The 144,179-nt window shown below is 43.8% G+C and overlaps 1 protein-coding gene across 6 annotated transcripts; it reads left to right on the plus strand.

Moving 5' to 3' along the window:
* Positions 1-676: 676 nt before the first annotated feature.
* LOC120916458 (carcinoembryonic antigen-related cell adhesion molecule 1-like) lies at positions 677-92,731 on the plus strand. Of its 6 annotated transcripts, none has more exons than XM_040327432.1 (14): positions 680-908; positions 19,142-19,450; positions 33,186-33,464; positions 38,779-39,057; positions 44,293-44,589; positions 49,350-49,589; positions 54,156-54,455; positions 67,143-67,247; positions 68,871-68,873; positions 72,904-72,928; positions 77,857-77,882; positions 86,494-86,535; positions 89,721-89,743; positions 91,788-92,731. In XM_040327432.1, exons 1-14 carry the CDS (start codon positions 845-847, stop codon positions 91,899-91,901), a joined length of 2,106 nt encoding a protein of 701 aa, XP_040183366.1. In that variant the 5' UTR covers positions 680-844; the 3' UTR covers positions 91,902-92,731. The 6 variants fall into 6 exon arrangements, 3 of the variants coding, with proteins under 3 accessions (XP_040183366.1, XP_040183367.1, XP_040183368.1); XM_040327433.1 differs by lacking the exon at positions 68,871-68,873 and adding an exon at positions 70,229-70,231; XM_040327434.1 differs by lacking the exon at positions 68,871-68,873.
* Positions 92,732-144,179: the final 51,448 nt, after the last annotated feature.

Below are 144,179 nucleotides of genomic sequence, written 5' to 3' on the forward strand. Positions count from 1 at the left end.
AGGACACAGTACATCAAGTGAAAATACTGCAGCTAGCACAATCACCTGCCTGCCTGTCAGTATATATATATCACTCGAATTTGGCGCGAACGCCCCATAACGTTCGTAATTCGAAGAAGGATCGAACATACGATGTTCGACTTGAACAAGAAGCTCATCCCTAATAGTGACCAACTGTGTCTAAGTAATAATGGCAATATGGTCACATAGATACAACTGTAGGAGAGCTACAAACTCAGGTCAGCCACTGACCTTCTTAATGCTAAAGCGGAGTTTCGCACAAAAAAAAAAATTTAAGTCAGCCGCTACAAATACTGCAGCTGCTGATTTTTAATATTAGGACACTTACCTGTCCAAGGCACCCACAATTTCCTCACCTGAAGCCAATCTATCCCTAGGCTAGAAAATGAAAATGTACTGCTCTTGAGCACTTGTGACATAATGTAACAAATAATGAAAGAAAAAGTAGGATAAATCTGTTTGCAAGGTAACCCATACTGCATATTGCCAATGCACTGCATAAAAGTGCTAAAATTAACCCCCAGATAATATTACTACAATGCTACTACCTGATAACTCCATCATGTAAGCTAGAATTATTGGCAGAGCATACCAGGAAGCTGGGTATGATGACACACTACAATGTTCCAAGGGACGTGGTTAAAAATTAATATTTCTCACACTTCCCTCTAGCACTGAGTGACTGTGAGGCTTCATTATGAAGGACTAAAAAGCACAACACAAAGGCTCCAACAAGGAGAACAACTTGGAGGAAATTGACTGTTAAAAGGAAAACTGTTGACCATTGTGAATCTATTCAAAAACCATTTCCAGTTAAAGAAGCATGAGTAGAATGTCAGGAGGAATGGCTTTGATGATCCCTTGTGTCTTGTTTCTGCTAAACTCAGGTAAGTTTGCTCTGACATTTAATGTTGATGCAGCGTTTTTGGTTATGTGTTACCCACAACACCGACTTAAGACAAGTTAAAGACAATTACACCAGCTAAATTTACAGTAAATTGAAAAAGTATTTAAACCCCTTGAGATTTTCCACATTTTGTCATGTTACAACCAAAAATGTAAATGTATTTTATTGGGATTTTATGTGATAGACCAACACAAAGTGGCACATAATTGTGAAGTGGAAGGAAAATTATAAATTGTTTTCAATTTTTTTTTTACAAAAAAATATGTGAAAAGTGTGGCTTGTATTTGTATTCAGTCCCCCTGAGTCAATACTTTGTAGAACCCCCTTTCACTGCAATGATGTCTCTACCATCTTTGCACATCTAGAGAGTGAAATTGTTGCCCCTTCTTCTTTGTAAAATATCTCAAGCTCTGTCATTGGATGGAGAGCGTCTGTGAACAGCAATTTTCAAGTCTTGATACAGATTCTCAACTGGATTGAGGTCTGGACTTTGACTGAGCCATTCTAACACATGAATATGCTTTGATCTAAACCATTCTATTCTAGCTCTGGCTGTATGTTTAGGGTTGTTGTCCTGCTGGAAAGTCAACTTCTGCCCAGGGCCGGACTGGGAGTAAAAACCAGCCCTCGAAAAAATGTCATACCAGCCCCATATCATTATTATACCAGCCCACCAACATAACGTCATTATTTTCTTGTTCATAAAAGGGAAAATTATGCATTGTAAAGCACAGTTGAAGAGTGTATTATATATAGATAAGACCGATATGAAAGCACATAGGGCTAGAGATATATAACAGCAAATTACAGTTAAAAGTGGTAAAAGTGGAGCAATCATCAAGGGGGACACCTTACATCAACTCTCCCCTTACATCAATGACCCCCCCCCCTCTCAGACTGGCCTGGCGGCGCTGTCACTGACCACCTCTCAGGTACACTGTGCAGGGATCAGTCAGTCGGCTCCCGGTTGGTGGCTCTGGTTTTCCTATTGTCTCCTCTCCACAGTCCACACACGTCTGACTTCTCCCGTGACCCCCACCGTTGACTCCTCTCCAGACTGCAGACATGATATAAAACAAGAGATGGTCAGAGGTTGCAGACATGGTACAGGAGATGCCAGAGGCTGTGGGCATGATACATGAGATGTCAGAGGCTGTGGGCATGGTACAGGAGATGTCAGAGGCTGTGGGCATGGTGCAGGAGATGTCAGAGGCTGTGGGCATGGTACAGGAGATGTCAGAGGCTGTGGGCATGGTACAGGAGATGTCATAGGCTGTGGGCATGGTACAGGAGATGTCATAGGCTGTGGGCATGGTACAGGAGATGTCAGAGGTTGTGGGCATGGTACAGGAGATGTCAGAGGCTGTGGGCATGGTACAGGAGATGTCAGAGGCTGTGGGAATGGTGCAGGAGATGTCAGAGGCTGTGGGCATGGTGCAGGAGATGTTAGAGGCTGTGGGCATGGTACAGGAGATGTCAGAGGCTGTGGGCATGGTACAGGAGATGTCAAGATGGCAGAAGCTGTGGGCATGGTACAGGAGATATCAGAGGCTATGGGCATGGTACAGAAGATGGCAGAGGCTGTGGGCATGATACAGGAGATGTCAGAGGCTGTGGGCATGGTACAGGAGATGTCAGAGGCTGTGGGTATAGTACAGGAGATGTCAGAGGCTGTGGGCATGGTACAGGAGATGTCAGAGGCTGTGGGTATAATACAGAAGATGTCAGAGGCTTTGGGCATGGTACAGAAGATGTTAGAGGCTTTAGGCATGGTAGAGAAAATGTCAGAGGCTTTGGGCATGGTACACAAAATGTCAAGATGGCAGAGGCTGTGAGCATGGTACAGGAGATGTCAGAGGCTGTGGGCATGGTACAGGAGATGTCAGAGGCTGTGGGCATGGTACAGGAGATGTCAGAGGCTGTGGGCATGGTACAGAAGATGTCAAGATGGCAGAGGCTGTGGGCATGATACAGGAGATGTCAGAGGCTGTGGGCATGGTACAGGGGATGTCAGAAGCTGCGGGTATAGTACAGAAGATGTCAGAAGCTTTGGGCATGGTACAGAAGATGTCAGAGGCTTTGGGCATGGTACATAAAATGTCAAGATGGCAGAGGCTGTGGGCATGGTACATGAGATGTCAGAGGCTGTGGGCATGATACAGGAGATGTCAGAGGCTGTGGGCATGATACAGGAGATGTCAAAAGCTGTGGGCATGATACAGGAGATGTCAAAAGCTGTGGGCATGGTACAGGAGATGTCAGAGGCTGTGGGAATGGTGCAGGAGATGTCAGAAGCTGTGGGCATGGTGCAGGAGATGTTAGAGGCTGTGGGCATGGTACAGGAGATGTCAGAGGCTGTGGGCATGGTACAGGAGATGTCAAAATGGCAGAAGCTGTGGGCATGGTACAGGAGATATCAGAGGCTATGGGCATGGTACAGAAGATGGCAGAGGCTGTGGGCATGATACAGGAGATGTCAGAGGCTGTGGGCATGGTACAGGAGATGTCAGAGGCTGTGGGTATAGTACAGGAGATGTCAGAGGCTGTGGGCATGGTACAGGAGATGTCAGAGGCTGTGGGTATAATACAGAAGATGTCAGAGGCTTTGGGCATGGTACAGAAGATGTTAGAGGCTTTAGGCATGGTAGAGAAAATGTCAGAGGCTTTGGGCATGGTACACAAAATGTCAAGATGGCAGAGGCTGTGAGCATGGTACAGGAGATGTCAGAGGCTGTGGGCATGGTACAGGAGATGTCAGAGGCTGTGGGCATGGTACAGGAGATGTCAGAGGCTGTGGGCATGGTACAGAAGATGTCAAGATGGCAGAGGCTGTGGGCATGATACAGGAGATGTCAGAGGCTGTGGGCATGGTACAGGGGATGTCAGAAGCTGCGGGTATAGTACAGAAGATGTCAGAAGCTTTGGGCATGGTACAGAAGATGTCAGAGGCTTTGGGCATGGTACATAAAATGTCAAGATGGCAGAGGCTGTGGGCATGGTACAGGAGATGTCAGAGGCTGTGGGCATGATACAGGAGATGTCAAAAGCTGTGGGCATGATACAGGAGATGTCAAAAGCTGTGGGCATGATACAGGAGATGTCAAGATGGCAGAGGATGTGGGCATGATACAGGAGATGTCAGAGGCTGTTGGCATAGTACAGAAGATGTCAGAGGCTATGGGAATGGTACAGAAGATGTCAAGATATCAGGGGCTGCGGGTATGGTACAGGAGATGTCAGGGGCTGCAGGCATGGTACAGGAGATTTCAGGAGCTGCAGGCATGGTACAAGAGATCAATGCACCCTCAACAGTGCCCATCAAATGCAGCCTCACTGTACCCATCATTGCAGCCTGACCGTGCCCATCATTGCAGCCTGACCGTGCCCATCATTGCAGTCTCACCCTGCCCATAATGCAGTCTCACCCTGCCCATAATGCAGTCTCACTGCAGTCAGTGGGGTAGATTCAAAGAGCAATTGCGTCTGCGTAACCATAGTTACGCAGCGCAATTGCTTACTTGCGCCGGCGTTACGAATGCTCCTGATTCAGGAACCTCGTTACGCCGACTGCAGCCTAAGAAATGACTGGCATAAGGCTCCTTATGCCGTCATATCTTAGGCTGCATTCTTACGCAGGCCGCTAGGTGGCGTTCTCGTTGTGGTCAGCGTATAGTATGCAAATTGCATACTAACGCCGATTCACAACCCTACGCGAGCCCTGCGTACGCAGTTTACGTCGTTTGCGTACGTCGGTTTTTGCGTAAGGCTGCCCCTGCTATTAGCAGGGGCAGCCAATGCTACGTATACCCGTCGTTCCCGCGTCGCAAAATTTGAAATTTACGTTGTTTGCGTAAGTGAATCGTGAATGGCGCTGGACGCCATTCACGTTCACTTTGAAGCAAATGACGTCCTTGCGACGTCATTTACCGCAATGCACATCAGGAAAGTTTACCGACGGAGCATGCGCACTACGCTCGGCGCGCAAACGCGCCTAATTTAAATGATCCACGCCCCCTACGGGATCATTTAAATTGCGCGCGCTTACGCCAGGCATTTTACCGGAGCGCCCACGCAATTTACGGAGCTACTGCTCCGTGAATCAAGGGTAGCGCAGGTAATTTGCGGAGGCGCAGCGGCAAAATGGTGCGCTGTGCCTCTGTAAAAACTGCGCAAATCTACCTGAATCTACCCCAGTGTCTGTGCCCAGAGGCGTAACTAAAACCTTCAGGGCCCCCAAGAAACCATGAAGGGCCCCTGGGACCTCTGGTCCCAGGCCCCTTTCTAATGATCCTGGTGTCCTTTTCTCCCATCACGGGGCCCTTGATTTTGGTCCTGCAGAAGGACTCCTTTTACACAATTGAACTGATTGGACTACCCATTGTTTTGTATGGGGAGGTGGATGTAAACAGACGTGTCCATTTACACCTGCCTGCATCCGCTCCAATGAAAAAAGATGGATGGAGATTCCCCATCCATCTAGCAGATTGGATGACAGTCAGACCGGTCCATAGAGAACAACAGTCTGTGACTGTGTCCACTCTGCACAAGTGAAGCAGACATGGACCCATCATCCGCCTGCTCAGCAGGGATCAGCGGAGAGTTCCCCCACTGAGCAGGTGGATTTGCTTGGCAGAGTCTGCCCATGTGAAAAGGCTCTAAGGGAGAGCTCTGTGGACTGTAATGTAAAGGGAAACCGATGTAAGGGCCAGTTCACACCAGACGCAGTTCCATACAGTTTTGTGCGCATTTTTACTGTGCTAAAAATGCATGCACAGTGTTTTCCATGTATTCCAATGGCTCTAGTTCACACCATGAAGTCAGTTTCCGGTGCAGAAACTGACCGAAAACTGACCGCATGGTGTGAACTAGAGCCATCAAGAGCCATTGGAATACATGGAAAACACTGTGCATGCATTTTGTGCAGAAAAAAAGCACACAGAACTGCGTCTGGAGTGAACTGGCCCAAAGAGGTACTCTTGGAATCCTGATGTAAGGGGGTCTCTGATCACCAAAGCCCCCACGTACATCAGAGTCCCCCTTTACATCACAGTCCACAGAGCTCTCCCTTACATAAGTGTGCTCAGAGGTTGGCGAGATGAGGGGGGGGGGGATATTTCCCTTACCAAAGATGAAGGCTTGGGCCCTGGATTGGTCAGCAAACAAGGCCTACTAGCCTGTGCTATACATAGGCTGGCAGAGCATGCTGGGGCTTGTAGTGCACCACACTAGGGAAACCCTAGTGGGCTGCTGTGTTGGTTGATTGTTGACTGTTCAGCCCCATCAATGACTGACCCACCTGTTTGCTGCTTTCTTTTCAATCACTGAGAAGTCTCATTAGGAAGCAAGACATGTACGGAGCCGTAGCAAAGCGTAGGTGTAGGACAGACATGACAGGGTGTAGGTAGCTTACAGTTGGGAAGAGGTTAAGGAAGATGGGGGTGGTTTAGTGTATAGTGTGAGTCTTACCTGATTGGGGGATCATCGGAGGAGGGAGGAGTATTAGGCAAACTTCGGGAGAGAGGAGGAGTTGGACAGCAGTCTGGGAGAGGAATCCTGAGGGGAAAGTCCCGCCCCAATGTTTTGAGGTAGGTTTGTTTTTTCCTCCGTAGATTGGTGTGCCTGAAGGGTTGCGGTGGGTGCCCTGACGTTTTTGGTAAAGAGACAGATGGTTGGGTAAAACAGTGGGGCACGTCTCAGGGATGGAGTCCTCCTCGGTGGTCTGGTGGTAGTCTGGACCACCGGGTGATAAGTGAGTGGGTCTGTAGTCAGTTAGGGTCCTCGAGGCGATGTTGCGGCTGGGGACGTATTCTAGCTACAATGGTACCACAGGCCCACAAAAGTGAGGAGGGGGTTGTCAGGGGGCTGACAACCAAGGAGTTGTAAAATGTTTTATTAAAATGTTAAAGTATTTAAATATTTGGTAATGGTATATATATATATTTTTATATATATATTTTATTTGGTTATTTGTTAAAGGCCTAACAGGCCATTTTAATCCAGCAGGTGTCAGTGTTGTCATTTTATAGTGAATTAAGTGGGGTTATTACATGTATTGTTTGGTGCAGTAAGGTATCTGGCTGCCCTAGTCAATGATTTTAGCTGACCTGGAGAGCTGTGGATCCTCTGTGGGGGGTTGCAGCTAGGGTTGCCACCTCATCCCTTTAAAAAGGAACACATATTAATTACACAGGTTCTGTGGCTAATTAAGGTGGTAATTAGACTCATTTGGTGCCTTACCTGCATTAAATTAGCCTCAGAACCTGTGTAATTCATATGTGTTCCTTTTTAAAGGGATGAGGTGGCAACTCTAGTTGCAGCATCCATAATACAAGCTGTCCTTCCCTCCACTATCTCCCTGCAGGCTGCTAGAGTTTCTCTTTGGGAAGCATGGAGGAGCTGCTGAGGATTGGAATGTGGGCGGGGCCGCGAGGACACACACGAGGGGGGGAGAGAAGATCCTGCTATCTGTATTTTCTTTTCTCTCCTGTCCAACGAGGGGGAGGGCGGGCTGTCAGTGCGGGGTCCGAGCAGTGTGACAGAGAATAGACACTATGCTCATAACTGAAGCCACATTACACTAGCTTTTGCCCACCCCCCCCCCCCCTCAGCAGACACGAGTTGGTCTAGGAGGAGGAGGGAGACTTTTCAATCAGCAGCGCGGCTAAAGTTTTCACACTCGCAGCTTGCAGACACACAGCGGGAGATACCTGGTGACTGTGAGTGTGATGTACACAGTGTAGTGGAGGAAAAGGAGGGAGCGGAGCGCTGCAGCCACAGCTTCGCCCAAAGCAGCCTCAGGGCAGGCCAGTCCGGCCCTGCAGGTCAGGATTTCATTAAAATCTATTTATTCACCTTGTGCTCCAAGGGTGGTCGGCGCCGTTAACTTCTTCTCCTCTGCCACGTGACCCTGCAGGAGAAATAGTGGGCGGTGCTGGCGCCGCACAGGACGATGGAACTGATCTGACGTTCAGTTCTCCTGCTCGGCTCCTCCCCTCCCTCAGTCACATGATTGCTCCAGTCCAGTGAGTCCACACAGCGGGTTAGATGGGAAGGAAAGTGCGGCGGCGAGCATGGCGGCCGCAACCCGCCGGCCCGCCGCTGCTTCACTGACATAATGTGACATGCATGACACTGGAGTGACTGCAGCTAGGCATAGGGCAGGCGTCCACCCCTGCATAATTGCAAAGTGCGGCCGCCGCCGTGGCCCACACAGCTGATAAATTTGACTGACAGCAGGCGGCCTACCGGGAATTTTCCCGGTATCCCGGAAGGCCAGTCCGGCCCAGCTTCTGCCCCAGGCTTAAGTCTTTTAAAGACTCTTAACAGGTTTTCTTCTAAGATAGCCCTGTATTTGGCTCCATCCATCTTCCCTGTCTGTACTGAAGAAAAGCATTCCCACAACATGATGCTGCCACAACCACCACGTTTCACAGTGGGGATGGTGCGTTCAGGGTGATGTGCAGTGTTAGTTTTCTGCCATACTTAGCTTTTGCTTTTAGGCCAAAATTTTCAATTTTGGTCTCATCTGACCAGAGCACCTCCTTCCACCTTTGCTGTGTCCCCCACATGGCTTCTCACAAACTGCAAACATTACTTCTTATGGCTTTCTTTCAGCAATGGCTTTCTTCTTGCCACTCTTCCATTAAGGCCAGATTTGTGGAGTGCATGACCAATAGCTGTACTGAGGACAGATTCTCCCACCTGAGCTGTGGATCTCTGCAGCTCCTCCAGAGTTATCATGGGCCTCTTGACTGCTTCTCTGATTAATGCACAGAACAGCTGTATTTATACTGAGATTAAATTACACACAGGTGGACTCTATTTACTAATTAGGTGACTTCTGAAGGCAATTGGTTCCAATAGATTTGAGTTATGGGTCAGTTCACACCATTGAAATGCAGTCCGAATGCTTTCCAGAGGTTTTTCTGCATGCATGTTTTTGATGTGCTCCAGTGCGTTTTTGATGCAGTCCAGTGCATTTTTCCCCCTCTTTTTTTTAAATAGGACATGTGCTTTCCAGCATATGTTTGATGTGCTTTACAGCATCCCAGTACAGTCCAGGAAAAATGAAGCATGTTATCCTTCTTTTTTTTCTGGAACTTGAACACACTGGAACTGCAAGCACTGGTGTGAACTATGCCATTGAAAACCATATAACCTACTTTTCATGTATTTTTTTTTTTTTTTAACAAAAGGAATATTTATTGAAATAATAAATCATTACACATGTACACGATACATTAGTTTGACATAAGGGATTAACTCAACAGTGCTGTTATAGATCTGTTCTGCACCACTGGAACCAGTCAACATAAATTAGCGGACAATAATTCTTAGTACTCAATGTCAAATTGCAATATCTCATCAGCTCTGAGAAGGTTGACATTCGGAACAACATGTCTAGCAGAGAGCACAACACACCTTCAGCGACCAAGCACCCCTTTAGGGATTCAGTATGACAGAGTAGAAGCGGGGGGAGGTAGAGGGGGTGGAGGTAAGGCAGAGGAGATGATGGTGGAAGGGGGGCAAGGGAGAGGGGGGGAGAAAGCCACCTCCACCTGAGGTCATGGGATGTATTACCGGCATCTAGTAGGTAAAAAGAGGGTCTATTTATACCTGCAGATCCCTCAGGCTGTTATTTAGTGCCATATCTCATTATGCCCAAGTTTTCTATATCATGAGGTGCCTAGCTTGTAACCAGGCTGCCCAGATTTTGTCAAACTTCTGAGGGCAGTTTCATCCCACATAAGTAAGTTAGTATAGGGGTAAAACAGCGTTAATAAGTGCTCTCCATGTTGAGAGCTGGGGGGGATCCAGGAGCTTCCATCTGGTCAGACACATCTTCCTAGCATAGCAGGCCACGTAGAATATGAAGAGTTTAGTGTGCTTGCTGGTTACCAGATGATGCCCAATAGAAAAACAAGTGGGTTCCTGTCCAGAGAGAAGCCTGCAACCCTATTCACGTCAGCAACCACTGCCTGCCAGAAGGTTTGAATTTGGGGGCATTCCCATACCATACGAATGAATGTTCCCACCGACTGCCTGCATTTGGGACAAGTGTCATCCACACCTGGGTAAATTGTGGAGCGCCTGGAAGGAGTGTAGTAAACTTGATGCAGAAATTTTAGTTGCACAACTTTCCATGCATTTTTGATGCAGAAAAAAAACCTGCACTGGACTGCATGTGGTGTGAACTGGCCCTTTGTGTTGGTCCATCACATAAAATCCCAATAAAATAAATGTACCTTATTAGTTGTAACATGACAAAATGTGGAAAATGTCAAGGTGTATGAATACTTTTTCAAGGCACTGTAATAATGTCACTATATCTGGAGGTGTAAAGTGTAGCAACCATATCAAATAGATATTTTTAAGCATTAAAATAATGTGCAGTTTCTTGGAAAATGTTTACAGGCTATAGGGTAGATTCACGTACATCAGCGCATATTTACGCCGGCGTAGCGCATCTCTTTTCCGCTACGCCAGACCAGCGCGGAGAGGCATGTACTGTATTCAGAAAGATATTACTCACCAAGATGCACCAGCGCAACGTATTGTCGGCGGCGTAAGTGTAAGTGGGCGTCACCCCATGCAAATGATGTTCCGACCGTGTCTCAGAGAGATACGTCGGGCATATCTTAAACGGCGCATGCGCTGTGACGTCGCCGGACTGTCTGCCCCCAACTACGCCCGGCGTAACCCCTAAGATACGCCGGCCCACTGCCTACACCCAGTGCATAAATACGCCCAGACATACGCCCGTCAAGTGCAAAAGTACCCAAGCATTTTTTATTACTGCTAGGACTTTTGTCTCTTGCTTTTTGTGGGAAGTATGGCTGCACCAGAGTCTTCAAGTGACCGGCGGATGACACATTTTAGCCCAGAGGAGAAGGCTGTTATCATTGATGGGCTCTCCCAACGCGGGGCCCGCCTCTTTGGGCCACGATTGTGTCACAGCGGATCACATCGGTAATGAATGGTGAACTGATTCGGTGGATAAGGAAAATAGGAAAGGGACATGGAAGTTAAACGAAGACTTCATAGAGGATGAAGAAGTTAGTAAAAAAATAATAGTTGAAATTGAACAATTTTTTTTGTATCAATGATACACCAGATGTCACAAGAGCCACAGTCTGGGAAGCCCACAAGGCATATATTAGAGGAAAACAAATCTCAATAGGAGCAGGGGAAAAAAAAGAAAGGGAAATAACTTGGAAATGGGTAATAAGGGAACTATACGACCTGGAACAGTTATACAAAACACACCTAGATAGTGGAAAACATCGGAGGGTGGTGATAAAGAGAAACCAACTAAGGGAACTGATGGAGGAGGAAACTAGAAAAGTATTTAATAATGTGGCTAAAGAAAGATATAGGTGAGGAAATAAGCCCAGAAAGTATCTAGCAAAAATTTCAAGGGGAAAAAAAAACTTAAATTACATTGAAAAGATAAAAAACTAAAAAGGTGAAATGAAATATAAAACAATTGACATTGCAAATATTTTCTAAAAATATTATAGTGAATTATACTCAATTAGAAACAAAGAAACATGGCAGGAGGAGAAGAATAGGAAACTTAACCACTTACCTCCCGGACCATATTGCTGCCCAAAGACCAGAGTACTTTTTGCGATTCGGGACTGCGTCGCTTTAACAGACAATTGCGCGGTCGTGCGACGTGGCTCCCAAACAAAATTGGCGTCCTTTTTTTCCCACAAATAGAGATTTCTTTTGGTGGTATTTGATCACCTCTGCGGTTTTTAGTTTTTGCGCTATAAACAAAAATAGAGCGACAATTTTGAAAAAAATGAATATTTTTTACATTTTGCTATAATAAATATCCCCCAAAAATATATAGAAAAACATTTTTTTTCCTCAGTTTAGGCCGATACGTTTTCTTCTACATATTTTTCGTAAAAAAAAAATCGCAATAAGCGTTTATTGATTGGTTTGCACAAAAGTTATAGCGTTTACAAAATAGGGGGTATTTTTATGTCATTTTTATTATATTTTTTTTACTAGTAATGGCAGCGATCAGCGATTTTTTTTTTCGGTACTGCGACATTATGGTGGACACTTCGGACACTTTTGACACATTTTTGGGACCATTGGCATTTTTATAGCGATCAGTGCTATAAAAATGCATTGGATTACTATAAAAATGCCACTGGCAGTGAAGGGGTTAACACTAGGGGGCGGGGAAGGGGTTAAGTATGTCTGGGTGTGTTCTTACTGTGGGGGGGGGGGTGGCCTCACTAGGGGAAACACTGATCCTCGGTTCATACATTGTATGAACCGAAGATCAGCATTTCCCCTGCTGACAGGACCGGGAGCTGTGTGTTTACACACACAGCTCCTGGTCCCCGCTCTGTACCGAGCGATCGCGTGTGCCCGGCGGCGATCGCGCCCGCCGGGCACACGCACGGGAGTCGGGGCGAGCGGGGGGGAGAGAGGACGTCTGGGAGAGAGGACGTCATATTACGTGCTCTCGCCCAGCAGAGCAACCTTGTGGACGTATAACTGCGGTGCGCGGTCGGCAAGTGGTTAAAATACAACAATATTTAGTAGAAGTAAATTTACCAAAGATAACAACAGACAACATAGAGCTCCTTGAGAGGCCAATAACACAAGATGGGAGTCGGGGCGCGCGCCCCCTAGTGGCGGCTGGGAGAGAGGACGTCATATTACGTGCTCTCGCCCAGCAGAGCCACCTTGTGGACGTATAACTGCGGTGCGCGGTCGGCAAGTGGTTAAAATACAACAATATTTAGTAGAAGTAAATTTACCAAAGATAACAACAGACAACATAGAGCTCCTTGAGAGGCCAATAACACAAGATGAAATAAACAATGTCCTAAAAAATATACCGGGGGGGGAAGCCCAGGCAGGCATTACGATAAAATATTATAAAAGATTCCAGGAGCAATTAGTACCAGGACGATGGGGTTGATTTACTAAAGCTGGAGAGCGCAATATCTGGTGCAGTTTTGCATAGAAACCAATCAGCTTCCATGTTTTTTGTCAAAACTTAATTGAACAAGCTGAAGTTAGAAGCCGATTGGCTACCATGCACAGCTGCACCAGATTTTGCACCCTCCAGTTTTAGTAAATCAATCCCAATGTACCTATTTCAATAAAATAGGAGATAACGAGGAAACCAGAAAATAATCACTTTTAGCAGATATTACACTCATACCAAAAGTGCTATATAATTCCAAAAGTGGTAGATAATTCCATCTGTTCTAGTTATCGCCCTATCGCGTTATTGAACGCAGATGTAAAATTATACGCAAAAATTCTGGCGGCAAGATTCAAAAACTTGATGGCAGAATTGATAAATGTAGATCAAGTAGGCTTTGTCCCAGGAAGCAAGGGCAGGGACAATAGTATAAGAACAATGCTATTAATGCGCAAGGGTCAAAAGAAAAAAAAACCCAGTCTTGCTCATGTCAATTGATGCTGAGAAAGCATTTGACAGAGTACACTGGGTTTATGATGGATACACTACGAAGTATAGGGTTGGGCCCAAGATTTATAAGATGGATCGATAATTTATATAAACACCCCACGGCACGGGTTAAGGTGAATGGAAGTATGTCGTCTGCCTTTGAGATGTTCAACAGAACAAGACAAAGTTGCCCGCTTTCACCAATCCTGTATGTAATCGCACTGGAGCCACTGTTGGAAAAATTAAGGAAAATTGTGGATATAGGAGGGGTTAGCATGGGAGAAGAAGAACTTAAGGTTGCTGCTTTTGCGGACGACATACTTCTATACCTAACTAAGCCAAGATTATCACTACCAAACGTAATAAAAGAATTGAAGGATTATGGTGAGCTTACGAACTTTAAGATAAACCCCACAAAAACAATATTAAGTATTGAATTTAGCAAGAGAGAAGAAAGAGGCGATAGCTTTACAACAGGAATTCCCATTTTGCTGGGAGCCAGAAGCACCAACATACTTGGGAATTAAATTAACTCCTACTATATGTAGCGCCCCCTTACTTTCATTATAGGCAAATACAAGTCCAAAGGAGAAAGAAGGTTTGCTTTTCAAGGTCCTAGGCTATGGAACGCTTTACCAACCAGCATTCGGTTGGAGGAAAACCACCTGTCTTTCAGAAAGCAGATCAAAACTCTGCTCTTCTGATGTCTTGAGACACGAACAACTAGCGCCCAGAGGCGATTCAGTTCGCATGTGCCGCGCTATATACGTTTTTCATTCATTCATTCATTCAGGCACTACGCTAAAGTTAGTGGGGAATGGGAGAGTTACCTTGCTCCCATTCACTATTTGTTTAAATTTTGGGACTTCTGTCATTCCAGAAATGTCCACTGGGTCAGTCTGTGGTCCAGGGATGCAATGTCATGCCTGGCCAGCAGTTGGCACCAGAGGGGTTCTGGCAGATTAAGTTTTTCCAGCAGCCAATCAAAGGAACTTTTTCCCTCGCGGGGCGTGCTGGAGAGGAGTATATCTGTGACAGGTGTCATGTGTTCTAAAATCTTTGTGGGATCCCCGTTCCAGGTGCGGCATCCACCTTCAGGGTGCGCGCATCCATGGACCCTGCCGGCGTGGCCCACCTGGCCATAATTGCAGTCTACTTGGAACCTCATCCGGAGGTACAAGGGGACCCCAGTGACCTACTGGGTTCCCGGTTCCACTGAAAGGATCCCAGGCTGGGTGCCGTTCGATTGGGGAGTCGGTTTGAGGAGGACCCGGAGGCAGGTCGTCCAACAGAGCCTGAACAAACCAATTGGGGATCCGGTGACCAGAGTACTGACAGGTATGTTTGCTGTCATCATTCGCTCTATTTGTCTACCTAACTCAGTTATTGTAATTGGCCTGTGGCAAGGGCCCTAGAGTCAGGCCTGTTCCTCCCAGAAATCCTAAGTGACATCTCGGCTGCCAGGCTTATAGAAACGGGTCTGTCCGGGGGCACTTTACCCACTCAGTTGGAGTGGCGACGAGTTACAAATTGGTACTATACAGAGCAGTACTGACTGCTCCATTTAATATCCAGGCCTGATACTGCAAGGTTCTTTCTCTCTCTCTATTTATCAACCTCATCCTTCCCAATTTATGTTGATGTTGGCTGTGTTGGCCTGGAAAATAAAGCATTGGAAAAACCTTTATTCACTGTCTGGACCTTCGCTCACTGTTTGTCTTTGCCACTGAACCCTTGGGCCAGATCAAGGTAACGCAATATGCCGATCCCAAAAACAAACCAGCGGCTCCTTCGGGGGTAGCGCTACATATAGAAAAAATATATTGTGCCAATTATATTTTATTATTGAATGAAGTAAAAGTAGATATAAAAAACCTATCGAGGAGACCTATCTCCTGGATGGGAAGGATAAATCTGTTAAAAATGGTGATCCTACCAAAAATTGTTTATAAATTCCAAATGCTCCCGATAGAGATACCTCAATGTTTTTTTTAAATTACGAAAACAATCATTTTAAAATATATTTGGCAAAATAAAAGTAGGTAGTGGGCTCCTATCTAGGGAAAAAAAGAAAGGAGGGTTAGCGGTCTCTGATATTAAAAGATACTATATGGCAGTAGGTTGCAAGGTTATTAGAATGGGTAAACACAAATAAGAGATGGGTAAAAATTAATAACACGTTGCACATGACAGTTAGGGAAAAATATCTGGATACCACCTAAAAACAGAACACTTACTACGACACACATAAGTTAACTAAAACGGTCTTCAAAGTATGGGATAAACTATATCAATCGGAAAAGTGGAAATATAACTCCTCATTAATCCCATTGACGGGAACAAGTTTTTTTATCCCAGGTAACGGGACACGGATGGGGAGACACATGAGAAATGCACAATTAAAAGATATAGTGACACAAGGGCAAATAAGGACAAGGTTAGATCTACTAATAATGCACAGGTGGCAGCAGTTAAGCGAGTGGGAATATCTGCAACTTAAGCACTTAGTAAGTAAAATCCCTCAACCAATTAGAGAAGAGAAAACACTGAACCCAATTGAAAAACTTTGCAATATCAAAACGCCTTTGAAACATGGAATCTCTCAAATGTACAATAAATTAACAGAATTTGAAGTAAGGGGGGCTCTACCCTATATAGAGAAATGGGAACAAGACTTAGCAATAAAGTTAGAAGAAAGACAAATGATAGCAGCAGTCTATAACTTTGCAACAGATATCACTACTATAGAAGCCAACTATAAGTGTTTGGTAAGATGACAGATCTGACCCCGGAAAGAATTAATACATTTCAGCCAAGCAGGTCCCCCCAGTGTTGGAGAGAGTGTAAACAAAGGGGAACAACAAACATCTGGTGGGAGTGACCAAAAATAAAAGAATATTGGCATAGTATCCTAGATTACATTGAGGAGATAACTGGGGAAAGGATCCGTCAAAACCCCTGGAACGTGTTGTTCCATGGGAACAATAAAACAGAAAAACAATATAAAAGAAACCTTGGTCCCTCCCCTGCTCAATGCTGCAAAGGCTCTGATTCCAAAAAAAATGGTTGCAAGTGGAAAAACCATCTATAAAATAATGGATACAGAGAGTAGATCATGCATGCGAGATGAAGAACCTCTGCAGCAGGGAGCAGGGAATGGAGGAAAGATATCGGTTAATTTGGAAGAAATGGTGTGAGTTTAAGAGAACAGAGAAATATGCAGTAGCGGAGGTAAATAAATGTAAGATGTCTGTAAGATTTTAAAATGTTTATGCATTCAGTAATGTATCTGAAAATATTCCTAAAATAAAATAAAGTTTAAATAAGACTTGACTTCTTCCTAAATAGAGGAGATCGAATTTTCTGTTCCCTGGATGTGCTTCAGATGAACTCCGTGGCAGTGGCGCCCACCATATTGGGCTCTGCAGGTGTCTCGGCCGTGACAGGCTAATTCAGTTGTGGGTGCGTGTGGAGCCGGGATCGCTCTAAAAAGCGACCTGTGTGCCCAGCGTGGATGACAGGAGGTTTGGCTGTGCTGCGGCTCCTGGAGCGGCTTTGTAGGTGGATTTATTGCGGGCTCTGTGAGGCTTACCCCCACACCATGTAGTGCCGGAACTTGAAAACGTTTACCTTTTTTTTTAAACACAGCTGAGATTCTCTACATCTATACCAGATCCCATCCTAGATAAGGGTCTGGTTGTTAAGGGGGCTTATCGGAAATTGGAAGATACCGCATCCTCCCATGTGAATGATAAAGGGGTTTATAGTGCCCCTACTCATTGACACAATGAAAAGCAAACAGTAATCAGACGCTTCCACAGGTTTTTACAGAACAAAAAAAATTAATGGCCACATTTGGTCAAGTGATATCACGCTATGACCACCCCTTTGCTTACATGACTAGGGATTTCTGGCCTGTAAATTAACTACTTCACCCAACAGAAGGTTTTACCCCCTTCATGACCAGGGCATTTATTTACTATTCAGCACTGTGCCATTTTAACTGACAAATGCTTGGTCATGCAACACTGTACTCCAATGAAATTGATATTATTTTTTCACACAAATAGTGTTTCCTTTGGTGGTATTTATTCGCCGCTGGGTTTTTTATTGTTTGCTATATAAATAAAATACTGAAAATTGTGAAAAAAAAAAAAAAAAAATCTTAGTTTCTGTTATAAACTTTTGCAAACAAATAATCCTTCTTCGTAACATTTTGGCCAAAATGTGTACTGCTACATATATATATAATTTCTTGAGGCCCTAAAACACCAGGACAGTACAAATATCTCCAAATGACCCCTCTTCGGAAAGTAGACAGTCCAATGTATTTCGTAAAAGGCATGGCAAGTTTTTTGAAGTTTTTGTCACAATTTTTTAGAAAATGGAGAAATTAAATAAAATGTATGGGTTTTTTTTTGTTTGTTTTTTACATACTGTCACCAGAGAAGTACAGCCTCGTTATATGGCTGGTGTGGCGGTGCTCAGGGATACTGACTGGTGACAGTATGTCAAATTTTGTAAAAAAAAACTATTCAACTTTTTAAACACTTTTTATTTTTTTTATAAACTGTACTCTGAGTAGAGATCATGGTTTATTTTTTATTTTTTTTACACTGCGATTGCTTTTTATAGTGATGATTACTGTAACTGCAATGGTTTTAATGGCCATCAATGGCTTTCATTTATGACTCATTGTTTACTATTGTAATGCTGTGATTGGCCTACAGCTATCACATTTTACATGGTGCTGTGATTGGCCGAGGTACCATGTGATCACTGGTGGTGACCAATCACAGATCACACACAGTAGTAAACAATGATGTCACAGCGATCACGTGGTATCTGGGCAGCTCATAGAGGCCTGATACAAAGCACCACAATCCACTGTGTCTGGTGGACACAGCATTTGCAGATTATGCCACTGTATGCCCCAGGGGGCGTGTGCAGTGTGCATGTGCACAGAGACATGTGGGTATGTCGCTGAGTCTGGGGGAGCTGCCTGCCAGCACTAAGGTTTCATTCACACCTGAGATTTTCAAAGTTGCGCGTTTTTATTGCGTTTTGCTACAATTTTGTACAGGTCACAAATGTAAAAAGCAGAAAAACGCCTGTAATCTGCCCCAAAGAAGCTCATGTTCTTTTTTGACCTTAAGGCGTTTTTCAGGTGTTTTGCTTCGGGTGACAAAACGCTTAGATGTGAACAGGTGCCATTGAAATGAATGGGATTTTGCTTGTTGAGCATTTTTTAGGCCTTTTATGAGCGATTTATGAAAACGTTTAGGTGTTAATAGAGCCAGTTGACGTCCCTTTTGTGGTTGAAATATCACTGCTATATAATGTTTGGCTCTCGTTGTTTGGGTATTAAATATAACATTTCGATAAATATTAAACAGCCAAAGTTCAGTCTGAATTTGTTTTTTGGACCAAACCTCAAACCTTGATCTTGTCCCCATATGACAGTACAGTGTATCATTTTTACATTATTTCTAATAAGCACCATAATCTCTACTGTAAATTTTAGTATGATGTGATAGCATTAAGAGTCTGTGTAAACATATTACTCAAAAACAAAGTTACTTGATTGTACCAGAGACATTTTCCTCAAAATTACAGTTTTATGTTAACTGATGCATGCTGATGCTTTGTTATGCGTCTGAAAACAGCACAAAAAACTTTCTGCAACGTTATGAATATTATTAATGTTATTTACTTAAGGCACATTGTACATTACATTTACTGGTCATTTTAATATTTACCTGCAGGTGCTGGATTTGCTTTCCAGGTTGAGAATGGAACCTTTGGAGAATCGATTTATTTTTATGAGTCTGTGCCAGCTCATGTCAATCCATTAATACAATGGACTTTTAAAGATGTTACAATTGCACAGCTCATTCCTCTAGGAACTCCTACTTGCATTGGTGATCAGTACACAGGAAGATGTAACCTGTTTGAAAATGGAACTCTGAGACTGAACAATCTGGCATTGGCAGATGTGGGAAATTATACCATGACTGCACAATATCCAAACACTACACTTATAAAGAAGTCTATCTATGAACTCAGAGTCTATAGTAAGTAAAAACATCCTAACTTTGTTATCATTAAAAGGTCAACAGATTTTATTTAAGGAATTTTTCCTATCTGGATTCATTAGATTATTGCCACTTAATTGACATGCAGCTAATGAACAATATTTGATGATGTGGTATTTTTATGCATTGAATTTTTACATAAACATAATAAATGTTATCTAATATTTGCCCAGTAAATTTGTCATTAAACAGGGGCATTAAACTACAGCATAACCATCATTTTAAAACTTAAAAATATAGGCTTATTTCACAGTTTTTGCTTTATCTGAGAGCCCTAAAAAAAGGTTGTAGCCTCACCAGCCTGCCACTTCTATAAGGCCTCGTACACACGGGCCAGAATCTCGTCAGGAAAAACGAGATTCTGGCAAGAATCTTGGCAAGAATCTCTTGCCACCCGAGTGTACACACAATCCTTTCAAAAGAACCACGGTTCTTTTGAAAGGCAAGAACGCGGTGACCTCATTGTATACGACGAGTATGCGCTTGTCACATTCTATGCCGTCGCCGCCATCTTGCTTCACCCTACCTATGTCGTGGAAGCTACCGCGCATGCGTCAGTCATTTCGAGCATGCGCGGGTTTCCACGGCGACAGGTAAGTATACAGGCCGACAAGAATCTCAACGAGAAAATAGAGAGCAGGATCTCTATTTTTCTCGTCGAGATTATGGCCAGATTTCCAGACGAGAAACCTGAAAGCCTCGTACACACCCTTGGTTTACTCGGCAAGAAAGTTCTGCCAGCAGTTTTCTTGCTGGTTCTTGCTGAGAAAACCGAGCGTGTGTACGAGGCTTCAGAGTTAGGCCCCTTTCACACTGGGGCGGGAGGTGCGTCGGCGCTCCTTGACTGCTGCAAAGATGCGGCTAGCAGGACTTTTTTTACCGTCCTGCTAGCGCACCGCTCCAGTGTGAAAGCCTGGAGCGGTCCATTCACAACCCACGCTACGAAAATAATTTTACTGTTAGGGGTCCCCACAACTTGGGAAATTTGATTAAGGGGTTTACAGCACCAAAAAGGTTGAGAACCACTGAGGTAGAACCTTGTCAGTTAAGTCAGACCCTGACTTCTTACATCTTTTTACAACTGCAAGAGTGAGGCCTCGTACTCACGACCAAACATGTCTGCTGAAACTGGTCCGCGGACCAGTTTCAGCGGACATGTTCGTTCGTGTGTAGGCAGTAACGTACTGAATTCCAGCAAACAATCGTCGGCCAGACCGTTTTCCAACGAACAACTGTTTCCTGGTCTTGCTTTAAAACAGTCTGCTGGAATCGTGTCCGTCAGACATGTTCGGTCGTCTGTACACAAAAGCAGCGTACAAAAACCCCGCGCATGCTCAGTCCAAATGAGGAGACGGGAGCGCTCGTTCAGGTAAAACTCGCGTTTCTTTGGGATATGGCACATTCGTCATTAGAAACCTTTTATTCTAGCAAGAGAACAATGTCTTAAAAAGGCGCACTAAACCACATTTTAAAGCCTCGTTTTATTAATTCTTCTCTTGCTAGAATAACCCCGTTCTCTTGCTGATGCAATTTCAATAGAGTTGTCCCATACTGAAATGTCACATTTCTTGCTTGTGATGTAATCCTTTAATAATGTTTTCTATGCCAGACGTGTGTTTTGGTTGGTGGTCCTCCATAATTTAGAGTAGTCATTTTTGTAAAGGAATGTGCATTTTTTTAATTTTTTTTTTGGTTTCTAGTTATGTCACCATTTAAACTATTTTTTTTTAACATGTTTTTTTCATTTTTTTTTTTTTATTTTTTTTTTGGTGTTTCATTAGAGAATATTAAACCATGTTGGCACACCAAATGTCCCCCCCCCCCAAGGAGTGTGTCCTTTGTAAATTACCCATTGTATATTTATTAAAGGTTTGCTGCCTAATAATCCCCACAGTATATCAAACAATAGACATGTTTTCAAATGAAAGCAAAAAGCCTTTTATTCTGGCAAATGTCAGCACAAAAAATAAAAAGAACGGCAGCACTAGAATAGATAGCAAACTATATGCAAACTTGCATTTCCAACATGGTGAAGGATAAACTTCCAAGCCTCAGGAGCCAAACACTAAAATATGAAGCAGCAGCACACAAACAAAGGAACCCAAACTGTGGTAGTACAAACAAGATGTCCTTTATGTGGAAGGAAATGGAAGGCAGAAAATCAACGTTTCCTCCTCTTTCCAGCCTTCCCTCCAGGCAGCCTTCCAGCGGATCGAACACGGGGTCTTGCAGGTGGGGTTGATGTGGCAGCAGGAGGATGGTGTTCCGCAAGCCGGGCCGGGTCACATAGCCCAGTGTCTGGGGTCAGCAGGCCCCTCTGCATCCACCAAAGGACCTGGTTCATCAGGGCCTTTGCCAGTCTTCTCTGGTCCTCCTCCCCTTCATTTAAATCATGGGCCAATGAGGCACTGAAGGCCTCTGTGGGGTTGAGGGGGGCCCTCATGATGGCGCTTGCCTCCTGGATCATGCGGAGGCTTGCCTCCTCCACAGGCCTCAACTGCCTCCTTCGGCCTGATGGCCTCACCTGGGGGGGAGAAGACTGGCTGGTGGTGGTTCTCCTGGCCGGGTGGACCTGCTGCAGGCCACTGGGCCCAGCCTCCTCCTGGCTGCCACTGACCCCGGCCTCCTCCTGGCTGCCACTGACCCCGGCCTCCTCCTGGCTGCCACTGACCCCGGCCTCCTCCTGGCTGCCACTGACCCCGGCCTCCTCCTGGCTGACAGACACCTGAGGATCTGCCACCTCCTGGCTGATCTCTTCTTCCTGTGTGGAAAAAAAAGGAATTTTTTTACAATTTCGCTAAATAAAACCACACTCATTTTCATGTTTTTCGTTTAGTATTTTCTGTTCATTATTACTTGAATACACTCTACTTCTGACCCCTGCAGTTGTCATCCCTGACACCTATTTGTCTGTACACCTTTTTTTTTGCTTTTTCCCAGCTTGGCTTTTTTTTTACAATATCAAATCATTAATCCACCAAGAATTATTTACGCCAGAAATATAGAGGAAACTACTATACCTCCTCATCGAAGGGTGGCAGATCTGCATCTCTGTCAGCCAGGCCCTCTTCCTCCGACTCTGCAGGGCTGTGGTCATCTGGGGAATGTCCGCTGGAAGGTAGCATGGAGGAAAGGTTGGAAGAAAGACTGGACATCGTTTTCCTGCCTTCCATTTCGTCCCGCAAAAAAGCCATCTGTTTATAATACCACAGTTTGGGTTCCTTTGCTTGTCTTGCTGCTGCTCCCGATTTTTTGATTTTATTAGCTTTGTATGCTCTCCTGTATGTGCTTCTGAGGTTGGCAAGTTTATCCTTCACCATGTTGGCAGTGCATCCTGGCACCCAAGTTTGCATATAATTTGCTAGCTCTTCTAGTGCTGCCGCTCGTACCTCTTTATTGCAATATAAAGAGTGCTTAGAATTCCACAGGATGGGCGTGTCCTGGTATTTCTGAAGTAAGGCCTCTATAGATTCCTTGCTTTGTAGGAGGTCCATTGCAATTGTTTCAAAATTATATTTCTTTTTGAGTCTAGATTACAAAAACATAAACCACAGAAAAATAAATATTCCAAAGGATCAGCGTTGACCTTGATCTAATATGTGTCTTCAAATTTATTACCTATATCTAATTCCAAACACAGTCTCTCTTGTTTAAACAATGATTGGCAGCTCGGCCGCATTGCTTGTACCAAACATTGATTTGCTAGATGCAGAGCCATTGTTCACATTGCAGTAAATATTTTAAATATATAAAATTAAACAATGCTTACAAATGACAGTTTTCATCTAGGCACTCTTTCATGTGTAAATCTCATGCCCCTGACAATGGATGACATAAAAGACACTTCCTAATGACCTCTGTACAACCAACACTTGAACAATACTTTGCCTGATCTGAATACACCATTCAAAAACGTGTCAATGAGGTACAGCATTGTTCACATCTCTATTTTGTGAGGTGTCCAAAAGCATTTGGATACCAAAATAACATTGTGGTACCCCATAGACAGAATAGCTTAAAAAGGGTGCAACCAACAGCCCAAACCCCCATCCCATGTGTCTACATTTTCAAGGCCTCTGCTGATCACATTTTTAATTTCCTTACCTTCCTGTCTCTCGCTCCTCGTTTCTCACGCTCGCCTAATTACCGCGTAAGATGCGTAATCACGGCGTAAACCTTTTAAACACTCCGCGTATTTATGAAACCCCGCCCTCGTCACCTTTGCGAGGCCCCTAATCAATGAGTTTAGGAAATATGGCGTTAACTGTGTATGTTCTGGATGCGCTCGAAGATTCTCCGCGTAACGGACGTAAACACGTTGTTTGCATTCTCTACACTCCGCGTATGTATTAAACGCCGCCCTCTTCTCCGCCCATGGCGTAACAATTCATCTTTTCCACGCCCATAATCACTGTGGGAAAGGAAAGATGGCGATGTCACACGAGCGGGCACGATGCTCTCATGCCACAAGTGAAGGGACAGAGGCAGGGACGTCCCGATCAAGGAAAAGAAGATATAAAGCCACTAATATGCGGTTCCAGGAAATGGTGGAGTTAGTTTACATCATGCGAAAGAAGGACTATGATGGTGAATTAGGGCCATACAAGACCCCTAACCGCCGAAAGGCACATATTATGGACAAGGTGGCGAGGAGAATGCAGAGGATGTTTGGGATCACCAGGTCCAAGGAACAGCTGAGGAAACGATGGTCAGACTTAAAATTGAGGGAGCCACATCAGATGAAGAAAATACTTAAAATTCTGCGTAAAAGTAAGTAAATATATTTTGGGGTTGGGGGGGGGGGGTGATTGTCTGCAATAATGTGTTGCCATGTATATTTCACCATCTGCCTCCTTGGCCTGCTTGTAATTTTAAAGACATTTTGTCATTTATTTTTTAGGACATAAATAACTACATATTTACAAATAGTGTTCTTAGTAAACAACGTAACATCACATAGTTTATCATAAAGGCTCGGTTATTCCAGGAACAACACACCTGGACATGGCTCACTGGCCAAAAACTTTGTTTGTAAACATTGTGTAAAAGCTAGTTCTAGAAAAAAAAAGTATGAGAATGGGAAAGGCAAACAGGATTCATTCTAAAAACAGTGGTACTAAAGCAGATGTTTTCACATCTGCAATGCAGAGCACCTGTGTCTCCCCAAATCAAAAATGGGTTTTGGTAGGGTCTCCCAGAAATACAGTTTAGGGGGGACATCCATGTGTGTCACTTTGCTAAAAAGGGGCAGGATCAGAGCTTGCCATATAGAAGTAATTGCAAAATGTAGGTTTGGTGAAAGATAAAAGTAACTAAATGAAAGCATCTTCTAAGCAATGTGTGCGATTTATGCTCTCCAATATCTGTGTGCTGATGAGTCTACATTTTTTTTGGTTTATTTCAGGGGAAAGAAGTCGCCAGCATTTGGAGGAGGCAGAGAGGGCCAGACAAGGCCAAAATCTGCCATCTCAACATGTGGAGGAGGAGGAGGATGTGGAAGGAGAAGAGGATGTGGAAGGAGAAGAGGATGTGGAAGGAGAAGAGGATGTGGAAGGAGAAGAGGATGTGGAAGGAGAAGAGGATGTGGAAGGAGAGGAGGAAGGAAGAAAGGAGGAAGGAAGAGAGGAGGAAGAAGTAATTTTGGACTTAGAAGTCATAGCAGATGAAGGGCAAGTGGCGGAAGAACAATTTGGCGAATTGAAAGAAGGTGGATTGATGGATGAAGGAGGAGTCCAAGATGATGGGGAAGTGGTGGAAGAAGGAGGAGTGATTGAAGATGATGGGGAGGTGGTGGAAGAAGGAGGAGTGATAGAAGATGTCGAAGAGGTGGAAAGGAGAAGCCCATCAGGTCAGTGTCACCCTAGCTTGATTCAAAAAAACATATGTAGATAGGCCTCATCGAAAAATAATGTTGTAAATGCCATTTTTTTTTTTTGTTTTAGGGGAGGAGGATGGTGTGCCAATATTTTCACGTGCAAGTGCTGCTATAATTATTCAGCAGGTAATGGAGTGCAGCACTGAAATGCACAATATGCGTGAAAGGATGTTTCTCATGGAACAGAATGTAACAAATGTCCTTTTGGAATGCAGCACGGAAATGGACAATATGCGGCAAAGAATGATGGTCATCGAATCTAATTTTAAGAACATTATTGACATGATGGGCCGTGTCAAAGACTGAAACACCCCCCGCCCATCCCCCGCCCCCACAAACATTTTTACAGTTTGAATAATGGATACGCCAAAATTTGAAGATACACACACAGTGTGCCAACATGTGCTATCTGCCATCACAGAATATCTAATGTCTGTGCTTTGTGGGTCCAACCCCCTCCTCCATCCTCAAGTAGTTGAGAGGAAGGGTTTGCTCCCACAAAACACAGACATTGATCACCCATGATGTCAGATAGCACATGTGGCCATTTGTCTGTTGAACCAATGACATTTGGCGAGTTTGCACTGAATGTGTGTATCTTCCAATTTTGGCGTGTTCCAGTGTGAAAGCACACCATGACTGACTGCTGTTGTGAGTTTTTAAGATTTTTGGAATTGGATTTTGTTACTTTTTGACCATGTTGAACATTTTGGGATACTCTAAAGTTTAGACCATAAAGAATAAACAACGCCAAAAAATTTTAATAATATATATATAGAATTATAAATCTCTCTAATCACTGAATTTAGTGAAGTAGAGATTTGACTCCAAATTATCACCTAAAAATTTACTTTTAGAAAAACACACCAAAAACAAAAAAAATTGTAAAAAAATTATTGTTTTTTGTGCATAAAAAATATGCCAAAAAAAAAAAATAAGGCGGTAAACACCCCACCAAAAATAATCTATATATATATATATATATATGTAAACAATAAATCTAACTATATTTGCTAAAAAAAAAAGTGAACTTGTTAATAAATGTATAATCTGCATAATATTTTTGGTTGAATTACCTGAAAAAAAAAAAAAGTATAAAAAAATTTTGTAGACTCCTAAGTACAAAAGAAGGGAGTAATGAAAAAACTATAAAATTATTTTTGGGGTCATGAACAAGCAAAAATTAAAAAAATTGACCTCAAAATTTACAAATGGAGTTGCTTCTTATTTCTAGACTCAATACCCTGTTTGTAGATGAGTGAATACTGTGCAAAATGTGGTTAGTTACTAAAAGTGGAGAAATCAATTATGCATTACAATTGAAGAAGTTAGTTAGAGAACCAGGAAGACAGAAAAAGAGAAAAAGCATTAATGACAAACAACTGTATAAAGTCCAATGGTCTAATTATTTATTATTTTTTAGAATATTCCTTTCTTTGGGGGCCGAATTAGAAAGAAATATGATCTGGCATAGCAATGGCCCCCCGACCCATGAAGTACTCAACATATTTGTCGCGTACCTCACGAGCTGATTGGGGGGCCAAGCCAGCGCGACCAGTGTCCAGCCCGGGAAGGGGATCTGAGGGTAGTCTTGCCTCAGAACCGATGTCGGGTAGGTACGTCTGGGAGTGCCTGCGTAAAAAGTTGTGCAAAATGCAGCAGGCAAATACAACGGTGTCCAATTTATATTCCGCCAGATGTATCGATGTCCTGAACAGGCGGAACCGGTTGGTGAGTATCCCAAAGGCATTCTCGACTACCCTCCGAGCCCTGGCCAACCGAAAATTAAACACACTCCTCTCTGAGGTGAGGGTCCTCTGGGGAAAAGGCCGCATGAGGTGAGGACCAAGCCCGAAAGCCTCGTCCGCTAGGAACACAAACGGAAGTCCTTCCACATTATCTTCATCTGGTGGCAATGCCAGACCACCAGCTTGGAGACGATCATAGAAATCAGTCCGTGCGAACACTCCCCCATCAGACATCCGGCCGTTCTTCCCCACGTCCACATATAGAAACTCATACTGTGCCGACACCACCGCCATCAACACAATACTATGATAACCCTTGTAATTATAATAGTAGGACCCCGAGCGGGGTGGGGGCACAATGCGGACGTGTTTCCCATCTATTGCTCCACCGCAGTTTGGAAAATCACACCGCTGGGCAAATTGGGAAGCCACAGACTGCCATTCCTGTGGTGTGGAGGGTAGCTGTGGGGACAAACAAAATTAGAGATTTAGTACTTTGTAACAAATACATCCTACAAGCATCCTTGTGACAGTTCACAGTATTAAAATTGCATTAGAAAAATGTGCATGGAGAATTTGGAAAATGAAATATATAGGGCCACTTCATTAAGAGACTCCACAGCCCTCTGATGGGGACAATAAAAGTTTGAAGGGGGGGGGGGGGGGGGGACACAAAAACCAAAAAGTCCTGTTTGAAAAAATGGCAAGGTGGGTTTGTCCCTAGGATAGCATGCTGGACAGGTTAATATTGGGTAAGGGACAAATATGCAGGTAGGCCAAGAATAAAACATGTAAAGCTGATATCAACATGCATAGGGAGAAAAGGTAACGTTAGTTAAACACACAGCATATCTGGGAAAATAAAAAGAAAGTTAGTTGGCCACATTATTAGAGCCAGGAAACTTACCTTAATATACTCCTCATGCATAACTTTGATGATGGCAGCACACGTGTCCGGTATGATGACCCCAAGCGCCTGCGGAGAGATGCCTGTCGAGAACTTGAGGTCCTGCAGGCTCCTCCCAGTCGCCAGGTACCGCAACGTGGCAATAAGCCTCTGCTCGGCCGTGATGGCTTGGCGCATCACAGTGTCCTGCCTCGTGATATAGGGGGACAGAAGATCCAGCAGACGGTTGAATACGGGGTCCGTCATGCGGAGAAAATTCCTAAAGTCATTAGGATTATTCTCCTGGAGTTCCCTAAGCAGAGGCATATGTGAGAACTGGTCACGCTGGCGCAACCAATTCTTGGTCCAGAAACGCCTCCGCCCCCTGTTTCTGGCCAAAGTACTGGACAAATGAACATATCCAGCAGCCATCCCATAAACAGCACCAACTCGCGAAAATTGACGCTGCTGCTCCATCATGGCTTCAAACCGGCCGGCTGGTCAGTCAAGAACACACTGAAACAGAAAGCACTCGCAAATCCAGCACTACCTGCGACAAACGCGTGACAAACAGATACGAGCGCACAGGATGCAACTGCTAAAGCAGAAACAACCTGCTTGCCTATAGCCGAATGACAACTACGTTACCGCAAGCACACGCACTGAACCCGTGAATACACGCTGTCAAAGCCTGGAGACCGAGAAGCGCGAATCAGCTCTAACCAAACCTTCACTAACACGAGCAAACCCGTAACTAGCAAAAGAGGAACAGAGGGCGGCGCCATTAACTTTGGTCTTCCCCTTTATAGTGACGTCGTACGTAGTTTACGTGCACGCGTTCCGGTACGACGGGAATTTGGTCCGCTGGTGTGTACACGCCAGCGGAACAAAACAAAAATCAGCCTTGTACGCCGGAAACTGTCGGGCAGACAGTTTCCAGCGCACAGATCCGGTCGTGAGTACAAGGCCTGAGACTCTTCTGCCATTTCCCAACTTTACTTCCCCTTATTTGGAAATTTTGGATTTCCTCTCCTTGCTTCGAGTGTTCCAGCTTCTCTTTTTACAATCTTTATACTATGTAATATACTGTGGTATATCTATCATTAATCCACTGGGTAACTCATCCAATTAATAATGTATATACAGTGTATTGGCCCACTTCACTACAGGATTCATCCCTCATCTCACAGTCACATTCACCCTCTTAAGCCCCCTTCACACCAGTGCGACTTGTTATGTGATTTGACAGGTCCAAATTGCATGACAAGACGCACCCAATTGTCGGCAATGAAACCTTTCAAATCAGTGCCACACCAATTTGAAAAAAAAGATTCCTGCACTATTTTTTGAGATTTGAGGTGTTGCTTGCATGGACATCTGTGCATGAAGTCGCACAGATGTCAGGCAAGTCACACCTTAAATCATATTGACCTGCGGCTTTAAAATCGTGCTACTTCAAGTGAAGCTGCATGATTTTAATGTCGCAATAAGTGCAAATTAGAGCTTACAAAATAATTTACAATTGGATAAATGTGCCCCAGGCAAATGCATTTGCTAATAAAGGGCCATCAAAACTTACATGTACAATATCAGCAAAGATTATGAAAGTCTGCAGGTAAATTTTATGAGGAGTTTGTACTAAGTTTTAGCACTAAGAAGGTTTAAATACCGGAGGTTTTTTTTGTTTCATTTAAAACATAAAAAACAACAACGTGGATCCCACCGAGAGTGTACTAAATAGTATACCAATAAAAGTTTAAGCAACAAGGAAGGAAACCCTGCTCCTGCTTCCTTTCACCTGCCGTTGCAGGTTTTGGGTGCCACTGCATATCTTTGGAGATTCTTTTAGGATGTTTTGGGAATGAGAGGGGTGGCTCACATTTTTTTAAACTTGAATAAAAACATTACTGACCATAGAAGTCCTGAACGTGTGTTAAAAAAAAAAAAAAGAGAGTTCAGTGCTCTCTACAGTCAATCATTGCATTTTCAGTAACAACTGCAAAGATTCAGCAGCTGAAAGCAAACACTTACATAAAACTAGATTGGGGTATGTGATACATTCCCTCAACATTCCTTCAAACACACTATTAGATTTTCTGCAAATTTTTGTCTTCAGATTTACCAAAACCATATAATATGAGGTCAAACCTTAATGCCGCGTACACACGACTGTTTTTAATGTCCTAAAAAAAATGATCTTTTTCTCAACGTGATTAATGTCAAGCCTGCCTTGCATACACACGGTCGTGGAAAAAAATGCTCAAGCAAAGCGCAGTGACGTACAACACGTTCGACGGCACTATAAAGGAGAAGTTCCATTCGGATGGCGCCACCCTTTGGGCTGCTTTTGCTGATTTTGTGTTAGTAAAAGTTTGGTGAGAGACGATTCACACTTTTATTCTTCGCGCTTTTCAGTCTGTTACAGCGTGACGAATGTGCTATCTCCATTACGAACGCTAGTTTTACCAGAACAAGTGCTCCCGTCTCATAACTTGCTTCTGAGCATGCACGTTTTTTTCCCGTCGTTAAAGCCTACACACGACCGTTTTTCACAACGTGAAAAAAGACGAGAAAAATCAGAGCATGTTCTAAATTTTTAATGCCCATTTTTCACGTCATGAAAAATGCTCTGGAGCCTACTCACGATTGTTTTTAATGACCAATTTAACAAATGTCATTTTTCTCATTATGAAAAACAGTCGTGTGTAGGCGGCATCAGAGTTTCAATTTGTATGTAATCAGGCAGGCCCTTGCACTACATGGTTTTGGTAAATCTGAAGATAAAAATCTGCAGAAAATGTAATAGTGTGTATGGGGTCTTACACCTCTGACTCGGGGGTCCTGATAGTGTAGACAGGTGGTGCAGGAGTTCAGAGTTGCACAAATGCCTGGAAGTCTTTCTAGCAGCAGGGCAGGTGTCCTCGCTGGGCAGGAGAAGTCATCAGATGGCTTTTGCAAGTAGGTAGGTAGGCAGGGAGCTGATGCAGGTGACAACAGGCAGGGAGCTGATGCAGGTAACAGCAGGCAAGGTAGCAAGGTCAGGCAGGTCAGGTCATACACAGAAGGGAAGGATCGGGTACAGGTCACAGACAGGAACATGGTCAGGAGACAAGCCAAGTCCAATGGAACTGGAGCCAAAGGAGCAGACAGAAGAGTGGTCAGTGGACTAGCCGAAGTCGATGCAGGTGGAGTTCAGAGGATGGTCAAGACAAGCCGGATTATTAACTGGAAGCAGGATACAGGTTCCCAGGATCACAGATACACAGGAGGCTGAAGAAAAGGCAGCACTGATCCAGAGCACTGACTGAGTTTAAATAGTCTGTTTGGCGCCAGCATCTGTCACAGGTGCACGTGCACGCAAGCGCGACGGCTTGTGTGCACGTGCAAGTTCGCGCATGCACATATCTATAAACCAGTGCACAATTCTTACGAGCATGAAAGGGAATCAATTTTAGCTTGTGCCCAGGAGTTCTTCCAGAGGAATAAGTTAATGGGGGTTATTTACGAAAGGCAAATCCACTTTGCACTACAAGTGCAACGTGCACTTGAAATTGCACAGAAAGTGTACCTGGAAGTGCAGTCACTGTAGATCCAAGGAGGACATGCAAGAAAAATAAAAATGAGCATTTTAGCTTGCACATGATTGGATAATAAAATCAGCAGAGCTTCCCCTCATTTCAGATCTACCCCTCAGATTTACAGCGAGTGCAATTTCAAGTGCACTTTGCACTTGTAGTGCAAAATGGATTTATTTGCCTTTCGTAAATAATCCCCAGAGTGTATGGAAGGTAATAACAACCCTTTTTCTTATTTACAGTAGTGCGAAATGATACAGAAAAAATATATTTTCCTATTGAACAGATGTTGCTGAATGTCAGGGCATTATTTGAAATTTCTACTGAGCTAATCTTGGACAAATTTTAACATAATTTGGTTTGATACATGGGGTGAATGTTCACTGTTCAAATTTTGCGTGAATTTTGTGCTATTTTGCAGTGGACATCATAGCCTTATAAAATTCCAATGTGTCCTGAGAACATGAGCAACTATCACTGCAGTACAGTATATAAAACAAATAAATGGGATGTTGGCACTGCTCTTTAAATTCACCTGACTGTTATGAAACAGTGAGTGTACTGTGGAAATAATCTAAAAGAAAGTGAACCAATATATTGAATGTTAATAATAAATGAAAAATCTATAGACCTAAATGTAAAAAATTTATATAAATAAAAAATATATATAGTAAATATCTCTAATAAAAATATAGTGCAAATGTTCAGCAGATCCCAAATAAAGTGACTGGTGCTATAATAACGTCTTGTGCAAGAACAAGCAAAGGTGACTCTTCAGATGCTCCCCCTCTTAAGGATATCCCGTCCCTCCACTGTCTTAGTGCAAGCAGTCAGGTGTCACCATCAGGGTATACTCCATCCACCGATTTATAAAAGTGTGGTACAGCTCATGGGGTTCCTCTCCCCTAGGTCCTTTCTTCCCAGGGTTGGACTGACAACTCATGGGGCCCCCGGGCAATAAGAGATTATGGGGCCCCCAGGCAATAGGAAATTATGGGGCCCCCAGGCAATAGGAAATTATGGGGCCCCCAGGCAATAGGAAATTATGGGGCCCCCAGGCAATAGGAAATTATGGGGCCCCCAGGCAATAGGAAATTATGGGGCCCCCAGGCAATAGGAAATTATGGGGCCACACAGTATATACACACACACACACACACACACACACAGACACACAGTATACATACACACAGAATACACATACATACACTGAAAAGGTACTGGAGAGACGGGGCAGCTATAATCTGGAGATTTTTTTTAAAACACAGATTTTTACATACTGTCCCTGGTTTTACTGAGGCTGGCAACCCTGATGGGGCCCCCCAGTGCCCGCGTGCCCGAATGGTCTGTTTCTTCCTCCACACCGTTCGAATATCCACCTGGGGATCCTGTCAGAAGCAGAGTGTCTGTGTCACTTCCTGTGAGCTGTCCACACAGAAACACCAACACTGCAGTATGAGATTTGAGGTGAGATGTCTTCAGGGCTTCTGTGAAAAATCACCATCTTATATTTGCCAGTCCATGTGTACTGAAAGCTCCAGTCTTCACTCTGTCGGTGCCACAAGTCTCTATTATTATATTGGTAATGAAATTGTGTTACAAATAACTGCCATTTATTTTCTATTTCCAGATGTTCTCAACACTCCTGTCCTCAGTAGTAATGGCACTTCTAATAATCTCATTGGTGGCACCTATGTGTCCCTCCATTGTAATGCCAGTGGCCAGACTGTAACTACGTACACCTTCTACCGTGGTGGGAATATAATCTGCTCAGAGCCCAATGTGATCTGCAGGGATTCCAACCTCAACTTCCAACCAATCACAGGGAGTGACAGCGGAAATTATACCTGCAACATTCAGAACCCTATCAGCTACAACACCAGCAACACCCTGTACTTGAATGTATCAGGTAAGAATTATATGATATGATCCATGAATGAGATAGGAGGTATCTTGAAATAATTCACAGGACTTAATAAAATTTCAAAAATTTATGTGGACATGACCAGGAAAAGAAATAATCATGGCACCAACATCCCAAATTTTGGAAAATTCAACGCTAGAATAGGGATTCAGGACTTTTTGTAGCTGCTGACTTTTAATAAACATAAAAAAAAGCTGGAACTCCGCTTTAAGACCCCTTTCACACTGAAGCATTTTTACAGCGTTTTAGCGTTAAAAATAGCGCTATTAAAACGCTCATAAAATGCTCTCCATGCATCTCAATGGACCCTTTCACACTCCTACGAGCAGCATCTTTGGAGCAGCTTTTGGGGGCGCTGAAAAAAATGCTCCAAAAACGCCCCTCTCCATTGAAATGAATTGAAAGCGCTGTAAAAAGCCTTACCCTTTCACACCGAGGCACTGCAAAAACGCCCTAAAATGTTAGGGTCTTAGCGGTGCTTTACCAGCACATTGGGATTGCAGATGAAGCTTCGCTCGAATAACGATCAAATAACGCTCGAAAAACACTTGAAAAACGCTCGAATAATGCCCCAGTGTGAAAAAGGCCTAAATGTCAGAACTTTAAGGCCCCTTTCACACTGGGGCGGGAGGCGCGTTGGCAGTATAGCGCAGATAAAGGGTTAATACCGCCCGCAATGCGCCTCTGCAGAGGCACATTGCGGGTGGTATTGCCGCGGTTTCCCATTGTTTTAAATGGGAAGGAGCGGTATACACGCCGCTCCTCTCACCGCTCCAAAGATGCTGCTGGCAGGAGATTTTTTTTGTCTCCCGCCAGCGCATCGCCTCAGTGTGAAAGCCCTCCAGCTTTCACATTGGGTATGCAGTGCAGGAGTTTTTCAGGCGCTATAGCAGCGCTATTTTTAGCGCTGTACTACCTGAAAAACTCCTCAGTGTGAAAGGTGTCTAAGCATTGTGTCAATCCAATGTAATATATACTTGAACAATGATACCAAATGGTGGTACAAATGTTTTTAGCTCAATTATGTCTAAATAAATATTATTATTTTTAGCAATAAAAAATCTTTTTTGTATCAATTGACTGTGCACTCAAAAAGTCCTGAATCCCTATTCTATCTTTAAACAGGGCTTAACAGCTTTATCCCAGGACCATTTTGGTTGTCAAAGACCAGGCCACTTTTTGCGACTCAGCACTGCGTCGCTTTAACTGACAATTGCGAGGTCGTGCGACGTGGCTCCCAAACAAAATTGGCGTCCTTTTTTCCCACAAATAGAGCTTTCTTTTGGTGGTATTTGATCACCTCTGTGGTTTTTATTCTTTTGCGCTATAAACAAAAATAGAGCGTCAATTTTGAAAAAAAATCTATATTTTTTACTTTTTGCTATAATAAATATCCCCCCAAAAAAGATATAAAAAAATCATTTTTTTTCCTCAATTTAGGCCGATACATATTTTTCTACATATTTTTGGTAAACAAATTGCAATAAGCGATTATTGATTGGTTTGCGCAAAAGTTAGAGCATTTACAAAATAGGGGATAGTTTTATGGCATTTTTATACATTTTTTTTACTAGTAATGGCGGCGATCAGCGATTTTTTTTCATGACTGTGACATTATGGCGGAAACATTGGACGCTTTTGACACTATTTTGGGACCATTGTCATTTTTACAGCGAACAGTGCTATAAAAATGCACTGGTTACTGTAAAAATTACACTGGCAGTGAAGGGGTTAACCAGGAGGGGCACTGTAGGGGTTAATCGTGCCCTAAAAGAGTGTTCTTACTGTGGGGGGGGCGTGGCTGTGCGTGTGACCTCACTGATCGTCGTTCTTTAACACAGGGAACAGACGATCAGTGACAGCCACACTAGGAAGCTCGGGGAAAGGTTTGTTTACACTTGCCTCTCCCCGCTCTTCCTCTCTGTGACCATAGCTTGTTGCCATTCCACGGGCGTGCGCAATTTTAAAGCGTGACATATCTATTTACTCGCTATAACATCATCTCTCATGAAAATTGGGGTTAATATTGTGATTTGTTTTTTTTATCCATTAAAGTGTATTTTTTCCAAAATAATTGCGTTTGAAAAACTGCTGCGCAAATATCTCTGCTAAAAAAAAATATATATATATATATATATATATATATATATATATATATATATATATATATATATATATTAGCAGAGATATTTGCACAGCAGTTTTTCAAACGCAATATATATAATGTTTGGGAGTTAAAAGTAATTTTTTAGAAAATAATATTGATTTAAACTTAAACATAAAGTGCGGGCAGTTTTATAACATAAAAAAAAATATTTTACATATCATTTGGATGGATTTACCTAGCTTATAGTGGTAAAAAGAATAGTAGATCAAACTAAAAAAAAAAATATATATAGAATACATAAAATTTTAAAACCAAAATTAAATTATAGTTACTGGTACTTTTCTATGACAATGTCATTCCTTGGCTTCATTGACTGCCATGGTACTGTATGATGCCACTCTCACATGCATGGGGGTCATTCATCCCAACACAATTGTACTTTGCCAGAAATGTAAACAGAGCTGTGCATACGCTTCTCTGTTCAGTAGAGACACTGCATGTCTCTTCTGCAATAAAGAGCCTGAATTTTTTTTATTTTTAGAGTTTAGTACCACTTTAAGTTTTATTCTTTCCAAATTCTACTTACAGCAGATGGAGAAAACTATGACTCAAGCTGAAACCTTAAAGGGGTTGTAAAGTACAATTTTTTCCCCCTAAATAGCTTCCTTTACCTTAGTGCAGTCCTCCTTCACTTACCTCATCCTTCCATTTTGCTTTAAATGTCCTTATTTCTTCTGAGAAATCCTCACTTCCTGTTCTTCTGTCTGTAACTCCACACAGTAATGCAAGGCTTTCTCCCTCGTGTGGAGTATCGTGCTCGCCCCCTCCCTTGGACTACGGGAGAGTCAGGGCGCTCTCTACGTTGCAGATAGAGAAAGGAGCTGTGTGTTAGCAGGGTTGCCAACTTTCAGTAAATTTACGAACAGTTTGTAAAATTCATAATTGTTACATCTGTCCAGGAATGTCCGTTAAGGACATGCAGCCTACATGTGCGTAATGGACATTCAAGGACAGTTGCAAAAAGTACAGATTTTGCAAACTATTCGTAATTCGTAATTCGTAAATTCATTGAAAGTTGGCAACCCTGCGTTAGTGGGCGTCCTGACTCTCCGGTAGTCCAAGGGAGGGGGCGAGCACGATACTCCACACCAGGGAGAAAACCTCGCATTACTATATGGAGTTACAGACAGAAGAACAGGAAGTAAGGATTTCTCAGAAGAAATAAGGACATTTAAAAGCAGAATGGAAGGATGAGGTAAGTGAAGGAGAACTGCACAAATTCTGGGCCAGATTCACAAAGAGTTACGCCGGCGTATCAGTAGATATGCCGACGTAACCCCGAATCTAAGCCCGTCGTATGTCTAAATGTATTCCCAAACTGAGATACACTTAAACATGCCTAAGATACGACGGCCTGCACTGTCGTATCTTAGGGTGCAATATTTACGCTGGCCGCTAGGTGGCGCGTCCATTGAGGTTGGCATAGAATATGCTAATGAGTAGTTACGCCGATTCATGAACGTACACTTGCCCGTCGCAGTAAAGATACGCCGTTTCCGTAAGAGATACGCGGCGTAAAGATAAACATGCCCCCTAGGTGGCGTATCCTATGTTAAGTATGGGCGTTGTTCCCGTGTCGAAATTTTGAAATTTAACATCGTTTGCGTAACTCGTCCGTGAATAGGGCTGGACGTCAATTACGTTCAGGTCGAAACCAATGACGTCCTTGCGACGTCATTTAGCGCAATGTACGTCGGGAAATTTTAGGGACGGCGCATGCGCATTAGGTTCGGCGCGGGAACGTGCCTAATTTAAATGCTCTACGCCCCCTACCCGGCTGATTTGAATTACGCGTGCTTGCGCCGGGGGATTTACGCTACGCCGCCGCAACTTTACAGGCAAGTGCTTTGTGAATCAAGCACTTGCCCGTAAAACTTGCATCGGCGTAACGTAAATGAGATACGTTACGCCGCCGCAGATCTACGTGAATCTTGCCCTCTGTGTTTTTATTCCGTTGCCATGTATTGTATATGAATGGTCTGCCTTAACACGGTGGCCGAAACGTATGTCATAGATAATCAATTGTTTGCATTATTGAATTCAATGCCATCAAATGCCATTAATTCCATGAACACCAGCTGACATTTAAAATAACAGGGCTGTTAGATTGACTGCTGAAGTTGGAGAAAAAAAAAGTGACTAAGGCCTAGTACACACGAGAGGATTGATCCGCGGAAACGGTCCGGAGGACCGTTTCTGCGGATAAATCCTCTGGCGGATTTTGATCTCATGGTTGTACTAACCATGAGATCAAAATCCGCGCGGAATTCCCTCCGCGGTAATTTGACGCGGCGACGTGCTGTAATATAAGGACTTCCACGCATGCGTCGAATCATTACGACGCATGCGAGGGATGGATTTGGACGGATTGATCCGGTGAGTCTGTCCAGACCATCAGATCAATCCGCTGGACTGGATTCCAGCGGGTCGATTTCTTAGCATGCTAACAAATTTTGATCCGCTGGAAATCCATCGCCCGGAAAAATATCCGCGTATAAATATCCGCTGGATCATACACACCAGCGGATCTATCCGCTGAAACCGGTCCGCGGATACATTTCAGCGGATCGATCCTCTCGTGTGTACGGGGCCTAACAGTTCAAATTAATTGTTTCTCTTCTGACAGTTTCAGATTTATGAAGAGGAGGGTGGTTGAGGTATTAGCCAAAGAACAGAGCTCAGGCGTATGTAAAGAGGCAGTGGAGAAAATAGATGTATTAAGAGGAGGAGCTGAAAATTGTCATGAAAGGGGCAACTATAATCTAGTGGCCCTTTCATGGTAGAGACAGATTTCTGTAGGCTAAATACAATGTACCATTTAAAATGCACCATGGTGTGGCAGTGATTGGTAGACATGGTGAAAGGTGGGTGTTCATGGTTTATTGCGACACACCTTTTCATCTATTCCATCATCAGGTCCTCAGGTGACATCTCAAAGAAGCAAAAATATAGGGAGCCTTTAGAAAGCCATGGGCTGGTACCGCAGCCTATTTTTTTTTCTGTCCCAGGAATGTTTTAATGCTATAACCACCCCACACCACAGCAATTTGTGAGGAAAAAAATCTGGGTTTTGTTTTTATTCAACGTGAGTTTGCTCATTCAGTCTAACAAACTGTATTTTTGATTTGACAGATCCGGTCTCAAATGTGAAATTAACCAGTAATGTAACAGAATGGGTCTGGCCAGGATTAGATTCAGTGTCTCTGACCTGCTCAGCCAATGGTACAGATGTCACTTACACCTGGAGCCTACAAGGAGAACCACTGCCGCTGCCAAACCACTACCTCAGTGAGAATAAAAAAGTCCTCACAATTAGCCCTGTCACTGCTAATGACAATGGAACCTTCACCTGTACAGCCACCAACTGGATAAACAGCCAGAACAGCAATGGAGTAAATCTCAAACTGGGTTGTAAGTGTTAAAAGTTTTTCTATTAACAGTAAACCGTTTTAAGACTGAGCAATCAGATTCTAGCATAAGCCCAGTTGTGACTTGTTCTCTTTAATAGCCTATTACATCTACATGAAGAAAAATCTGACTGGTTCTTTTAAAATTGTGCAGGCTTTTTGATATAAAACTAGCTGAATACCCGGCATTGCCCGGTCTTCCTATCTTAACCTTTTGGGGAGGAAAATCATAGTAATATAAATATACCCATCTTTTATATAAGGATGAAGGTAAGGGTTAATTTAACTGTCATATATTTTTATTTGGCATATAAGTAATATGTGTACCAGGTATTATTGAAATATCTCCAGGCGTACAGAAGTTATGTGGGAACATACATTTCCCATTGATTTGCATGGGACTTTAAACAAAAACCCTGACCCTCACAAATGGGGGTAGTTAAGGGATAAATTAACTATCCTATAGTTTAGGTGGACATATAAGTAACATGTGACCAAGTGTTATCGAAATATCTACAGCCGTTTGGAAGTTATGAAGTAACATGTATTTCCCATAGAGTTGAATGGGACTTTAAAGGAAAACCCCGACCATGGCAAATGGGGGTGGGTAAGGGTTAAACCACCTATCCTATGTTTGTTGCTGACATATAAGTAACATGTGTGCCAAGTTTCATGTTAATATCTTTAGCCGTTTGGACGTGATGCTGGAACATACATACATACACACACACACACACACACGTTGAGTTTTATATATATAGATGTATAGTATGCTTGCCCCCTTATTTGGCTTTGCTTACTTTTTTGGAGCCCCATAGTGCAGCTTGGGGGTCAAACATGAGTCAGAGGTCACGTGAAGCCTGACAACCACAAAAATAAAATGCAGCTCAGTTACAGCATATTAGTATCAACTAATAGAGATCTTTATAAATAAAAATATCAGTACCCTCTAGGTAGTCACAGAAAAAAAATTGAGAAATGTGCTCAAAAGGTTGCAACATAAATTCACGCCTCTTACCAGATGGTTAGGATCTCAAATTATAGAGGAGATCTATCTCACTATATAAAACATCCACAGAGCCCAGCACATAGGACAAGATCATCCTGATATTACCCACCCGTCCCCCCCCCACCACCAGCAGTATTATCCAAGGCAGTCAATGGGTACATTGAGTGGCATGTGTTCAGACTCGATGCCACTCTCATGCAAAGGTGGAAAAAGGGCGACACTTCATAGTGCAGTATATTAAAACCATGTGTTTATTAAAGGTAAAAATGCACTTTCACTAGAAGGTAAAAACAAAGCGGTTTCAACACGAGTACAAACACGGTCGCAGTCCTCACCTGCCAGCTTGTGCACGATGACGTCACAGATGTGGCTCCACCCGATGTGTTTTTCCATAATAGGCATCAACTGAGATAGGAGCATGAATTTATGTGAGGGTGGCAACCTTTTGAGCACATTTCATGACTTTTGTCTGATATAGAATACATTCTAAGCACTGGGAGATTCACATAAATATTGGAATGTTTTACTTAAGCTTTATGAACTGTCAGGCCCCGTACACACGGCCGAGGAACTCGACGTGCCAAACACGTCGAGTTCCTCGTCGAGTTCAGGGATGAAGCCGCCGAGGAGCTCGGCGGGCCGCCTTCTCCCATAGAACAACGAGAAAATAGAGAACATGTTCTCTATTTTCTCGACGAGTTCCTCAGCGGCTCCATCGGGCCAAAAGTGTACAGACGACAGAGTTTCTCGGCAGAATCCGGGTTTGACCGAGTTTCTCGGTGAATTCTGCCGAGAAACTCTGTCGTGTGTACGAGGCCTCACTTTAAATGTGAAATTGGTTGATTAAAAGTTGTTATAATATATTCAGATGCAATTTTTTTCTGTGACTACCTAGAGAAGCGCACTGGTATTTTTATTTTTACTTGCTTTTAGTCTTGTGTTCAGACTCACTGGGTTGCAGCTCTATTTGATTTATTTATCACTTTGTATTTTTAGATTCAATTATATGTATTATTGTTTGATATGAGGAGAAGTGCAACAAAAAATATTTTGGTTATAGTAGAGATATTTATTTATCTACATTCCTGTCAACTAAAAGCCTATGTTGTGACACTGTTGACACTCTCAGGAGTTGGGAGACAGTGGGCGTGAAGTGCACTGAAGTATATAAAATAAAAATGGTAATGCAACAATTGGATGTTTGCAGTAATGAAAAAGCAACATCTACTCTTAACTGCATACACACCAGGCAAAGTGTGTAAGATCAGACATTTGACAGATGTTACCTGAAGACTGACAGCTGCTGGCTGACTCTGAAGATGAAATGTCAGACTCAAAGTGGGGAAAGCTAAGTAGAAGTGCACAATTATAATAAATACAGAATATTCAGAATATCACATATGCCTAGCTGTATCTGGTGATGTTAAAGGGGTTGTAAAGGTAAACGTTTTTTTACCTTAATGCATCCTATCTGACAGCACCGCCCCCCCCCTTCCCCCGAGCCCCCGTTTTACTTACCTCACCCCTCGAAAGTCCCGGGCGCGTTCTCGTCATCCTTTTTGGTTCCCAGCCTGCCCGTTGATTGGCTAGGCTGGGCGGATTGATAGCAGCGCAGCCATTGGCTGGCGCTGCTGTCAATCACAGCAGATGACGCGGCGCGCCGGGGGGCGGGGCCAAGTGATACAGTCGGCGGCTATGGCCGCCGCTGTATCACGAGAGCGCGCTCGCAAAAACTTTCCACCATGCGAGGGAGCTCGCATGAAGGTGGAAAGCTTTTGCGAGGAGGAGCAGAGACAGCCGCCGAGGGACCCCAGAAGACGTGGATCGGGGCCACTCTGTGCAAAACGAACTGCACAGTGGAGGTAAGTATAACGTGTTTGTTATTTTTAAACAAAAAAAATCTTGCCTTTAGTGTTCCTTTAAAGTTGATGCCCACGTATGATCTTTATTGCATAGTTACATAGTTATTTTTCACAAACCCTCCTATATGGTATTTTCTTAACCACTGCATAAACAAAACAAAAAGCTGGAACAAAGTTTGTGTGCGTTTTCACGCATTTTTAGCTCCTTTGAGCCCTTTGGGGCACTAGCTCCTCTCAAAAACACACGTTTGGTTGGGGGGGGGGGCATTCTGCCTGTAGGAGCATATGCCTGAAAAAGCCCTAGTGTGTATGCACACATTGGCTAACATTGAGAGGAGTTTCTAGGCAGAAAAAAATAAGAGCTCAAAAGATCTCAGAAGCCTATAGGAGCCGCTTCTTTGAGCTGCAGCATGCATGATCTCTTAAGGCAGCATAGGGAACAAGGAGGCCGAAAACATTTGAAGATTTTAGTCTATTTTACCTTCTTTAGGCCAGAGACACACTTGTACGATAAACGCTCTGAAATTGGGAGCTCATGTCGCATGACGTAAGCAAATCAATGTTTCCCTATGGGAGCCGTTTTAACTGGTCTGACACAAGTCGGTACGACTTTAAAAAAAGTTCCTGCACTACTTTGGTCTAACTTTGATAATACTTCAGCCCATTGAATATCATTAAAGTCGGATCAAAGTTGCATCATCGTCTTAACTGATCCTTCTTTGGCATGCGACTTGTGCCCTGAGGATCTTTAAAAAATAATGGCATGGGGTTCCCCCTCCAAGAGCATACCAGGCCCTTTGGTCAGGTAAGGATTTTAAGGGGAACCCCCAAAGTCCATACCAGACTCTTATCGGAGCACACAGCCTGGCAGGTCAGGAAATGGGGTGGGGATGAGTAAGTGCCCCCCCTTACCTGAACCATACCAGGCCACATGCCCTCAACATGGGGGGATGGGTGCCCCCCCACCCCAAAGCACCTTGTCCCCATGTTGATGAGGACAAGGGCCTCTTCACGACAGTGGCCAGTGGTTGTCGGGGTCTGCAGGCGGGGGGTTTATCAGAATCTAGAAGCCCCCTTTAAAAAAGGTGGGCTAAGATCAAGGCCCCCCCACCCTTAGTGAATGAGTATGGGGTACATTCTACCAATTCACCTAAAAAAAGTGTCAAAAATAAACACAGTACACAGGTTTTTAAAGTATTTTATTAAGGAAGCTCTGGCGTCTCTTCCGATTTCTTCTCCCCTCTCCGCCTCTTCTCTCTCTTCTGGCAATGCCTTCTCCCTCTGCCGGTTCTCCTCCACTCTCCGCTGATGTCTTCTAGCCCTGTCCGCCATCTTCTGTCTCTGCCGGGCCTCCTCTCTCCACTGTCTTTTCCCTCTGATCTTCCTCTGCTCTAATGCTGGGGCTGCCGTGTGCCAATACTTATATTGACATGGGGTGGGGCCACCCACTGACGTCATCCGGAGGCCCCTTCCCCTTGTGACGTCACTGCCCGGGGGAAGGGAGCACCCACACCCCATGTTGAGGGCATGTGGCTTGGTTTGGTTTGGGGGGCGCTCGCATGTCCCCATTCCCTTTCCTGAACTGCCGTGTGCTCGTATAAGGATCTGGTATGGATTTTGGGGGGACCCCACGCCATTTTATTTGGGCGGGGGTTCCCCTTAAAATCCATACCAGATTGAAGGGCCTGGTATGCTCTAGGAGGGGGAACCCTATGCTGTTTTTTTATTTTATTTTTTTATTTGCTGTGGCATTTCCCCTAAAGAGTCTTCCCAGACACAAATTGCCTGGTATTGTCGTTATCAAAGTCGGATCCCCATTCATTGAATTCGGATGGATGTCAGACTTCAAAAACACAGGGCAAAGTCGGATCCACAGTCGTATGGCTGTCATCTCGTACCAGTGTGGACCCGGCCTTAGACACTTCTGAAGATTTGTAGGTTTGTCTAACAGCCTAGCAGCAGAATGTAAGAGATTGCAAAGGCTGCTGAGAAAAAATCCAAGACTCTCTGCAGCCTTGCTTAGTATTAACTTACCCACACTTACCCACACTTTTTACAACGAAACAAAAAAATATATACATAATCCAAGTTTCCTTTAAGGTTTCAAATTTTCTTTGGTGCATCAATTTATGTAATGATTTTTATCATTAAATGTATGACTTTAATGATGTCATCACAACCGTGTTTTAGTAGATGTTCATGAGTATGAAATTCTAGCTAACAAAATGGCTGTATCATAAAGCTGCCAAACTGTTTTGTGAACCTGACATATTCGTAGAGATCTAACTTATTTTTTGAATCGTATTAGCTAGGCTTTTATTTACTTTTTATTCTGACCGGATGTAACAATGACTGTTCTATATTGCAGCTGCAATCTCGGCGGTGACACTGACCGGTAACACATCGGAAACGTACATCTGGGCTGGAGAGGACTCTGTGTCTTTACATTGCTTAGCTGATGGATCGAATGTCACTGTCTTCTGGAAATTGAATGGAGGATTAATATCCCCGAGTTCTCAGTATCAAATATCACAAGGTGATTCTCCTCTACACTCCAATCTCCTCATCAGCCCCGTCTCTAAAACTGATGCTGGACCTTTCACCTGTGAAGCATCTAATCGGCTTGGAAATAAAACCAGCAATTCCCTAAGTCTCAACTTGGCCTGTGAGTAATTGATTTTCATTAATATGTGAATTATATTTTTAAAGTGAAGGCGCTTCTAGCACTAGAAACTTGTATAAGAAGATCCAAAGGGAGTTTTGGGTAACACTGGTGTGTCATTTTCAGTTTCTAAAAAAACATTTATGAGGAAATTACCTTCTGTATATATTATATCTTCATTCTATGACTACAGTTTGTAAGCTGAGAAACACGAGAAGAGGACCTATGTAAAACATTATAGGTTTATAATGGTATCTTTGTTCTATTTTTTTTTTTTTTTTTACAAACTTTTTATTAAGTGGAAAATGGTGTAAAAAAAAAAAAGTTCAATTATACAGATATAAAAAGACAGAATATTCTGATACATATATCCTGGTAACTAGTGACAATGCTGATAGCCACAACCCCTGTAACATGTTCTCATTCTAATGTTGTACAAGCAGCACAGCCAGCAAATTCAGGTGCCGTGAGCAATCATTGCCACACGCATAGGTGTGCACAGCCTATTACATTAGGGTGTGCACCTCAAAGCTCAAACATATATGTGGGTGTGCATGTCAGCAGAGCAGTGGGCAGTGTGAGTAGGGCAGAAATTGGTGTCAGTAGTTTTTATTTTTATTGAATTTTTTATTATTTTATACTATATTTTATATAATTTTGTTTTTATTATATACAATTTTTTACACATTTTTTATAATCTCCATTAGGGGGCTTTGGTGAAAGGTTAGGGGTTTAAAACAAGGGAAATCTGCGCCACACAGGGTGATTAGGGTGTGCCCAGGCACACCTGGCACACCCTGTGCGCACGCCATCACAGGAAACTGCATCATGTGGACAGGCTCAATAGGTATTCATGAGACTTTGCAGTGGGATGAACAAAAAACTATAGAATGCACGTTTAAAAAATGTGTACTGCAGAATTTAATTATATGATTGTGCAGTTATAATTTAACCACTTCAGCTCCGGAAGATTTACCCCCCATCATAACTAGGCAATTTTTTGTCATACGGCCATTAATTTTGAAAAAAAAAAAAAAAAAATTTTTTTTACGTTCTGCTCTAAAACATATCCAATAAAAATGTTTTAAAGAATCACATTTCTTCATCAATTTAGGCGAATATGTATTCTGCTACATATTTTTTGGTAAAAAAATCCCAACAAGCGTGTATTGATTGGTTTGCACAAAATTCATAGCGTCTACAAACTATGGGATATATTTTTTTTTTTTTTTTTTTTACTAGTAATGGCAGCGATCAGCAGCTTATAGCGGGACTGCGATATTGCGGGGACAAATCAGACATCTGACACTTTTTTGGGAACCAGTGACACTAATACAGTGATCAGTGCTAAAAATATGCACTCTCACTGTACTAATGACACTGACTGGGAAGGGGTTAACATCAGGGGCGATCAAAGGGTTAAATGTGTGCCTAGCTGGTAGTTCAGTGCAGTGGGGGGGGGGCTTTTACTAGTGGAAGGAATAGGTCGCTGTTCCTGCTTTGCAAGAACACAGGATCCATGCATTCTGTACTGACAGAATTAACGTCAATCTGCCTTGTTTACATAGGCAGATCACCATGCTGCCTGTGTACAAAATGATTAGCAGATGCCAACGGACATCGGGTCTTCCGGTCCCACTGTGTAGAATCACAGCAGGAGCGATCCTGCGCAGCGCGGCCATCCTGTAAGGCTGGATTCACACCTATGCATTTTTAGTGCTTTTTGCATTTTGCAGATTTGCACTACAGAATGTGTGTCATAGGAAACATGGTAAATGGACTTTAGTGCAAAACTGCAAAATGCAAAAAGCACTAAAAATGCATAGGTGTGAATCCAGCCTTACAGTAAATCTGATATAGGGTGATCGACAGGCGATTAAAGGCAATATAAACCTTCCTACCAGCATACCTCCCAACTGGCACAGATTCCACGGATTAACACATGACCTCTGTTTGTAGATTGAGAACTAACATTTGCTATTAACAAACTATATATACATCCCACAATCCCTGGGCCTCTCAGTCAAGTGCTGGCACAAGGGAAAGCTGAACAATACCAGGCAGAGCATTCATAGGCACACAAAGAGCTCACAAAACAGATTTTTATTTTATTTTTATTACATCAGCACTACCCTTAGGCATGTGCGCACAGGGTGCACCAGATGTGCCTGGGCACACCCTAATTACCTAGTGGTGTACATTAGCATTATCGCTCTATGTGGCAGCAGGGAGATCAATGTGCCAGGGCCATATATATGTAAACACACACGTATGTGTTTGAGCTTTGGGGTGTACACCCTAATGCAATAGGCTACACACACCTATGCCTGGTATAAATAGCATGGAAAAGACTGGTGAAGCCATAAAATAGTTGACAGACATGTAGAAAGATGCATAACAAGATGCATAAAAGCTAAGGCAAATGACTGTAACAAAACCAATATTGTCAATGTAAAATGGCAATGTTCGCACATGAAGACTTTGGCAGTTTTTACAATAAGTAAATTGTAAATCGAAAAGAAAAAGAGCTACAGAAATATCCAAGAAAAAAGGGAATTGAAGAACCATATTACAATGGTCATACCAAGGATCCCATTTAGTATTGTAATATGTCATACAGTATTATTATATAAAATATATAATCATTTTTCCATATGGCAAATGGAGTCCACCTTTATTTTAATTTGGCTATAACCTAATAAATTGAAACACAAGCCTCACCTGAGGGATAAAAATCTCTAGAATAGGGGCACAAAGTAAACAATTAGCAATTATAAGGTGAATAGGATTACTAGATATACACAAAGAAAAATCCTCCAACTTAAATGGTTTCTAAACCCTTGTGTTTTTTTTTTTTGTTTAATTAACAAACATGTCATACCTACCTCCACTGTGCAGTTAATTTTGCACAGAGTGGCCCTGATCGTCCTATTCTGGGGTCCCCCGGTGGTGCTAGTAGCTCCTCCCCGCATCTGGAAACTACCTAGGAGAAGGGGTCTCCTTGGGGGTTTCCCATGCGGGTGTGCTCCCGAGTCCAGCATTCGGTGTCCATAAAAACAGAAAGCCGGACTCGGCCCCGATGCCCGCGTCATTGGATTTGATTGACAGCAGCAGGAGCCAATGTCTGCATTGCTATCAATCTATCCAATCAAGAGCCGGGACACTGGCCAGAGAGAGCGAGCGGTGTGGGAACGAACGGGCTCAAGTGAGTAAAACAGGGGGGCTAGGGGCTGCTCAGTGACAGAAGTTTTTGTAGGATGCATTAAGGTGAAAAAAACACAAAGGTTCACAACCCCTTTAAGCCAGATAGGAGGAATTTTCTCACGTTCCCCAAAAATATGGGGAAAAGAATCCCCGGGATGTGCATCCTCTAAAACAAATAGGCAAAACTGATGGGAAGATAGAATGCAACTTAACAAGCGTAAAGTACCATCAAGTAAAACGTTTTATCGCAGTTTCATGTGAAAGTGTGAGTAGACAATTTTTTGATCTATTATAATAACATGAATTTACTGCAGTAAGGTCTCATTTTACTGGTAGCCACTACAGCAAGTAGATAAGGGAGAAAATATAATTTTCAGAATATCCATTGTTACGTTTTTCAGGAAGGATACAATCACCTTTCACTTGCACAAAAGTGTGCCATAGTGCTGAACTTTATGATGAGCATGACGAAAAATGGGTATTCCTTTGGTTTATAAATGAACGGGAGGGAGCCTCTGTCTCCTATTCATTCATCTTCAGTGCAGCTATGGCTGCATAGAAAGGGATTGGGGAGTAACCTTCTCTGTCTCAACGAGAAGATATCAGGGGTCTGTTTGGAGCAGGGCTGATATAAAAAATGTACTGTTAAATGTATTTACATTTTTTTTAAACAATAATAAGTGGGGGGTACAGGCAGTACACATGTAAGGGGCCCAGAGGTCCCCAGGGGCCCGGATGGCAACCCCCTTTAAAAAAAAACAAAAAAAAACGTGTTTTTATAAAAAATATATATTTTTTTTAAATATATTTTTATTTAATTTTTTTATTAAAGGGCCCAGAGGTCCCCAGGGCCCTGGATGGCAACCCCCCTCCCCTTTTTTTTTTTTTTAATTAAAGTTAAAAAAATGTTTTTATATATATATATTTTTTTTTAATTTATTGTTTATTAAAGGGCCCAGAGGTTTCTTTTTTTAATTTTTATTAAAGGGCCCAGAGGTCCCGGATGGCAACCCCCCTTTTTTTGTAATTTATTTTCATTAAAAAAATATATATATTAATGGGCCCAGAGGTCCCCAGGGCCTCCGATGGCAACCCCCCTTTTAAAAAAAAATATATATATTTTTTTATATATTTTTATTTCTTTTTTTCTTTTTATTAAAGGGCTCAGAGGTCCCCAGGGCCTCGGATGGCTACCCCCCTTTTTTATATATATTTTTCTTTATTTCTTCTTTTTTTGTAAAGGGGGCCCCCCCCCCCCGCTTCTCGATTCAGGTGGAAGCATCCCCCCCGGTTCTCTGCCCCAGGGGGCCCATGCCTAAAGCTTTGTAAGGGGCCCCATAATTCCTGATGGCGGCCCTGGTTATAAAGTACATATTGTAACAACTGAATAACACACATTTTTAACTATGCACTAATCTCTAATGTTCATACGTATATTCAAATTTCCCTGTTGCTCATTTATATGTGAAATTATCTACAGGTATACAGAGATTTAGAAAAGATACTTGATGATAATTTTGAATTCCCCTGCTGAGTTGACATCATTTTACATTTCATAGGGAAGCCGGAAGGAAACATTACTTGCTCTGCTGAGCCTGATACACAGGGTGTTAAACTTGGCTGTTCCTGGTCAGGAGGAAAACCAGAAGCTAATGTGTCCCTGACCTTTAATGGAAAAACAGAGAATGGAAGGAATAATGTAACCAGCCAAGTATCCATAGGTGATAATTTCCAAGGATCAGATCTCATCTGCAATGGAGATCAACTAGGAAGAACATCCAAATGTACGAGGAAAATAGGTGAGTTTCAGTTTTGTCCTCTTGAAGCATATTAATATCACCATCTTCCACCACAGTCAGCATTTTATCGATTTGATTCAGAGTTCAAAAAAAGTAACATCACCATGGGCTTTGTATGAAGGTGCAACATTTGATGCTCACCATCATGAGCCTATAAAATATCATGTCTTCAGATCTTTGAACGTATAAACAGGAGGACGTTTAAGGATACTTATTTATAGAGAGAAGCTCTGGAAGTATCCCACATACTGACCAGTGTTGCCAACGGTCAGTATTTTTACTGGCAGCCAGTAAAAAATGGGCACTTTTCTTCTGCCAGTAAATGCCAGTAAGGCCCCGTACACACAACCAGTTTCCTCGGCAGAATTCAGCTTCCGACCGAGTTTCTGGCTGAATTCTGCCGAGAAACCCGGCCGTGTGTACACTTTCGGCCGAGGAAGCCGACGAGGAGCTCGACGAGGAAATAGAGAACATGTTCTCTATTTCCTCGTTGTTCTATGGGAGCTCTCGGCCCGCCGAGCTCCTCGGCGGCTTCAGGGCTGAACTGGCCGAGGAACTCGATGTGTTTGGCACGTCGAGTTCCTCGGCCGTGTGTACGGGGCCTAAGAGGAAAAGGTTGCCAGTAAAAAATATGTCTATGACACTCAGCTCGGAACTGCCCGTGCGCAGTTCGGGTTTGGAGGCGGTCAAGACCACCTAAGTGCCTGCTACAGTGTGTTCAGTCGGTGCCAGCAGAGAACGGGACTGGTTGAGGTGGTGTCTGAGAGAGTTGTGTGATGTCATGGTGCAAGGGAGCCAAGTGGAGCAGCCAGAGCCTTGTATGAGCAAGCAAAGCAAGTCAGTAGCAGGACTTTTAGTGCTGTTTGGAGTGGAGGGACCACCTGGTGTGCAGAGAGATTGTCACTGTGACTCAGGAGGGGACGTGTCGTGTAGGTGATCTGTGCTGCTGCCCACTGCTGTCAGTGTCACTGTGAGAGTCAATTTCATGTGTGTGTGCTGCCCATTTTAATTTCTTGCCCTCCTGTCCCTGAGCTACTTACTTACTATATCGAAAATAAAATAAGAAAATTGTTTTTTGTCTTAATATCTATTAAATCACATTTCTAATTGCATATTGTACTTATTTGTAGCTTACATACTGAAATTTGTACTTAAAACTGTGATTTTGTAACTTTTGGAAATGCCAGTAAAAACCTGGCTGTGCCAGTAAATTTTTGGGTGCTGTGTCAGTAAATTTCAAGCTGATAGGTTGCAAACACTGATACTGACTATGGAGTGATTTACTAAAGGCAGATTTTCCCCCAGAATTTTTCAAAGAATACCCAAACATACGTATGTCCAGGAAAAAACAAAACAAAAAAAACAGTCTATTTGCCTTTAGAAATCAACCCCTATGAGGAATTCTGCAGCCTTGTAGATTGAAGTCGGGTTCACACATATGCGATGCAAGATACAAGAGCGATTCCAGCACCGGTTCCCGCATCCCATGTCTCTCGCAGGCAGTTCACACTGCCCTATGCGAACTGCTGTGGGTGTCAATACAAAGTTAATGACACCCCCAGATCTGTTCACAGATCTCAGTGTGAACTGTGAAATGGTACAGGAATCGGATCGCATGGGTGTGAACACCCATGCGATCTGGTTCCAGTGCAGACCAGAAAAAGGGTCCTGCACCGTTTTGTTCCAAATGCAATGCAAATTCAGCCATACAACCTGTATGGCTGAATTTGCATCTCAAAGACAGCAATGTGGTGCAAATCAAATGCACTGTCTGACATTGCAATAGTGTGATCACAGCCTAAAGAACGTTGTCAATTCCTCTTAATTGTAAGAAATGTTTGGGCAACCAAACTAGATGTTGTGGATTCAAAGGAGTCCTAACTGAACACACTGTATATAAATCTATGTATATATTGTTGTGCAGCATACTTGCATTTGGTGGTATGTGTGTAGACTGCCAGCAGGGGCGGACTGACCATTGAGTCACTCGGGCACTGCCCGAGGGCTCCATGCCACTAGGGGGCCCCATCAGGGTTGCCAGGCTCAGTAAAACCAGGGACAGTATGTAAAAATCTGTGTTTTTTTTTACATCTGTCCCTGATATGTCCGAAACCGACATGCTTTTGATGTGAAAATCCAGAGATTTTAGCTGCACTGCCTCCTGGCGTGGTGGCCATATGTAAGCCCAGGGGCCCCATAATCTTCTATTGCCCCGGGGGCCCCATAAGTCGTCAATCCGCCCCTGACTGCCAGTAAGTTCCGCCTGTAACTTGCTAATGTTAATGTACACTGGTGGCATGGCATGGCATCCCTCCCTATGTTCATATTGGCCATTTCTGTAACGGATTGAATAAGAATGAGAAGTGAAAGTAGATGTAAATTCCAACCAATTATATTTTGTTTGCTAAAGCCAGCCATATATGGATTGAAATATGTCTGGTTCAGCAGGGACTGGCTGAATTTCGATTCATGTATGGGCACTATGGATTTACAAAAGTCAGTCTACTAATTGACTCTTGTACAGCTGCCCTGTCCGATTTTCCCCACTCGATCAGCACTGCAGGCTATAGTCTGCAACACTAATCAGTGAATTCTGATGGCAGGTAAGTCTCCCCACTGTCAGAACACAATAAATCAATGGGAAAGATTCCCTCATCCACATCAAATGTGTGGATGATGGAATCAGGCCAGTTTGAATAAACTGGCTCCTGTATGGACTGCCTAAAGCATTGGAGTTGATATACTAAAGTCAAATAGGCTGCTTACTTCGAAAGGTAAGTTGCACTTTGCAAGGGGATTTTCCTTTAGCTTAGTGAATGTAGTGTAAATAATACCCACTCATGTGCACGGAAAGAAAAAAAATGTATTTTTGTTTGCACATGATTGGATGATGGAAATCAGGAAAGCTTCAAATTATTCACTAAGCTAAGTAAAAATTCCCTTGCAAAGAGAACAGCTGATTTGCCTTTTCGCAAATCAATTCCACTGTGTCTAAACAATTGCCTAATATTCTTGAAACAAAATACTTGACTTTTCTCTTCATTTGTTTTTTGTTGCATCTCAGTGCTGCGGATCCCCTGCAGCCTCTTTGCAACAGTTTCCTGCCTAAATGCTCTCCAATGATGGCTTCATTAACCTTTTTCAGGACTGGCTTTCTGATGGTCACAATGGTGCACCATACCTACATACAATGTAATGGAATGGCCAGTTGTAATCTCCATCAGAAGCCCATTCTACCCTTGTGTAACACAGAAGTACAGATGGGAAACACAGAGCGTTATCACCCTATAACAAAAAGTGCCCAAAGACTTTCATGGAATGATCATGAGCTATTATTTTAAATAAAGCTTCAGAATAAAAAATATCATAAATGAATTTCAAAATCTAATTAACATGTTAAAGCTTGTATGAGATTTTAGTAATTTGGGATTACATATTTATTGGCGTATAACACTCACTTTTTTACCCTGAAAATAGAGGGTAAACTGTGCCTGCGTGTTATACGCAGGGGGCTGTGGAAAGTTTTTTTCCGGAAACTTCCCTCTTAAAATTAGGGTGCGTGTTATACGCCGATAAATTCGGTAGTTAAAGTGTGTATTTTCCCCTATCATATTCACTATGAATAGGTAGTATTGTAACTGTGAAGTATAAGATCATTCAGTGATTGTTGTCTGATCTCAGTAGACATTCCCACCTGGTCATTCTCGTGGTATTTCCCATTTAAAATACAATTCTTTGGTCTTTGATTTGAGTAGCCACTTTGGGCCAGATTCACGTATTTCAGCGTAACTTAGCTGCGGCGTAACGTATCCCATTTACGTTACACCGCCGCAAGTTTACAGCGTAAGTGCCTGATTCACAAAGCACTTACCTGTAAACTTGCGGCGGCGTAGCGTAAATCCGCTCGGCGCAAGCCCGCCTAATTCAAATGGGACGGGCACCATTTAAATTAGGCGCGTTCCCGCGCCGAACGTACTGCGCATGCTCCGTCCGTAAAATTACCCGACGTGCATTGCGCTAAATGACATCAAAAGGACGTCATTAGTTTCGACGTTAACGTAAATGGCGTCCAGCGCCATTCACGGATGACTTACGCAAACGACGTGAAATGTAAAATTTTGACGCGGGAACGACGGCCATACTTAACATGGGTTACACCACCTAGAGGGCATGCTTAGTTTTATGCGACGCATCTCTAAGGAAACGACGTAAATTTAGATCGACGGGCAAAGCAAAGTTCATGAATCGGCGTAACTAGTCATTTGCATATTCTACACCGACCGCAATGGAATCGCCACCTAGCGGCCGGCCTAGAATTGCAGCCTAAGATCCGACGGTGTAACACAGTTACACCTGTCGGATCTTAGGGCTATCTATGCGTAACTGATTCTATGAATCAGGCGCATAGATACGACAATCGTATCTCAGAGATACGCCGTCGTATCTCTTTTGTGAATCTGGCCCTTTGACTTTAATTTTTTAACTAGCCTAAATGTATGTAACCTGAACCATGCAGTTGTGTAATAACATGTTGATTGTATGCTTTTTGTGTGTTTATTTCATCAGGACCTCCATTGGCCCTAGAACATGACAACAGCAAAATCACTGATACAAATGTGGGGGGCAATCTAAACCTGACAGTGACCCTGGAACCTGGACTGCCAGCCACCTTCACTTGGCTCCATACCCCCTCTAGCCAAAGCAAGGAATCTATCCAAAGCCGGGAACCCTTAGTGAGCAGCACCGATTTTAGTTCCAGTTACCTGATCCGAGACGTGACTGTGAATGATGCTGGAAAATATGAATGCATAGCTAAGAATATAATTGGAACTCAAAGCTTTCTCTTCAATGTCAAAGTTGAAGAAAGTGAGTCTATTTCTAAAAGACATAAAAAGATACAATTTAAAAATCCTCCTATGAAAACACTGTTAAAGTGGAACTTAAAAAGAATGGCATTGCAACACATAGTCGTACAGTGCTTTTGAAAAAGTATTCATACCACTTGAAATGTTTCACATTTTGTCATGTTACAACCAAAAACGTAAATGTATTTTATTGGGATTTTATGTGATAGACCAACACAAAAAGACACATAGGGCCAGATTCACATAGAGATACGACGGTGTATCTCAGAGTTGCGTCGGTCGTATCTATGCCTAAGATCCGACAGGTGTAACTGTGTTACACCGTCGGATCTTAACTGCAATTTTAAAATGGCCGCTGGGGGCGTTCTCGCTGATTTACGCCGAGAATATGTAAATCAGCGAGATACGCCAATTCACAAACGTACGTGGGCCCGACGCAGTCACTTTACGCCGTTTACGTAAGGGTTTTCCCGGCGTTCGCGCATACGGATAGACGTAATTTACGCAAACGTCGAAACCAATGACGTCCTTGCGACGTCATTTGGAGCAATGCACGCTGGGAAAATTACCGGACCACGCATGCGCTATTCGATCGGCGTGGGAATGCGCCTGATTTGAATAGTACACTCCCCCTAGCCGCAGAATTTGAATTCCGCCGGGGGAAGTTTTGAGGTAAATGTTTTGTGAATTACCCACTTGCCTCTAAAACTTGCAACGGCGGATCTTAAATCACATAGGTTACGCGGATCTAAAGATCCGCTAACCTATGTGAATCTGGCCCATAATTGTGAAGTGGAAGAGAAATAATAAATGGTTCTTAAACATTTTTTACAAATATGTAAAAAGTGTGGTTGGGCATTTATATTCAGCCCCCCTGAGTCAATATTTTGTAGAAACACCTTTTAACTGCAATTACAGTTGTTAGTCTTTTTGGGGATGTCTTTAACAACTTTGCACATTTAGAGAGGGACATTTTTGCCCATTCTTCTTTGCAAAATATCTCAAGCTCTGTCAGATTGGATGGAAAGTTTCTGTGAACAGCAATTTTCCAGTCTTGCCACAGATTCTCAATTGGATTTAGGTCTGGACTTTGACTGGGCCATTCTAACACGTGAATATGCTTTGATCTAAACCATTCCATTGTCGTTCTGGCTCTGGCTAGGGTAATTTTCCTGCTGAAAGGTGAACCTCCACCCCAGTCTTTTGAAGACTCTAAGGCCCGGTACACACGAGCAAACATGTACGATGAAACCGGTCCGTCGGACCGTTTTCACCGTACATGCCTGCCAGAGGGCTTCTGTACGATGGCTGTACTAACCATCGTACAGAAGTCCGCGCGTAAACAATACGCGGGGGGCGTGTCCGCGTTGTCGCCGCGGCGATGACGCGGAGACGTGGGCGGGCCTGCCATTTAAAGGCTTCCACGCATGCGTGGAAGTCATTCGACACATGCGAGGGACGGCGGGCGCTCGGACATGTACGGTAGGTCTGTACTGACGACCGTACATGTCCGAGCGGGCAGGATTCCAGCGGACGGTTTTAAAACACGTCCAGAAATATTTGACCGCTGGGAAAAGGCCCGGCGGGCAAATGTTTGCTGGAATTCGGCCCGCTCGCGCCTACACACGACCGAACATGTATGCTGAAACTGGCCCGCGGACCAGTTTCAGCATACATGTTTGGTCGTGTGTACGGGGCCTAACAGGTTTTCTTCTAGGATTGCCCTGTATTTGACTCCATCCATCTTCCAATCAACTATGACCAGCTTCCCTGTCCCTGCTGAAGAAAATCATCCCCACAACAAGATGCCTCCACCACCATGTTTCACAGTGGGGATGGTGTGTTCAGGGTGATTTGCAGTGTTAGTTTTCCGCCACACACAACGTTTTGCTTTTAAGCCAAAAAATATCAATTTTGGTCTCATCTGACCAGAGCACCTTCTTCCACATGTTTGCTGTGTCCCCCACATGGCTTCTCGCAAACTGCAAATGTGACTTCTTATGGCTTTCTTTCAACAATGGCTTTCTTCTTGCCATTCTACCATAAAGGCCAGATTTGTGGAGTGCACGACTAATCGTTGTCATGTGGACAGATTCTCCCACCTGAGCTGTGGATCTCTTCAGCTCCTCCAGAGTTATCATGGGCCTCTTGGCTTCTTCTCTGATGAATGCTCTCCTTGCCCGGCCTTTCAGTTTAGGTGGATGGCCATGTCTTGGTAGGTTTGCAGTTGTGCCATACTCTTTTTATTTTCAGATGATGGATTGAACAGAGCTCTGTGAGATGTTCAAAGCTTGGGATATTTTTTTATAACCTAAACCTGCTTTAAAGTGGAGTTCCACCCATAAATATAACATTACATCAGTAGTTTTAAAAAAATATCATTAGTCCTTTAAGATTTTTTTTTTTTTTTTTTTTTAGATGCCTTCAAAGTGTTGTTGCTAGGCAGAATAGTTAATCTTCCCTCTTCCTGCACCTAGGTGCTTAAGCTTCCTAACCTACACCGCACAGACTCCTGGGAATGTAGTGGGTGTAACTTTCCAGGAGTCTATGCATTCCCCAGTCTCGAAGAATCATGTGACTTGGACAGTACAGGTGCTGAAACCTGATCTGAAACCTATTACACTGCTTGTGCAGCACTGAGCATGTGCGAGATCTGCAAGGCTGAAATCCAGAAGTCATACAGTCTGGCTTCATGATGCCCACACTTAAGATGGCCCCAGTCAATTTCTATTTTATAAAGTGTCTAAATGCTGTAACAACCTAACAAAACGGACCTTAGTTTACAGACTAACTTTACTAGAATACATTAAGCTTGTGTATTACAGGGGTATTTATATTTAAAAAGTGAAATTGTGGCCGGAACTCCGCTTTAACCACTTGCCGACCTGCCACGGTCATTTTACGGTGGCAGGTCGGCTCCCCTGCGCGAGAGCACATAATATAATGTCGGCTCTCGCGCAGGCCACTAGGGGCGTGTGCGCGCGCCCCCCGCTCGTCCCTGACCCCCGTGCCGCTGGGCACATGCGATCGCTCGTTACAGAGCGAGGACCGGGAGCTGTGTGTGTAAACACACAGCTCCCGGTCCTGTCAGGGAGAGAAATGCTGATCTTCTGTTCATACAATGTATGAACAGAAGATCAGTCATTTCCCCTAGTGAGTCCACCCCCCTACAGTTAGAACACACCCAGGGAACATACTTAACCCCTTCCCCGCCCCCTAGTGTTAACCCCTTCACTGCCCGTGGCATTTTTATAGTAATCCAATGCATTTTTATAGCACTGATCGCTATAAAAATGCCAATGGTCCCAAAAATTTGTCAAAAGTGTCCGAAGTGTCCGCCTTAATGTCGCAGTACCGAAAAAAAAATCGCTGATCGCCGCCATTACTAGTAAAAAAAGATATATTAATAAAAATGCCATAAAAATAACCCCTATTTTGTAAACGCTATAACTTTTGCGCAAACCAATCAATAAACGCTTATTGAGATTTACGTATCGGCCTAAACTGAGGAAAAAAAATGTTTTTTTATATATTTTTGGGGGATATTTATTATAGCAAAAAGTGAAAAATGTTAATTTTTTCAAAATTGTCGCTCTATTTTTGTTTATAGCGCAAAAACTAAAAACCGCAGAGGTGATCAAATATCACCAAAAGAAAGCTCTATTTGTGGGAAAAAAAGGATGCCAATTTTGTTTGGGAGCCACGTCGCACGACCGCGCAATTGTCAGTTAAAGCGACGCAGTGCCGAATCGCATAAAAGGGCTCTGGTCTTTGACCAGCAATATGGTCCGGGAGTTAAGTGGTTAACCTTCTCCACAACTTTATCCCTGACCTGTCTGGTGTGTTCCTTGGCCTTCATGATGCTGTTTGTTCACGAATGTTCTCTAACAAACCTCTGAGGGCTTCACAGAACAGCTGTATTTATACTAAGATTAAATTATACACAGGTGGACTCTATTTACTAATTAGGTGACTTCTGAAGGAAATTGGTTCCACTAGATTTTAGTTAGGGGTAAAGGGGGCTGAATACAAAGGGCCAGATTCACGTAGCTCAGCGGATCTATAGATCCGCTCGATCTACGTGAATTAAGATCCGCTCCCGCAAGTTTAGGAGGCAAGTGGCTAATTCACAAACCACTTACCTCCAAACTTGCGACGGCGGATCCTAAATCCCCCAGCGGAATTCAAATTCCGCGGCTAGGGGAGTGTCATATTTAAATCAGGCGCGCTCCCGCGCCGATTTAAATACGCATGCGTCGTCCGGGGAATTTCCCGGCGTGCATTGCTCCCACTGACGTCAATAGGACGTCAGTGGTTGCGACGTGATCTAGACTTGCGACGCGCGTGTTCGTGAATCGGCGTACGCAAACGACGTAGGAAATTTCAAAATCGACGCGGGAACGACGGCCATACTTAACAATACTTACCCCTGCTTTTAGCAGGGGTAAGTATACGACGGGTACCGCGCTACGGAAACGACGTAAGAACACCGCGTCGGGTCCGCGTACGGTCGTGAATTTCGCGTATCTCGCTGATTTACATATTATTCAGTGTAAATCAGCGGGAACGCCCCCGGCGCCATTTTTAATTCAAAAAAAAGATCCGACAGTGTAACACAGTGTGACACTGTCGGATCTCAGCCCTATCTATGCGTATCTGATTCTATGAATCAGGCGCATAGATAGGACCAGAAAAAATCCGAGATACGATGGTGTATATGAGATACACCGTCGTATCTGCTTCGTGAATCTGGGCCAAAGTATGCACGCCATACTTTTCACATATAGATTTGTAAAAAAAATTGAAAACAATTTATAATTTTCTTTCCACTTCACAATTATGTGCCACTTTGTGTTGGTCTATCACATAAAATCCCCCAAAAAAAGGGATTTTTAATACAGCTTACCTGTAAAATCCTTTTCTTGGAGTACATCACGGGACACAGAGCGGCATATTCATTACTAGTGGGTTATATGGAGTACCTTCAGGTGATGGACACTGGCAATCTCAAACAGGAAGTGCCCCTCCCTATATAACCCCCTCCCATAGGAGGAGTACCTCAGTTTTGTAGCAAGCAGTATGCCTCCCAAAATGGTCCCCATAAGAGGGGTGGGAGCTCTGTGTCCCGTGATGTACTCCAAGAAAAGGATTTTACAGGTAAGCTGTATTAAAAATCCCTTTTTCTTTCTCGTACATCACGGGACACAGAGCGGCATATTCATTACTAGTGGGATGTCCCAAAGCAATGCTTACAATGAGGGGAGGGAGACATCTTCCCAAGACAAAAGGATTTAATTTAGAGATATACTCAAATCCTAATAAATCCAACTTAGTTGAGAAAAATAAATTTAAATTTTTAAATTTTACTCAAAAGGGAGCCCCCGGAATCCGAGGGTCTCAAACTGCAGCCCGCAGCACTGCCTGCCCAAAGGCTGCATCAGTATTCCTTCTTACGTCCAACTGGTAGAACCTTGTAAACGTGTGGACAGAAGACCAGGTTGCCGCCTTGCAAACTTGAGCCATAGAGATCTGGTGGTGTGCTGCCCAGGAGGCGCCCATGGCCCTAGTAGAATGAGCCTTTAATGATAACGGAGGAGGCAACCCCTTCAAGCCGTAGGCCTGAGTGATTAACTGTTTAATCCACCTCGCGATGGTGGATTTTTCAGTTGCCTGCCCCTTCTTGGGCCCATCCGGTAAAATGAACAACACATCTGTTTTCCGGATCTTCTCTGTAGCTTTAAGATAGGCCTTCATGGCCCTGACAATATCCAAGGTATGCAGCAACCCTTCCTTTCTGGAAGTAGGTTTAGGAAAGAAGGATGGTAATACCAAATCCTGGTTTAGATGAAAACTGGATATAACCTTTGGTAGGAAGGAAGGATGAGGGCGAAGAACGACCTTGTCCTTATGCAAAATAAGATATGGTTCCTTACAGGATAAGGCTGCCAGTTCCGATACTCTTCTGGCGGAAACTATGGCGACCAAAAATACTAACTTCCTTGTCAGTAAAACCAAAGGAATTTCAGCCAACGGCTCAAAAGGTTGTTTCTGTAAACTTGACAGAACAAGATTTAAATCCCACGGACAAAGCGGGGATTTAACTGGAGGATTAATACGCAAGACCCCTTGAATGAAGGTCTTAACCAGCGAGTGGGTGGCCAGCGGCCGCTGAAACCATACTGACAAAGCTGAAATCTGTCCTTTGATTGTGCTTAATGCCAGTCCTTTATCCACTCCGAGCTGGAGAAAACTTAATACCCTATCGATGGTAAACTTACGAGAAAGCCATAACTTGGACTCACACCAGCCTGCATAGGCCTTCCAGACCCTGTAATAAATCACCCTAGAGACCGGTTTCCTGGCTCTGATTAGGGTAGAGATTACTTTCTGAGACAGACCTCTACCCCTGAGAATCAGGGATTCAGCCTCCAGGCCGTCAACTTTAGATGCCGTAAGGCAGGGTGGAGGATCGGACCTTGCGATAGCAGTACTGGCCGTAGAGGAAGAGTCCAAGGGTCTCCCACTACCATCCTTAGGATTAGTGAATACCATGCCCTTCTGGGCCATGCTGGAGCTACCAGGAAGACTGGTATGTGCTCCACCCTGATCCTGAGCAGCAGGCAGGGTAGTAACTGGAGCGGGGAAAATGCATAAAGAAGTTTGAACTGATGCCAAGGGCAAACTAACGCATCGGTTCCGCAGGCCCTGGGATCCCTTGTACGGGACATGAACCTGTCTAGCTTCTTGTTCAGTCTCGATGCCATGATATCCACGTCCGGCACTCCCCATTTCTGGCAGAGTGTCTGAAAAGACCTGTGGATGCAGAGACCACTCCCCCGGCAACAGAGTCTGGCGACTTAAGAAGTCTGCCTGTAGGTTGTCGACTCCGGGAATGAATATAGCCGATATGCAGGGCACATGGGCTTCTGCCCACAAGAAAATCAAGCTCACTTCTCTCTGAGCGGCTTGACTCTTGGTTCCCCCTTGGTGATTTATATATATATGCCACCGCCGTGGCATTGTCCGATTGTATTTTCACCGGGAACCCTTGTAGTTTGGACGTCCAAGCCCTGAGGGCTAGTCGAGCAGCTCTGAGCTCCAAGATATTGATGGGCAACTGCTTCTCTGCCGCTGCCCAAGAGCCCTGGCGAGTGCAACCATCCAAAATTGCTCCCCAGCCCATCAGGCTGGCGTCTGTGGTTACTATCTTCCAGGTCACAGGACTGAAAGTCTTTCCCTTCAGGAGATTCTGAGGGTTTAACCACCAAGCTAGACTTTGCCGCACTCTTGGTGAGAGTGGCCAAGGAATTTCTAAGGCCTGAGGCCTCTTGCTCCAGGCTGACAGGATGGCTGCCTGCAGGATGCGAGTGTGGCTCTGAGCGTACGGAACCGCCTCGAATGTGGCCACCATCTTGCCTAGTAGCCGCATACATAGGCGAACAGTTGGCCTTCTCTTGCTTAGAACCATTTGTATTAGCTCTTTGATGGCCTTTAATAGGGGTAGAAACACCCTCTGTTCTGTATCCAATCTCATGCCGAGATAATCCAGCTGCCTTGTGGGCAGGAATGCTGACCTGTCTCGATTTAGGACCCAGCCGAACCTCTCGAGGTACTGAACCGTGAGGGCCACTGCTCTTTCCAGGCCAGGAGACGAATGGTCTACGACCAAGAGGTCGTCCAGGTAAGCCAGGACCGTGACCCCCTGGATCCTTAGATTGGCTAGGATTGGGGCTAGGACCTTCGTGAATACCCGGGGGGCCGTAGCCAACCCGAAGGGGAGCGCCACAAATTGGAAATGACGCTGAGCCACCGAGAAGCATAGAAATACTTGATGTGGCTGAAAAATTGGCACATAAAGGTAAGCATCCTTTATGTCTATGGACGCCATGAAGTCGTCCTTCTGGAGCACGGCGACAGCTGACCGAATAGTTTCCATCCGGAATGAGCGGACCTTTAGATTACTCCCTTTAAGTCCAAAATTGGCATAGCAGATGATTCAATGCCGCCATCAATGCGGCTCCTTTCACAGGGTCGCCTGGTACTCTTGACTCCTGGTAATGAGGAGGAGGGAATTTTAGAAATTCTAGCTTGTAGCCCGTGGTCACGGAAGACCGTACCCAGCAGTCGGGAATGGTGCCTCTGCAGAGAGACGCAGCCTTCCCCCCACCATCGTGGGTGGGGGCGCCCCTTCATAGGGCCGACTTGGGGGCTGGCTTCGCAGGCTTGCGGTACCACTGCTTCTTGCCCCCAGTGGCTTGGCCCTGCGGCTTATTGTTAATGCCTGATCTTGCAGGAGGCCGTCGATACTGTTTGGTATTAGAGAGCCCCTGCCCCGGGGAGGGCTGGCGCTTAAATGCGGGCCCTCGTGCCTTCTTCTTGACTGGCAAGAGAGTGCTTTTGCCGCTTGATATAGTCTGAATATATCTATCCAAGTCTTCTCCGAAGAGACGTCCTCCATGGAAGGGAACCCTACCAGGAGTTTTTGCACGGGGGCTCAGCCTCCCAATTCTTCAACCATAAGAGCCTTCTCATATGGATTAGAAATAAGAATAAACGTGACGCCTGCTGGATGGAGTCCTTGATAGCATCCACCGTAAAGCGTATAGCCTTGGGTATATCCAAAATTCCTCTGCCTGCTGGGCAGGGATAAGTTTAAGCATTTGCTTAGTCTTATCTGATAATGCTTGGGCCACTCCAATAGCAGCCACAGCAGGCTGAACTATCGCCCCTGCTGAAGTAAAGGAGGCCTTAAGTAATGTTACCAAGCGTTTATCAACCGGATCCTTAAACACCTGCAAGTTAAAGATCTGTTCACACATGAGATGGCTGCGTCCACAGTAGGGACAGCCCATCTCTTTGAAAACTCTTCCTCTAAGGGTTACCTGTCTGGCTTAGCCCAGTCCTGAAAAATCAGGTCCTTTAACAAAGGATGTACCGGGAATACCAAATTGGCTTGGGGCGCTTTCAGGGAGCCCAATGAGGATACCGCGGAGGCCAGAGGCTGAGGCCCAGGTATCTTAAAAGCCAACCGCACCATATCCGTTAGGGACTGAACCCACAGTCTTTCTGCGTGAGAAGCTGAAAAAGGTTCCTCTATTGTAGAATCCTCAGAACCTAAATGGTCAAGGTGATCCTGACCTCCCTCGTCAGTCGGAGAGGATATCCTCCTCCAGAGACTCAGACCTGGGAGACGGGGATCTAACCCGCTTCTTCCCTGCCAAAGATGCCGTAATTAGAGCGGCCATCCTCCTTTCCAATCCACCCAAGGTGGAGGCTAACATCTCTTCCGTTACATAGGAAGGAGCTGGTTGAGTAGGGCCAGCCATAGCACCTAGCAACCCTGATGGCTCACCTAGGACAACAACTTCCGGGCATTCCGGAGTAGTAGGGGCCACTAGATTTTGGATATCCTCAGAGCCCGATGGAGAACCTTTTGGTTTTTTAACCGTTTTAGCGTTCTTAGCGCTACCTGCACCCTTAGGAGCCATAATATACAAATTCTGAGGCACTCCGCTAGTATACAACTGACTGTAATAGCTGGAGAAAATACACATATAATCAAATAAATGTGAAACAATAGGATAGGGTAATGTTAGAGGGACTCCAAACCTCCCATAACCTATAAAAAGGGAAAATCAATACTGAGCCCCAAGGGCTTCAACCAGAAAAAATCTTTTTTTTTTTTTTTTTTTTTTTTTTTTTTTTGTCTGGTATTGACCCCCTAATGCTGGGCTAGGTGAGCACCCTAAGTGTTCAAAGGCGCTGCTTAGTACACAGGCTTGAATGCAAACTTTTAAGCCAGAGGCTCCTTAGTAAGGTGTACTTCCCACAACTGCCACCGGGTGTCACTGTGCCAGAAAGCTCTGTCAAACCTTCCTATGCTGTAGCCAGCATCGCTGCTCCGTGTCCCCTCACAGCCTTTACAGACTGAACAGCCCTCCAGGATTTATCCTCCCTGTGTGCAGGGGGGAGGAGCCGTCCGGCGTCAACCGCCCCCTCCCCGCAGCACCGCCGCGTATGCGCGCGCACAGATAAGTAAAAGCGCGCGCACGCGCGCGCGCACGCGCGTCAAACGCCGCTAGGGGAAGCAGGAAGCCATGTGGAGAGGAGACACCAGGACCTTAGACGCTGGAGCAGCAGACACAGGTAAAAGGGAAGCTTTAAACTGTCTCCCTAATGGTATGGTTCCTTCTCTGTGGAACACCCTGCCCAAAAAAGGCCCTCCTTGTGACAGAAGCAGCAGCAGCCTACTAGCCCAGCCAGGGGAACTATACCTGGGTGTTTTGAGCCATCCCGTTTGAAAACTTTGTGGTTCTCCTTTGCCCATGCACAGAGGCATAAATAGGCTGCCCAAGAATCCCCTGTAGGAAGCCTACTGACAAACCAAGTTCCGTAGGCCCCCTGCTTACCTTTCCACGCCGCAGGGTATTGCTCTGCAAGAGGCCCAATCTTCACCCTTCACCGTGGGTATGGTCATAGACCTTCAGGGACTGGGGTCTTAAAAGAACACCACAACCTGGACCTATACAGCACCACTGGCAACAGGTATTCTCTAGGTTAGAAACCAGACCTGGAACCCAGGGTCCAGCCCTCCAAGGAGAGGCATTATAGGCAAAACCCCATCCACGAATTGGGGCCCGGGTACCGTCCACTTTGGCTATGAAGCACCTTGGACGGATCCGGTCAGCTGGCCCTGGTCCCAAGGACTACTACAGGCACAGCCTCAACGTGCACCAACACCTAAGACACTGACGAAAAAACTGAGGTACTCCTCCTATGGGAGGGGGTTATATAGGGAGGGGCACTTCCTGTTTGAGATTGCCAGTGTCCATCACCTGAAGGTACTCCATATAACCCACTAGTAATGAATATGCCGCTCTGTGTCCCGTGATGTACGAGAAAGAAAAGACATTTACATTTTTGGTTGTAACATGACAGAGTGTGGAAAATTTCAAGTGGTATGAATACTTTTTCAAGGCACTGGATGCATAATGCCATACATTGAGGTCACACATATAAAAATGGGCCGCTAACACATGCATATGTGTGAAGCTTTGAAGTTTTTCATGTAATATGTGGAAGCAACACAGCCCGCTACATCTGATATATTGATCTAGGGGTTCTTAACCCCTTCATGGCGAAGGATAAAACAAATCCTAACGCCTGAACACAATGGAGGTTATTTACTTTGCACTACAAAGTGCACTTGTAAGTGCAGTCGCTGTAGATCTGAGGGGAAGCTCTGCCGATTTTATCATCCAAACATGTGCAAGCAAAAATGCTGTTTTTTATTTTCCATGCACGTCCCCCTCAGATCTACAGCGACTGCACTTTCAGTTCACTTGTAGTGCAAAGTAGATTTGCCTTTTCGTAAGTAAACCCCAAAGTTTCAACTTTGAAGTGTGTTTGTAAAACTAATATCTTTACAACTATTTTGTGTATCAAGGTGGATTCTACCTTCTTTATTTCAGGACAAATGGGCTTTGACTTGATGGTAAATAAGAGTGGATATCTCCTATTTTTTTATCAAAGAAAAACTGCCCCAAAATTGTAACAAAAATTATGGTTTTAAATTTAGCTGTATTTTTCTTTCTACTACCATAATCCACCATCAAAGAACAACCCCTAAAAAATAATCCTACTCCTGACGATCACAGCAATACCACATATGTGGCTGCTATTGTTGTTTGTACTGGTAGGAGGGCCCAGAAACAATGGAGCATATTTTGCTTTTCCTAGCCTACCTAAAATACACTGAGACACAATTTTTATATTTTTTTTAATTTTACCTAAAATATACTGACCCTGATGTTGAAGCAGACCCACTTCAGTGAGGCTGCATATGTGAACACGAGTCAGCAAGTGGTTAAACTTTCTATACAGAGGGCTAGATTACTGTCTTTCAAATGTTAGAGGGACAGACTATGGTCAGTGGAAGTAAACCATCCCCCTGGCTTGGTGGCGAGTGGGAGTAAAAAATGGACCAGGGTTGGGGTCAGTGGGAGCAAAAATCTACCTAGTGCCTTTGGTCAATGTGAGGATGAATAATGCCCCATTGATGATGCAAGTTGGGGGAAATTGTACCCATCATCTGTGTCAGTGGAAAGAATTGTTCCTTACCAATGGTTTCAGTGGAAGGAATATTGCCCCATCAATGGCGGAAATAATGCCTCATCATTGGTGTTAGTAGGAGGTACAGTGCCCTACGATTGTGTCATTGGGAGAAATTGTGCCCATTAGTAATTTCAATGGGAGAAATAGTGCCTCATTAAAGTTGCCAGTGGGAGGAATTGTGCCCCATCATTGGTGTTAGTGGGAGGAATTAGGGTTAATTTACTAAAACTGCAGTGTGCAAAATCTTGTGCAGCTCTACATAGAAACCCATCAGATGCTTCTAGGTTGTTGTCAAAGCTTAACTGAACAAGCTGAAGTTAGAAGCTGATTGGCTACCATGCACAACTGCACCAGATTTTGCTCTCTACAGTTTTAGTAAATTCTATTGTGTTCTATTGTTGGGATCAATGGGAGAGAATTGTACCCCATCATTGGGGTCAGTGAGAAAAATAATGCAAAAAGGGCCAGCTAAAGAAAATATAGGGACTATAGTTTGGGGAGTGTTGCATTAGTCTGCCTGTAAAGCTCAGATCCACATGTATAAATTTGCCATTGTGTTTTTTTTCTCTCACAGTTCCTTCTAAAACTGGCTTGAGCGGTGGTGCAATAGCAGGTATTGTAATCGGGGTTTTGGCTGGTGTTGCTTTAATTGGAATCGCTGCGTTCTTCATTGTGAAAAGTGAGTTTTTCCCCCCAAATTTAACTTTTTGTCTGTGAACTAAAATTCACGTCATTGTGTTAATCATGCATCTTTCTGTTTAACCTCCCTGGCGGTATGATTATGTCTGGAATTTTGAACCAAAAGCGGTACAATTATTTTGCATGGAAATTTGGCGTTTTATACTGTAGGCCTGCAATTCTTAGGAATAACTCACTAAAATCTGTCCAAACAAGAGTCTAGTAGACATCCCGGGTATGATAAAGTTTGAAACACAAAACCATAAAATATAATAAATAACTATAAATAATTATAAAAAATAATAATGTAATTATAATAAAAATTATTCAATAATGTAATCAAATAAAAAACACTGAAATTTGCTCAGTTGCAGAATTGTCGCTGTCGTTATTTTTATTTTTTTATGACGAATTTCCCCACAAATCGCTATCGCACAATTCTGCAAGTGATTATAATTTATAATCGCTGTTTTCTAGCTGCTCTAAAATCACTTTTGACATAAAGGGACACTTTTGGTTGCTATGGACAATCTACAGTTTGCAGGCAGAAAGAACAGTTTTTATTTTATAAAAGTACATGCAGAACACTGGGCAGACCACTAGGGACAAAGGGGGTGTGTATTTTTTTTCATACAGTACTGTAATCTGTAAGATTACAGTATACTGTATGTAATGTGTTTATTTACTTTTTTGAATTTGGCGCCATTCTCCGCCCCCGTGCGTCGCAGGGAACGGAGATCGGCGGCACACGGGCACTGTGTGAATCGAGCGAGGTTGCCGCTCGCTCACACAGTGGGGATGCATCGCAGGATCCAGGGACAAGGTAAGTAACTTGTGCCTGTGGATGCTGCGAAGCGAGCCCAAGTCTATCTCGGGGATACCGCTTTTGGTATTGAAATCTTACCCTGAGCCAGACTCGGGAATACCGCCAAGGGGGTTAATGTGCATAATATACTGTATGTACAATCGGTCTTGGACCTGTAGTTTGCATGTTCACATCCTTTTTGAGCCGGAAAAGACTCTTCATTTCTCCACTGTGATTTAATTCCACTGTGCTGCAGGAGTTTTGGGGTTCGACTTTCCCCAAATAATAACTAACTTCACCTACTGCCATTCATAGTGCAGTGAAGTAGTTTTACTGAACAGTGAAATGGACAATGGCGGAGCAGTGAATCTAAATCAGAGTGAGGTACAGACAAAGCTTTTCTGACTTAAAATGGTCCCTGACGAGATTCTTGGCAAGAATCTTTTGCCGCCCGGGTGTACAGACTCTCCTTTCAAAAGAACCACGGTTCTCTTGAAAGGCAAGAACACGGTGACGTCATTGCGTACGACGCGCATGCGCTCGTCACATTCGATGCCGTCGCCACCATCTTGCTGCACCCTACCTATGCCTAGGAAGCTACCATGCATGCATAAAAGTCATTTCGAGCATGCGCAGGTTTCCACAGCGACAGGTAAGTATACACACTCTCTGGTTTCTCGGCAGGAAAACTGCAGAGAATCTCACGACAAGAAAAATAGAGAACATGTTCTCTATTTCTCTCGTCTAGTTTCTGGGCAGCTTTCTTGTCGAGAAACCTGAAACACATGCCTCGTACACACGCTCTGTATACTCGGCAAGAAAGTTCTGCCAGCAGTTTTCTTGCTGGTTCGTGCCGAGTAAACCGAGCATGTGTACAAAGCTTAAGGCTCCATGTACACTGGAATAAAAAACGTTGCTTCTACAGGAGTTTTGTGTTCTGCCTGTAGAAACAACTCAATGTTATCCTTTGTGTCCATACACATTAGGCTTCATTTCCATGGACGTTTTTACAGCCACTTTTCTGAGCGTTTTTTGCAGCTAAAAAACAGCTCTCAATGTTAGTCTATGGCCTCATGCCCACCATGACGTTTTTGAGCTGTAGATGGCTGAGCCGTTTTTAAGCTGCAAAAAAACCCCAGGACCAGTGCGTTCTGAAGCTCCAGAGTAGAGCTGTAAAAACGCCAGATGTTAAAAAATGCTCAAAAAAGCTCCAGCTTTTTTTAAGCTGTAAAAAAGGCTAAAGAAAGTGGCTGTAAAACATCCATGGAAATGAAGCCTTAGGACGTTTACAGGCATATTTTTTAGAACAACGTTTAAAGGCAGGAAAAAAAATCTTCTCATTCGTGTTTCTGATTGGAGCTCACTAGCAGAAAAAACTTAAAACTCTCCTAAACTTGTCTAAACTTTGTACAAAAAATACTGTGTATGAAAGTTTTTTACTCCAAAAAGAACAGACGTCTTTTTAAGCCCAGTGTGCATTGGGGCCTTACAGTATTTACAAAGCATGAGAAAACAACAGTCTGAATTAAGTGTACTGTAATTCAATCAACAAAATATAAATTCTTATTAGTTGCTATGGGTATTTATATTTGCAAATAGTTGCTTCACTTTCAACTATTACATTTTCTTGTTGGAGTTTGTGCTTTGTAGTACTGTGATAATATATTCTCTTTCCATAGTGCATTTGTATGTGCTTTTTGTCTTCACATCTGTGCTTGGCTGTTTGTCTTCTCCTTCCAACCATTGTTCAGTCTGCCCGCTTGCTGCTAACTTACTTTTATTCCACTAATTCTCTGAGTCCCCTGTTCAAGACCACTGCATGTAATCTATGCATGTTGACTTAAAAGCATATCATCTTGTTCCGTCTTCTTAAATATTAATGTTTTAAAACAAATGAAGTGTAATATTCTGCTAAAGAATGACTATATTCACTTATCAGTTACATATTAACTAAGTCTTTGTACATTCACCTTGACAACCCCAGAAATGGATTAAAGTATGTAATATTTGGGGGTTGAATTAGCTTAAAGCGGAGGTCTGCCTAAAAAAAAAAAAAAATTAAAAGCCAGCAGCTACAAATACTGCAGCTGCTGACTTTTAATATTAATATTAGAACACTTACCTGTCCAGGGTGCCTGCGATGCCGAAGCCGATCTGTCGCTCGGTAAGGGAATCAGGAAGTAAAGCTTTACGGCTTCACTTCCTGGTTCCCTACTGCGCATGCGTGAGTCGCGATGCGCGTCTTCACTGGTCCCTGCTGTCTTTTGGGACATGTGTGTCTCCCAGAAGACAGCAGGGGGGGCAGAGTAGGCACCGGAAGTGGTGTAGGTCACCTCGATCACCGAGGTGATCTATGCCCGGAAGTGGGAGCAGATACCAGTATTACACAGGTTCCTGCTCCCTCCACCCCCCTGAAAGGTGTCAAATGTGACACCGGAGGGGGGAGGATTCCAAAAAGTGGAAGTTCCATTGTAGAGGCTACCAGTGAGCTGAGTCTATGCCAGTTTGCTGTTTAAGGGCTGATTGGCCCACTTTTATTAAAGGAAAATAAATAGTCCAGGATTCCCACGCAGGGGTTTCAACTCCAGACAGCAATAATGGTAACAAAACAATACCAAGCCACCTGGCTCTTTTTAGCATCACCGCTGCTCAGGCTTTATGCCTCGGCCCTCTTGACCATATAACTCAGTTCCTGCACAAACACTGTCCCTTGGTTAGCACTCTTTTCCAGCTGCCTTGGGGCTTCCGCCCACATGCTTGGGCCTTCTGTCTTCTTTGACAGACTGTACCGTACAGACATGCACGCTTCTCCCTTGCACGCCTGGACTTCTCTGGAGACCAGAACCCTGGTCCTGACTCTACTATTAGACCCCCACAAACCTGAACAATCAATCTCCTGGCTATTTCCAAATCCTGGTCCCAGGATTGGAGATTTCATAGCGATCTTGGTGGGATGACATCTCCAGGTCCCCAACTGGATTTTACCAACCACAGAGGAAACTGATAAAACAGTTTCCTCCAAATTAAGCAATCCTCCTGGAGCCTCTCAACCTGCCTATTTGTGAATCCTGGGTGACAAACACCATGACAGGGAACCGTACTGTCACAGGTGCAATAGGTCCCTAAGCAAGAAGCAGCTCATCCCTCCAACCCTTAAAGAAGGGAGGCATTTGTAGGCAGGAGTATGAATGTTGAACCTGGGCCCAACAGACATCCACCAGGCCCTAGATTACTGCCTTGTTTGCCTTGTGGACAATGGGGCTCTGATGCTCCCCTGCCTTACTTGAGTTAGGGCATGTGGTGATTCAGTCTTTGAGAGATTTGACCATATGCATTGCTTGATCCACAAGATCATGTTATCCACTTGATCCTACTGCCAGAGTCACTGGCTACATTTCCTCTGACCAACAGGCTTCTTACTTTCGAGCTGAAAGTGGAAAATAATTTTAAATAACATACGTTACATTACATATATTTAATGATACAGTATAATACAACATAAAGGTTTGTAGTACTGTAATTTAATTTTCAACTTGTCTTAATTTCCCAAAGCTTTGCAAAGCATTGATCAATATGTTCAACCGGTTAACAAAGCACCAGTTTCTGTAATCACATATTACTATATGTCAACTGTTCAAGGTATCCTGTAATTTCAGGACCCTTAAAACTAAATATATATAAAATAGTATTAAAGTACCACTCCCATCAAATATTTTTGGTGCTGGATTTTCTAGCAAAGGAGGAAACAATCATCCAAAACTATTTACTGTCTTGGGAAATAAAATGATGAATACTGCCAAATTATATTCTCACTTCTTTGCTGCCACTCATCAGTGCATAAAACAACCACCCCTTGATGTACACATGGTAGCAAGCAAAAACAGCATAGGAAACAAATAAAATAAATGATTGGATTATTGAAGGTATTTAACAATAGCAGGTATCCCTGAAGGTGTGAACACATTTGTTGACAATATGCTGTCTAAAGCCAGATATAGATGGATCGAATATCAGCTGGTTCCTCGATCACCACCTGCCCCCTCCCCTCTTACTGAGAGAACACAATATCTTCGGGGGAGGGATTACCACATCAATACAGTTAGTATTGATGGGGGAATCACGTGATTACTGGCTTTCAAAATTTAACGGCATGGACTGTGACCAGTGGGAGCAGAAAATGCCCTGGCATCAGTGGACATAAATTATGCCCCATCATTGGTTTTAATGGAAGGAATAGCCCCTTATTGTTGGTATCAATGGTCAAAATAATGCCCCATCAATGGTGTCAATGAGTGTAATCGTGCCCCAAGGGCCACGTTTGGCAGCTCGGAGACCACTGGTCTAAATGCATTTTATTAATTTCATCTAAAAACAGTCAGGCAGGGGACCAGATCTTGTTTTTTTTTTGTTTTTGTTTTTTTAATACAGCAAATCTTAATTCCGCTTAAAATTTAGAAAAAGTTGCTCTATAGTGATCCATAGACATAAAAAGATGATTACTTGCCCTAGAGGAAATCTTCTTGGGGCTTTGTTATGAAGAGTAATATATAAGAAAAAAATCTTATACACCACAACCAATCTGTTTCCAACTATCCTGGTTTAAATATGAAACAAGGATGATTACTGGTTGCTGGAGACAATAAGTATTTTGTCAGTACACTTTTCATAAATCGACTGCTGCATGCCTCCTCACAGTTTTAGATGTGAAGCATACATTTCTAAATTGTGCACAGGCAGAAATAAGATTTGTGCAAATATTTATCTTGGCATTTGGGCTGTATTTCATCTGTAATTCTGAACATTCTTTACTTCCTTATCCTCTCGCCAACTAAAACCTTTCTATATCCTGCAGAAAAGCGCAGTGGAAATAACAAAAGGTAAGTCACATATGTACAAATAGGCTTGTTTCTCTTAAAGGTGGGGTCACATTGCTTTAATAGATTCTCTACTTTGCAAAAGCTTTTGCCTACCTCCATGAGCTGGGGCTTTAGTTCTGGTGAAAACCCAGTCTGAGCACAGGAAACACTTAACATTGCCCTCATGTACTGAGTTGTCACATGGAGATGGGGAAGTGAGCATATAGTCCGACTCCTATACACGTTTGGACTGTCTCAAAATAGCCAAAACGTATACTAGATCCACCTATATTCTGGTGTAAGCAATGCCCAGGTTAAAAAGTGTAAAGTCTATAATTCAAGGGTCAGTTCATTATGAACAAATATCTTAGGTCTGTATAGGTTATAGCAAGCTAGATTACGTCTTTTACATATTCATTTGGCTTTATTTTTATGTCTGGAGAGATATATTTAGAGGGGACCCTTTCCTTTATGCTCAGTTTTCTATTTATCTTATGAAAGAATAAAGGAGAGACTTCTATGGTAGAAGGAGTTGTAAACTTCCATGGGGAGACCTTGGGAGATACAAGACCATTGTTTGTCCATTTTGGTTGACGTAGCTGTACAATGCAATTCTTAAGATGATATATTTTTCATTTACCTTTTGTACATAGACATTTACATACTATATGTATTAATAGTTAGTTTTATATTTAGGGATTTAAGAGCAAACATTTATTAAAGGAAAAAAAAAAGCATGTGACCTACTCTTTTATTGAGAAACAAAAGGCCTATTTGTTACATAGGAGGTGTGAAAACTCACTGTCTGTCATTTCAATGTTTATAATAATTTACAATTTTATAAAGTAATAAATAATATAATTCTAAGTAAAATTGCCTTTCAGAAAATGTGAGACTTTTTTTAAAATAATTAACCGATAAGAAGATCACAACAGAATTTCAAAGTGTATAAAACAACTGTAGAAATGTTTAATTATCTACCTAATTAAAATGATTTATGATTAACTAACAATTCCCTTGTGTTTTGAAATGTGTTGGATAGAGGGCTGTGGGATTAGAATCTCTGATTTGTTTTGCTGCTTTTGACTATTTGGAGATTTTCCTTCAATTCCTGAGTATCAGACCATAATTGTTTTTTTTCATATTTGTTGCCGAATTGTTTTTGTCCCAGTTCCTCTCAGTGACACTACGTTAGAGACTGATTGGAAATCTAAAGGCAAATCTCCTCAACATGGCACACGCAACAATTAAAAAACAGCAGAGAGTTTCTAACCATTGCCTACCCTATCCAAACAAAAAAGTTTTGACTTGGGTTCCACTTTCAGAATTATTCCTGGTGCCCTCTCTTGCTGTACTGTTACTCTGTTGGGGGTTCCTACCAAAATATACTTTAAAGCAGATCTTCACCCTCAGTATGATATTGCCTCCTCTTCACCCTCTGCTGCGCAAATAGTTTTTTTATTACTTTTTTTTATGAGAAACTTCTGGCCTGTCCCCCCTTCATGCACATCACTTGCCTAGACAAATGATGTGCACGTTGCCTGCTGCACTTCCTCGGATATGTACAACATATATCCCAGGCATAGGCTTTCATTGAGAACGGAGGAGGGGGCACGTCATTGGGAGAGCGGCTGGCTGAACCCAGAAGAGCCGGCAGCTTCCTGATGACTTCATGCAAGAAGAAGGTGGCACAGATCAAATGGGGGGCAGAAGAGAAGTGGATCACTGCAGGACAATGCTGGATCCACTGGGCGGTTGAGTACCTTAACTGTGCATGACCTGGAACCAGGTAAGCAGAGGTTACAAAAAAATTACAAAATGAGGAGGGTGAAGATCCACTTTAGGTAACATGCTTTTAATTTAATTTTAGAACCAGTACAGTAAAATGAATGGCACTGGTTTTCAATTACTCATGTTTTCCTTGCTTCTAATCAAATAAGGAAGTAGGTAGAGTCGAAAGTGTCCAATGTTCCATTAATTTTTAACCTTGACAAAATTACACGTATAAAAGTTATTTATTGATAAGAATTAGACCTTGGTTTCTAAAGCTGGTCTGAGTTCTCTGTGTATTCAACTTGCACAGAAGAGCGCTACAAATTTATTGTAATCCTACCAAAACCAGCAAGTGATTTGTTTAGTTACAGTCAGCACTTCCATTACATCCCCAGACTGGAGATGAAAGTTGCTTGAAACCTCGTACACACGCTCGGTTTTCTCAGCAAGAACCAGCAAGAAACTGCTGGCAGAGCTTTCTTGCTGAGTAAACCGAGCGTGTGTACGAGGCTTTCAGGTTTCTCATCTGGAAATCTGGCCAGAATCTCGACAAGAAAAATAGAGATCCTGCTCTCTATTTTCTCGTTGAGATTCTTGTCGGCCTGTTTCCCGACGAGAAACCCGAGAGTGTGAATACTTACCCGTCGCCGTGGAAATCCGCTCATGCTTCAAAATGACTTTGACGCTTGTGCAGTAGCTTCCACGGCATAGGTAGGGTGAAGCAAGATGGCGGCGGTGACGACATTGAATGTGACGAGCACATGCTCATCGTACGCAATGACGTCACTGCATTCTTGTCTTTGAAATGAGTGTGTGTACACTCGGGCGGCAAGAGATTCTTGCCAAGAATCTCGTCAGGAAAAACAACGTTTTTTTCCTGACGAGATTCTTGCCCGTGTGTAGGAGGCCTTAGACAAATCTGTTCGAAGCTAAAAGCTACAGAAATCAGAAATTTGTCAGCAATTTTTGCTAACAAGAGTTTGGGGCTGTACCAAAGAAGCTATATCAACAGATATAATTTTAACTACCGTATTTATCGGCGTATAACACGCACTTTTTCCCCTTAAAATCAGGGGAAAATCTCGCGTGTGTGTTATATGCCAATCCATGCTATCTGAGTGAAGAGGAGCGAGCGCGGCTGAATTACATAGAGCCGTGATCTCCTTCCTGTGTATCCGGCACTCCGTTGCACACAGCCACGCCTCCTGGCCCCGCATTGGACCACTGTACTGTCGATCATATGAGCAGGGGCAGGAGGCGTGGCTGTGAGTGACGGAGCGCCGGGTACACAGGAAGGAGATCACGGCTCTATGTAATTCAGTGGCGCTCGATGTCCCTCTTACCTCGGAGACAGCAGGGATGATCTGATGAAAGGTAAGACTGCAGATAGGCACTGAATAGGCAGGGCATTTTGGTAAACGTATAGGCTGCAGATGGGCACTAATCAGGCTGCACTAAAGCTGCAGATGGACACAGATCTGGCTGCATTTAGGCTGCAGATAGACACAGATCAGGCTGCATTGAGACTGCACATGAGCACAGATCAGGCTGCATTGATGCTCAGATACCATAATTTTGCTTCAAAGTGGTTTTCCTGAAACTTCCCTCTTAAATTGGGGTGCGTGTTATACGCCGGCGCGTGTTATACGCTGATAAATATTCAAGTAACGCTACATTATCACCTCTGAGTGATATATATGTTGTTGAATTCATATATTTAATATGTATATAATTGTACAGTGTGAGACAATAAAGATAAGAGGGTTTTATTGTTGAGCTCATCACAAAATCACCAAATATATAATTTATATATACATGTACTGTATGCGTGTACACACATATACATTATATATATATATATATATATATATATATATATATATATATATATATATATATATATATATTACACACACACATACAGTATTGTTTTAAATAGGTGTGAAAAAAATGCTGTGAAATTAAAAATGCTTTCAGAAATAGAGGTGTTAATCGTCTATTTTTATTAATTACTAAAAAATGATCATGTTTGCACAGAGTGCCTTCACCCCACTTAAATCTTTGCATAAAAATACAAATTGCTTCATGAAGATTGATGGCTCTATTTACATCATGTGTCTGTTTATTTTAAAGCAGATGTATAGACATTTTTATAATTTTTGTTTTTAATATACAATGTTGCAGATATAAATTTCCAGTCAAAAGGTGAACTTGTAGGCTCCTTTTTTAAATGTTTCTCCGCTAATCTTAACTGCTCTGTTGGAAAAAAAAATGGCTGTTTCTTACAGAACTCAACAGCTCAAGCTGAATGAGAAAGAACACTGACCCCATCCACTTCCTACTCTCTCTTCCTGCTCTCTTTAAATATATTAATATGAATATTTTCAATTAGAGAGGGAGGGTCTGGAATAAAACATTATCTGCTGTACTTATTCTGCAGAAAATCCAGTGCGCTCTGTAATAGCAGTATTGAAAATGGCAGTTTAAAATCTTTGTGACTTAAATTGATACTAAGTGTTTTTTTTTTTTGGGGGGGGGGGGTTAAAAATAACAAACATGTTATACTTGCCTGCTCTGTGAAGTGGTTTTGCACAGAGCAGCCCCTGATCCTCCTCTTCTCGGGTCCCTCACGGCGCTCCTGGCCCCTCTCTTCTGCCGAGTGCTTCAGCAGCAAGCAGTTTGCTATGGGGGCCATTCAGACACAGAGCTGCAGTTTGGCTCCGCTTCCCCTCTCTCCTCATTGGCTAACTGACTTTTATTGACAGCAGCCACTGGCACCCGCTGCTGTGTCTCAGCCAATAAGGAGGCAGAGTCCCAGACAGCCGAGGCACTCGTGCAACATTGTTGGATTGAGATGGGGCTCACGTAAGTATTAGAGGGGGCTGCTACACACAGAAGGTTTTTACATTTTAATACATAGAATGCCCTAAGATAAAAAAACAAAAAACTTCTGCATTTAGAATCACTTTAAATAACATTGATCCAAGACCTATTTTTGTTTTCCCTTTAAAATCTCATGACAACTCATACTCTGTGTGGGGTGAATGCATCACGTGCAAACTAAGGATTTTTTTCCCAATGATAGCTTTCCAAATAAATAACCTGTATTAATTGATGTATTAGTGTAGAGAAATAACAAGCAAGTCTCAATTAAATATCAATTCTTTCCTCTACAGAATAAGTGAACCTGATGACCAGCCAGGTAAAGTAGAAATGTTACTTTATATATTGTATACTACAACCATACTGTTTATGCTGTTTAGTCACAGTCCCATGGACCTCACATGAACTTTATGGACCTCCTATATATGTCCCCAAACATCTCTGAAATTTAAAAGATCATTTAAAATGAGCTTCTATCTTAACAATTGCTCCATAACCCAAAACGCCATAGTCAAACTATTCTCAAGATGCCAAAAACTATTATAACTTTGCACCAGCACCAAGATGTCTTATGAGATTCCAGTCTTGCAAAGTGCTCTCTATGCTTACTTTGGTTCTCAGGCAAGGCTTTAAATATAGAAAATCACTAACAGTAATACGCTGTGTCATATGCAGGCTTCTGTAGTGTAGTAGTTGGGCAAACTGAAAATATTACATTTTCTACGAGTCCAAAAACACATTGTTACAGCATCCTGGCACAAAACTACATAAAAACACCAGAAAATATTTAAAACCTCTGACCTAGACGGACTTGCCATAAACAATATACCCCATATATATTCATTTTTTTTTCCATAAACAATTTTATTGAAAGATAATGAAACCGTACAATATACAGACATGCTGTATATTGCTGTGACGATATGGCCGATAATCAAACCATAACACAGAACATTTTCAGAGGAAAAAGCGGAGAGAAGGGAGGGAGAGAGAAAGAAAAGAAAAAAAGGGGGGGGAGTGGGGAAGAAGAAAGACCAGCGGTGGGGAATCATCAGTGTCGGCGGTCCTCCGCCAGGGAGGTCACACCCGAAGGGCACTGCAACACTAACTCAGTAGGGATAGGCCCATAATGGTGGCAGTCTAAAAACCATGGGCTTGGAACCCATATATATTCCTTAAAGGGGTTGTAAAGGTACAATTTGTTTTTCCTAAATAGCTTCCTTTACCTTAGTGCAGTCCTCCTTCACTTACCTCATCCTTCCATTTTGCTTTTAAGTGTCCTTATTTCTTCTCAGAAATTCTCACTTCCTGTTCTTCTGTCTGTAACTCCACACAGTAATGTGAGGCTTTCTCCCTGATGTTGAGTGTCGTGCTCGCCCCCTCCCTTGGACTACAGGAGAGTCAGGATGCTCTCTACGTTGCAGATAGAGAAAGGAGCTGTGTGTTAGTGGGCCCCCTGACTCTCCTATAGTCCAAGGGAGGGGGCGAGCACGACACTCCACACCAGGGAAAAAGCATTGCATTACTGTGTGGAGTTACAGACAGAAGAACAGAAAGTGAGGATTTCTCAGAAGAAATAAAAGCAAAATGGAAGGATGAGGTAAGTGAAGGAGGACTGCACTAAGGTAAAGGAAGTTATTTAGGGAAAAAAAATTGTACCTTTACAACCCCTTTAAATTAGAAAACATATAAACTCTTGGTTTGTATGACTCTGCTCCCCAGTCCTTTAGTAAGCAGAGTTCATCTTGTCATTTGCATGCAACCCAATGTGAAAGCAAAAGTGTATCCAACACAAAAAAAGTTTGCCAGGGAGTAAAGTTTTCAGTTAAATCAAAATGATCTTGTAACCCACTTAAAAAAATGTCAATGCTTTGACTTGTTTAAATTCAGCAAGAAAATCTATTGTCAACCAAATTCTGTATCCAGGGCTGGCACAAGGGGTGGGCAGGAAGGGAAGCTGCCCTGGGCACTGAGGTATAATGTGAGGTGGTGGGGGGCACCACAAGGAGATTGGGGGGAGGGAATTTGTGTTGAGAGCAGGAATTTGAGAGGGGTGGCAGGGGGTAATAATTGTTCTAGGGAAATCTGGGCTGGTGTGCTAGGAGTAGTGATTTGTGGGGTTTGTGTTGGGAGGGGAGATGGGTGAAGAGGATTTGTGCTAACATCAGAATATGGAGGTTTTTTTTTGTGCTAGTAGGGGGAATTGAAGTGGGGGAGAGGATTTGTGCTTGGAGGGGAAAATTGAAAGGTAGAGGATTTGTGCAAGGAGGGGGAAGTTTTTTTTGGGGGGGGGGGGTTTGCTGGGAGCATATAGGGTAAGATGATTTGAGCTGGGGGGGTTGGATGGGGGGATAAATATTTAACCCAGTAGGGGGGATGTCAGCATGGGGGCAGGTTTGTAATGTGAGGGAGGGGGATTTATGCTTAGGGGGACAGGCATACAGATTAGTGCTCGATTGTTTTTTCTTTGGTGGGATGGGGATTTTTGCTGACACATAATTATACATCTTGGGGGGGGGGGGGCATTGGCGCAATTTGGCATGTTCGCCTTGGGCTCCAGATGAGCTTGTCCCTGCCCTGTCTGTATCCAGAGCTACAGCTAGGAACCTTCTTGTGTTGGTTGTATAGGAGTTTTTGAAGCTTCGTAGTAATTTTGATAACCTGTATTAAATGCATGAGGGCATGTGGAGCCTGGAGGTATTTGACCATGTTCTGGATTCATCTATTAATATACACATTTTCTGCAATCTGATTCGTACATGGACAATATAATATTACAAACAAGGAAGCAGCATCGCAATAAATATACCACAGAATGCATTTAGCAAGATTTTGCAGGATTATCAAGACCTCCTAAGTGCATATACAACAACAACTTACTCCTATTAAACCTTACAGTACCTTTGTGAAGTGGGAATTTGAAGCAGGACACAACTACCTTGACATTGTAGGATTAACACAGTAACTTGGACTATTCGCGGATCTGTGACCACTTCTTGTACTACCGGCAATTTATGACTGAGACCAACAACTGGCTAACATTCTTCCATGCCAACAATCTGCTGTTTGTTTAACCATCAGAATTTTTGAATATCAATAATTTGCAGAAAAGCCATGCACTATTTTTTTTTAAAAGAAAAAACAACGTTCAATGGGTTTATATGAATGCATGGCACATATCAGTAGTCCTTTCACCATATATGGATTTCGGGAATATGGGCAGTTACATCCTTGAAGTTTGTGTTATACTATAAAACACAACGAATACTATACTGGAGTCTGATATGTTTGTGCTGGTGATGACCCAAGGGAAATGTGGTGGTGGCGTTTACCCCCCAAAAAAATATTTGTTCCCAAACTGCTATACAACCTACAGGAAAGGATCTCAAATGTAGCTCTGGATACAGAATATGGTTAAGGCCTTGTGTACACAGGCAAAAAAAATTCAATTTGTTTATAGATCTGAACACACATGCAGTTTTGTCTAGGCCTCTAGGGCAAAGTTTCTCAACTCCAGTCCTCAAGGTGCCCCAACAGGTGGTATTTTCAGGATTTCCCTCAGATGAAATGGCTGTGGTATTTACTAAGGGCCCTTTCATACGGGGCGGATCAGTAATGATCCGCCTCCATGTGTCCGTAAGCTCAGCGGGGATCGCTCCGTATATATCCCCGCTGAGCCGGCGGCTGACAGGGCGGTCCCCGCACGCTGTGCAGGGACCGCCCTGTCTTTTCTCCGCTCCCACTATGGGGGATCGGATGAACACAGACCGTGTGTCCGTGTTCATCCGATCCGATGACGAAAGAAAAAATAGGACATTCCTCCGTCTGCAAAATCGCATCTTTGCGGAGGCGGGTGATTACGGGTGTCAGTGGATGTTTATCCGCTGACACCCGCAATCACATAGGGACCAATGTATGTCCCTTTTTCATCCGCAAATGGATGGATGAAAAAGCGCACGTCTGAAAGGGGCCTAAGGCAGTGAAACTGATCAAATCACCTGTGCAAAATAATGGAAAGCCTGAAAACATGACCTGTTGGGGGTACTTGAGGACTTGAGAAACATTGGTCTAGGGTACAATACACACAGCTGTGTAAAGATCAGTAATACAGTGAGAGGTTGAGAGCCGTAAAATAAAAATAGAACATTTTATGTTTGAGTGCAGTAATTTATACACACACACACACACACACACACACACGTATATCCAGTCCACCTAGGCATTGCTATTTTACAGGCATTTTTCAGGCATTTATGCAGAAATTTGCAGCTTTTTTGTACAGGTCTTTTCAAGGTTAAAAGGTTACCAATGTAAAAGCAGTAAAACACCTGTAATCTGCCACAAAGCTCCTGTACTTTTTTGAGCGATGGGCGTTTTGCTTCAGGCGACAGAACACTCAGATGTAAACAGGGGCCATTGAAATGAATTGGATTTGTCTTGTTGGGCGTTTTTAGAGCTGAGGCTTACAGCAGAAAAAACACCCAAAACGCCTAGGTGAACAGAGCCTTAAAGCTGAGGTCCACACAAAAATGGATCCTCCGCTTTTTGGAACCCTCCCCCCACTGGAGTCACATTTGGCACCTTTCAGGGGAGGGGGGTGCAGATACCTGTATAATACAGGTATTTGCACCCACTTCCGGGCATAGACCCCCGCAGGGCGTTACACCACTTCCCATCCCCCCGCTGTCTTCTGGGAAATACACAGGTCCCAGAAGACAGCAGGGACCAGTGAGGCAGACCTCCGCTTTAATCACAAGCTGAGCCATCAAATTTGTTTAGCCGGCTTCAAAGTGAAAAGTGATACGGCAACTGCATAGCTGCCAAACACTTTTACAGAGTCGGCAGCAAGGTGCCTCCCCCCGTGGTTCCCAGGCCTCGCACACACGACCGGTTTCCTCGGCAGAATCCATCAAGAAACTTGGTGGGAGAGCTTTTTTGCAGAGGAAAACGGTCGTGTGTACGCTTTTCATCGAGGAAACTGTCAAAGAACTCGACGAGTAAAAAAGAGAGCAAGTTCTCTTTTTCCTCGACGGGAGTCTCAATTTCCTCGTCGTGTTCCTCGTCTGGCTGGTTTTCGACGATAAACTCGAGCGTGTGTATGCTAAGAAACCCGCGCTTGCTCAGATTAAAGTATGAGATGGGAGTAAAAGTAGCATTTGTAATGGAGATAACACATTTTTCAAGCTGTAACAGACTGAAAAGTGCAAATCGTCTCCTACCAAACTTTTACTTAACACGCAAACACATGAGCAAAAGCAGCCCCAAGAGTTGTGCCAGTGGAATCGAACTTCCCCTGCCGTTGTATGTGTTGTATGTCACCGCGTTTGAGAACGAGGAGATTTTGTCTTGACAGTGTGTACGCAAAGCAAGCTTGTCGAGTTCCTCGACAAGCCTAACAAGGAACTCGTCGAGGAAAACGATGTGTCTCGCCCGACGAGTTCCTCGGTCGTGTGTACGAGGCCAGCCTCTCCAGCTCTTACCGGACTCCGGAAATACAACTGCCAATTTCAGTTGCACCATTTCCTGGCTAGTACAGCCAGGGGACACATCTAACCAAGCCAATCTATGCTTGGTTAGATGATGTGAAGGGCAGGGGAGACATTGGGGTCCCCTAATGTCTCCATAAAGAGTACCTGTCACCTGTCCAATGCGATCACATAGGGGTTTATTAACCCCTTGTGCTAGCAATCAAGTAAAAAATATATACAGATATATATAAAATATATTAAAGCATAAAAAAAATTGCTGTAACCCCTACGCAAACGCAAGCCCAGGGTGCGCACTCGTGTGTAAACGCACATGTAAGCTCCAAGTTAACTCTAAACTCATGAGCTGTAAACGCTTTTAAAGCTTCACCTATGGAGATGTTTGGTCACCATAGTTTTTGGCGATATCGCGGATGCACCCAATTATAAGACATGGAATGTTTCGTAACTATTTACTCAATGCAACCTCATCTTTTATATTTTAACCAAAAATGGGTATTACACTGTGTGTTTTGGTGCTAAAATTCATTTTATTATATTTTTTCCTGAACATTTGCGTTAAATAACCAGTTGCGCAAATATCATGTAACATAAAAATTAGTAATATTCAAATTTTTATTCTACAGGGCCTCTGCTTTCAGAAAATATATAATGTTCTATTGTTTAAGTACTTTTATTGCAAAAAATTAAGATGAAAGGATGAAGAAGAATTTTACCCATCACGCTTATACACGCGTCTTCATGGAAAATTGTATTTAGGAACTATTTCGGCTAGCAGGATCCTACATATAAACATTAGTCATTTATTCCATTCATGTGCAAGAGGAAATTTCTTGCTGAATATGAACAATTCAAAGCTTTCAAATTGACTGAAGTAGATTCTCATCTTCAACATTCATGTTACTGTTTTACTATAAATATAGCATTAGTGTTGACAGTAAGGGATCAAGGTCCATTGCTAAGCAAAATTCGTTTTATCTGCATTTTCAGCAAGCCCAGGACTTTGATCTCAGTCCCATCTAATTATTTGCTGATAGCTTAGTATTATAGATACAGAAACATGTTGTGCTGAAAGAAAGAAGTAAACATAAAACATAGACAGATGGAATAATGAACACAGAAGCAGGGCCAACCCAATTAGTACAAGCTGGTAAACCAACATTTTTGGTTTTGAAGTTAACTTTCATAAGCCCTTCAGTGGGAGGGATTATCACCTGTTATCATGTTTCTTACCATATTTAAAATATTTTTTTTTTATTGGCAGTGGTAGGCTGAATACGAATATATTTGTTAAACCATTTGCTAGAAACCTATATATTTCCAACATGTACAAATATATAAGGGGTCCATATAGTGAACTTGGTGTTGAGTTATTCACTTTAAGGTCATCACAGAGGACAAGGGGGCACTCTTTACATCTAGAGGAAAATAGATTTCATCTCCAAATACGGAAAGGTTTCTTCACAGTAAGAGCTGTGAAAATGTGAAATAAACTCCCTCCAGAGGTGGTTCTGGCCAGCTCAGTAGATTGCTTTAAAAAAAGGCCTGGATTATCCTTAAGGCTCCATTCACACCTAGGCGTTTTCACGCCCGACGCCCGCCGCTATTGCAGCCTGCAATACGCTGGAGGGGTGATTTAACATTGTCGGCTATGGAGATGGTTCACATCTCCACGCCAAACGACGAAACGCCTGAAGCCCAAAACAAGTCCCTGACCCTTTTTTTCAGGCGTCTTCGGCGTTCAGCCATATTACACAATGTGTAATCACCCCTCCAGCGAAAAACATGGTAAAAAACGATGTGTTTTGTCGCGGTAAAAAACGCCGCAATTTATCGCGGTAAAAAACGCCGCAAATCGCCTACGCCTAGGTGTGAATGCAGCCTTAAAGCCAAGGAAGCTGCTTCAGTTTGGTCGGTAACTGCCATGGTGCTGCACATGTGATCAGTTATGACACCAGCCATTTGATGGTTTGCCAGTTTGGCTGAGGACACAAGCAAATGTGGCAGTTAGCAATTAACTGTTTTTTGAAACCCTTAATCAATGGGTTTAGTTCTGCTTTATGATTTACTATGGTTCAGGGACTCCGGGCTACAGCAAAATGGCAGCCTACGGCAAGAAGAAACAGGTGCAATGCTGGAGGTACCGTATTTATCGGCGTATAACACGCACCCTAACTTTAAGGCCCTGTACACACGATCAGTCCAAACCGATGAAAACGGACTGAAGTTCAGTTTCATCGGTTCACCGATGAAGCAGACTGATGGTCTGATGTGTCTACACACCATCAGTTCAAAAACCGATCGAGTCCAACGCAGTGACGTAAAACACAACAACGTGCTGAAAAAAATTAAGTTCAATGCTTCCAAGCATGCGTCGACTTGATTCTAAGCATGCCCGGGTTTGGAACCGATGCTTTTGCGTACTAACCATCGGTTTTGACCTATCGGTCAGGCGTCCATCGGTTCGATTTTAAAGCAAGTTCTCTGTTTTTCGGCCGAAGGACAACAGACCGATGGGGCGTACACACGGTCGGTTTGGACCGATGAAACTGAACTTCAGTCCGTTTTCATCGGTTTGGCCCGACTGTGTGTACGCGGCCTCAGAGGGAAGTTTTAGGGAAAAAAACTTTCTATAGCCCCCTGCGTATAACACGTAGGCACAGTTTATCCTCTATATTCAGGGTAAAAAAGTGAGTGTTATACGCCAATAAATACAGTAATTTACAGCACACCCTTCTTTTGGTAGCATACTTATTAAAGTGGAATGTTCTTATGGCCAAAGTTTTGTTTTAAAGTTCATGTTTTTAGAAAAAACTTTATCATAGAGCTTGACATGCATTTTCAAAACCAAACAAATGCTTTCTCACTGCTTTGTGAGAAAGGATGCGCCAAGCCAAAGGTAATTCCACTTGCATTGGGTACTAACTTACGCCACATTGACTAAAACATTGCACATCTTATTCATTTTGAAGGCTTCCTATATTTAGATCTTGGGCCAAATGGACAACAGATGCTCTTCTGAAGCTAACATATTTAAGGAGTCTTTATTTTAGATTCAGACTTGCGACATTTTACAAACGCCCTTTTGCTATGGACTGTTGCAATTTTTGAAAACACAGTCAAATGGAAGATATTCAGCCAGAATAGCATCCTAGGTGAAAAGGCCAAACCCCCCCCCACCCCCTCGATTTCTATGAGCTGTGAGCTATTTCAACAAGATAAGTTAATGTTGCTGGTCTTTTTGCAACTCCCCTCCTCCTGAAGCAACTAAGGTGGCCTTTACCTACCTTTCGGTCCAGCCCTAGGAGACATTGCTGGAAGGGTGAGGTCCAAAGCTGCTGTATGTTTTCATATAAAGTATGTCTCTCATTAGGCATTTTTACCTTTAGGTGTTTATGATGTGTGAATAACATTTTTAAATTATACTGTTGCTTCTGATCACAGGTACCACTGTAACATATGCCACAGTTCAGAAAAAGAATGGAGGTAAGTTTAACCGCAGTAAATTCCATTATCAAAAGTTTAAGTGGATGTCAAAACACTGCAATAAAACCATATTTCAGTAGATAAATCCAATAAAAACCTTCAATCATGGACAATAAGTTTTGACAGTAATATACAATAACCTTCTAAATTCGGGTCACATTATCTAGCTGCCCTATTTCAAAAGATCTAGCCCAGGAGTGTGGTTTACTGCAGGGGCTGACGTTGTCAAAGTGACTCAGTTGTGAGAAAAGTGTGGTGGTGCCATTGTTGACCTGTACTTTGAGAATGTCAATTCAATTTCTTGGTTGTCATACTGATGCTTTTGCTCCAATGTCTTCTGTATCTCTGAAATGAAATACATATGGATTTTTTACACTGTTTTACAGTTTTACAGTCTAGGTGTGTGACTCAAAATGAATACAACTAGTCAGCTAGAATCTAACAGGGCGCATATCTCATTTATATCTAAGGCCTCGTACAGACGAGGGGATCTCCGCTGGAAACGATCCGCCGGACCGTTTCCAGCGGAGATTCCTCCTCCGGATTTTGATCCGATGGCTTGTACACACCATCGGATCAAAATCAGCGCGGAATACATCCGCGGTGACGTGTCGCGACGATGACACGGCGACGTGCGCAACCCTGGAAGGTAAGTACTTCCACGCATGCGTCGAATCATTACAACGCATGCGAGGGAGGGGAGCGGACGGATTGATCCGGTGAGTCTGTACAGACCACCGGATCAATCCGTGGGAAACAATTCAAGCGGATAGATTTCTTAGCATGCTAAGAAATTTCTATCTGCTTGAAATCGATCGGCCCGACGAATCTCCGTGGATAAATATCCGCTAGGCCGTACAGACGACCGGATTTGTCCGCTGGAACTGATCCGCGGATCAATCCCAGCGGAGAGATCCGGTCGTCTGTACGAGGCCTTAGGCCTTGTACTCACGAGCAGACATGTCCGATGAAACCGGTCCGCGGACCGTTTTCATCGGACATGTCTGCCCGGGGACTTCTGTTGTACACACCATCGAACAGAACTCCGCGCGTATACAATACACGGGGTGTGTCCGCGATGACGCGGTGTCGCCGCGACAATGACGCGGCAACGTGGGCGGGCCTGCCTTTTAAATGCTTCCACGCATGCGTCGAAGTCATTCGACGCATGCGAGGGACGGCGGGCGCTCGGACATGTACAGTAGGTCTGTACAGACGACCGTACATGTCCGGGCGGACAGGTTTCCAGCGGACTGTTTTAAAGCAAGTCCAGGAAACAGTTGTCCGCTGGAAACCTGTCCGATCCGCCCGAAAATGGTCCGCTCGTGCCTACACACGGCCAAACATGTCTGCTGAAACTGGTCCGCGGACCAGTTTCAGCGGACATGTTTGGTCGTGTGTACGGGGCCTAAGACATGATCATGTAGGTTAGAAGTCCTCCTGCCCACCATTTTGGAAGACATATACACTTAAGATATCTTGTGTGGCAAAGTCTAGAAGCCTTTTCAGGATTCTGAGACCTAGAAGAACTTACAAGAATATTGGACTAGAGCCTCAGCTACAAGCATTTTGAAGAGAAGGCAAGCAATGGCAGTTGCTTTATGTTTCTCATGGTGGAGTCACTTTAATATGATGGAGAGGAGATATACTTTGCAGAATATTTAGTAGACTTGACATAGGAAGGTTCTCTGCTGTCAACCAGTGTCTATTGGTGGGGGAAACAGTGAAGAGCCTCTGTTGGCTTTGGAAGGTTCTACCTCCACTGCACACTCCCAGTCATGGTGGCACAGAATGTGGCACAAATAGTGCCATTTTAGTCTAGGTTTACATCTATGCGGCTGCGCTTGATGCATTTTCCAGACACGTTTTACAGTGCGTTTTGTGTTTTTGAACCAGCTTTTTTTATGTGTTTTTGCATGCAGTTTTCATACATTTTGCGTTTTTTTCTCTCAAAACGCACTATAAACACACTGTATATATCTGGTTGCCGTGTCCTAACAACCGATGAGTCATGAGCTGTCAGCGGGCTTCCCCGCTATAAGCTGAATGTACAAATAAAATTGCAGGCAACCCCGAAGTACCTTGCCCCATGTTGATGAGGACAAGGGCCTCTTCCCGACAACCCTGGCCGGTTATTGTCGGGGTGTGCAGGCAGGGGGATTATCAAGAACTGGAAGCCCCCATTAACAAGGGGGCCCTTAGATCCTGTCCCCTCCATGTAAATGGATATCAGGTACATCGTACCCCTACCCATTCACCAAATAAACAGTAAATTGTTTACAAAATACAAGAGCCGTTTTTTGACAAGTCCTTTAATCAAAAAAATAGCCCTGAGCCATCTTCTCCGGCAACCATCTCTCCTGGGGCTGTCTTCTCCTGCTTCTTCTTCTTTTTTGTCTTCTTCCTCACCGCCGCTGTCTTGTCCTGCATTGCCACCGGTTACCCGCTAAAAAAACAAAAAAGCTGGCCTTGTCCTGAAGCTGTCTTCCTCTGTTGTGATGTTCCCCGCTGTCCAGCGCCTCTTATGTAGCCATGGGGGTGTGGTCATTCAATGACGTTGCCTGGAGAGCCCACCCCTTGTGATGTCAAGGTGCTTTGGCATGGGTGCGCTCGTTCGTGCCCTCCCTTTCCTGACCTACCAGGGGGCATGCACGGATAAGGATCTGGTATGGATTTTGTGGGGGACCCCACGCCATTTGAAAAAATGGCTGTGGGGGGGTCCCTCCGAATCCGTACTAGACCTGAAGGGCCTGGTACGGACCTGGGGGGGCTCTTTTCGCACATTTTTTTTCCGGCAATTTTTTTTACATTCAGCTTTTAGCGGGGAAGCATGCTGACAGCTGATGACTCACTGTTTGCTAAGCAGGGAGCTGGGAAGCCGGCTGCCACGCCCTTAACAAACAGCTATATACAGTGTTAAAATAAAATCCGCAAAACGCCCAACACTTCACCCTTTCTCGGCCGATAGCGGGGGTTAAAAGTGCCCCGCTAGTGTCCGCAATGCGCCACAAATCCACCCATAGCGTCGGCGGTAAAAATAGCGGCGTTTTACCGCCGACGCTATGGGCGGCTCACTGTGAAAGGAGTCTTAAAGACATATCACACTTTGCTCCTACAATAGCATATTTGACATCAGACACTCAATGCAAACTCCTGATTAATGACTATGTTTAACTGTATTTCAGGTGTGACAAACAACGAGCAAGAGGTAAATATTGTAGTTACTACACCATCATCAAGTTATGATGTGTACTGTTTATATACAATACCTGTTTTTATGGGATAATTAACCCAGGATCATGCTACTCACAATTCTAAAGGCAGTTCCTATAAATCAACACAGACTAGAACCAACTGATGATCATGTCCCCCACCCCCCCCCTTTTTTTTTTTTACAGATTATTTGTTCTTGGCGCTGTTACTTTTTTGTATAGAGACATTTTATTCGTTTTTTTGTTTATTAGGTGCTTAAGTTAGCTTTTAATGTTTTATTGGGTGTTTAGGTTAGTGTAATATTTTATTGGGTGTTTAGGTTAGATTAGTGTTAGGTTTTGATGGGTGCACTTGTCCTCCAAGTAAAACACCTAATAAAAAACCTTTACAACACTACAGCACAGTTCTATAATTTTTATACTCCTTTCTTTTTGTATAGCCAGAGAGGTGAAAAACAAACAGAACTTATGTTTTAGGGCGAAAATCTGGATACCAACCAATTTGTTATCTCTAATTCCGTATAAATCTTCTTACTCCACCCTATTACAAAACACTCAGATCAAAACTATGTTCCATTAGTTCTGATAACACAGTAAACTCATATGTGCCAAGCAGCTACTTTCCCCCAAAGTACACAGATATTAGCTGTGTAAGACGACACTGAATTCATAAACACATTACAGATTGTGACATTAACCACTTAAAGCGGGGGTTCACCCTAAAAACAATTTTCTAACATTACATTGAGCTCACTCTCGACATTGACAGTATGCCGTTTTTTTTTTTGCTGTACATACCTTGTATAGCTATTTTCTTACCCAGCTTCCGGGTAGTGCCTCCTGCGGGAGTTGGCGTTCCTATACAGCAGTTAGTGATTGACGTGATGACAAAAACTACCCCCCCCCCGTCACATAAGGAGCGTCACGAGTTGCCGAAAGAAGCCGAACGTCAGTGTGCAGGCGCCGTATAGCGCCGACTCGACGTTCGGCAACTCGTGACGCTCCTTATGCGACGGGGGGGTAGTTTTTGTCATCACGTCAATCACGAACTGCTGTATAGGAACGCCAACTCCCGCGGGAGGCACTACCCGGAAGCTGGGTAAGAAAATATCTATACAAGGTATGTACAGCAAAAATATTAAAAATAAAATCGGCATACTGTCAAGAGTGAGCTCAATGTAATGTTAGAATTTTTTTTTTTAGGGTGAACCCCCGCTTTAAGCCCCTGACTATTATGCAGGTTAAGGACCCTTTTTGCGATTCGGCACTGCGTCGCTTTAACTGACAATTGCGCGGTTGTGCGACATGTCTCCCAAACAAAATTGGTGTCCTTTTTTTTCTCACAAATAGAGCTTTCTTTTGGTGGTATTTGATCACCTCTGCGGTTTTTATTTTTTGCGCTATAAACAAAAATAGAGCGACAATTTTGAAAAAAATTCAATATTTTTTACTTTTTGCTATTATAAATATCCCCCAAAATATATTAAAAACATTTTTTCTCTCAGTTTAGGCCGATACGTATTCTTCTACTTTTTTTTGGTAAAAAAATCACAATAAGCGTTTATCGGTTTGCGCAAAATTTATAGCGTTTACAAAATAGGGGATAGTTTTATGGCATTTTTATGAATATTTTTTTTTTTTACTACTAATGGCGGCGATCAGCGTTTTTTTTCGTGACTGTTACATTATGGCGGACACATCGGACACTTTTGACACATTTTTGGGACCATTGTCTACATTTGACAAGTTGATAACCATAGTTATCAGTTAATTTAAACGTTGACTTCATTATGATAGTTGGAATTTGATTAGTTGCATAACATCACCTTTTCAGTTTCTAATAAGACAACTCTACTGCTGTTAGTTTAGTATATGCTAGTTTGACTCTAGACAGGGAATGTTGAAACCATGCACGTATGTACAACAAAACAACTGGATTGATTTTTTTCTGCCATCATAAGTCAGCTTCACAACGTTCCCTTTGTTTTGTATGTAAAATGTTATTGCAACCTGTACTGAAGCATGATTTCCTCTTTTCAGGATGATGTCAAGTATGCAGAAATCAAGTTCCCAAACAATAATTCGAACATGGCAACTGTCCCACCACCTGTGGAAACAGAGTACAGCACTGTGAAAACTTCCATCAAGCAGTAGAAGATTAATGAACTGAGAAAATATCTAATGCAAGTGGCTGAGGACATTGCAAGCCAATGTCAGGATAAAGCATTTGAAATTTGGACTAGTCACCAAGACATATACCTCTAGACTCCTGTAGATCAGGACCTACACCTCCCATTTAATCAGCAGTGCCATCCCTTTTTAAAGCTTTTAGGTTCTACCGCACACCCCATAGGTGCTAAACCGTGCCTTGTCTAAAAATGATTTCACTTTTTTAAAGCGTTTTAATTTATAGAAAATTATTTTTGTATAATCTGTTAAAGGACCAGTAAACTGGTTTATTGGTTAACTTGGTTAGAGGGTAAACATACTGTAGTTTATACGAAAGTATACAATATGACATTTACTAAATATGCAAGCAACATTTTTATACAAAATACAAGAAATTGAGAGGAACAGAAAATATACACTCTAGTCTTCAACAAAGTAATTTTCCTGCAAGTTCCCAAACTGAATTTCTTTAAATAACATTGATATCCTATTTAGCCTAAAATGGCTGAGAACACGACAGTAGGGTGTACATAGAATTACAGGAGAATTAACTAAACCAAAGGGCTTCACGTTTTGTACAAATATGCCGTTTTCCATATAAATTTGTGGTGAAAGGAAAACCTTTTAGATTTGCTGGTCCTTTAAGGTGTTAAATTGTTGTTAGATAAGCAATCCTTTTAATGAAAATGGGTATTGTCTACCTGCCCTCCCACCAGCATCACTGTTCTTCGCTCTTTGACATCTGAGGCCTCGTACACACGACCGAGTAACTCGTCGGGCGAGACACATCGTTTTCCTTGACGAGTTCCGTGTTAAGCTTGTCGAGTTTCTCAGCTTTGCATACACACTGTCAAGACAAAATCTCCTCGTTCTCAAACGCGGTGACGTACAACACAGGGGAAGTTCGATTCCACTGGCACAACCCTGGGGGCTGCTTTTGCTAATCTCATGTAACTGCGTGTTAAGTAAAAGTTTGTCAAGAGACGATTTGCACTTTTCAGTCTATTACAGCGTGAAAAATGTATTATCTCCATTACAAATGCTACTTTTACTCCCGTCACACGCTCCAGTTTCTGGTCAAAAACCAGCCCGACGAGGAACACAACGAGGAAATTGAGACTCCCGTCGAGGAAAAAGAGAACTTGTTCTCTTTTTTTCTCGTCGAGTTCTTCGTCAGTTTCCTCGATGAAAAACTTACACACGACCGTTTTCCTCGGCAAAAAAAGCTCTCCCACCAAGTTTCTTGATGGATTCTGTCGAGTTTCTCGGTCGTGTGTACGCCTCTCTGTGCTGTGGTTTCTCCCAACAGTCAATATGGGGTTTATTTACTAAAGCTGGAGTGCACCATCAGTCTTACTTCTGCATAGAAACCAATCAGCTTCCAGGTTTTATTGCCAAAGCTTAATTGAACAAGCTGAAATTAAAAAGCCGATATCTCTGCAAAAGTGAGACTGATTTTGATCTCAGGTTTAGTAAAAAAAAAAACATATGTCACTACAATACACAGGGAGTTATTTACGAAAGGCAAATCCACTTTGCACTATTGTGCAAACTACAAGTGCACTTGGAAGTGCAGTCGCTGTAAATCTAAGGGATAGATCTGAAATGAGGGGAGGCTCTGCTGATTTTATTATCCAATCAGGTGCAGGCTAAAATTCGGTTTTTTATTTTTTATTGCATGTCCTCCTCAGATCTACAGCGACTGCACTTGTAGTGCAAAGTGGATTTTCCTTTCGTAAATAACCCCTGCAGTATTGATGTAAAGGGACAATGCATGGAAAAAGGGTATGGGACCAGAAATGTGAATCAGAAATTGTCAGAGCATGAGGCAGGACAGGTACATATTATCTTTTTAAAATTGGGAGTTCTTATTTAAATTTATCAATTGGGAGTAACTTTAAATAAATACTATGTAACCTATAAATTTGCACTAAATGTACAGATAATTTTAAAGAAAACAATTTATCTTCATAGTATACTTCGCTTTGGGTGAATGTTTATAGATGGAACAATTGATGTACATAGGAGGACTGTAATATATTAATTTTAGTTAAAAGGATGTAATTATTATTTTATCCAGAATCAAAAATGGACTCTGATATTACACATTGCTATTATAGACCAGAATGAAGGCTCTCTATGAGAAGTCTAATTGGTCTCTTGCATCTGAGAAGGTAATGTTTCATGGCTACCTATGGAAAAATATGTAAAACAGGGGTCTTCAAATTTTTTAAACAGGGGGCCGGTTCACTGTCCCTCAGACCGTTAGAGGGCCGGACTATAAAAAAAGCTATGAACAATTTCCTATGCACACTGCACATATGTTATTTTGAGCCCACCCTCACCATCATTGCAAGCCCACCCTCACTGTCATTTCAGACCATCATTGCAAGCCCCCCCTCACCACCATTTCAAATTCAAGCCATCATTTCAAGTCCCTCACGATCATTGCAACCCTCCCCCTTCATCATTATAAGCCCCTCATTGCAAGCCCCCCCCCTCACAATCATTAATTGCAAACCGATCATGATCATTGCAAGCCCCCCCACCTCACCATCATCATCATCCCCTCATTGCAAGCCCCCCCTCACAATCATTAATTGCAAGCCGATCAAGATCATTGCAAGCCCCCCCAATCATCATTACATCATCATCAACCCTCATTGCAACCCCCCCTCACCATCATCAGCCCCTCATTGCAACCCCCCCCCACCATTGCAAACCCCTCATTGCAAGCCCCCCCCACCTTCATAATTACATCATCAGCCCCTCATTGCAAGCCCCCCCCACCATCACCGTCATCATCATCATTACATCATCATTTCATTATCAGCCCCCCCCCACCATCATCATTTCATCAGCATCATCATTACATCATCATCAGCCTCCCCCACCATCATCATCATTACATCATCATTTCATCATCGGCCCCCCCTCTCACCATCGTAAGCCCCTCACAGCCTTTCTCCTTACTGTACCAATCTGCTGTCACGGTCCCGCTGTGTCACAAAGCTCACAGTGTTGGTAACAGTTCTGGCGCACTGTGATAAATGTCCCGCCCTCCTGCTACTAGACCAGCTTGTGTGATAGACAGAACATTGGCTCTATCACACGAGCTGGTCTAGGAGGAGGAGGGTGGGACATTTATCACAGCGCGCCCGAACTGTTAACACTGTGATCTCCGTGACACAGCGGGATCGCTGTGTTACAACCTGTCGTGTAACCGGCGTTGCCTGTCAGGGTCGGGTGGGCCGGTTAAAAGTCATCCGCAGGCCGCATGTGGCCGTAGTTTGAGGACCCCTGATGTAAAACATAGAAAATTAAATGCAACTTTTTGTGAAATTCTGATATTTGCAGGCTCACAGGGAAATCAGTTTTATAAATAGTATTTTTTTTATCTGTCTTGAATCTTTAAGTTCACATAGACTCCCAAAAAGTAATATTTATATTCTAATTGTTTACACAAAGGAACTTTAGATATAGATAGATTAGCATATCTATTCCAACATTCCCTTGTACATGGCGATGGGTAACTGTACAAGTGGTTCATAAGGCCCCTCCATTGTAACAAATGTAGATTTCTACTGGGCACTATGGATACCCCAGGAGTCTGAGCTGGTATAATATAAAAATACAAATAATGGGAACTTGTAACAAAGAAAATTCTTCTTCTGACCAGCCTTGAAATGTTAAAACTTGACAAAGGCCTAGTATCCCGATTTATTTATGAAGCAATCTATACCTATTTAAAAAAATATATAGATATATCATTAATATAGCAGTCATAAATCAGTAAATTGACATTAAAAGATTTATGAAAGAAACATACTCATTGGTTGATATGGAAAACACACAGTTTCTCCAGATGCTTTCATTCGCAACTTTAAGTGCTATTTTAAATTTTAAAAAGATTGAGTGCTGTCAGCTAGATTTTCTACTCTGTTGGGTAGATTCACACACAATGGTCTAAAATTAGGACGGCCTAGCCTACTTTTTTTAGGCTACACCGCCGAAAATTATTTAGGTTAGAAGTGATTCTCAAACCACTTACCTTCAAATTTTCGGCGGCGTATCCTAAAACGAGCGGGCGTAAGCGTGCCTAATTCAAATGACTGGAAGGGGGGCGTGTATTATTGAAATGAGGCTTGACCTCATGTTTTTGACGTTTTTTACACTGCGCATGCGCCGGCCGACTACATTTCCCAGTGCGCATTGGGGCTAAGTAGGCCGTACGGGCCTATTAATTTCGACGCATACGTAAACGACGTAAATCCCGATTCGCGGACGACTTGCGCAAACGACGTAAAAAATTCGAACCTCGCAGCGGGAACGGCGGCCATACTTAACATTGTTATTCCACCTATGAATAACTTTAGGCGGCCTATCGCGTACGGAAACTACGTAACTCGACGGTGTAGGCCCGGCGTACGCTCGTAAATCGTCGGGAATCGGCGTATCCCCTCATTTACATATTCTAGGCCGGCCGCAATGGCAGCGCCATCTAGCGGGCAAAAAATAAACATTGCAGCCTAAGATAGAATGGCGCAAGCCAGCCTATCTTAGGTATGTTTAAGTGTATCTCTGTTTGAGAATACACTTAAACATAGGCCGGCTTAGATTCCGAGTTAGGTCGGCTTATCTGTAGATAAGCCGGCCTAACTCTTTGTGAATCTACCTATGTATGTTTACAGATCTGTCTACTATAGCCTGACTTGAGGCTAAGCTCCACCCTCAGCTGAACTGCCAATACAATACAAAAGTCCAATGTAAGAGCTTCTACAAGCCATTGAAGCTCAGTCATTGGACTGTTGAATACTGTAAGGTGGGACTTAGTTCTGAGTTAGGCAGAAATCAGGGGCTTTTGCATAGCTGGTTGGTCAGAGCACAAGAGCTAAAAATAAAGACACATTGGGGTTGATTTACTAAAATTGGAGAAGTGCAAAAATTTCCAGGTTTTATTATGAAAACTTAATTGAACAAGCTGACGTTAGAAGCCGATTGGCTACCATGCAGAACTGCACCAGATTTTGCACTCTCCAGTTTTGGTAAATCAAACCCCAATGTTTTCTCTTGCCTTTATAATACAATTGTCTGCTTCTAACTACAAGCAGCTTGCATTAACTTAAGACAATAGTCAGCCTTGACCATTATGTTCTTTAACTTTCCAACTAGCCACTCTTTGGAATAATTATATGTTATATTTGTTCCTAAATTCACTTTTTTTTCTGCTTTTCTAAGATTTGTGATCAGAAGGCAATCCAATGACCCTTTTGCTTCCTTTTTGTTAGCAGGTGAACGTTTTTAAAACAATTTTATTAATACATTAATGAAGTGCTGTTGATTTCCTTCCTGGTTCTGTTAGCACATAGTGTAATCTTTCATGTACAAAATGTAAAAGCCAAACTCTGGGAAACTTGAAAACTCTCCCTTGCAATGGGGCTGCACCTGCACTGCAAGGGTTAGGTCTAGGGGGCATAGAAAAGGAGATTAACTTACATGATCCTCTGCACAGTACCTTCTTGTCACTCCACTGGTCATAAAGTCATCCAGACCAATGCAAGAGGTCCAGCAGCGATTGTAGCTATTTTATTCATTTTTGCCTAAAGTGGAACGTAGTTAGAATTTATTTTAGGTTTAAAATGCTTTCAGATTATATTTCTCTTCACTTCCTGTTCTTGTCGTTTTTCACCTTAATGCATTAAGGTGAAAAACCTTCTGTGGTGCAGCTGCCGCCCAGAGCCCCCTTTTACTTAACTGAACCCAAGCTTTCCAGTGATGAGAACGAGCACAGCAGCTCTAGACGCTGTCTTGGGCCCTCATTGGGTTGGCTCCTGCTGCTGTCAATCAAATCCAGTGACACGTGAGTCGGGGCCGAGTCATGCTGTCCGTTTCAATTGATGTAGCAGCAGGACTCGGAAGCGTGCCCACACGAGTGTCCCCATGGAAAACCGCTCTCCATGGGGGCACTCGATGTGGAGGAGGAGTCGGGAGCACCGGCAGGGAACCCCAGAAAAGGAGGATCGGGGCCACTTTGTGCAAAACCCTTGCACAGAGGAGGTGAGTAGAACATGTTTTTTATTTAAAAAAAAAACTTTACAATCACTTAGGGCGCCCATCGCCTGTACCTAGCTGTACCAGAAAATGTGCTTTATTACAGCCTATGTCTGTCTGACATACATTTAAATAGACCTAGAGTCCAAATCCTAAATTTCCAACTTGATGTAATAAAAATAAAAAAACGAAATGCACATTTATTTCTGGATTCTAATGCAAGGTTTTGCTAAGACTGCTTCATAAAAATACAATCCTGTTGGTATACTTGCTGTATTATATTCTGAGAGATGGATATTTTTGATATGTAAAGCAGTGTAAATTATTTTAATAAAAGACTGATATCTTGCCTCATTGTTTCTTTGTTCATGTGTTGTTCCTCCAATATGAAAATAGAAAATAATGCAAATATACATTTGGAGGTGTTTTCAGCTTTGCATTAACTGCTTGGACTAACAATTCTGTAGGCAACCTGCCTACATGTCCATTGTAGTTTAGACAGTGGCTGGTCCAAGCTGGGGGGAATGTGATGTGATGCTAAATTTTTAAGCAAAGACCCTAGAGAATACAATGGTTGTCATTGCAACGTTTTATCTTTTTGGGAAAAAAAAAAATTTGTGCTTAAAAAAAAAACACTAAAGTTAGCCCAATGTTTTTGCATAATGTGAAAGATGAAGTTACGCCGAGTAACTAGATACCTAACATGTCACCCTTCAAAATTGCACACGCTCGTGGAATGGTGCCAAACTTCGCTACTTAAAAATCCCCATAGACGACGCTTTAAATATTTTTACTGGTACATGTTTTTAGTTACAGAAATGTATTGCTCTCGCTCCAACGTTCGCAGCGATACCTCACATGTGTGGTTTGAACACTGTTTTCATATGCGGGCGGGACTTATGTATAAGTTTGCTTCTGTATGCGAGCACACGGGGACAGGGGCGCTTTAAAAAAATAATTATTGTTCATTTTACTTTTTTTATTTTAGTTTGACACGTTTTTCCCCAAAAATATATTTTTTGATCACTTTTATTCCTATTACAAGGAATGTAAATATCCCTTGTAATAGGAATATTGCATGATAGGTCCTCTTTACAGTGAGATAGGAGGTCAATAAGACCCCACATCTCACCTCTAGGCTGGAAAGCCTGAAATGAAAAAAAAACAATCCTGGCTTTGATCGTAGTAGCGGTGAGTCGGTAGAAGCACCAGAGGGCGGTGGGAGGGGGGATGTCAGCACCCAAAGCCACCCGACCTAAATTTGCGGTGACAGCACCCCCCGCTTCTCAATTCGTGGAACCCCCCTGCTTCTCAAATTTTCTCAATTAGCGGCGGCAGCCCCCCCCCCCCTGGTTCTCTGCTCCAGGGGGCCAATGCCTGAAGCTGTGTAAGGGGCCCCATAATTCCTGATGGCGGCCCTGTCTGTATGTGGCCAGGCTGTGTAAAAGTCTCACACGTGTGGTATTGTTATAATCGGGAGCAGTAGCATAATATGTTTTGGGGTGTAATTTGGGCTATGTTCATGCTCCTATTTTATTTCCTATTTTATGTTTGATTTTGTTTATGCGGTTTGGATGCTTGCACTTGTTTCCAGCAAGATGGAAGAATAAAACAAAATCGTTGTTTTCAACCGTCTTCGACTGCCTGTCTGTATAAATTCAGTGTGTAGTGAACCCATCCAAGGGGTCACACACCCCGCTACCGAGCTAAACCCTTACAATATATATATATATATATATATATATATATATATATATATATATATATTTACTTCTGGTGAGAGGCCAATCTATAAGGTGGTGGTGTTGTCACAAATGCACGGAGCTACGGATGAGGAATGAACACACAGGAATAAGTTGCTTACACTGAATGGATTCACTGGGACTTGATATACACATTATTCATTTATTTTCATTTTCAATTTTATTTTGATTTCACTTTGTTGCTTTATTCTGATCATTTTATTAGCACTTTACATTCCAATGGTTGATATACATATTTGTTTTTTCTCCACACAGATTGTAGTGTAAATTCCAGTTTTACTTTTTAAGGTTTCTTTTGGTGAATTGTTTGGTGGCTGATGTTTGGGCACACATATTAATTGTTTGTCAAATATAGGAAAATGGAGGGTATTTGGTGATAATCCTTCACAGTAATAGCTAATAGATATTTTTCACTGCTACAATAAGAGTGGTATAATACAGATTTATTGAGGAGTTAGCGCAGTCAATACTTTCTTTCTTCATTGCAAATATTACCTGATAATATTACCAACATGAAATATTTAGAAAAAAAATAAGAAAAGCTTTTTTCTTAATTTTTTTTTCTTACAGCAGCTTAGTAGATGCCCCCTACATTTCTTATTTAGTAGTGCAGTGTTAATTTTGATGTCAAATTTCAATTTACCGTATACACTTTAGTATAAGTCAACCCGAATATAAGCCGAGGCACCTAATTTTACCACAAAAGACTTAGAAAACGTATTGACTTAAGTATAGGCCTAGGGTGAGAATGCAGCAGCTACTGTAAGTGGAAAAGAGGGTCAACAATGCCCATTTGCATGCCTCACTGTGCCCATTCCATGCCTCACCTCACTGTGCCCATTGCATGCCTCACTTTGCCAATCTTCATACCTGATTATCCGTAACATGCTGATTGCAGAGTTGGACGTCCAGGACGAGAGGACAACCGTGATAGGCGGAACACTGAACACAGTAACTGCTGGGATTCTGCATGTCACGAATAATCACAGGTACACAGACTTGAGTATAAGCTGAGGGGGGCATTTTCAGCACAAAAAAAGTGCTGAAAATCTTGGCTTATACGCAAGTATATACGGTGGTTTTAGTCATAGTCTTTTGACTAAAATTCCATTTTAGTTTTAGTCACAGTCATATGTTAGTTGACTAAAATAGAATTTAGTCTACGAAAATATTTTAGTTGACAAAATTGTTACCCCTGGTAATCGCCAGTATTAAAGTTTTTTTCACTGGCTCAGACTGATACACAGCAACAGGAGCCATTGGCTCCCACTTCTGTCAATCACAGCAAGTATAGAGAGAGTGGTGGGGTGGGGCTGAGCCACACACAGAGCCGACAAGCGAGCAAACTCACACAAAGGTGTCCTCATAGCGGGGCTGTTCTGTGCAAAATTATTATTTAGAACAGGTAAGTATGACATGTCTGTTATTTTATTTATTTTTTGATAATAAAATGATTGTAAGACAGGAATTTTTTGTTTTTACTAGTTTTACCACTGGAAGAGTTTTTTTTACCACTGAAATAGTTTTTTTTTTTAACCACTGGAAGGCCTTGCCTAGCTAGGCCTCCTACAGAAGGTTCAATATTTTGGGATAATAAACTTTTCTGTGCTCAATAGCTATGATAGAAGAACAGAATGTGAGAATATAGACCGTATCCAAGTCCTAAAGTTTATCTAAAAATAATTTCTGCATCTTCTTCCTGCCTTGCCGAAAGCAGACTACTAGGTCTTTCGAGCAAACCACAAGATTGGTGTCATAAATCAATTTTAAAATAGATGTTTGAAAAATGAGGAACCTGTATAACTGTCTTCATGAAATATCAGTCATGTACTGAAATGAATATGGCAGCTTAGTCTTAAAGTGGGTTTACCAAAGGTAATCTTTAAACCTGCTTGTTGGTTGTATAGGCCAGCTACATTATGTAAAATAATACTAAAGCCGCGTACACATGACCATTTTTAATGTCCTAGAAAAAACAACGTTTTTTTCAATGTGATTCTTGTCAAGCCTGCCTTGCCTACACACGATCTTGGAAAAAAAAAATGCTTGAGCAAAGCGCGGTGACGTACAACATGTACGACGGCACTATAAAGGGGAAGTTACGATCAGATGGCGCCACCCTATGGGCTTCTTTTGCTGATTTTGTGTTAGTAAAAGTTTGGTGAGAGACAATTCCTGCTTTTCAGTCTGTTACAGCGTGATGAATGTGCTATCTCCATTACGAACGCTAGTTTTACCAGAACGAGTGCTCCCGTCTCATAACTTGCTTCTGAGCATGCACGTTTTTTTTCACGTCGTTAAAGCCTATACATGACTGTTTTTCATGACGTAAAAAATTAGAGCCTGTTCTAAATTTTTAATGGCCATTTTTCACGTCAAGAAAAATTCTCTGCAGCCTATACAGCCGTTTTTAATGACCATTTAAAAAAATAGAATTTTTCACGTCATGAAAAACGGTTGTGTATACGCGGCATAAGACAAAGGGGGTTATTTACTAAAGGCAAATCCATGCTGCACTACAAGTGCAAAGTGCACTCAAAATTGCACTGAAAGTGCACTTGGAAGTGCAGTTGCTGTAAATCTGAGGCCTCGTACACACGACCGGGTTTCTCTGCAAAAACCAGCAAGAAAACTGCTTCTTGCCGAGATTTCCGTTCATGTGTACGAGGCATTCAGGTTTCTCGTCAGGAAATCTGGCCAGAATCTCGACGAGAAAAAAAAGAAAACCTTCTTTCTTTTTTCTCGTCGAGATTCTTGTCGGCCTGTTTCCCGGCAAAAAACCCGAGCAGGTGTATACTTACCTGTCGCCGTGGAAACCCGCGCATGCTCAAAATGACTTTGACGCATGCGCGGAAGCTTCCACGGCATAGGTAGGGTGAAGCAAGATGGCGGCGACTGCAACGAATGTGACGAGCGCATGCTCGTCATACGCGATAACATCACTGCATTCTTTCCTTTCAAGAGAACCACGGTTCTTTTGAAATGACAGTCAGCACACTCCGGCGGCAGGAGTTTCTTGCCAAGAATCTCGTCAGGAAAACTACAGGTTTTTCCTGATGAGATTCTCGGGTCGTGTGTACTAGGCCTGAGGGGTAGCTCTGTTGATTTTGTCATCCAATCATGTGCAAGCTAAAATGCAGTTTTTTATTTTCCTTACATGTCCCCCTCGGATCTACAGCGACGACATTTCCAAGTGCACTTTCAGTGCAATTTAAGTGCACTTTGCACTTGTAGTTTGCACTTGTAGTGCAAAGTGGATTTGCCTTTCGTAAATAACCCCCAAAGTGTTGGAAAATGTAGAAATGGCTTACTAAACATGTCTTACAAATAAATTTGAAAGAAATAACAATAAAGGCTTATGACAGTTACTGTACCCAACAGCAATAAATAACACATGTGCTAGTTCTGTGGAAAGTAATAGTATGGAAACAAAAACACATTTTGAGAACAAAAGTGGGCTGACACAGGTAATGATAATAGTGATGATGAGGGATTTACAGAATGTAAGCAAATGTTAACCAACAGGCAAAAAGCACTAATGTCCCATTGATACAAATATGCACATTACACCATACTCCATTCCCTTTTTTTTTCATAATGTCAGCAATAAATGAAATCAAAGTAGTATTACTGTATATTATGTAGCACTACCCCCGAAGGAGCTCCTGGTTTGATTTGGGTGGCACGTTATCTCTGTATCTCTGCCGTCTAGGGTACTTGATGAGAGTCAGCTTCCTCCAATGGGACGGACAGGTCGGGACCTTCTTTAGATTGGGGACCCAGTCGATCACTGGATCCGTACAGCAGATCAATTGCTCAGGGCCAATGTGGTCCCGGAACCAGGAACACTGCTACCCACGCACACCCCGGCCAGGAGGGCCATATGCGGGGGTGTCGTGGAATGGCTACCCCAATAGTGGGTGCCACACAAGGAAGAACCCCGAGGTAATGGCGTCTGCCCCCTTTATACCCCTCCCCACATGCACAGCGAGGTGGCCCAACACCTGACTGGCTGCTAAGGAGTGATACTCAGACACATTTGACCCCACTGCTGCAACCTGCCGTCTGGGGGTGACGGGAGCCCCCGCACAAAAGGACAGCCCACAGTGTAGCCAAGCTAGAGCAGAGACCCAAATTTAAACAATCAAACTAGTTCAGAGCCAACTATTTCTCTGAACGTTCCCTCTAAATTTCAAACAGCACTGGCTCTGATAATAGCCAGGCGCTACAATTACAATTTTTTTTTTACAAGCTATTTACTAATAGTATTTATTGTACTCGCACATGCCCAACTTTTCTTTTTCTCCCTCTGCTGCTCTATTCAGTGCTGTGATCTAAATGTAAGTGACTGTTATTTTATTAGAAAAAAAACAAGACTTTACAAACATGTTATACTTACCTGCCCTGTGCAGTGGTTTTGCACGGAGCAGCCCGGATCCTTCTCTGCTTGGGTCCCTGACTGGAGCTCCTGCTTCTCACTCCCGCTGAGTGCCCTCACAGCAAGCAGCTTGCTATGGGAGCACCCTAGCCAAGCCGCAGTTCCGTGTATCCATTCAGGCACGAAGCCGTGGTGCAACCCTGCCCCCTCTCTCTCCTCATTGGCTAACTGAGTTTGAATGACAGCAGTGGGAGCCAATGGTACCGCTGCTGTTTCTTAGCCTATCAGGAGGAAGAGTGAAGTGCCGGATGACCGAGGCATTTATGGACATCGCTGGATCTAAATGGACTTTAGGTAAGTGTTGGGGGGCTGAGGGGGGCTGCTGTGCATAGAATGCATCAAGATAAAAAACCTTCTGTCTTTACATCCACTTTAAGAATCCATTCCCACAACTTGTGATAAAGCGCACAGAAAATGCATGATTTGCCGTGCTTTTTGGAAACGCAAATAACAAATACTCATTGTGCTTGTGGGGCCAATAATTGTTAATGGCACCCCAAGTGTGGATAGCAGAAGCATGTTTGCTACGTGTTTTGTCACACGGAAAACATACTACAAATGTGGCAAAACGTGTGGTGAAAAAACACGCCATGCTCTGCTCCGAAAAATATTTTGAAGCTTCTTTGGGATGTTTGCCACGCAGAGGGCAGTCCATTCAAGTAATTTGGCAATGCATGATGAGTGGAAATGCTCAGAAAATGCATGTGGGAACATGAGTTTCCGCAATGGTCAGATGTGAACCCAGCCTAAACACCTGGTACTTCCAGGTATAGAGGTACATGTTGCTAACTCCATATAACAGTACTGGGCCAACCAGCTGTGCCTCTCAGGAAGTCTATAGTCTTGTGTAAGCTTGGAGTCCAGCAACTTAAACTTATACAGACCAGTATCTGTTTTTTTGCCTCCACCATCCACTGGGACACAAACTGTGGGCTATGAGAAATCTTCAGTATGAGATCATAACAAAAACAGAGTCTAAAGGATAAAAAAAACACAGACATAGCAGGAGTGCTTTGAAATCTTGTGGCTACACAGGCTAGGCCACAGGGTCAAAAAAAAAAACAGAACCATCAAACAGAATGGGGAAGCAGATGACATGTAATCAATTTTGTAAAGCCTTTAGCACAGAGTCAGTCAAGATTGCCAGGCATCCAAGCATGGCTTTCTAGTGGGAGAAGCCAGAGGTGGGTCCACTAAGCTTGTAGGTGAGGTGCAGCGTGGTGCGGTGGCAATAGGTCACACAGTGAGGTGCAATAGAAAACTTGTATTGAACTAATGCAGCAACAGATCACAATAAACCAGATGGGACAGCTCCCCAGCCGGGCACATTCACAGTTCCAATAATGTGAAGAAGCAGGTTCAGGGTCAGCCAACAGCATCTGTTGAGAGGGGACAGAATGCGGCCTCGTCATTTCATGCCCGGGCAGCAAGGTATCCAGAGAGATGGATTCCTATGCTTTCCCTCCTCGTCAGGAACCTTTCCCTATTGCTAGTACTGTCCCTCACAGACAGGGTACCTTTCCCTACTCTACCCACTCACATAAAACACGCCAAACAAAGGGGCCAGGACTTAAACTCTGACACACCTAAGATGGCCACCAGAATCACATGGGCAGACAGCATTGAATTGGATTGCTGCCCCAGTCTCTCAAAAAAACATAGAGGAACCCTGTTCCCCATGACTTCCTCTCCCTCTGCATTTCCAATGCGGTTGAGCGCCACCTCCAGTGGAGACAACAGCCTGCACCTGCCAACAAGCTTCCAGCTTAGTGCTCAGCCAAGCTTATGAGGAGCAGTACAGAGGCCTAATATCTATCATGTCTGCCTTGTAGTGCAGAGGTATTTGGTTCAATTTACACTAGGAGACCTAATGTCAAAGTCATTAGGTCTCCAAAGAGTAAAGTATTTCCAGTCAAGCATTGACTGTTTTGTCTTATTAAAGTATATTTCTAGGCAAAATCTTGTCTTTTATTTGTGTAGCGCCCTGTTCCTGATGACCAGGCGCTATGTTTAAAATTTAGTGATGTCTGAGCTGGTAGTTAGCTCAGATTTTTGTTTGATTAAGGCTAAATCAGCCTCTGTTCCGGCTATGGCTGTTTGAAGGAATTCCCACTGTGCTTTCCCTTCGAGAACAGCCCAGTGGGAGTGGTCTCCCTGCTGGGAATGCTTGGGAAAGGTACTTAAGGGGGCAGACGCCATTTTTTGGGGCTCTTTGCCTTATGGCCCTCCTGGCTCAAGGTATGTGATGGTCGATTTTCAGCCACGGGGCCACGTTGGCCCAAGGCTGCATTCCAGCCACGAAGGCCCAGTTGTGTTGACTGGGGTCTGCACTTTGGAGGTGATCCTGCGTGTCCGTCCTAAGGGAGGAAGCCACTCAATAAAGAAAACCAGAGGAGGACCTGTCCTGGAGAGGACCAAGCGGAAGGCTGGTATCTCGGGGAAGGCCTGGTGACTTTATTGGAGGATGCACTGAATCCTATGTTACTTTACCGTGTGCCGGGTCGGCTTAAAGGCTCTAAACTGTAAGGCTGGATATCCGAATGCTAAATCCTGTGGCAGAGGATTATTGAACAGTTCAACTTCATCGCACTAAAGTCGATTATTTGTGTGAAATAAAGCTTAACAAAAAGGATTTGCAACTTGTGTGGATATTGAGGTTTCTATAGACCCTCATCCCCCAGACCAGTGGTCATCAACCCTGTCCTCAGGGCCCACTAACAGGCCAGGTTTGCAAGATAACTGAAATACATCACAGGTGATATCATTTGCTGCTCAGTGATTGCAATGTTCTAGTCTGCATCTCCCCAAGGTAATACATAAAACCTGAGGACAGGGTTGATGACCACTGCCCTAGACAACGAATGGTGAGGTAACGTGCAGGCCCAAATCTAAACCAGCAGCTCCTTCAGGGTTGTGCTACATTTGGATAAACCCTTTGTCAATTTTTTATTGCGGTCTGTGTCCCTGCTGGGAAGATGTTTTTGCTCCCAGGACTAGAGGACAGGGGAAATCATTTAATGGGAACATCTGTTCTGGTGAACAACTATCTAAGAGGGGCATTCCTTCCCACTTTTAGAGACTTCCCATACTTTGCCTATAGTGTTACTTGGACAGGCAATGAAGGAACATTTCCCCAATGACTCACAGCAAATAAACTGGCAGAGGATTAGGAGAAAGTACACACTGCACATTTGTGGTTTTTCGATTTGTGGTTTCTAGATATGAAAAAGTAATTGTGTATTCCTTTAAAATATATTACATTTATTTTTACATACAGCTAGCATTAGCATGATTCTTTTTGCCCCTGTCATCACCTGTTCATGAGTTTGGGAGAGGGTATATCAGTACTTGGAGCCAGACAAATTCTGCTGCAGGCTCGTGGATGAACTGAAGAAAAAGCAATGTAAGGGCCCTTTTAGACGTGCAGACCATATGTCCGTTTTTCATTCATCTTTTTCGATGAAATACGGACATACTGTACATGTGTCCATATGGGATAGCGGATGAACATCCGCTGACATCCGATCTCATCAGTCCCCCGCTATGGTCCGTTTCTGAGGACAGAGGAAAATCCTATTTTTCCATCCGTCTGCGTATAGGATGAACACGGACAGATGGTCCGTGTTCGTTCGATGACCCCATAGAGGAGAGTGGAGATCTGACAGGGTGGTCCCTGCACAGTGTGCAGGGACCGCCCTGTCATCTGCCAACTCAGCGGGGATCAACGGAGCGATCCCCGCTGAGCAAGCGGATGGTTAAAATCGGATATTCACAGAATCAGCATGTCTGAAAGGGTCCTTGAGGTTGATACACATTTTGGCCACCTGCCCTAGTTGAGATGTTGACCCTGTCCCCTCCCTCTGACAATGCCTCAAAATTAAAAATGGATTCCTCTCATCACAGAGGAGGTCAGCATTTATATTCCTGAATACCCCGGACATTCAACGGAAAAATAAACCAGAATCAACTGGAATGGTCCTTTATAAAATATCACTGGCCCTATACAGAGTTTCATGGAACTCCAGGTATGCTCTAATAAGGCAATTAAAGTGAAATATCACCGGTTCTCTTTACCAGCAGTAGGAATTTTTATGTAGTTGCATCACAAGGTCATGCACCATATGAACAGAGATTTCCTGCTAAGTTTGTTATTGTTCGCTCATATTTTCCGGCAGTCTACTTTCTACGGAACTTGATTTTCTGGTTCTGAAGCCAAAATCCAGCTTCTCCCTGTCTGTTTCACATTGGTGTGTCTTTTTTAAGATGGTGAAAACTCTCTTCTTAATCAGGTTTTACCAGGAACAGCAATGATCAGGCTTTCAAAGCTAGCATAACATCAATACTGGAAACACTTATGGTTTTCATGAGAAAATCTTTCCTGGAATGTTCCTGTGCTTGTTACTGTTATTACATCACAATGTCCATAGTATGAAGATACATGCTAAATTGAGACAGTTCTATTGGTCTGTGTGATGGCTGTGGCTCGATTTTCAGTCTTCTTTTGATTCACTATTATCATCTGGTTATCCTGCAGATAACATACTTTCTCTGATCCTAGATGCTTACATCACTATTTCACTGTATCTATGGGGGAAGTCACGGTTGTCACCCTAGGCCGCTGTCCCCATGTAACGGAGGTGATGGAGCGTCTGCGGTTTTCCTTTTTTTCAATCTTACTTCAATTTAAGCCCTGTACACATGGGCCAAATGCTGGGCGACATCGGCCAATGAACCAGAGGTGTATTTAGGTTTTGTGCTGCTCTAGGCCTGACTAAACTCGTGCACCCCCTAATTTAAATATGACCCACCCCTTCCTGTCAAGGCCACACCCATTTCTGGTTAAGACACTTTTCGAGTAGGGACACTAGTTCTGAGAGCCTGGGGGGCAATGGATTCCCTGAATTTGCATAGATTTCCTCTCACTTCCTGTTTGGCTATGGGGCAGGAAGTGAAGGGAATGGGACAGGGATGGTAAAAAATAAACTGACAGGGGCTATAACCCTCCCTTACTCTATCCAAAATGAAAAAAAAGTGTTGCCTATCGTTTTACTTTAAGCACAAATTTCTAATAATTTTATGGAGAGGACTAAGAAGATATAACCATTCCAATGGTGCAGCAGAAAACATATAGCACAGTGAGGAAGGTCTGTGGTCCAGGATAATAGGACAGTCAAAATTAGAAGCAGCGCCCCCCTCCCCCTCCCCACACACAGTTGCGGAATGCCGGCCGCCCGCATACCGGAAGCAGTGCGGCCGCTGGACTAAATTGCCTCTGAGCCCAGTCCAGCCCATAAGACTGGCACTACACTAACAGTGTAGCACAAGCCGGCGGGGACCCTTTCCGTGCTGCCCTAGGCCTGGGCCTTGTTGGCCTAGGCCAGGATACAGCTCTGCAATGAACATCGTTCAATGAAAACCAGCCAACATTTGGCTCGTGTGTATAGAAGTCAGTCGTTTGGAAGGCTTCTATTAAACGAGCAATCTGGAGAACCAGCTGCCGACTGGCTCCCGAATAATGCTCTCAGCCAATGGCTCAGAGAGCAGATAAGAGTGTTCTGGCGGGGTGTCCCTCTGTCATAACAGTTCAGTGTCGGATTGTTAGTACAGTGGCTCTGACCGGAGCTGACATAAGCTTTTAGCGTGTACCAGGCTTTATGATCAGAGAAAGTGTGTTATCTGCAGGATAACCAGTAATAATAGTGTAGTGCCCTGCTCCTGATAAACAGGCGCTGCCTCAAATTTTATAGGGGTCTGAGCTGTTATTTGGCTCAGACAAGAGTGATTAAGAGCAATTCAGCCTCTGTTCCAGCCATGGCTGTGCTGGGCTGTGCATTGATCGCCTGGGGGTGCACAATGCACCATGAATGCCAACTAATGCTTTGTACATGAGCAAAATATTCATTTATTGCTGCTTTAGGATGCATTTGGGTCACAGCATTTGTATTTATTCACACTACAAGAGTACTACAGCCCAACAATATTACTTGATGCATGGCAGCACCCAGCACTCCTATGTTCTCAGGCAAGAGGTAAACCAAGGTGACCCAGAGAATATCTGCATATTATATCATATGACTCTGTAAATAGCAGAATCATGGGAGAGTAAATAACGTACGAATAAAGGATAACTTTAAGGAAATATAGATAACGTGCCTTTCAGGTTACCTTATACAGTTCACAAATTATTGTTCGATCAAAATTCTAAACACAAGGTGACTACGGAAAAAAATATTTAGAGGCAACTGATTAAAAAAACGCGTTTAAAACTCAAATCAGAGATTAGAGTTTAATACTTCATACTCCAAGTCCTCTAAGGTTGTTGTTTTTTGTTATGTATGTTAAATTTTAGTGGGACCTTTACTTTTTTTTATCTGTATATAAATGATATAGGCCCATATTCTTAAAGAAGTTCCGCCGGCGTATATGGAGATGCGCGGCGTAAGTGTAAAGATGCGCCGTCCTATCTAAGCGCCGCAGTCACAGAACCAGATCCGCCAGAAACAAGGCTGCTCCCGTCCGTCCTAGCTCGTTTAAGTTTACGCGGCGTAGGCGAATATTTCCGCTGAAGGCATCCTACGCGGCCATAGAATTAGTATTCAAATATGCATATGATGTACATAAGCAGATTCCCGAACCTACGCGCGATCGGCGTAGGCTACGCGCTGTGCGCGTAAGACGAATGTCCGGCTGAAAGTTACTCCTCATAAAGCTCGGTTAACTTTGCTCCAGACCTGAGTAAGTCAGCTTGAAAGCAAATACAGCAGCACCATCCCGGACGAGCTGAGCAACCACACTTATAGGACAACCCATTCGTATGCCAACATGCCAGGGGCAGGCGAGGTCGTAGCACTACTAGTGTATGCAGAGGCAGAGGAAGAGGCAGAGGCGCGTAGAAGGAGGAGGGCACGTAGGAGGGCACGTGAGAGGGTATACCCACAGCGCATTAGCCTCTTTGGCATGGCTGATGTGGAGGTGTATCGGCGTTTCTGATTCAGCCCTGATGCCATCCTGGAAATTACCAGAGCCCTGCAGGATGACATCACCAGCCCAACACAACGCTCACATGCAGTGCAGCCACTGGTGAAGGTCCTGGCAACATTGCATTTCCTGGCCACTGGTTCTTTTCAAAGAACAAGTGGAGACGTGATTGGGATATCACAAACCAGCATGAGCAGATGTGTGCACCAGGTTGTCCCTGCAATCCTAAGACGCATGTCCCACCACATCATCAGACCCACCCAGGAGGTCCAGCGGCTGAAGGTAATGCGTGAGTTCTGCGAAATTGATGGATTCTCACGCACCATCGGGGCCATTGATTGCACCCATGTGGCAATACAGCCCCCCCATGAGACACAGCACATTTATATGAATAGGACGCACTGGCATTCCATCAATGTGCAGGTGATCGTGGATGCCCATGGCCTCATATGGCACGTCCGTGCCAAACACCCAGGATCCAGCCATGACAGCTTCATCTACCATCAAAGCGACATCCCAAGACAATTTAAAGAGAACGTGTATGGGGACAGCTGGCTGGTTGGTGAGTGACATGGGTGTCAGGTATGACTGTCCCCCCCCATGATGCAGACATCACGAGGGGCACATGCATGACTAACATCCTCCTGTCGTTTCCCTTCCAGGTGACTCTGCATATGCACTGGGACCTCATCTAATGACCCCATTCCGGAACCCCCAAACCCCAGGAGAGGAAAACTACAATGCTGCACACATACGCACCCGTGCAGTGGTGGAGCGCACATTTGGCATCCTGAAGTCACGTTTCCGATGCCTGGATAAGACTGGGTGTACCCTGCTGTATTCCCCAAACTTCGTGTGCCAGATCATCGCTGCATGTTGCGTGCTGCACAACTTTGCTGTGAGAAAGGGCCTGGAGATTGAGCTACGTGATGACCTGACCCCCCAACCAGACATTACCCCCCCTAACCGAGGGTACCCCGTCTTCTGAGGGATCAGCAATCAGGAGATGTCACGTGGAACGAATCTTTGAACGTTAAAAATACACATTAAACATTGCACAATGAGAATGCACGCATGCACACCACTGTGGTCCCTAGCACACACTCCCCACATGCACATCCCATTGGATTAGACCGAAGTACACCGCACGGTACTAAGGAGCAGCAACGCCGCGTCAAGGCTCCAATGATGTTGCTGTCCATTCATACACCTTTCACACGGACCTGGGGAGAACTTATCCCCAGCGACCGAGGGTGACACCCCTTACTGGCAGGAGTGTCACCCCCCCCCCACATTCACACACCATTCACACTGTACTATGCACTACTTTGTGCAGCACCCAAAAAAAAAATAAGCTCTTACTCAGAGCATAAATAAGAAAAATAAGCTCTTACTCAGAGCATAAATAAGAAAAAAAAATCACTGGCCCCGGCGCGGACTGCGCCTGGTGCCCAGGTTCCTGGCCCTCACTTGCCTGGGGGGAGCCTCATTTGGGGGGGGGTGGGGCATCAGGTGGAGGAGCATCCCCAGGTGCCTCCCTGGCTGGCTGTCTGCCCTCTAGAGCCACTGCTATGCGGGTGAGCAGGGCCTCCTGGCAAGCAGTCTGGGCCTAAACAGCCTTCCGCAGGCACCTGACCCCCCCACAAGTTCGGCTGTGGTGGTATGCAGCTCACCCAGGCTGGTGATTGTGGCTGCAGAGTTTCCAGCCACATCCTGGAGAGCATCGGGCACTGCTCCAGAGGAGGACAGGCTATTATTCAGCCGCCTCAACTCCTCCACAATGTCCCCCATATGGTGGCTCTGCTGGTCCTGCTGCCTGGCCAGCTTTTCCTGCAGGACTCCTGCCACACCCCTGGTCTTATGAGTGGCCTTCCTGGGGACAGGAGTGCCTGTGGCCCTTGAATAGGGGGAGGGCCGTGAGGGGCTGGTGGTGAGGGGCATGGGACGGGAGGGGCTGGAGAGGGTATTGGAAGACCCTGAGGGGCTGGAGATGCGGTGGTGGTGTGATGGTCCGGGCACCTCATGCGAGTCCTCTAGAAATAAAAACACCTCCTGCTCGCTCTGGACCACCTCCTCTTCATTGCCCACCACCTCCTCATGGGCAATCTCCTCCTCAACCACCTCCTGCGCGGAGGACTGCCCACTTCCCTCCAACAAAGCCTGTTGGCTTCCCAGGGGGTCAGCCACTGAAGCAGGCTGCTGGGGGGATGGTGTTGGACGGACACTGCCAGCAGTAGACGGCCCAGCTCCCTCCTGCACACCTGTGGATGACACAAAAAATTCACATGTTGGTGGACCCACACACTTGTCACATGTCCCCCCCCCAAACATGCTACACACCAGATAGAAGATAAAACACACTTACCTGTCCTCATGGGCGGCTCACTGGAGTCATGGCCCTCCAGGCCCTCCACCTGCTCCCTCCACAGGCATCGGGCTATCACTTCCTCCTCCTCTGTAAGGCGGATCGGACAGGGTGGCCCACCTCCGGTGGCCCACCTCCAGTGCCCCTGGCATGTTTCGCAATGGTGGCCATTTTATTTCGGACCACCCCCCGCAGGTCATTCATTTTCTTTTGTATGTCCTGGGGGGTCCTCACCTCATGGCCAAGGGCATTGACCTGTGCCGACACTCTTCTTAAAATCTCCTCCTTTTTTATTTTGCTCGTGTTGCCACTCTCAGCACCATGGAGCCTGGCATCAAAGCGCTCCATTGCTGAGACAACAACTGCCCTCTCAGCATGGCTGTAGTTTTTTTTTCTTCGGTCTTTCCTTGGGCCTGGCATAGCAGCAGCAAAGTGTAAACTCCAAAAAACGAAATCCAAGGGAGTCACTTTGCACTAGCTGGGCGGATGTGCTGAGGCTTTTATACACTGGGCCGGCCCAACTCAGCAGGGATTTATGCCTATTGTCATTGTGCGCAAGCGCAGAGGGCGGGGCACGTCCGGCGCATGCGCCGTTCGGTCTGGACATCATTTGCATGGGGTCACGGTTCATTAGAATGCTTCACGCCCACATCCCTCCTACCATCACTTGCGCCTACTTACGCCGACACATTTAAGTTACGCGAGCGCAGCGTAGGACGCATATGGTCCGGCTCTCGCCAAGTTAAGCCGGCGGTGCGCATCGGAGATCCGCTACGCCTCACTAAATATGCGCCGATCTACGAGAATATGGGCCATAGAGTTTGGGATTAAAATTAAGATTTTTCTGTTTGCAGATGACACAGCTATGTAGTGGCAAATATTCCCCCGAAGATGTCTCAATCATGTGACAAATTAGATTTAACCATTTCAGCCCCGGAAGGTATTACCTCCTTAGTGACCAAGCTATTTTTATGAAATACAGCATTGCGTTACATTAACTGACAATTGCACATGTGAAACTGTAGCCAAATAAAAATCAATGTCCTTTTTTTACCCCCAAATAGAGCTTTCTTTTGGTTTTATTTGATCACCTCTGCGGTTTTTGTTTTTTGCAAACAAAAAAAAAAGTGACAATTCTGAAAAAAACACAGTGGGGCAGATCCACAAAGAAAGTACGCCGGCGTATCTATTGATACGTTGGCGTAATTTAAAAATTCCCGCGTCGTATCTTTGTTTTGAATCCTCAAAACAAGATACAACGGCATCTGGGTTAGATCCGACAGGCGTACGTCTTCGGATCTTAGATGCAATTTTTCGGCGTCCGCTAGGTGGCGTTCCCATCGTAATCCGCGTCCAGTATGCAAATTAGCTTATTCTGACGATCCACGAACGTACTAGTGGCCGTCGCATTTTGTTACGTCGTTTCCGTTCGGCTTTTTCCAGCGTATAGTTAAAGCTGCTATCTGGTGGCGTACTCAATGTTAAGTATGGCCATCATTCCCGCGTATAATTAAGACAATTTTACATCGTTTGCGTAAGTCGTCCGTGAATGGGGCTGGACGCCATTTACGTTCACGTCAAAAACAATGACGTCCTTGCGACGTCATTTGGAGCAATGCACCCTGGGAGTTTTGACGGACGGGGCATGCGCAGTTCGTTCGGCGCAGGGACGCGCTTCATTTAAATAAAACACGCCCCCTACTCGCTGCATTTGAATTCCGCTCCCTTACGCCGCGAGAGATACACTACGTCGCCGTAACTTATGCCGCGAATTCGTTGAGGATTCAAACCAAAGCCAAGTAAGTTACGGCAGCGTAGCGTATCTCAGATACGCTGCGCCGGTGCAGATCTTTGTGGATCTGTTCCAGTATTTTTTACTTTCTGCTACAACACATACCAAAAAAAATAATTTTAAATCAAATTCCTTCATCAATTTAGGCCAATATGTATTCTGCTACATGTTTTTGGTTAAACAAATCCCAATAAGCATATATTGATTGGTTTGCACAAAAGTTATAGTGTCTACAAACTTTGAGATAGGTTTATGGACTTTTTTATTTATTTTTTTATTGCTTTTACTAGTAATGGAGGCAATCCGCGATTTTTTAGCGGGACTGCGACATTGCGGAGGACAAATCTGACACCAAGTGATACTTTTTGGGGACGAGTGACACCAATACGGTGATCAGTGCTTAAAAAAATGCACTGTCACTGTACTGACACTGGCAGGGAAGGGGTAAATATCAGGGGCAATCAAAGGGTTAAGTGTGCTCCTAGAAAGTGATTTCTAACTGTAAGGATGGTTTAACTGGAGGAAGAGAGAGATCTGTGTTGCTGATTAGCAGAAACACAATATCTCTCTCTTCCTCATGACAGTGGCCATCACGGTCACTGGACCCGCTGATTGGCTCCCGCTGTATCCAATCACAGCGGAAGCGCGGCTTCGGTGGTGTGTGTGCAAACCCCAGAGCCGGAAAACAGCAATCACATACAGGTATGTGATTTTGTGCTTAAGATCCACCCTGCCGCAGTACATTTAATGCGGGGCGGTCCTTAAGTGGTTAATGTGATAAAATTAAAAGACATACATTTAGGGGCAAAAAAAACATATATGCATCATACAATCTAAACTAAAGTGGTCCTAATAGCGCCACATCCTGACTGCTGAGCTCAGATTGCCCCATACGGGATCATTGGAATTTGGACACCGTTGCCCACGGGTTATCCCCAGGACCTGAATCTACCAGTTTCAAGTTCAAGTTGGGGATTGGATTGATGCTTCTTGGTATCCCCATCTCCACAATGTGTTTCTATTAGTTTTCTCATATGAAACCATTTGCATTGAGCAAAAAAGAATTTTGACCGCACTCACCCCTGCCTGTTACCCCTGATGAAGGTTGCATGCCGAAAACGCGTCGGGTACCAGGGATCATCATTCATAGGAGAGTTTCAGTGTCATTTTTTTGTTCTTTTGTTTTTTGTTATGGGTTTTGCTGATGCCTGTATTGTTACACACATGAACAATAAATATCTTGGTTCATGTTTTTAAACTTTTGTACGTATGTCTATCGACATTTTCTAATTAAATAAACATTGTTTCTACATATATTACAGTGTCTGGCTTCTAAAGTCCCATTCCAGGGGGAACTACTGTTTGTTAAAGTTACATAGTTAGGTTTCTAGTTAAATCAGTAGAAAAAATAATAATAAACAGAATAAATTGAAAACCTCAATGTACTGTATTCGATACCCAGCCACGATTGATATATTAGAAGGTACAAAAAGTAAAGTATTTGGATAAGAAAGATAAATCTATTTATGTTGTTTTTAATTTTCCTCTCATATTATCTAATAAATATGAAATATTGTCATTATGATGGTTTATTTTCTTATAAAATCAATAACAAAAACCTTGAAACATAATAATTTCTGCCTGGGCATTCTTGTTAAATTAAAGGGTCCACTTAAAATCAATATTTCTGTCTTGTATGCGATTGCTTCACCAGTATTAGTAAAGTTTTCTCAAGTACGAAAGTAGAGGATGATAAATATTACATATTGGTGATCATAGGTGTGCGCAGCCTATTGCATTAGGGTGTGCACAGGGACGGTGCATCGGGGCATATTGGAGCACATTGGGGCATATTGGAGCACATTGGGGCATATTGGAGCACATTGGGGCACAGTGTTGACCTGGCAGCCAGTATGCAGGAAGCATCTGTGATAAGTTCTCTCTCATGTCACGCTGCCCCGGACGAGAAGAGAGGAGGGGCCGCCGGGGCAGCGTGACATGAGAGAGAACTTATGACACACACTGCCAGTGTGGCTGCAGCGCTCCCCTCCCTCCCTCCTCCTCTACACTTCACACACAGCAGGCATCTCCCGCTGTGTGTATCAGAGCTTAGTGTGAAAACTTTGGCCGCGATGTGAGAAAAGTCCCGCCCTCCTCCTAGATCAGCTTGTGTGATAGACGCATTGTTTTGCCTATCACACAAGCTGATCTAGGAGGAGGGCGGGACTTTTCTCACAGCACGGCCAAAGTTAACACACTAAGTTCCCCTCCGCTACACACAGTGGGAGATGCCTGCTGTGTGTAATCCTGGGACTCACAGAGACGAGAGAGACACTGACACAGTGACACTGTAAATTTTCCGCCCTGTTCCCTGGCGCCCTAAGCATTTGACATATTTACCGGCCTCTTCCCCGCTCTCCATCTTAAAACAATGGGAGAAAGGGGGAGCATGGGAGCACACGGGGGACCTGTGCAACAGAAGGAAGAGGAACAGGGAAAGGAGGGGTGGCATATATTACCGATCCCCTATATTTTCCTCCTGTGGCAGCTGAATGTTGACAAACGGGAGAGAAGGAGAAGCCTACTTTCAGCTGCTGCAGGAGGAAAATACAGATCGGTTCCACTAAATTCCACCCCGGCCACCTCTCCTGTGCAGTTTCCGAGGAACGGCAAGGAAGGATTGTGGTTTACCTGTCACCTGCCCACCATTGACAGGTTGCCAACCCCAGGATTAGGGTGTGCCCAGGCACACCTGGCACACCCCTTGCGCACGCCTATGCTGGTGATGCATTCCTATGGAAGCCTGCTACTGGTGATGTATACAATACATGACTCTGACTCAGACATACATAAACATATTGCGAATGCAAAAGCGGATCAGGTATTCTTATGACAATGTGGAATGATGAAATTTTGAACTATTTTATTATGTTACTCACTTGACCCTCCCAAAGATTTTATCATCATCCAGGAAGAAAGTAATATTTTAAAACCTTATTTGGCTTGGGTTCACACAGTATCGTATGACTATACTTCCGTCTTCTTATCTTAAGAAGCATTTTACAAGCCATATAAAGCTATGAGTATTAGAATGAGACCTGAGGGTCATAAAAGGGTTGTTCTCAATGCTCAAGAAAACATAATCATGTTTTTTTTGCAACATTTAAAAGTAGAACTTTTTTAGATTTGGATATAAAAAGGTAGAAAAGTTATACTTAAGCCCTGTACACATGATCAGATATCGGATGGAATCTAATCCGATGGATTTTTTTGTCGGATATCCGATGAAGCTGACTTTCATCAGTCTCGCCTACACACCATCGGTCAAAAATCCGTGTCCAACGCGGTGACGTAAAACACTACGACTTGCTGAGAAAAATTAAGTTCAATGCTTCCGAGCATGCGTCGACTTGATTCTGAGCATGCGTGGATTTTTGACCGAAGGACTTCCACACAGATTATCGTTTTTTTCTATCGGATTTTTATCCATAGGAAACTTTTAAAACATGTTCTATTTTTTTTTCACTGATGGAAAACAAACCGGTCGGTTTGTCCGATGAAAACGGTCCATCGGTCTGCTTTCATCAGACAATCTGATCGTGTGTACAGGGCTTTAAGCTAGGTTCACACTTGTGTGTGTGGCTGCGGGTTCAGGACAGCAGGTAAATCGCACCTGTTCCCGCAACCAAACCGTGCTACTCTTTTGCAGACGTGCAGGGCTGCCATTCATTCTAAACTACTTCCCACCCAGGCCAATTCTGATATTTCACTCTTTTAACAATCAGGAGTGCTTTATTGAAGGACAATATACAGTACAAAAGAAAAAATGTAAAAATCATAATTTATTTTGCAAGAAAATTACTTAAAACCACCAAACATTATATATGTATATATTTTAGGCAGAAGCCCTACCAAAAAAAATGATGGGTTTTGCAATTATTTTATGTCACATGGTATTTGCGCAGCTGTTATTTAAATGCAAATGTGTGGGAAAAAATATACTTTAATGAATCTTAGTGCACACAAACACAACGTAATACCCATTTTTTGGCAAAATATAAAAGATGATTTCAGGTCGTGTAAATAGATACCAAGCATGCCAAGCTTGTTAATTTGCGCAAGCTTGTGGAACAGCGTCAAACTACGGTACTTAAAAATTTCCATAAGCAATGCTTTTTAATTTCAATATTTCTTTATTAAAAGTTTGGCATGACAAAGTACAGCAAAACAACGAAACAATAGGCTGACTCATCATCAACTATAGGTAGCACAATCAAGATGTATTCAACCTCTATGCATTGGAAAGCCTTAGGATAAGTTTACAGTGGAGTCCGCTAATAGTTTCCATGCTTATACTCTACATTAATGAGAGCTTACCATATACCACCGTTAAGCAGCGTGTTGAAGTTAAAAAAAATAAAGATCATACTGATCAGAAAGAGTCAAAAATAAAAGAGAAAAAAAATAAAAAAAAATAAAAAAGAAAATATAACAAACGAAAATAAAAGTCCATTGCCAGAGTAATCCCCAGGCACAGTTCTATTGTTAATACCAACATTACAATATCAACATACCCCCTTATTTCTAGCAAACCATTCCGACCACGGCTTCCATAACGAACTCACTTTGTGGAGATACCCTTGAGCAGAGGCATACATTAGCTCATATGTGGCATGAGTATGTGTGGTGGATATGACCTCTTGAATTGATGGGGGTAATGGTTGTTTCCAGTGGCGAGCTAGCACTAATCTAGCGCTCAACAGGATATGGGTAACTACTGTCCTGGTGTCAACCGGGAGACTGTCGACGGTTAAGGATAGAAGAGCTAAACCCGGCTCCACTGGGATATCAAGATTTAAGACAAGAGAGAATAATCGGAACACCTCGGTCCAGTATCCGGATAGGGCGGGGCAGGACCATAATGTGTGGAAGAGAGTACTCACCTCCCCACAATTCCTCCAACACAAGGCTGAAGAACAGGGAGCGAATTTAGCGATTCTAAACGGAGTCAGGTACCATCTAAGCGAGATCTTGTGGGTCAATTCCCACAAATTCACACATTTGGTAGCCGCATATGATATTTTGTAAGCCCTGCACCATTGTTCAGAGGTAAACTCGGCCCCTATCTCCCTTTCCCATGCCACCATTGATGACGTTTTAGAAAAGTGCAATAAAATCGTTTAACGAACCTGGGCAAAGAAATGGCTGCCACCTTGTTTGATCGGATGATGTGAGTTAATTGTAAGTAAGTGTATATGTCAGTGGGAGTCAGGTTGAACTCCACCTGTAGAGAGCGAAAGGTTTTCAGGGTAGGGCCTACCATTAAGTCTGCAATATCTCTGATACCCTTATGCACCCATCCTCCGATCCTCAAATCCGGTATGACACAGGTCAAGCACTGCACTGGGAGGGGTAGTGAGATGTTGGATGTAGAGTCAAAGGAGGAGGTAGCTAATAAGTCCCAAGCTTTAAGGGATGCTAACACAGTAGGGGATAGTTCCTTTTGGGATGGAATGTTAAAGCAATGTGCAAGAAGGCAATGGTACAAGTTATGACCAGGTACCTGGGAGCTCTCCAGTTCCACCCACCGCTTCTGCAATGATGCGGGAAACCAATCTTTAATTTAAGCCAAGAGGTTGGTTGTGTAATAATCTCTCAGTAGCACCATCCCCACCCCCCCTACCCCCCCTAGACTTAACCAGTTTAGAGAAAGCGCACCTTGCCCTCCTACCCTTACAAAGGTATCTGCTAACGATAGATTGGGCCGTTTTGAAAAAAGAGTTGGGTACTGGTATTGGAAGCATCCTAAATAGGTAAATTAATTGGGGAAGAATAATCATCTTGAACGCTGCCAATCTGCCTGACCATGAGAGTTCCACCTTCGCTAAGTCTTGAAGTTTAGACCTTAGTTTGTCAAGGAATGGGATATAGTTAGCTCTTAGCTGAGGAAGGTGTGAGGGTAATACCCAGATATTTTATCCCATTGTGGTCCCAAATATATGGGTAGGTGGCAGCAAATTTCCTTTCCACTTTTCGTTTGACATTCAGACCTAGAATATATGATTTGGTGTCATTTACTTTCTGGTAAGAAAGACGACTAAACATCTGCAACACTTGGTGTACCGAAGCCAGGGAGTTCTCCACATTCGTGAGCATTAATATAACATCATCGGCAAATAGACTTATAACGTGAGAAGATCTTCGGGATCTAAACCCGGATATTTGAGGATGATTGCGGATGTGGCACGCCAGGGGCTCCATTACTAGATTGAAAATCAGAGGAGAAAGCGGGCATCCCTGACGCGTCCCATTCGCAATGTCAAAGGGGCTCGATAGGGCACCCGAAGTATAGACCTGCGCCGAAGGGCAAGTGTACAAGGCCATGATAGCTGAAAGAATGGGACCTGTAAATCCAAAAGCGGTCAGTACCTTGGCCAAGTAGCCCCAATGCACGTGGTCGAACGCCTTCTCCGCATCCAATGCCAGGAGCAGAGAAGGCGTTCCTGACCTATTAGCACCGTGTACGATGTTGATCAGCCGCCTTGTGGCATCCGAAGTCTGGCGTCCCTTTGTGAAGCCCGACTGATCGGGATGGACCAGGTCCGGGAGAACCTCTGTCAGCCTACGAGCAATAAGCTTTGCATAAAGCTTCAGATCCGTGTTGAGGAGCGAGATTGGCCTGAAATTTTGAGGGGCAGATGGGTCCTTCCCTGGCTTGGGTAAGGTAATTATCAGTGCTTGTAACATTTCACAGGGGAAGGAGGAAGAGGTAACCGCACCATTGAACAAGCTGACCAGATGAGGCGACAGAATTGATTTAAACTCCTTATAGTACTCGCCCACAAAACCGTCTGGGCCAGGGGATTTATTAGAAGGGATCAAGTCTATAGCTAAGTGAACTTCTGACAGGCTAAAAGGTGCATTAAGATCCTGGAGCTGGATTGGATTTAGCTGGGGTAATTGTAAATTAGACAAAAAAATCGTTTATCCTTTCAGGGTCAGGTTGAGGAGTGAGAGGATCTTTATTTAAATTATAGAGGGCCTCATAATAAGTACTAAAAGCGTCCGCAATGTCTTTAGGGTGATAATGTTTGGCCTTAGTTATAGGATGAATAAGAAAGGGAATCCTAGTTTTATATCTGTGCCCTCGCAGGCGATGAGCAAGGAGCTTCCCAGCCCTATCACCGCTGGCATAAAACATTGATTTAAGTCGCCTGGAAGATTTCTCAAAATCCTCCATGAGACATAGTCTGAGGTCAAACCTAAGTCTCGACAAACGTTAAGACAGCAAAGTCAAGGGAGCCTTTTTATTTTGTGATTCTAAAGCTTTAATACTGTCAGTGAGTTCCTTCAAGTGCTTTTGCCTCTGCCTCTTCACCCCAGCACCCACTTTTATTAGGATGCCTCGCATAAAAGCTTTGTGCGCATTCCACAAAACAGAGCAATCGCTAACCGAGTCCACATTAGTAGCAAAATATTCCTTCAAATGTGATTCTAAGATAGCTCTAGTGTCCTTTCTTTGCAGAAGAGATGGGCTGGCTCTCCAAACTGGCCTAGCGCCAGACGTAAGTGTGTCAGACAGGGTAAGGGACACCGACGCATGGTCCGACCACGTGATCGTGTTGATGTCTGTCCCAGTTACCCTAACAAGAGTGCCGTAATCCTCCAAAAAGAGGTCAATCCTAGAGTAGGACCCATGGGGCACCGAGAAAAAAGTAAAATCCTTCTCTTCAGCGTGATAGCAACGCCAGGCGTCGAAGAGGCCAAAGTGGTGCAACGTATCTTGAAGCGATGGGCCCACTCTAGAAGTTGAGGTAGTTGAGTCCACCGATTTGTCAGGGACCAGGTTAAAGTCCCCGCACAAGACCAGTGCTCCTTTCTTGACACTCTCTAGCTTCTTCAACAATTTGTTAAGAAATCTTATCTGGTGCGAGTTGGGGGTATATACATTGACAATTGTGTAAGTGGAAGAATTGATATCACATATTAGTATGAGATACCTTCCATCAACATCTTTTATTTCTTCATGGAGCTGGAATGAGACCGTGTCCCTAATGGCAGTAAGAACCCCCTTTCTCTTCGCCCCAGCACTCGCAGTAAAGACAAAGGGGAATTGTCCATTAGAACACTTAGGCTGTGCATCGGCACAAAAGTGAGTCTCCTGTGCGCACAGGATATCACACTTGTAGTGCAAGGCTTCAGACCACATTGATTTCTGTTTGGCTGGGTGATTGAGGCCATTGGCGTTAATAGATAAGAACTTCACTCCCATTGGTGTAATTCAGTTGTGTTGTGAAATGTGCGCAGTAAAGAGTTACTCACAATCGTCTGGGGTCTCACCGACACGCAAAGTCCCATGTCATCAAGGCCCTGGAGCCACCCCCTCAGCTCCGTGTTGTGGTGGATATAGTTGAACAGGCGTCTCCGTTGGGTCAGTAGTGCGAAATTCTCCAAGTTGTGGTAAATAAATCCCGGGTATGCTCCGGCGAAGGAGGAGAGGACATAACCGAAAAAAACTGAGAGAAAAAAAAACAGCCGCAGAAAAAAAGAATAAAATCTTAACATCATGCGGTATATAAGAAACAAAACAGTCAACGTCAGAATAAAACCACCCAGAACTGAGCAGTAAACAATAAGAAAGTTTTCTCGGGTGCAGCACTTTGCTGCTCAAATTTCAGTGAGGGACAAGTTTGTGGATAGGAGAGACAAGCTCCCCCCATAGGGACCCAGAACTTAGTTCCTTCGGGCCAGGATTAAGCATGTGTCTTGGCATTCTTCGTTGTAACTGTCTGCCACCCCGGTTCCACCTGCCGAGGCCCACGGGGGAGATTAGCATCGGCCTCCACATCCGGAATGATGTGCCACTCCTTGAGCAAGGCTAGGCCTTTCTCCAATGATGACACCACATGAGTTTTCCCTTCTCTAGTAATGGAGATGTTAGTAGGGAACCCCCCACCTGTACGTAATCTGGTGATTCCTCAGAGCTTTAGTGATAGTGGCTAAGCTCCTCCTCTTTTTTAGTGTATATTGCGACAAGTCTGCGTAAAATTGCAATGTTGATACTGGGGAGGAATGCGGTCTTTAGTGCGCATAGCTGTCTTGAGCTGTTCTTTGACATGGAAAAAGTGCAGCCTCAAAATCACATCTCTTGGCGTTTGGTCTGGGAGATATGACGGTTTGGGGAGGCGGTGGATCCTGTCAATAGTTACCTCCATGGTGGTGAGATCAGGGAGAATAGTCTTGAACATTGTGGTAGCGTAAGCCCTTAGATCCCCCTGCAGGACTGACTCAGGAACCCCCCTGACTTTCATGTTGTTTCTTCTGCTTCTATCCTCCATGTCCGCCATCTTTGCTTTCATGCTTTCCATGTCATCCTCATCCCTTTCTTGGGCATCTACTAAATCGTTAATAGTGGTGGCAAATTCCCCCATTTTAGACTCTATATGATCCACCCTCGTTCCAACCTCCTGAATATCAGTGTGAAATTGTTTCATACAGGACGCCATGTCAGCTTGCAGAGTGCTGCGCAGCGAAAGCAGCATGTCTTTTAAGACAGTGTCCATGACTGGTTGGTTGGCGGTGGGGAACTTCTCTATTCTATCCGGTAGTTCCCTCGTGTCATCTCCCGAATCCGCCTCTGGCCCTGTCACCGGGCTGCAGCCAGGACCATCCATCCTGAACCGGGCTTTAGCTGGGCTGGCTGATTGAGGAGTATTGGGATACGATTGAGGGCTCCCCGTGGATCAGCTATGCTTACTGTGCGATGCGGAGGAGGCTGGGAGAGGGGAAGCATGTGCGCCGTGTTCCGGGGAAGAGGACGAGCCGGCGCCATCTTGCCTACCTCCATGCTGGCACGGCGGGAAGAACTCCGTGAGTTTTTGCGGCCGCCTTTCGTCTTTCTGCTTCCTCGTCATGTTCCCTCGAGTCTCCCGGGTGTTGGACACCAGGTAGGGTGCAGAAAATCCTGTTAGTGAAGCCGTGCTGTGCCGCTATAGGTCCCGTTCGAGCAGAGCTCCTGTCTCAGGCGGCCATCACAGTCCGCGGCTAGCCACGCCCCCTATAAGCAATGCTTTTTAAGACTTTATGGCAGCGGTTCTCAAAATATGGCCTGTTACTGGGTCCTGAGGACAGAAGTTAAATATTGCCTTGGGGAGATGCAAACTAGAATACTGGAATCACTGAGCAGTACATGATATACAGTATCACCTGTGATGTATTTCAGTTATCTTGCAAACCTGGCCTGTTAGTGGTTCCTGAAGACAGGAGTTGTCTGCTTTACGGGTTACCAGTTTAGAGTTATATAGCTGGTCTGGTGCTAGAATTATTATATATAGTTATATATAATGTTCATGGCGATACTCATATGTGTGGTGTGAACATTGTTAACAACTTAACATATGTGTTCACCTATGCGCATGGGTGGACAAGGGCGCTTTAGTATTTTAGGCCCAGATTCTCGTAGGAGATACGACGGCGTATCTCCAGATACGCCATCGTATCTTGGCGCCTGATTCAAAGAATCAGATACGCCAAAATTTCTCTAAGATACGACCAGCGTAAGTCTCCTACGCTGTCTTATCTTAACTGCATATTTACGCTGAGAAATATGTAAATCAGCCATTAAGGCCTATTCACGAACGTATGCCCGACCGACGCAGTACAGATACGCCGTTTACGTTAGTCTTTTTCCGGCGTAAAGTTACCCCTGCTCTATGAGGCGTAGATGAGACATACCAATGTTAGGTATGGACGTCAGAACAGCGTAAAATTTTTCACGTTTTACGTCGTTTGCGTAAGGCCCTTTTCACACTACAAAATAAATCCGTTTTAATAATCCGTTTTAAAATCCGTCAGATAATGTTAAAAAACGGAAGTTATACGTCCTTTATAAAATATCATTAAAGTCTATGGGATTTTTTTATGTTCCGTAAAGATCCGTAATAGTCCGTTATAACATACGGACGTTAGTTATAACGGGTCTTGGACTATTTTTTGTAAATTTTTTGTCCGTTGCAAGTAACGGATATATTAACGTCCGTTATATTTTAACATTGAAGTCTATGGCACACGGACGTTAGTAAATGTCTTCGTAAATGTCCGTTATGTTAACGGACGTTAATTTTACTGAGTATGGATATTCAGGGGAACCCCGCCGTCAATTTAAAACAAAAATGACGTGCAGTTCCCGGTAAATATCCATAACCAGACCCTTCAGGTCTGGTATGGATATTCAGTCGGAACCCCGCCGTCAATTTAAAACAAAAGTGACGTGCGGTTCCTGGTAAATATCCATAACCAGACCCTTCAGGTCTGGTATGGATATTCAGGGGAACCCCGCCGTCAATTTAAAACAAAAATGACGTGCGGTTCCCCCTAAATATCCAGAACCAGACCCATTATCCGAGCACGTTGACCTGGCCGGCCGCAGAAAAGAGGGGGGGACAGAGTGCGGCCCCCCCTCTCTCCTGAACCGCACCAGGCCACATGCCCTCAACATGGGGAGGATGTCCCCATGTTGATGGGGACAAGGGTCTCATCCCCACAAGCCTTGCCCGGTGGTTGTGGGGGTCTGCGGGCGGGAGGTTTATCAGAATCTGGAAGACCCCTTTAACAAAGGGGACCCCCAGATCCTGACCCCCCCTGTGTGAAATGGTAATGGGGTACACTGTACCTCTACCATTTCACGAAAGAAAGTAAAAAGTATTGTAAAAAAAACACACTGACACAAAAGAATAAAGTCCTTTATTAAAAAAAAAAAAAAAAAACTCCAGCGCTGAAAAATCCACTCGTTCCCGGCTTCCTGCGTTGTCCTGATCCAGCGACGGGTGCGGGTGATCTCCCGCGATGAGAAGATCCAGCGTCGGGTGATCTCCGCTCCGGCGATGAGAAGATCCATCCATCCGGCGCAGCAGCATCCCGGACCTCCTCTCACCGCTGGGCACAGCCCAGCGAATGAGCGGCTGAAGCTGTGACATTTCTTATATAGAGGAGGCAGAGCCACCCGTCACGTGACCCCGCCCCCTCTGACGTACCTCTGCTACGTCACTGGGTAAGCCCGAGGTCACGTGACGGGTGGCTCTGCCTCCTCTACATAAGAAATGTCACAGCTTCAGCCGCTCATTCGCTGGGCTGTGCCCAGCGGTGAGAGGAGGTCCGGGATGCTGCTGCGCCGGATGGATGGATCTTCTCATCGCCGGAGCGGAGATCACCCGACGCTGGATCTTCTCATCGTGGGAGATCACCCGCACCCGTCGCTGGATCAGGACAACGCAGGAAGCCGGGAACGAGTAGATTTTTCAGCGCTGGAGTTTTTTTTAATAAAGGACTTTATTCTTTTGTGTCAGTGTGTTTTTTTTACAATACTTTTTACTTCCTTCGTGAAATGGTAGAGGTACAGTGTACCCCATTACCATTTCACACAGGGGGGGGTCAGGATCTGGGGGTCCCCTTTGTTAAAGGGGTCTTCCAGATTCTGATAAACCTCCCGCCCGCAGACCCCCACAACCACCGGGCAAGGCTTGTGGGGATGAGACCCTTGTCCCCATCAACATGGGGACATCCTCCCCATGTTGAGGGCATGTGGCCTGGTGCGGATCAGGAGAGAGGGGGGGCCGCACTCTGTCCCCCCCTCTTTTCTGCGGCCGGCCAGGTCAACGTGCTCGGATCATGGGTCTGGTTATGGATATTTAGGGGGAACCGCACGTCATTTTTGTTTTAAATTGACGGCGGGGTTCCCCTGAATATCAATACCAGACCTGAAGGGTCTGGTTATGGATATTTACCGGGAACCGCACGTCACTTTTGTTTTAAATTGACGGCGGGGTTCCCCTGAATATCCATACCAGACCTGAAGGGTCTGGTTATGGATATTTACCGGGAACCGCACGTCATTTTTGTTTTAAATTGACGGCGGGGTTCCCCTGAGTATCCATACGACTTCTGGAGCTGGACTTCAAGAAAGGGTGAAATGGTTTTTATTAACGGACGTTAGAAAGGAATGATATAACGGATGTATACGGATATATACGGATAAACATTATCCGTTTTCAATAAAGGAAGAATGGTAAAATATTTATCCGTATGTATCCGTTATTAAATCCGTTAATAAACGTCCGTTAATAGGTGTAATACGGATATTATAAAACGGACATACAATCCATAGTGTGAAAGAAGCCTAAGTCGTTCGCGAATAGGGCTGGGCGTTCACGTCGAAAGCATTGACTTTTTGCGGGTTAATTTGGAGCATGCGCACTGGGATGCTTTCCCGGACGGGCGCATGCGCCGTTCGTAAAGTGTCATTTACGTGGGGTCACAATAAATTTACATAACACACGCCCACATCTTCCACATTTGAATTAAGCGGGCTTACACTGGCTTATTTACGCTACGCCGCCGCAACTTTGCTTTGTGAATACTGCACTTGCCTGTCAAAGTTGCGGAGGCGTAACCTAAATAGGATACGTTACGCCCGCACAAAGATGTGCTCTCTACGTGAATCTGGCCCTTAGTTTTTTTCCTCTGTCATTTTTTTATCAACTTTATTGCTATCACGGGATGAACAACATCACTTGTGTTAATGTGGGCATTGACAGGTACTCCTTACTGAGACATCTTGGGGTCCATTAAGCCCCAAATCTCTCTTTTGCCCTCAAAACCATCTGATCAAACCCAGATTGGTTCGATCAGTTGCTTTCACAGGCCAGCAATGGTTTGTTTACATCCTGGCACAAAATCTTCCATGCTTCCAGCTTCTTACACCAGAGAGATGATCGATGATGTTCCAGTCCACTGTCATTTCTATGGTAAGCTGGCAGAATTGCTGGCTTCAATCCCAGGCTCCCCGGTAGGACGGGAGCACCTGGAAAGTGGAAGGTGGATCCCCTCCCACCGCATGTAAAATTAATACAGTGGTTATTTAGACGCTAGGATTGCTTTTACATTACAGAGCATTCCCAGCCAAAAAAAAAAAAAGCCCAGGATGTCATATGACGTCCTATTGGTAGAAATTGGTAATGGTACCCCAACGCATCTGAAAATGGTTGCGGGAAGTCGCATGGTGCAAAAAAAATCTTTCATGAAACACAGACACAGCAGCCTATTCAAATGAACGGGCTGTAAGCCCACACAAATGCGGCTCGCAGAGATGTGAACCTAGCCTTACACTGCTTTAAAATTCATTTATACATTTAATGATGTAATAATGAATAACGAGCTACAATAATGTGCCTTTTATTTTTGCTCTTGAGTTTAACTTTGAAGAGGAACTATTGTATCAAGAGGAACTATTGCATCAAGAAGAATGATTGCAAAAAAGGTCAAGCTTTTATTGCAGAAGAGACTCTTCATGTGGTTTCTGTAAAAACAGCTCCTCTTCTGCCACCCATCAATGTTTCTTCTAAATGCACGCTGAGCCACTCATGTAAAATAAGGATGGGTTTGGTTCAAACCAGGTTCGGTCGGAACCTGGAAGTTAGCGGTCATTGCTGGGAAAATGAGCTGTAGGTGGGAAATTTCCCTCTTCTGCCTTCAGCAGTATCTTCTAAATATACACTGAGCCACTCATGCGTAGGGATGAGCTTGGGTTTGGTTCAAACAAATTTTTGGTATGAATTCACCTTGCAGCTGTAGGGGCAGGGATGTTGGTGAGTGACATAATTGACCTAATCTGTCCACATTAGGTTATTTGCATTGCATGCGCCCATATACGATCAATGGTGAGCATCCCCACCCCTTTGCGTATGTCTCCTGCCCGCAATTCATTGCCCCAGAAATGACAGCTAACTTCCAGGTTTGGATGAACTTGGGCTTAAACCAAACACAGCCTAAAACACAAAGCTCATCACCAATGTGTAGCCCAGTGTCAGCATCATTTGGGCACCAAGATGAAATAACACCCTTGCAGATGTATAGGAGTTACATGATCCCAGGCTGACCAATTAAGATGGCTGAATAGGCCAAACCTGCCTGAGATTGGGCAAAGAAGTAAGCAGCAGAGTGATGAGGGAGATCACAGGTATTGCACTGGTTGGAGGGGTGTTCCATTGTTGAATGTTATCCTGCCGCCCCCCCATATTTCTGAGGCTGCCTGCCTATGTACAACACACTCCAATGGTGCTATAGCACTCTGCTTGTTGGTAAAATGGAGGTAAACTCCACTTTTGAACTTGTTCCTACAGGTAAGCCTATAATAAGGCTAACCTGTAGGTACAGTGAATATCTCCTAAATTTTCACGGTTTAGGAGATAGTCACACAACATGCAGCCGATGATGTCTCCAGTGCATGCACTCAGAAAGGAACGGCATACCATGCCCCTTCAGAGCTCGATGCATTCGCGATAGTGAAGTCACCATGGCCCTGGCCATTCACAAAGCCGGAGCCTGTGAACCCAGATGGATGACCATGTGAAGATGGCAGCACCAGGCACCTGTGACAGCGCTGCGTGGGAAGGATCTGCATTACAGGTAAGTCTGTCATAATGTGCTAGTATGCGGTGCACTTAACCCTGCAGGGGGGCACTTTTTTTTATTTTACTGGCGGTTTACTATGGTTTTCATGAAATGAAAAGCGTACGCTAAAAGATGCCATGTTTATTCAGACTTAATGTTGGCAGGTTGTTAAATGTTGCCTTGTATGGGTTCAGGATTTTGAGTTCTTCCTATTTTTTGCTTACCAAACAATAGTATATGTGACTTTCACTGTAGTTGTTTTTTGTTTTGCATGTGGGCTGCGTGTGTGTGTGTGTGCTTTTTGTGATCTGTATCTGTGCTCTGTATATACAGTAATTTGCCTATGTGCTGGGTTTTTACTGTAAATGTGCTCTTTGTGTGTGTGTGTGTGTGTGTGTGTGTGTACATATGTTGTGGTTGCCACATTTTCTGAAAACACTGAATGGGTTGAAGATAATTTCAATAAAGGAGGAAGGTCGGAATGAGGAAGCCAGATCCTGCACACAGGGTTGTGAATGCAGCAAATTGTAATCAGATCACAAAATAGCTGTAACTTTCCAAATTCCCCTGAACAGTTCAATCCGTTCTGGCTTAACCTGTCCTCCCGAAACTGTTCCAAGCGGTAAATCACAGTACAGATCTATGGTATCTTCTTACTTGAGTCCATTTAAGCGCAGTCAACATTTCTAAGCCCTGATAAAGGGGCGGGGGTGCTTGAGCTTGACCCCCAAAAAGTGTTGAATATTTTGGTATAAATCAACTTTATTATTAAATACCTTGGACTCTAGGATGTTATTTTGGCACTCTCTTGGACTGTATGTATGTGGATTCTCAGCTCTGGGTTCCTTCCCAGTTTTGAAATCCCTGTTTGGTGGAGTACTGTTGAACTGGAGCCGATGTGCCCAGTACCAGTTTCAGTTTGTTCTTCTGATTCGATTTTATTTCTTACTTTCTGTGCTCCCATTGCACTTTTTCCCTCATTTCCTGTCTGGTAAAACCAATGTCAGCGAGACAGGAAGTAAGGCAGGATTGAATGGCACGTTTGTGCGATGTGTCCGCCATAATGTCGCAGTCACAATAAAAATCGCTGATCGCCACCATTACTAGTAAAAAAAGCCATAAAACGATCCCCTATTTTGTAGACGCTATAACTTTTGTGCAAACCAAACGCTTATTGCGTTTTTTACCAAACATATGTTGAAGAATACGTAACGGCCTAAACTGAGGAAGAATAATTATATATTTTTTGGGGATATTTATTATAGCAAAAAGTAAAAAATATAGCTTTTTTTTTTAATTGTTGCTTTATGTTTGTTTATAGCGAAAACAATAAAAACTGCAGAGGTGATCAAATAACACCAAAAGAAAGCTCTATTTGTGGGAAATAAAGGATGTCAATTTTGTTTGGGAGCCACATTGCACGACCGCGCAATTGTCAGTTAAAGCGACGCAGTGCCTAATTGCAAAATGTGCTCTGGTCTTTGGCCAGCCAAAGTGTGGACAGAGTGGACAGAATAGTGTACAGGAGAGCAACAATGCTGGAACACTGTGTGAGCGACTGGGGCAGTGAACACAGGCGAAAGATAGAGCATATAATGGGAAAAGCCGGGAGAACAGCATTTTCCCTTGGGTGCCCTTGTGACCAATTCGGACATGTGATTGTAAAACATGACATCCATGCTAGATGGAGAGGGAGAAGATAAAGATAAGTAGTATTTAGAGAAATCTTTCTCTTTACCAATGACTGATGCGGTTCCGTTTATTGGACCTCACCATTTTTTCTTGGGTCTCTAAACCCAAGTTCATTTTTATACAGCTATACATTAAGTTTTTTCATCCAACAGTCGCTTTCCGGGCTCATATAGCCTCTTTTTGTGACCGCTTTTGGAGCATTGTGTCGACTCCTCCAGGGTCTGTACATCCATCCATGTCCTTTGGAGATTCTGAGCTTCCGACCCTGTGGTCTGTGTGGGTAAGCATTTCCAGCCTGCCCCCCCCCCCCTTGGGATCAGTCCTTGGCCTTTTACCGTATGTCTATGTTACTCATATGTTTATGTATTGTTTTTCATATATCTTTACATGGCTAATTTAATCATTTGTTTCGATCTAGTTATAAACATTCTTTGTACAAATTTTGCCTTCCCCTGAAGAAGCGAAAATCGCGAAACATGTTGGCAATTTGCGATCTCCATGTGCTCTAAAACTGTAAAGAAAAAAATTCTGACCACCATCTGTACTTGTTTTTATATATAATAAAACTATTTTTTATTTTCTTAAGACACGTTCTTTCTCATCATTACTGCTCTACTCCCTGCACCGTAAAATATCCCTTCTTCTCTTCTTTCCTAAATTCAATATTTCTATTTGGGATTAGGTGCTTTAAATTTTTGGTGATTCTATTAGTGCGTGGACAAAATATACATTAACCTATAGAGGTTTATTCTTGATGAAAGCAAGAATTGGCCCTGTTGTCAAAAACTTTAATGATATGCACTTGTCAAACAGGTGTGGAAAAATTGGTCCTTGGGTATTACTTGTGCCCCTGAAACTTATACCAAAAGGTTTCTTCATGATAAAATCAACACCCACAAACCCTCAAAGTACAACGTACAGGTATGTTAATTTGCGTGAAGTGGTTAAGGTGTCCTTAAGATATTCATCCTATGCTCAGTTAGGACGGTAAGAGTTCAGAGACTTTCGCCTTGTAAGGTTAGTCAGGGAGAGTTGCAACCAATAGTGATCCTTTTCCTTGATGGCACAAATTCTCGGGTCCTTTGGCAGGCTTTGAAGAATGAGGGAGCCCATGCACCCCAAGTTTGCGGAGGCATGAGAAGCAGTCCTTGGAGTCACTTAGGATTACAGTATCTGGAAATGTCTCCTCCCAGCCACGTACTACTCCCAAGGGATCTGGGGATTGAAAACCATCTCTTAAGATTTGACGTATTTCTTCCTCTGCTTCAATGCCTCCAAAACTGCCACAATCCTCCTCCTCCTCCTATGGTGTGTTTGGTGGGATCGCAAGAATCGTGTCTGCATAAAGCGGGCCTTGAAACGAAAGAAAGTCCTCCTCTTCCTCCCACTGCTCTGCCACGAGTGCCCTGTCCATAATGCCACACAAAGTCTGCTCCAGCAAGAACACAACAGGGATTGTGTCACTGATGCATCCATTGTCACAGCTCACCATCCTTGTTTCGCCTCCTCAAATGGTGACAGTACAGTGCATGCATCCTTTATTAGCAGCCATTGGCTTGGGGAAAAAAAGCCTGAGCCTGTCTTTGTGCCATAGTCACACAGGTACTCGTTGATGGCCCTCTGCTGCATGTTCAGCCACTGCAACCAGGGCCGGCCTTTGGGGTGTGCGAGCTGTGCGGCCGCACAGGGCGCCATGGGCAAAAGGGGCGCCGCGCGGCCATCACAGCTCGCAGAATGCGAGTCGCAGTCAGCTACTCACATGATCATCACAGAAGTCCGACTCCTACGAGTCACAGCAGCAGGCGCTGCCAGGTCCCCCTGCCCTGAGACTGGGTGAAGAGCAACACATCGGCTGCGGCACCTGAAAAAAAAATGGCTGCTGCCGGCCCCGACAGGCACACTGCGCATGCGCCGACACTGCTCGGGAAAGCCAGAAAATGCTCGGCTATTCTCGGGGAGACAGCACATGGGCAGTGGCGTCTAAGCGCCGGGCGGCACCATTTTTAAATGCAAAGCCGCACCGTCCACCGAAAGGTAAGTCACACTAAGCCCCTGCCCCTGCATGCATCTACTTTTTCAGAGTATTTACTTTTTATAGCCAGCCTACACACAGAAGGGGAGGAGGATATAAGGGGCCTCTTTGTGTATGTTTAGGTGACCAGGGGGCGAGGGGTGAAGATTGGGGGCGCCACAGGATTAGCTCGCACAGGGCGCCTGAACACCTAAGGCTGCCCCTGACTGCAGCATTGCCAAAGTTGAGTTTCACCTGGTAGGCATGTCACAAATCAGGTGGTTTACAGGCTGCTGAATTTCAGCCAACTGAGCACTGACTGTGTATGACCACTTGAAATGACTACAGACTCTTCTGGTGTGCTTTAGCAGATCTTCCAACCCTGGGTACCTGCTTAAGAGGCATTGCACATGTGTCAACTTTCCCTGTCTAAGGGCGGACAGGAGATTATTGCCATTATCGCACACACCATTCCTGGCTCTAGCTGCCATGGTGTGAACCATCTCTAGGCCTGCCCCTGCAGAGCTGAAAGAATCTCTGTTCCAGGGTGACTCCAGTCTCCTAGACAGACCAGCTGAAGCACTGCATGGCATATTTTAGCCTGACTCATTGAATAGTCCCTTGACCGCTTAGGGGGTACTGGTGGTTCATAAGACAATTCAGCAGCGGAGGGCATGGAGGAGGAGGAGGCGGGGTGGAGCTGACAAATATCACATCTTTATCAGCTGTATGGAGATGTGGTGGCAAAACAAGCTGCAGCACTGAGCCCTGTCCTGCATCCTTCCGAATTGTATGTTCTTGTAACACCCTCTAGTGTGCTACTAGCATAAATGCAGGAGAACTTATATTCCAAGGGCTGGATGACTCATACAGGCACCTCTCTAGTGCCTCTTCCTGGTTCTGGAAAGTTTGAAAACATTCTGGTAGCTAGGAGGGTTGTTCTACATACTTAGGGGAGTTTAGCCAATACCCAGGCAGTGGGCCTGGCAGAGGACCAAGTGAGCCCTTAAATATGAATGAGTCATGCCAGCAGGGGAAGTCGGGTGGAAAATGGAGTGCTGTGGTAGCCCTTGAGGCGAACCCCCTAGTCTTGGGGGTGCTCTGCCACAAGCTGGGGCTCAGGTGCTGGCCTGGGAGGATCCTGACAACAAAAGAAGCTTGAAAGGAGTCTTCCCTGAGAAGCAGAGGGAGCAAGTAGGAAAGTGTGAGCACTACAGCACAGTTCAGGGACCGCCAAACATAGCCAGTCTCTCTGGAAGATAGCGCTGTGCCTAAATCTTCCCTACCTTTCCCTGGGGGATCTCCAGAGTCGTTTGGGTAGACTGGTGAAGAAGCAGTCAGGTAAACTGGTGAAGAAGCAGTCAGGTGGGGTGGTATTTCCTGTAGTAGGTAAATCTGGGACCAGCGTCTACAAGGGAGTTGGAGCTACTACAGGATGCAGCTTATAACACTTGGAGGGTTATTTACGAAAGGCAAATCTACTTTGCACTGCAAGTGCACTTAAAATTTCACTGAAAGTGCACTTGGAAGCACAGTCTCTGTAAATCAGGGGGTAGGTCTGAAATGAGGGGACGTTCTGCTGATTTTTTCATCTAATCATGTGCAAGCTAAAATTATGTTTTGTATTTGCCTTGCATGTCCCCCTCGGATCTACAGCGACTGCACTTCCAAGTGCACTTTCAGTGCAATATCAAGTGCACTTGCAGTGCATTTGTAGTGCAAAGTGGATTTTCCTTTAGTAAATAACCCCCTTGGTGCTACTTTCTTAAAGGACTGGGAGTTCCTAGCCTGTAGGGGGTTTTTGGTTTTAGAAACATAGAAAAATTAAGACAGAAAAAAACAGAGTAGTCCATCGAGTCTGCCCATTTTGTGTTTGATCTATAGTATGTGTTCATTTACATTTGCATTTACATTGGAATTCATGGTGATGAGTAAAGTCAGTTTTTTTTATACCTTTTCACCTATAGCTGCAATATGTTTCCTAGCTCAAGTGTTGTGCCAAGCAAAGCCGAGTAAAATAAGTAGGCAACAAAGAATCTTTGATAAATAAGCATGCCCAGCAGAGGTGTAGCTTGAAGCTTGTGAGCCCGGATGCAAAAATGTGCTCCGTGCTCCTCACCATTCAGGAAATGGCTCACAGCTTCTCCCCAGCCAATGAGATCAGAGGGGTGTGGACTGTGGAAGGCAAAGCGGAAGTCCAGTACTGGCGCGTGGCTGTGGAGCCCTAGGACAAATCAGAGCTGGACTTTGTGGAAGATATGATAATATGACAGGGAGGCTGCAGGGGCCCCCTGGAGCTAGGGGCGGGGGGTTGCGATTGTGACCCCTGCAGCCCCTTATGCTACCCCTTTATGCAGCCCATGATGCCCAGTGGTAATCAATTATGGTTTAATATTCACAGTCGTGGCTAGTTCTCTCTAAATATAAGTCAGCATGAGGAAGTTGTTTAATTGTGTGTTGTGTTGATGTGCAGATGATGATTTTCTATTGACTGGGAACATAGTTGCCATCTGCTTCTCTTGTCTTTACAGTAATAACATTGCACAGACGATTATACCTATCTCTCAGAAGAAATATACGATCCATCCTGATACTGCTTGTAGCACTGTTTTGGGTTTTAAAACCGTCCAGGTAATACAAGCCTAGACTGACTGATGACCGTACATAAACCTCTCTTGGCATGTGGCTTGGCTTTAAAGTTATTTTGTAATTTGTACAGCAAATTATTATACCTCTATTAAGCAAGGACACTTGTAGCTAGGGCCGAAGTTCAACAATGTTCCCCCAGACCAGGTTTATTTTACAGAACGCTTTAGTATGAGTTTTATTTTATTTGTGCAGATTGATAAATGCTGTAACCCACAACAATGAATCAGAATCCATCATGTACTGCTATAACTTCAGTGATTACTAATGGGTTGCTATTGCTTATTAAACCATCCAGGGAAAAGCAACAGGTCTACCTTAAAGGGGTTGTAAAGGATTTTTTTTTTTTTTTTTTTTTCATTCAAATTTAAGTTTATTTTCAATAAAATAAATACATACATTTGTATTAAATTAGCAAGAAATAAGTCAATAGCACGCAGAAATATAATAATTTAAATACATTTCAATTCATAATAATCATTCCTGTCTTATTAACTGCCACTTATATCTATCCATCCTATATGCTCTACACCATGTGGTGAAAGTAAGGCAGTTCACATAAGCTAAATTAAAAGACTATTTCAAAGTAATACTTTAAACTTGAAAGAGAAACAGAATATTTTCATATATCAAGGAATTCCTAGGTCTAGCGTTATCACACAATAAGTTATATAAGGGATAAAACTAATTGATTGTACCAGATTAAAGTACTTAGAATAATTAAAGGATAAGATATCCAGAGTGCATCAACCTCTCCGACACCCCTAACGGGAACTTTCTGTGTCCAAGAGGTTGAGCAAAACCTCCAATCCTCCCTCCAATAACTATTACTGGAACTCTCCGATAACCGAAAACATATTTTCGGAATCCCCATCAAATCTAATTATTTCAAAGGTTTGGTAGAATCCTTCAATTACTTAAACATAAACTTATCTTTTCAAAATAAAACAAACTGAGGACCAAAAATCTTAAGGATTCTATCCCCAGAGATAAAATAATGAGATAAAACCTAAGAAGAATCAGAAGAAAAAAAGAGAGTGACAAAAGACAAGAGAGGAAGTGAAAAAAGAAAGCCAGAAGAAAATCAGGAGAGATAGAAAATTAGCCTGCCTGCCATCTACCAGCGTAAAGGAATTTTGTTTCCCCCCTAAATAGCTTCCTTTACCTTAGTGCAGTCCTCCTTCACTTACCTCATCCTTCAATTTTGCTTTTAAATGTCCTTATTTCTTCTGAGAAATCCTCACTTCCTGTTCTTCTGTCTGTAACTCAACACCGTAATGTAAGGCTTTCTTCCTGGTGTGGAGAAATCATCTTGAGGGGGGAGGGGGCAAGCAGGCAAGTCAGGACACTCTCTACTTTGCAGATAGAGAAAGGAGGTGTGTGTTAGTTGGCGTCCTGACACTCCTGCTCTCCCCCTCCCCACTCAAGAAGCTTTCTCCACACCAGGGAGACAGCCTTGCATTACTGTGTGTAGTTACAGACAGAAGAACAAGAAGTGAGCATTTCTCAGAAGAAATAAAGACATTTAAAAGCAAAATGGAAGGATGAGGTAAGTGCATGGAATGGTAGGAAAGCAAATGGAATATATGCTGTAGGGCTAGTAAACTAGTATGGGCAAAGAAACGACTAATATTGAAAATAAATATTTAAAGTGAATGTAAAGTACAAGTATGTATGTTTTTTTTTAATTATTATTATGGTCATATTTACTAGACATGCGTACTGCTGAAAAATTTGTTAGATTTCTTCCGTTTTTTTTTTTTCAGTTTTTTGGGTCATTCGTAATTCTCGGTAATGATCGAAATTCGTAACTTTGGAAAAATACGAATTAGTTACGAAAATCTGAAAATTCTAAAATGAAAAAATCTGAAAATAAGTACGAAAATAATCAGAAAATTTGAAAGAACGAAAACCCAAAAATAAAAGCGAAAATTCTAAAATCCAAAATATTAAAGAGGGGGTTCACCCAAAAAAATTATTTTAACATGACATTCAGCCGAGTTGTCAGAATGACAATCGGCTGTTTTTTTTTATTTCAGTGCCGTACATACCATATTTTCACCGCCGCTTCCGGGTATGTAATCTGCGGGACTGGGCGTTCCTAATTGATTGACATCCTTCCGACCGGCGCATACAGCGCGTCACGAGTTGCCGAAAGAAGCCGAACATCGGTGCGCAGGCGCCGTATAGAGCCGACTCGCAGTCCGGCTTCTTTCGGCAACTCGTGGCGCACTATATGCGCCGGTCGGAAGGATGTCAATCAATTAGAAACGCCCAGTCCCGCAGATTACATACCCGGAAGCCGCGGTGAAAATACGGTATGTACGGCACTGAAATAAAAAAAACAGCCGATTGTCATTCTGACAACTCGGCTGAATGTCATGTTAAAACATTTTTTTGGGGTGAACCCCCGCTTTAACTATTAAATCATAGGTATTGGAATTTTCGTTCAAATTTGTCCGTTAGTGAACGTAACAAATTCAAATTTTTCCAAATGAATGCCGCATCTAAACAAATGGAATGTAACAAATTAACCACTTCGGCCCAGGAAGATTTGGCTGCTCAATGACCAGACCATTTTTTGCGATACGGCACTGCATCATTTTAACTGACAATTGTACAATCCTGCGACGTTGTACCCAATCAAAATTTACGTATTTTTTTTCCCACAAAAAAAGATTTCTTTTGGTGGTATTTGATTATCTCTACGGTTTTTATTTTTTGCGTAAAAAAAATAGAGTGTCAGTTTTTAAAAAAAAACACAATATTTTGTACTTTTTGCTTTAATAAATATCCCCAATTTTTTTTTCAAGAAAGCCAATTTTTTTTCTCAGTTTAGGCCAATATGTATTCTCATACATATATTTGGTAATAAAAATTAGCAAGAAGTGTATATTGATTGGTTTGCGCAAAGGTTATAGGGTCTACAAAATAGGGGATAGATTTATGGCAATTTTTTTTTTACTAGCAATGGCGGCGATCTGCGATTTTTATCGGTACTGCGACATTATGGCGGACACTTTAGGCACTTTTGAGACCAGTGACATTTATACAGCGATTAGTGCTATAAAAATGTACTGATTACTGTGTAAATGTCACTGGCAGGGAAGGGGTTAACACTATGGGGCGATCAAGAGGTTAATGGGTTACTAAAGGAAATTGTATTTTTCTTTAAAATAACAAACATGTTATACTTACCTCCACTGTGCAGTTTGTTTTGCACAGAGTGGCCCACGTCTTCTGGGGTCCCTCGGCGGCTGTCTCTGGTCCTCCCGCAATTACTCACCACAGTCATGCGAGAGCTCGCATGGTGGTCAGTAATTGCGGGCACGATCCCGTGATACAGCGAGCGGCCATAGCCGCTCACTGTATGACTCGACCCTGCCCCTCGACGCGCCGCATCACTGGATGTGATTGACAGCAGCGCCAGCCAATGGCTGCGCTGCTCTCAATTCATCCGCTCTAGCCAATCAGCGGCCAGACTGAGCGGCGAAGAGGATCTCGGGACCGTGCGGGACTTTCGAGGGGTCAGGTAAGTATAACGGGGGCTCGGGGGGGGGCGACAGCATTCAATGTTTTTTCACCTTAATGTATAGATTGAATTAAGGTGAAAAAAATGTTGTCTTTACAACTCCTTTAATTGTGTTCCATATTATGTGTTCTAACTGTAGGGGGATGGGACTGACTATAGGAGATGGCAGATTGTGGTTCACAGCTTATAGGAACTCACAATCGAATCTACTCTCAGAACACACACAGACACATGTATCTGTTCTGCCTCTTGTGCCCGCGATCGCTCGCTGCCAGCGGTCATCGCGACCGCCGGTCACGAGCATCGGCACCCATGCGTGCTTCTGGGGGTAGGTGCGTGCCCGCTATCCCACTTAAAACTAACTGACGTACAGCTACGACAGTTTGCGGGATCGTGCCGACCTGCCGCAGTATGAAGGCAGCAGGTCGGCAAGTGGTTAATAATAATAATAATAAAACAAATATTATTCATTATTATTCTTAATATTTCAGATACGGTAAATTGTAACTTTGGATAAATTTGTATTTGTTACGTTCACTAACAGCTAAATTCGAAAGGACCAATTCCAATTCCTATAATTTAATAGTTATTAATAGCTAATTATTAGTTATTATTTTGGAATTTTCGTTCTTTTGTATTTTTTTAATTTTGGAAAATGTTTTAGAGCTACAAACTTCAAGTAGAAAATCGCTCAGGTGTGAACTGGGCCTTAGAGCCAGCAGGGGACAGATGCAGCATCAGACCGATCCTGCAGTCACTTAGGCAAGTATAATTAAAAAAAACGGAAAATTGTATCATACTTACCAGTAATTTTCCTTTCCTGGTGCCTATCCATGGCAGCATACCTGTGACAAGCTCCGCCTTGGCTCCTCCCTCAGGACTAGTGAATATTATAAAAGAGTTGGTTAGCAGCGCCCCCACATTCTCCGTAATATAGAATACCGAGGGTGGGAGCGTATGCTGCCATGGATAGGCACCAGGAAAGGAAAATTACTGGTAAGTATGATACAATTTTCCGTTTTCCTGGTGCCTCCATGGCAGCATACCTGTGACAAATAACTAGCTGAGACGGGTGGGATGATGCTTAGGAGGTTTATTTCAAAGGAATTATTATTATTATTATCAATAATTAGAGGAAGCAACGGCTGATTTGATCGCCTGTCTGCCGAATTCTACCGATGAGAGAGCTCCTGGGTCTACTCGGTAATGCTTCAGAAAAGTATGTTGGGACGACCAGGTCGCTGCCCTACAAATAGTTTCGATTGCCACGTTTGCTCTTGCCGCCCAAGAGGCAGAGACCGCCCTAGTGGAGTGTGCCCTGACCATCAAAGGGGGGTCCAGACCCTTTGCCCTGTACGCCTTGTGGATAAGCTTAACAATCCATGAGGCAATTGTTCTTGCTGACGCCTCCTTGCCTTTGTTCTTCCCCCAGGGAATTATGAGCAATTTGGTAGAGTCTCTGAAAGGTGCCGTGACCCTGAGATAGCATTTTAGGGTGGAGGCAATGTCCAGTTCATGAAGAGAACCTGATTCCTGTTCTAGAAACGTTGGGAGAGCCCAGGGTTCCGACATGGCCAAAGATGACGTGACCTTGGGGATAAACCCTCGTACTGTTCTCAGTTCCACTCTGTCATGGTAGAATATGATATGGTTATCATCCGCCCCCAGAGCTTGGAGCTCTGAAACCCGTCTGCCAGAGGTTATGGCTATCAAGAAGGTAAGCTTCAAGGTTAAGTTCCAAAGTGATGCCGAGTCCGAAGGAGCAAAAGGTGGGCTGGCTAAGGCCTCTAGGATGACAGCGAGGTCCCAGGTGGGAAAAGCCTGTTTAGTTGGTGGACGGATCTTTCTGACTGCCTTAAAAAATTGGATTATTAATGGGTCCTCTGCCCACCTTCTGCTGGTTGCTGTTGAAATTGCTGCTACCTGTACTTTTAATGTACTCATAGCAAGGCCCACATCCAGGCCTGCCTGCAAAAATTCAAGCATTTGCGAGGATGATGGAGAATCTGGATCACAGCTTCTGCTAATCATGAAGGCCTTGAACTTGTTCCACACCCTATCGTATATACTGTTTGTGGAAGGCTTTCTAGCCCTGAGAAGGGTTGCGATAACCTCGTTGGAACATCCTAGTGATTCAAACCTTTGCCTTTCAGCAGCCAGATGTGAAGGTTCAGCCTGCCTGGATCTGGATGGGTGTGACATCCCTGAGCGAGGAGGAAGGGTATCAGCGGAACCTTGACCGGCGGCTGAGTACTCAGGTACATTGCCGTAGGAAACCAAGGGCGTCTCGGCCAGTATGGTAGAACCGTTATTACTGTTGTGGACTCTATCATGATCCTCGCCAGGAGTTTTGGAATGAGGGGCCGTGGAGGGAATGCATAGGCCAGTTTGCATGCCCATGGGGCTGAGAGAGCATCTATTGCTTCCGCTTGGGGATGTGGGAGCCTCGAGATGAATCTTGGAAGCTTGGAATTGCATGCAGTTGCAAATAGGTCCAGTTCGGGGAGCCCCCACTGGCTCACTATCCAGTTGAAGATTCTTGGGTGTAGAGACCACTCGTTGGCATCTATGAACCTGCGAGATAGGAGGTCGGCTCTTGAGTTGAGATGACCTGGTAGGTAGATTGCCCTTAGGTCCTTTAGGTTTCTTTCCGCCCAGAGGATAATGGGCTCCACCTCCCTCAGCAGGGACCTGCTGTGCGTCCCTCCTTGACGGTGTATATAAGATACAGCGGCTTTGTTGTCCATCCGTAGAAGGACTGGTCTCCCTGTGATCTCGAATTCTAGGGCTAGTAATGCACGGTAGGCTGCCCGGATCTCCAGGATATTCGACACCAAGCCCGTCGCACTGAAGGACCATCTCCCCTGCACTGAGATCTGGTTGCAGTGTGCTCCCCAACCTGCTGAACTGGCATCGGTGGTAATTGTGATCCAGTTTACATGCCCTAGCGGACGTGATTTCATCAGCGTGTGTTTCTTCATCCACCAATGAAGACTTCTGAGCATCAGGGTCGTCAGATGTATAGGTTGAGATAGATATCGTTTGTTCCACTGCCTCAAGAATTCCAGTTGGAAATATCTCAAATGCCAATGGGCCCAAGGGACCATGGGGATACATGACGACATCCGGCCTATCAGGCTCAGACACTTCGAGGCGGTCAGATGGAGTCTCGCACTCACACTCTTCATCTGCTGAATAATAGACGCCACTTTCTGAGGTGGAAGGGACACTGTACCATTCTCTGTGTTGAACAGTGCACCCAGATAAATCATTTCCTGGGTTGGAGACAGATGACTCTTCTCCTGGTTTATCTTCCATCCAAAGTCTACTAGCGTCGTTAGAAGAACTTCCCTGTGTTCCATCAATTGGGCTGGATCGCTCGCTAGGAGAAGAAGGTCGTCCAAATAATGGTATACTCGAAGCCCCTGTTCCCTTAGAGGGGCTATCACGGCAATCAGTGTCTTTGTGAAGACTCTCGGTGATGTGCAGAGGCCAAACGGGAGACTGCGGAATTGACGAGAAACAGGGTGGAGTAAAAACCTGTAAAT

This window comes from Rana temporaria, chromosome 10, assembly GCF_905171775.1.
Source record: "Rana temporaria chromosome 10, aRanTem1.1, whole genome shotgun sequence".
NCBI lineage: Eukaryota > Metazoa > Chordata > Amphibia > Anura > Ranidae > Rana > Rana temporaria.

Excerpts from the sequence above, each read along its gene's own strand:
- LOC120916458 (XM_040327432.1), top strand. The coding sequence starts at position 845 with ATGAGTAGAATGTCAGGAGGAATGGCTTTGATGATCCCTTGTGTCTTG. Across the intron at positions 39,058-44,292 it reads AGTAAATCTCAAACTGGGTT|CTGCAATCTCGGCGGTGACA; the intron begins GTAAGTGTTAAA and ends TCTATATTGCAG. Across the intron at positions 77,883-86,493 it reads TGAACCTGATGACCAGCCAG|GTACCACTGTAACATATGCC; the intron begins GTAAAGTAGAAA and ends TTCTGATCACAG.